Source organism: Amphiprion ocellaris, chromosome 23 (assembly GCF_022539595.1).
Source record: "Amphiprion ocellaris isolate individual 3 ecotype Okinawa chromosome 23, ASM2253959v1, whole genome shotgun sequence".
NCBI classification, from domain to species: domain Eukaryota; kingdom Metazoa; phylum Chordata; class Actinopteri; family Pomacentridae; genus Amphiprion; species Amphiprion ocellaris.
The window spans coordinates 20,670,922-20,813,274 of record NC_072788.1 but is presented as its reverse complement, the minus strand read 5'-3'; the positions used below and the strand labels follow the sequence as shown (position 1 = coordinate 20,813,274).

General features: G+C 40.3%; 9 protein-coding genes, 1 long non-coding RNA gene and 1 other non-coding gene across 14 annotated transcripts in view; 6 read left to right on the top strand and 5 right to left on the bottom strand.

The window, feature by feature from the left end:
- The window catches only part of LOC111577183 (Y-box-binding protein 2-A), a 7,661-nt gene extending 64 nt beyond the window's left edge, over positions 1–7,597 (top strand). The window contains exons 1-10 of the mRNA XM_023283321.3: positions 1–124; positions 1,024–1,087; positions 2,333–2,366; positions 2,445–2,534; positions 2,615–2,857; positions 4,757–4,845; positions 4,934–5,147; positions 6,281–6,412; positions 6,506–6,580; positions 6,963–7,597. The exon at positions 1–124 is cut by the window's left edge and continues 64 nt beyond it. Coding sequence (XP_023139089.2) covers positions 46–124; positions 1,024–1,087; positions 2,333–2,366; positions 2,445–2,534; positions 2,615–2,857; positions 4,757–4,845; positions 4,934–5,147; positions 6,281–6,412; positions 6,506–6,544 — 984 coding nt within the window. The 5' untranslated portion in view covers positions 1–45 and the 3' untranslated portion in view covers positions 6,545–6,580; positions 6,963–7,597. The remainder of the gene's footprint in view (positions 125–1,023; positions 1,088–2,332; positions 2,367–2,444; positions 2,535–2,614; positions 2,858–4,756; positions 4,846–4,933; positions 5,148–6,280; positions 6,413–6,505; positions 6,581–6,962) is intronic.
- Positions 7,598–7,832: 235 nt separating this feature from the next.
- On the bottom strand, positions 7,833–21,278 carry LOC111577182 (solute carrier family 2, facilitated glucose transporter member 4). Its single transcript, XM_023283320.3, has 11 exons — positions 20,928–21,278; positions 18,829–18,924; positions 17,393–17,553; positions 13,173–13,297; positions 12,957–13,072; positions 12,481–12,643; positions 11,760–11,947; positions 11,471–11,575; positions 10,405–10,506; positions 10,099–10,302; positions 7,833–9,347 (listed from the first exon to the last, which is right to left on the bottom strand). The coding sequence occupies exons 1-11, from the start codon at positions 20,958–20,960 to the stop codon at positions 9,123–9,125; spliced, it is 1,518 nt and encodes a 505-aa protein (XP_023139088.1). The 5' UTR covers positions 20,961–21,278; the 3' UTR covers positions 7,833–9,122.
- Positions 21,279–39,953: 18,675 nt separating this feature from the next.
- On the top strand, positions 39,954–46,519 carry tp53 (tumor protein p53). The gene is made up of 11 exons (XM_023283324.3): positions 39,954–40,100; positions 41,194–41,340; positions 41,420–41,492; positions 41,636–41,824; positions 43,016–43,190; positions 43,314–43,426; positions 43,694–43,803; positions 44,041–44,165; positions 44,248–44,339; positions 44,429–44,499; positions 45,343–46,519. The coding sequence occupies exons 2-11, from the start codon at positions 41,255–41,257 to the stop codon at positions 45,434–45,436; spliced, it is 1,128 nt and encodes a 375-aa protein (XP_023139092.1). The 5' UTR covers positions 39,954–40,100; positions 41,194–41,254; the 3' UTR covers positions 45,437–46,519.
- Positions 46,520–46,665: 146 nt separating this feature from the next.
- LOC111577211 (fibronectin-like) lies at positions 46,666–56,915 on the top strand. 2 transcript variants are annotated; one of them, XM_055007925.1, is made up of 11 exons: positions 46,666–46,939; positions 48,424–48,512; positions 49,411–49,939; positions 51,130–51,384; positions 51,769–52,017; positions 52,364–52,487; positions 53,009–53,154; positions 53,245–53,502; positions 54,713–54,982; positions 55,993–56,090; positions 56,278–56,915. In XM_055007925.1, the coding sequence occupies exons 1-11, from the start codon at positions 46,897–46,899 to the stop codon at positions 56,344–56,346; spliced, it is 2,130 nt and encodes a 709-aa protein (XP_054863900.1). In that variant the 5' UTR covers positions 46,666–46,896; the 3' UTR covers positions 56,347–56,915. The 2 variants fall into 2 exon arrangements, with proteins under 2 accessions (XP_054863900.1, XP_054863899.1); XM_055007924.1 differs by lacking the exon at positions 46,666–46,939 and having other exon boundaries at positions 46,969–48,512.
- Positions 56,916–57,678: 763 nt separating this feature from the next.
- On the top strand, positions 57,679–75,556 carry LOC111577178 (CD209 antigen-like protein E). The gene is made up of 4 exons (XM_023283313.2): positions 57,679–57,700; positions 57,880–58,040; positions 74,820–74,946; positions 75,343–75,556. Exons 1-4 carry the CDS (start codon positions 57,679–57,681, stop codon positions 75,456–75,458), a joined length of 426 nt encoding a protein of 141 aa, XP_023139081.2. The 3' UTR covers positions 75,459–75,556.
- On the bottom strand, positions 64,928–67,043 carry LOC129348148 (uncharacterized). Its single transcript, XR_008600620.1, has 3 exons — positions 66,932–67,043; positions 66,154–66,312; positions 64,928–65,216 (listed from the first exon to the last, which is right to left on the bottom strand). It is a non-coding gene; the product is annotated as an uncharacterized LOC129348148 (long non-coding RNA).
- Positions 75,557–75,630: 74 nt separating the features above from the next.
- Positions 75,631–82,025, bottom strand: si:dkey-219e21.2 (nuclear factor 7, ovary). The gene is made up of 10 exons (XM_023283355.3): positions 81,922–82,025; positions 81,108–81,161; positions 80,655–80,803; positions 80,474–80,572; positions 79,188–79,319; positions 78,894–79,019; positions 78,564–78,692; positions 77,474–77,552; positions 76,862–76,888; positions 75,631–76,773 (listed from the first exon to the last, which is right to left on the bottom strand). Exons 2-10 carry the CDS (start codon positions 81,157–81,159, stop codon positions 76,241–76,243), a joined length of 1,326 nt encoding a protein of 441 aa, XP_023139123.1. The 5' UTR covers positions 81,160–81,161; positions 81,922–82,025; the 3' UTR covers positions 75,631–76,240.
- A 3,774-nt stretch (positions 82,026–85,799) lies between these two features.
- Positions 85,800–104,906, bottom strand: capgb (capping protein (actin filament), gelsolin-like b). 3 transcript variants are annotated; one of them, XM_055007796.1, is made up of 10 exons: positions 104,889–104,906; positions 104,194–104,288; positions 93,831–94,024; positions 92,219–92,373; positions 90,830–90,988; positions 90,472–90,621; positions 90,250–90,336; positions 89,997–90,129; positions 86,494–86,585; positions 85,800–86,245 (listed from the first exon to the last, which is right to left on the bottom strand). In XM_055007796.1, exons 3-10 carry the CDS (start codon positions 94,021–94,023, stop codon positions 86,180–86,182), a joined length of 1,035 nt encoding a protein of 344 aa, XP_054863771.1. In that variant the 5' UTR covers position 94,024; positions 104,194–104,288; positions 104,889–104,906; the 3' UTR covers positions 85,800–86,179. The 3 variants fall into 3 exon arrangements, with proteins under 3 accessions (XP_054863771.1, XP_023139112.1, XP_035810129.1); XM_023283344.3 differs by lacking the exons at positions 104,194–104,288; positions 104,889–104,906 and adding an exon at positions 100,493–100,654; XM_035954236.2 differs by lacking the exons at positions 104,194–104,288; positions 104,889–104,906 and adding an exon at positions 97,193–97,311.
- Positions 104,907–106,163: 1,257 nt separating this feature from the next.
- On the bottom strand, positions 106,164–119,616 carry polr2a (RNA polymerase II subunit A). Its single transcript, XM_023283319.3, has 29 exons — positions 119,282–119,616; positions 118,283–118,415; positions 118,042–118,178; positions 117,739–117,912; positions 117,350–117,631; positions 117,076–117,237; positions 116,728–116,948; positions 116,489–116,621; positions 116,247–116,371; positions 115,725–115,935; positions 115,414–115,623; positions 115,157–115,325; positions 114,919–115,013; positions 114,597–114,800; positions 114,296–114,518; positions 113,948–114,131; positions 113,636–113,807; positions 113,423–113,528; positions 113,034–113,239; positions 112,663–112,926; positions 112,266–112,473; positions 112,069–112,169; positions 111,883–111,987; positions 111,560–111,742; positions 111,258–111,461; positions 110,918–111,104; positions 110,709–110,822; positions 110,474–110,623; positions 106,164–109,743 (listed from the first exon to the last, which is right to left on the bottom strand). The coding sequence occupies exons 1-29, from the start codon at positions 119,366–119,368 to the stop codon at positions 108,593–108,595; spliced, it is 5,901 nt and encodes a 1,966-aa protein (XP_023139087.2). The 5' UTR covers positions 119,369–119,616; the 3' UTR covers positions 106,164–108,592.
- A 502-nt stretch (positions 119,617–120,118) lies between these two features.
- LOC111577179 (zinc finger and BTB domain containing 4) lies at positions 120,119–128,143 on the top strand. Its single transcript, XR_008600577.1, has 3 exons — positions 120,119–122,332; positions 122,451–122,573; positions 127,978–128,143. It is a non-coding gene; the product is annotated as a zinc finger and BTB domain containing 4 (transcript).
- Positions 128,144–132,824: 4,681 nt separating this feature from the next.
- The window catches only part of zbtb4 (zinc finger and BTB domain containing 4), a 14,258-nt gene continuing 4,729 nt past the window's right edge, over positions 132,825–142,353 (top strand). The window contains exons 1-2 of the mRNA XM_055007682.1: positions 132,825–132,845; positions 138,503–142,353. The exon at positions 138,503–142,353 is cut by the window's right edge and continues 4,729 nt beyond it. Coding sequence (XP_054863657.1) covers positions 138,519–142,353 — 3,835 coding nt within the window. The 5' untranslated portion in view covers positions 132,825–132,845; positions 138,503–138,518. The remainder of the gene's footprint in view (positions 132,846–138,502) is intronic.

The window sequence follows — 142,353 nt, the reverse complement described above, 5'->3', positions numbered from 1 at the left end:
AGGGAGGGGACCCAGAAGTGAGACTGTAGTAATCCGATCCCGAGCATGAGCGACGCCGAGGCGCAGAGCGCTCCACCTGCGGCCCCGGTGGAAGACACACCGCAGCCCGAGAGGAAAGTCATAGGTGGGTGATCAGGGCCCAAACTTTTTATATTGAGCAGTTTCTGTCTGAACTGCGCCTTATAGATATGAGTGGAACAGGTGATATGTCGCCGCGTGAAGTCTGGAGGAATTTTTAGACTTTTTGTTTTGTATCAGGTGTGTTTGCGGCAAGGTGCCTCTTCAACTAAATGGACTAATAACACAATCAGTGGGAGTTTTGTTGTTGGGAGCAACACGTGTCAGGAGCTTTACGCATGTTTTTGTAGGAAGTAACTCTTCATTCTAATGAAGCCAAACCTTCACTGTGAGCAGCGGCATGAGGACTGATTATGTAGCGAGTAGAAGGGAAAAAAAATCAGTTTGACTACTTCTGTCCATAGCTGCTTTTAATTTTATTTCTTCTTTTCTCACATCAAAATGTACCAGTTTCCTCCAGTTTGGCAGATTTGTGCGTAATATTCCTAATGCTAACATGAACACATGAACTGAATTTCCTCTTTATCAGCTGTCGCGCGCGCTCGGCAAGCGGAACGTGCGCACGCGCCTTCACAGCTGCAAATCATATTAGCGAAAAGCTAATAAAAGCTAACAATTGGATGTGTTTGGGATGTTTTCAAAGGCTTCCTGAACATTAAACCGTTAGTTTTGTTTCTCAATTAGTTTTAATCTATTTATTTTACTTGTCTTGTAATATATTTTAAAAATGAACGTATTTTAGGTGTGAAACGTGTAGCCTCGTTGCTTAGCTGCTCTCCCTCGTGACCTGGTGCAGACCTGGTTTCAAAGTCTTGCTGTTAATGATTGATCCGAAGAACAACCTTTTGTGGTTGATGCAGTCAAGATAACGTCGTGTTGTGTTCTTTGAATGGCTATGCAGCATTGTTTCCCAGATACACATTTAATCATGTGCTCCTGTTGCAGCCACCGCAGTCCAAGGCACAGTGAAGTGGTTTAATGTGCGTAACGGATATGGCTTCATCAACAGGTAATCTTTCTTTGTAATTACTTTGGAGTATCTTCATCAGTCACAGCACTAGGGCCGCACAATCCAGAAGAAAATGACCCAGTGACTTCCATAGAACTATTTGGGAGTGGAGGAATGAATCATTCTACAATGACTGGGCTGGTTTCTGTGAGATAGTACATCTACATTGGAATAAAAAACTATTTTAAAAAAGTTTAATGAAGCTGTTCAGAATCATTTTTCATGTGGTTTAACTTTGGCAAAGGCATCCAAAGTAGTTTTTTGTAGCGATGGGATTTCTGGCTCTTTGAAGGGAGCTGAATCTTGAGGAGCCGTTCAAAAAACTGGCTCATTGTTATATTCATTTATTTTTGAAGTCAACCAGGGCTAACTGGTTGTTGTCAAGGAAACAAACACTGGTAGCAGTTATAAAATACGATATGGATCAGAATAATTCAAACTGACACATCCCATCAATATATACTCTATTGAGTTTTAGTTATATATTTTATATACATATAGACATTATATTCTTATTTATTATTTTCATAATTTGTTCTGTATTGTTAAAATGTTCTTGTGTGATTTACATTGCTTTTGTATGTTTGTATGTAAAATTGATCTGACACGCATACATCTGACATGCATGCATGCTCGTTCTGGCTTAGACCAGTTTATACCTGCTGACACATTAAGATTAAGCATTTTAAACTCTTAATTGTTTAACAGTGCCGGACTGGCACCCAAGACCTTCTAGCTGCAGGCAACAGTGCTAACCATGAACCACTGTGCAGCCCTATTTTGCCTAAAATGTTTGATTTAAATTCATTGGTTTGTGCTTAAAATAAGATAAAATTCTTTTGATTGACATATTCTCATATTACATGGGATGTGTTTTTGCCTGGAAGGGTATATTCTGGGCGAGGCTATTTCAGTCACCGGGTGTAAATTTGGCTAAGCTAAAGTGTACTTTGCCAGGGTTTTAATCTTTTATTAAAATTTGCACAGTAATTTTTGCACTGCTGCATCTTGCACTTTTACATTTATTTTACAAGCCACTTTACATTGCTATTGTGTACAGTGTATTATTATTATTATTATTATACATATGTTTATTGCTGCTGTAAAAATGTTGCTGCTGTAACAATGTAAATTTTCCTCTGGTGTGGGAGCATTCACAGATGGTCTCATCTTTATCTTAGTCTAAAGTATCTCACTCAAAGCACAGTCAACTGTCTGCTTATAATCAAGTTTTATTTCCCACAGGAATGACACCAAAGAAGATGTATTTGTTCATCAGGTGAGATGTGGCAATTTTTTTTGTATTCATGCTTTTATAGGTTGGTACCCTGTTTTAATGTCAAATGTGTCTTCTCAGACTGCTATCAAGAAGAACAATCCTAGGAAATTTCTTCGCAGTGTAGGAGATGGGGAGGTTGTAGAGTTTGATGTGCTTGAAGCAGCCAAGGTAAGAATTGGAATGTTTGCGTTCACATCGTCAGTCGTGAGAATATTTGGTATTCTTCCACAAACTGTGATGTCTCCCAGGGCTCAGAGGCAGCAAACGTGACTGGCCCAGGTGGTGTTCCAGTAAGAGGCAGTCGCTACGCACCCAACAAACGGCGTTTCCGTCGACGGTTCTTCCCCCGTAGTCCTCGGCCCGGCGACCGGAGCAAGCCAGGTGATGGCCAAGCACCTACATCTGAAGCAGACGGATCAGGGGAGAATGATGAAGGGAGGCCCCAACAGCGCCGCCGTCGGCCCCGCAGGCCTCGACAGGATGGACAAGATGTAAGCTGAAATCCATAGCATGTGTCTGCAGTCCTGAAGGCTGCACTTTCAAGACTGTGCTCATAGAACCGCAGGCCTAGAGTCCTTGGTTTCCCAGCAGCAGCAAATACTTCAACTAGTAAAGTTCTCAGAGAGCGCAGTACTCCGCCAAGGCTGTTCATTCCCCTATATAGCATTGTCACAAATGCAGCTTTTTTTTTTTTTTTTTTTTTAAAGAAATACAGCATTTGTTGATTTGTTATTGATGATCAGAAATTAGACAACATAGAATGTGACCATTTAATATAGATATACCTACAAACAAAATGACCTTACGCTGAGCACAGACATATGTCATGCATATGTTGTTTATGGATACCGAATCACGTGACCTAAATATGTAGCGGGAATTGTTAGGACTCGGAAACACCCCCACAATTTAATCAATTGTTCCTTGCATGATTCCCGAAAAGTCCACAGCGGTCAGTTTTGTAGTAGGATTGCATGTGATCGTCAGCAGGCAGATGATGCAGTGTTCACTTGTAGTCATAGTTACAGTGACACCATGCTGCTATCTCACGATGATGCAGAAATCTTTAACAAATCCGTGGATCCAAACTATAAGTTCCATCATTGTCAAAATCTAGTCACTTGGTCCTTGTGTCATTTCTGACTTTCCCTGAAAATTTCATGTAAATCCATTTGTCTGTTTTTGAGTAATGCTGCGAACAGACAGACAAACCAATGCCGATTGTTGCAAAACTCCACTGCATTCCTAGTAATAAATAAATGAATGTATTGAAGTATTCCACCAAAATACTACCTGTCATTTTAAAGGTTTATTCCACCCATACAGTATTTTCTTACAAGTTCTGGATTTAAAGGTTATTTAAGAAAAATTATTCATGTCCAAGTAGTTATAATTTAAAAGTTTATTCCATCCAAATGGTACTCTTGAACTAACAAGACTTCAAATCTTCACCTAAAATATACGTTTCTTTGTGTAAATTATCTTTACTAAGAGTTTTCTTTGGCCAAACTGTGTACTTGGCATACTGGGGTCATTATTAGGTAATGCAATCATATGTTATGGCCTTTGTAGTCACATGATTTCCAACAGGAAGATTTGAAAGGTTGGAGAGAGGCAAAGCAAAAAGTCAATTCTGAAAGTAAATCAATGGGGGAAAACACAGGGGCATAGAGATGGATAGATGGTGATATAGAGATGTTGATGTACTTTTTATAATCTGATGCATAATTAATATGATTGTTTTGATTAATTGTCATTAACAGTCAGGCTTGCCAAAATTGAGCGATGGCTTCATGAAATAAGTAAACAAGTTAAGAGTTTTGCTGTCACCAGCTAAAACCTGCCTGTTTGCATGCCTAATGACAAGTACAACCATAGTTTGTCTGTCACGCTTTGGCAGGTTGACAGTAACTGTTCTGCGCCACTGCAGACATTTGAACTTAAACTTGATACACGTTCAATACTCACAAATTGTTTGTCTTGGCCAGGAATGAGGTCTTTGTGACTCATCCAACTGAGTAGGTGATGTGAAAACCACAAATTCTAGAACTGCGGTGTTGAAAATGCACCCCCCAGGTCTAAAAGCAGGTAAAAACTATGAAGTAGAAAACAGAGGGGTGTTCCTGCAGAGAAATATGCTGTTTCTTATGCCGTTCTTTGAACCGAGACGGCATAAAACAGAACTTGATGGGTAACAATTTGGCTCGTCTAGTACAAAGAAAAATAAGTATTAATCGGGGTCAGTGAAGAGAGTTGAAGCCAAACATTATTTCTACACAGTTGGGGCTTTGAGATCATTAGTGTCTTGCACTTTGGTTATGTGTAAAGTGTTGCAAGATGTTCTTTTAATAAGAGCATGAAGTTCAAATCTTTTGATGTTTCTTTGTCAGGATGAAGTTGGAGAGCAGAAGGAGGGAGTTGCTGAGGGTGACCAGACACAGCGGCCGCCACGGCGCAGATTCTGGCGCCCATACCGCAGGTAACTTGACATCAGTACTTGAAGAATCCTGTTAACGTTAAAAAGCTTTTTCACTTTTTTATTTCAATGTGCTTTTGACTTAATACAGACCGTTCCGCCCTCGGCCACCTACTGATCAGCCTGCAGATGGCCAGCAGGCAGCTGCTCCAGAGGAGAGCCAGGAGCAGAGTGAGGTGAAGCAGGTGGAGGCCTCTGAGGGCCCCCATACCAATGGAGAAGTAGCCGAAGGAGAAGGCCAAAAACAACAACGCCGCCAGTCTAGACGACGCAGGCAAAGAAACTCAGAGTCATCTGCCTCAAAGGTAAGTATGTCTTTTACTTTTTTGTGACAGCGAATGTCTTTGGGTAGTGGGCAAAATTAGACATTTCAGGTTTGTTGTCCTGAGCTTAGAAAACACTGGACTTTTGACGGTTCATACCCCAAACAATCAATTAATCAAGAAAATAATTGACAAAATCAATTCACAATAAAAATGTTTGTTAGCTGCAGCATTATAGTTTATGGACAATAAATGTACCCAAAGCAGGCACTAATTTTATGCCTTCAAGTCTTTTGTCATGTTTACGGAATGGAGAATATCTGTTTAAAAACCCCCCGACAGGATTAGCTTTGGTAAACTTGTCATACACTACCTTCCAAAAATTTGGGATCACCCAGACAATTTCATGTTTTCCATATAAACTCACACTTTTATTCATGTGCTAACATAATTGCACAAGGGCTTTCTAATCATCAATGAGCCTTTCAACACCATTAACTAACACAATGTAGCATTAGAACACAGGAGTGATGGTTGCTGGAAATGTTCCTCTGTACCTCTATGGAGATATTCCATTAAAAATCAGCCATTTCCAGCTAGAATAGTCATTTACCACATTAATAATGTCTAGACTGTATTTCTGATTAATGTTATCTTCAATGGAAAAAAATGCTTTTATTTCAAAAATAGACATTTCTAGGTGAGTCCAAACTTTTAAACGGTAGTGTAAGTCCAACAAAATGGTCCTGCACACAGCCCCAATTCAGGATATGATGCAAGTATAAATGTATGTGGTAGTGTTGTAGAAAATAACATGTCAGCGCTTGAATCAACCACTGGCTTCAGAAGCATCCCTATAACTTTGTGGTCTGAAGTGCATACCACATGTTTGTATTTCATTGTGACTGTGGAACCTTTGCATGTCATCCTCCAGCTCTTTCTGTATGTCAACTCTCAGTGCAAGTAAAATAAAAGCCCCACTGCCTTCAGTGGTACAAGTTCAAATAAAAACCATTTTTGTTTCTTGCGCCATAACCCACAATTCATGTTTGGAGTTTTCTCATCGGTTAATGACCTGGAAACCCTTCTAACCATCTAAAGAATGTTAATATATGAAGAAATCCCCCTCAAGGTTGCTCTTAACACATTTTTTCCCCTGCTTGCACACACTGAAGAATGATACAGAGAAGTCTGTATCAGAGCCCGGAACACCGCCTCAGACCTCAAAACCAGCTGATATTAAAACCACATCGAAATCACCAAAAGCCTCCCAAAAAAGTTCTCCTAAACCATCAAAATCACCTGAGGTAAAGTGTTCAAACTGACCCTTAATATTCCCCAATTTTTATTTCACTGGTTGTCATGCTTGCATACATCTTTCCTGTTTCCTTCCCCCTCAGCATGCAGCAGACACAACAGTCCCAGCAACAACAGAGTGACACCTGTGAGGACAGTCACATGACCCTTGGCAAGAGGTGGGACCCTCACTATAGCAGTGCAGCTGTGGGTTGGCAGGGTGGGAGATGGGAGAGTGTGAGGTTACACAGCTACATGTGACACATTTGCCATCTTTCACAGAAGGCCAGATGACCAACATTAACTGGCCATTGAAGACAACTAATTGGAATTAAGGTGGAATGATGGCTTTATAAGGGATGTGAAAGGTTTTGGTGGAGTCTTTAAGGACTCTGCTTGTGTTTGAAACGCAAACAGAAGTTCAAACTCTGGAATCTGAATTTCAGACTAATGCAATCCTTGTTTCAGGATTAGATGTTCACTGTGTTTGTTCCTTTCTTAGTTTTTCCAATCCCTGCGTCTCCTTTGCGTTTTTATTCTTCTTTGTTTTGTTTCTCATAGGTCCTAGGGTTGGAGGACTGGACCTATTTCAGAACACATGCACTGCTCTCCCCTCCCTGCACTCCCCCATCCTCCAACCCACCTCACCTCTCTGTCATTCCTCAGGCCCCTTCCCCCCTCATTTTGTCTTGTGCTGTCCTGTCTGGACATTTGGAGAGGGACTGGGTGGGGAAGAAAGGAGGTATCGGTGGTGCGGTGGGTGCGTATTTCGAAATTGAAAGTACATCTTTTTAAAAAAAAAAAAAAAAGGGAAAGAAATGGACAATCTGCTTGGTAGCCCAGTTATTCCAACCACCCTTTAAAAACAAATTTTCTTTACTTGACCAGATGGGACTCATCAAGTCGTTTAGAGAGGAACCAGCCTTGTTTTTCATTTAGCTTTTTTAATTTGGTTGAAGAGGGGAACCCCAAGCAGGTGTGCAGTTGGTGGTGCATTCTGGGAGTCAGTTTAGTTCTGTTACCACCTCAGTCAATTCTTGAAACATACTACTCCCTTCATCTCCTCAGTTAAGATGGACTGATGAAAAGAAACTTCATTTCCTTTGTTTTACTTATTTGTGTGGGCTTTTCTTTGGAGGGGATTATGTGCAATGTCAGTACTTAAAATGCTAATTAATAAATGTTTGCAAATCTCAGGATCCACTCCTTATTTCTTTGTCTGACAGTGTCTGGAAGTGCAAATCAGGAGTTTGACACTATTCGCATTGGTCTTTTAAAAATCATGTTTCTTCATATTAGGCACAACTTAAAGGTCTAGTTAGAAATTCTTGATGGTGTTCAGGTGTTTTCAGCTATAGTACAGTACTTTCAGTCTCTGGTTCCATGACCACAGCATCAACATTCACTCTACAAAGAACAGGTCCTCTCTGAGCAATTTCTACAAATTTTCTTCAGAATGTAGTGATACACACCATTAAAGAACAGATAACCAAACAGCACACATGACAGATATCAAGAAAATACACAAACTGGATAAAGTGATACAAAATTAATCTACAAGATAATACTCTGTATAGGCAGCCCCTGTGACTGCACATCTCACTTGAGTATATCAGGCTACTGTTTACAAAACCAGACACCACTTGGAGTGCATAAAGAATTGAAACTTTTAGACCCTCATACTTTATCAGCAACCAAACGACACACTATATGTACATGTGAAGTACCAAAATAAATCTTTAAAGGAACATTTCTGCAGGTTGTGCAATGAGTTTTTCATAAGAAAAAACTTAAGGTGGGAACATGCATGACTCAAAGTCCAGTGTGATAATGAGGACTGAGGCTCTCTTCTTTCCAAAAGGTCAGTTGTGGTTCACCACTGACAGCTGACATTACTATGGAGCTTAGATCCAGTACCTAAGTATAACGTTTTTTTTTTTAAGGTGTCCAAAATGATAATGTTTGACAGGAACTATGGATAAACACATTAAATTTTGGCAAATTCATTTAAATCTCATTTTTAGGCAAAGATTGCGTATCAATCCAACCACAGCATTATATGCAACTTTTTATGACAATTTTCAATACTTGGGGTTACGCACACATTTCAGTTGGTAACAAAGATTAAAAACCCAAAGTGTTTAGAACCAAATTCCATAGATTAAGCTATAAAATGAGTGCCATATGTGAGCCACTTAAATCGGACATTTAGGTATGTTTACTAATCTTCTACTGTGTTCCCATCTACAATAAAAACAGGCAAACTATCAACCTCATGGCTGGTTTTCGTACTGTTCCTGTACCTCCAAACTTTGAAAACTTTGGATGTCTTTTGTTTATAAAGTGCAGGAAGTCTCTCCACCTCCATCTAACAACATTGCAACTGAGTGCACCGCCATGGAATAAAGCCATATCACATCAACAGTCTATGCCTTAACAGTCCAGACATATCATTCTCATGTTCACGATATTCCTTGAAACTACAACAGTCAACTCTAAATCCACAGGTTTGAAGTTCTTGTCAAGACACAATTCATAACCATGTATTGCTGTGGCACCAAGCCGTCACACACTTTTAACACTGCCTTGGCACCACAATATACACGAATGCAACAATAGGCTGCAATATACATGTCAGAAAATCAAAGTTTTGGGGCTAGGCCTGTATGTACAGTTCATCTCATGTTGTTCTCAGTTTCATTTTTCTTCCACATGGACTCCTCAGTTGATGCTTTCCTCTCCCAAGTAGTCCAGTTCAGTGCTGGGCTTGTCCATGTCCATGTCTATGTCCATATCCATCATCCCTCCTGCTGAGTGCTGGTGGAAGTTGGCTGCAATCTGGTCAAATGTCTTACCCCGTGTCTCTGGCACCCGGAAGAATGTGAAGATGAGGAAGAAAAGGAGAAGTGCTGCAAAGATCAGGAAGACGTATGGCCCACAAAGGTCCTGGGAAAAGAGGGGAGGCAGGTCAGATTAGAAGAAGCAGACCATTGACATTTGCAACTAGAAAAGCACTGAGAGTGCAGTACTCCACCAAGGCTGCTCATTCTCCATATGGCATTGTCAGAAATGCAGCATTTGTGTATTAGATACTGATGATCAGAAATCACAACAACATAGAATGTAACCATTTAATATAGATGTACCCACTAACAAAATGACCTTGTGCTGAGCACAGGCATGTGTACGTTATGTACGGATACCGAATCACGTCACCTAAACATGTAGCGGGCGGTGGGAATTGATGGGACTCAGAAACACCCCAACAATTTAATCAACTATTCCTTGTATCATTTGTAGTAGGATCGCAATCGTGATCATCAGCAGGCAGCTGACGTAGCGTTCACTTGTAGTCATGGTTACAGTGACATTGTGCCAATATCTCACAATGATACAGAAATCTTTAACAAATCTGTGGATCCAGACTTTAAGCCGCATCACTGCCAAAATCTAATCACTTGGTCCTTGTGTCATTTCTGACCTTCCCTAAAAATTTCATCCAAATCCATTAGTCCGTTTTTGAGTAATGTTGCTAACAGACAGACAGACAGACAGACAGACAGACAAACCAACCCCAATCGTCACATAACTCCACGACATTCCTTGGAAAAACACCAAAATAAGACAATACTAAGGAATAGAAAGCCACTGGTGGGCTTCTCATTATTGTTTTAGAACATCTACTGAAGGTACTCACAGCAACATATTGGAAGCACATGCCGATGATGAAGTTGGCAGTCCAGTTGGAACAGCCTGCCACAGCCATGGCAGCTGGCCTTGGCCCTTGAGAGAACAGCTCAGCTACAAAGAACCATGGGATAGGACCTGGGCCCACCTCAAAGAAGGCAACAAAGCCAAAGATAGCTAGCATGCTGATGTAGCTCATCCCAGGAACACTGTCCTGTCAAATGAAACACAAGAGGATACAGGAGTTTGTAGACGCTGGTAAATGTAGGAAAAAATACACAACAGGTCAGGACACTTGGATCTTTAAGGCACTCACCAGTAAAGCGAGAGCTATGGTCATGATGACGGCACACATGCACATTCCACCCAGTCCTAACATGTGGAGTGTCCGTCGACCCATCCTCTCTATGAGGAAAAGCTGTAAAAGCAAAGAAAACAGGGTAAGAAAAAGGCAGGTATCCTCAGTAGCCAACTGGCGCTAAAACATATCCTACTTTAATTAACTGAGATAGGTAATCACTTAGTTTGTGGGGAAATACGATTCTTTGTCACCAAACAGCAACTGCAGGTGAGGCTAATGACAATGTCATGAACTGTACAAGCATATAGTCATAAAACAAAATATTCCAAGTAATTTTTGATCTGAAGATGGCACTGGCACTTTTTTTTTTTTTTAAGAAAAACTTCAATACAAAAAAATGTATCTTTTGTTTCATTATGATATGTGTTAGTCAAAACTTTTACACTATTCACTTGTAAAATTTTGCCTTCAACTATTGATGCACTGTATCCACAATTGTGGACAATTGTGCCCCTACTGAAAAAAAAATCCAACTGGACAGGTTTTAGGTCTAGTTTGGAAATGCTCAAAAAAATTCATGGATGAAAGGGTTCACAGATACTGTCTGCCTCACTGCAACACTAAAGGAAATGTTGGTGTCATCACCTGGGAATGGCCTTTTTCATACCAGCAGTAATCTATCAAAAAATTTGCTGCATACTTTCGTCTGGACTAGCCAACAGACTGACACTGCCACCCCTAGAGCCTCGGCCCTCTCATAGCAAAAATCATGCTTTTTGACCCATTTAATGACATTGAAACATCATGACTTGTCAATCCAAACTTGGCCTGCTTGGATGCAGTAACATTTGATAAGCAGGTACAGGAAAAAGCATGATCAGCCTCCTCTTATCTTATTGACTCATTGATAACAGTGTTAAACAGTAATAGAGACACACTGTGGTACAGAGCATGACTGTTGTCTTTATCGCACTAAACTGAAAAAAGATTCCATTCTTTATTATGAGAGATCAATTCTCTCATAATAAAGGAGGGACGTATCAAAAAGCCAACATGAAGGCATGTCGGTGTAATTTCTCACCGAGACCACAGTGAAGGCACAGTTTACTGCTCCAGCTCCTATGGTGGCATAGACTGGACTCTGGACTCCTGCCTTCATGAAGATACTGGTGGAGTAGTAGAAGATCTGCCAGAACGGTAAATAGATTTAGGTTAGGTCAACATTATACTACGCTTCCCTTTTTTCCCCCCGGACTTTATGTAAGCTGTACTGATGTCACTGTGATGCAAAATGTAATGAATATTGTAATTTTCTGGTTGTGGCTGAGTCACCATGAATAAATCTGAGGGAAAAGGAACCCCTGACTCACTGCGTTGACCCCGGACAGCTGTTGGGAGAGCTGCAGCAAGATGGAGATGACGATGGGCTGGCGGTAAAGTGGGGAGCGAAAGAGCTCTGGGATGGACACCTTCCTCTCCATGTCCATCCTCCTCTTCTCCTCCTTCATCTCAGCCAGCATGTCGCCCACTTCCTGTCTGCCTGTTAGCCTCCTCAGGCCTGCATGAAGAGCAAATGTACACTACAGTTTGTACAGTTTGAGTTCATTTAGAAATGTCCTTATTTTTTTTAAAGAAAAACTTTTTTTTTTTTTACAATGAAGATAACATTAAATTAATCAGAGATACAGTCTAGACATTGTTAATGTGGTAAATGACTATTCTAGCTGGAAACAGCAGATTTTTTTAATGGAATATCTCCATAGGGGTACAGAGGAACATTTCCAGCAACCATCATTCTTGTGTTCTAATGCTACATTGTGTTAGCTAATCATGTTGAAAGGCTACTTGATTAGAAAACCCTTGTGCAATTACAATAAGAGTGTGAGTTTTCATGGAAAACATGAAATTGCCTGGATGACCCCAAACTTACCTAAAAACCTACTTTTTCAAATATAACAAATCCGTCTGTGTTCTGTTAAAAATGTCAGATCTCAAGATGGTAAGATAGACCTGGTGACACAATGATGACCAATTGGCCAAATTAAGATCTTAAAGGTGTCTCCAGAGCAAATTTGCTCCCGCCCAACTCACCACTCTTGGCATGGTGCTCCTGACACCGGACAATGTAGAGGAATCGGGGGCTCTCGGGACAGAAGGGCAGCAGACCCATCTGAAGTACAGTCGGCACGACAGTTAAACCCAACAGAACAGGCCACAAGTCCTCACTGCCGAGTAATGACTCCAGACCAAGGATCTGCACAGAAGTAAAATTTATGTTTGTTTTTTTTTTTTTTTTTTTTTTTACCAATTATAAAAGATGGGACTCAGTGAAAGATCTATTCTTGTTGTTACAACATGGAGGTTAGGGGAAAGACAACAGAACATGGAAAGTTGCTATAAGTCTTCCAGTTTGCAGCTTGTGAGAGGTTTAATAAATGTGGTCTCGAGAAGCCATAGAAATACAAGGGTTAAGGACATGAGATGAAATATTGGGAGTAGATGCTAGTGAAAGGCAGAACAGAGGCAGAGCAGATAATCAGAACATTTTGCTTTGGTGGCTGCCACACCTGTGCTATGAGAATGCCAGTGACTATAGCCAGTTGGTGAAGCGTGCCCAGTGCCCCTCGAAGACTTGTAGGTGCTATCTCACCCACATACATTGGCGTCAAGCCAGACGCCAATCCTGCACAGAGTAAAACAAATTCCAGTGGCTTTTCTTTACAGTTCTTTCAATGAATACATAAAGAGAAAGATACTAGGAAACAAAACAGTGGATGACTCACCGCAGTAGGCACCAATGATGAAACGTCCAAGGATCATCATTTCAAAGGAGCGACAGAGCTTGGACATCCCCATCATACTTCCACCAATAAAGGCAAACAAGTTGTTTATGAGCATGGCTTTCCTCCTGGAAGAAACACAGACAAGCAGCTTTGGAATGATGCTGGTCACATGTTAAATATCTTCAATTTGAATCTAAGTTAATCTAATGGGGTCTAAATCGTCATTATTTAAGAGTATATACACTATCGTTCAAAAGTTTTGGAGTCACCCAGGCAATTTCATGTTTTCCATGACAACTCATACTTTTATTCATGTGCTAACATAATTGCACAAGGGTTTTCTAATCATCAGTTAGCCTTTCAACACCATTAGCTAACACAATGTAGCATTAGAATACAGGAGTGATGGTTGCTGGAAATGTTCCTCTGTACCCCTATGGAGATATTCCATCAGAAATCAGCCATTTCCAGCTAGAATAGTCATTTACCACATTAACAGTGTCTAGCTTGTATTTCTGATTCATTTAATGCTATTGTCATTGATTAAAAAAAAAAAAAAAACAGCTTTTCTCTCAGAAATAAGGACATTTCTAAGTGATCCCAAACTTGTGAACGATAGTGTAAGTATATGAGAATGTCAAAGACAGATGATCAACATCTGGTCTACTTAGTGTGTGCGTTGTGAATTATTTGAGCCTCCAGAGGGCAGTGTCATACAGAAATAGTGAAGGTTTAGTTATCCACCTAAATCTTGCTGGAAAGAGAGCAAGGCTTTTGATATTTGCAGATAATTTAATAACAGTGATGTTTTTCATAGCAGACTGACTGACTTTTTATTCTTTTTGTGTACAGTGTACTATAAATGTTTTATGGCAGCAGTGCTTTAAAATGTAAAATTTTGAAAGAATACCCATTTCTATGCCATATACAGCCAGAATTCTCAAAAAAAAAATGACAAATGCATCTCTAAGATTTAATGAGAATTAAGTAGGCTTATCCTTTGTAGCTAATGTCAGTGTTCACACAGTAAGCAGGATTTCACAGCATGTTGCAAAAGGCCTGTTACATTTATTACTATTATATTTCATAATGAAAGAGCAATGCATGAATATTTTTAACACACCATAACAAAGACTGTTAATAAAATCCATCACAATCATAAATAGCTTAACAGACAAACAATAAACAGAGACAAACACTACACATATAGTCTATGTATAAATGTGTGTAATTGTAGTTACCCAAATTAAAATGTTACAAGATGAAAAGGTATTAATTCTTCCCTTTTTAATCTAGCGTAGATGTTTTGGAATGATTTCGGTGTTTTCAGCTGAGTTCACACTGCAAACGGTTTATCTTATGTGCTAGCTCACATCTGTGTGGCCTTTATATAGTGGAATGGAATTAAGTCTAATGATGTAACCTAAAGATGACAGATTCTTCTGAAAGGCTGTGGCACCTTAGTGATAAGCAGTGCCAAATGACAGAATGCATCCATCAACTGCCAACCTGTCAGTTCCTTGGCTTAGAACGATGATCTATCCCCTTCCTTTGTCCTGTGGAACTACACTACCATCCAAAAGTTTGTGGTCACCCAGACAGTTTCATGTTTTCCATGAAAACTCACACTTTTATTCATGTGCTAACACAATTGCACAGGAGTTTTCTGATCATCAATTAGCCTTTCAACACAGTTAGCTAACACAATGTACCATTAGAACACAGGAGTGATGATTGCTGGAAATGTTCCTCTGTACCTCTATGGAGATATTCCATTAAAAATCAGCCATTTCTAGTTAGAATAGTCATTTACCACATTAGCAATGTCTAGACTGGGTTTCTGATTCATTTAATGTTATCTTTATTTAAAAAAAAAAACAAAAAAAAAAAAACCTGCTTTTCTTTCAAAAATAACAGTCGGATCTATTGTGTTCGAGATGACATCTGTCTTCACTGGAGACTTGTGTTGCATCTAAATCACTTTGACCTCAAAGGTCTTCACCAGACTCACCGGTGACAGCTGCTTTTTTTAGGAAGACCTTGTCCTGAGTGTACCTACACTGATTGCTACCACCCCCCTACCCACACTCCCCTACACCCATCCTGACCCAGTGCCACCAGCTGTTAAGATCCCCTTTCAGTCAGTGGAAGCTGTGGGAACAGCGTAGGTTACAAAGGGAAACCGGGTCAACATGTAACAACTTGGCCAGAACTTCCTCTGAGTGACTGAGAGTGGACACTGAGATCCATTTTGGATTTAAATAGAGGTGACGAGGAGACACTGATGTAATCTGATGGTTCCAGCCAAAGATAGCAAAAGTTAGGGCATAATGTGTTAGTTTTTTTTGTGCGTACAGAGTTAAAATGAAAGGTTTATGCACTCATTAACTACCACATTACACCTTACAATGTTATTCTTGATTTTTGATTATTTTCTTTGTGCCAATCTGTGGAGCAATAGGGAAAAATGTGCCTTTCAGAGTGAAAAATTAAGGTTTTATGGTTGGTGGACTATCAGAGTAGACAGGAAAATGTAATATCTTTTGACCAAATTTGCACCATTCATTTAACTGGTTTGCATTATTCTACTGGGCCATTGAAGACTATATGTACATATTAATGAGCCTGCAAAATGTCAGGACTCTAGCTACATTATTTCACAAGTTATGGCAATTCACACATTGCTCCACGGATTATCACAAAAAAAACCTACAAAAATTTACATGACCCCACCCCTCTCTAAGAATTTTAAACTTTAAAATGAATGTTACCTATGACCCCAGATATTACACATGCTTGATTCTTAATACTATGCATATGCACAGAATTAAACAGACAAAAACAAGATGGTAAGGCCTGAACATTTTTTTTTTAAATTTGTTGAACTTAGGTGGAATGACCCATTTACTTTAGGTAAAGAACCAGTTCCTCTGGAAACAAAACAGCCTGAGAGCAAAATACAACCAAAATCATGCTTGATCCTAAGTATGGTGTTCTCGGGTTTAAGGGCTGAGTTATGATTACTGGACAACCACTACCAAGCCTGTTTGGAGCCCCTTTTCTCCTCTAAACATAATCTGGTCATTGTGGCCAAATAGCTACATTTTTGTTTCATTTGACCACAGAATTTTAATCAACAAGGCCTCTTTTTTTTTTTTTTTTTTTTTTTTTACGTGTGATCAGCAGCATATCTCAGTCAAGCCTTAAGGTCCCATGTGTCGCAATATGGCTTCCTTCTCTCTTCTTTTTTTGCATTCTCTCCACTCATAGTGATGTAAAACACACCTGACTGTGGACAGTGACACCAGTGTTCCAGCTCATCTAATCATCACAGACCTCATTTTTGGTCATTCTTGGTTGATTCTTGGGCATCCTATAACTAATTGTCTCTCAGCAGCAGGTGATAGTTTGAGTTTTCTTCCTGACTGTGGCAGTAACACAACTCTATCATGTATTTCCATTTACAAACAGCGGTTTGCAAAGAGGATCTTGGGATCTGTAGCTGTTTGAAAAAGCTCCGAGTGACTTTTCTGACTCAAGCCAATGATTTGCTTTTTTACATCTTTTCCGAGTTCCTCAGACTCTCCCACTATAGTGTTTGTGGCAGAGCTTAATGAGTGTATTAAATGGGCCCTATTTGAATTGGCTCAGAGCTCAGCAACTAGATACAGTCAATTGTAATCACTCACAAGACTTTAAGTCTTTAACACAGCTTTCTACATCACCACAACTGATAATGCACATTGCTGTATCTGCACTTTTTTTGCCACATTTCCAAAAGACCTTTAGTAAATCTATCTCGCGAACTAAAATGCATGCTTTTATTTTTGTGACAAAAACGCATGGGTTTCAATGAAATACAGGCTGTGTGAAGACGCTCCTCAGACAGTCCAACACACTGTCCCAGTTTGCAAGATGCATATACAGACAGCACACACCAAAACACACAACCAAGTGGCTTGAATCTCTGCTGACTATGGATTAGAAGTCCTGATGCCCTGGTGGGACACACGCCCAAAAGTGTCTGAGAACAACAGAGCCGAGATCCTGCAAGACCGACAAGCAGATACTGACTGTACACGGAAAAACTGAGAAGTACCAGGGAAACAGACGTGGTCTCGTATAATGTTCATGTACCAGGAAGGACACAGGACAACGTAAATCCTTGAGACTAATAGAGATAACAAAGTTTCAGCGTCTGACATTCTGTGTTTTCCTACCTGCCCAGCCACTCAGAGACAAAACCCACGCAGAAAGAGGAGAGCATGCCCCCAATGGAAAAGATGGCTACAGACAGTGACCAGAGGGAGGTAAGGGTCCCTGTGGGGATGGGCTCTCCATACCGGTGCACCCATGTGGCGTTGTAGTCCTCCTCAATGATCTGAAGGGTGTGCAAAGATAAACTGCTGTGAGTAATGGATGTATTAGACCTCTGCAGGAGTGAACAAGAACAGATCAATCTGCATTAAAAAGCAGGTGTGACATGTAAAGCTTGCTGTAAAGGTAATATCCAACTGTCAATATCCAAAAACAGAGGCACTACTCTATCAGTAATAAACAATAGATCAAAAGCTGGAACATATCAGATATAGCTAATACTCAGTAGGATCTATATAAAAACAACTCTATTGTCATGGCCGACAGAAAATACCACACAAATAAAGATACAGAAAGTCAGCCTCTATTTTGGTTTTAGTGTCTCTGTGAAGCTAGGTTCATCAGCAGATTCCTGAATACCAGCAGCCCAGTCAGAACCTGACTTGGCACATATCCATTCATCTTCCTTAGTGACTGTAAATCTGTTATAAAATACCGAGCACAGCGGACTGCTGCTAAATTTAGTGTGACCTATTGATATGTGTAATTAAGTGACAGCATTTTGCCTTTTTGTGGTGCATTTTTCAGTCTGAACAAAAGAGTCGAATGCATACGGTACTTTGGAACTCGTAAATCATTCTACATACATTCTTTACATGCAGTACCCAAGCGTGCCGCCATACTGGAACACCAGATGTGGTTGCAATATGAGCAGCAATATATTTTATGGTTGGAGCAAGTCAGGTTTTTAAAAGTCATGTGCCTCCATCTATATATATGCATATATCTATATATACACAGGGTTTGTATTTAAAGGCTCTATATAAATGGACAGTGCCAGGCTTGCATTCAGATGTCACAGAAAGCTAATCAAATATCCCCTCCTTCCTCATAAAGCAAACACAAATTCCCTCTGTTTTCCATTACACTGGAGGCAGACATATTTTGACAACCCCGTGTTTCCGTGAGGACGATGTCGTCATTGTGTTGACACAATTAAGACCTCAAGCTGATCGACTCCACCCTGCTTTTTTTTTGCCTCTCCGTTTGAATGCAAACTGTTAGTCTGATTTTATCACATTTATCTTCTTTGCTTTGGATGATTTTTCAGCATCACATTTCAAATTTATTTTCAAAGCATCACTCTGCAGCATGGCAGGATGTTGTGGTCAGGCAACAACGATTAATTGCCACTATGTCAGGATGTCATCTGAAACTTATACCAGCACTTCTGTTGACATGTTTTCTCTCCTTAGAGCGAACTGGCATTACTTTAGCACCTTCATGGCTAGATCTGACCGTCATCTTTGTGATCAGTGATTAGCTTTTATTCTTTTACCTTCTGAGGTGCATTAATAACACCGATGTTGTAGCCGAACTCTAGAGATCCTAGGACAGCAGTGAAGACTGACAGAGCAAGGGTTCCAGTCACTGTCTGGAATAGAAACACACACAAAGACAAGCGAATACCATATTAAAAAGTACACTCATTTCAGAGAAGTGTATAAAACAGAGACCTGTCATAGCTGTAATAATGGCAGATAACAACAGAGCATATAGGTTCGGCTTTAATACGCACTCACTCATATCCCTGCTCCAATAACATCAACTATATATAACTGTGATCCTGATGAGAGACAATCTCTTTAGTGCCGTCCATGACTTTACTGGCTACTTCACTGTTGACGCCTGAACTTTAGCTTCCCTCCAGTTTCCCATCAGCCCAGTGGCACCTGTTTCCACGGTGACAGACGAGATGACCTTGGGGATATGAAGTCTATGCCTCCAGTAAAGTATGCGTAAGTCTCAGAAGTGTGCCATCATACAACTGACATATATGTTACCTAACGTCACGTTTTGGAAGACAAGACTCATTTAGCATTTCATGCTTTTGGAGTGTTGTTGTCTAGGAGATTTGGAAAGTCTTTTAAGAGCTGCTGGATAAACAGAAGAATACAGAGGCATCGTTGTAATAACAAGGTTTACAGAAAAGCTGTCATTTTAGTGGCAAAATTATAATGGAAAGGATGTTACGATAAAATGTATACTTTTGTTATTTACACGTGGTTAAAGTGTATTTTCTCATTTTGTCCAGAATATAATGATAAAAATGACAAAATATGCATTCTGTTTATCATGTGTATGTTTTCATTATTTATATAAGGAAAATAGATACTATAATTCTACTTTTCTATGGCTCATTCAGCAAAGTTTGACTATTTGTAAGCCGTCCAAGTCCATAATACATGTTGACCTTGCTATGTTGAGTCTCCAGATAAGTGCTGTTTAGCATTCAAGAACCAAAACAAAAGGGTGTGTGTTTGTGACTGTGTGTGTCCTTGCAGAAAAGGTAAAGGACCAGAAGCAGCTAGTTGTGCTTTATTGCACTTCATGTTAACAGCATTTCACTGCAGGAACAGTTAAATGCTCAGTAATTCATTTATTTATCAGTTTGCATGAACAAGTCATACTTGTTGTTATTTACTGTTGAGACAGATAGATATAACAGAACAAACACTATAATTCTCCCTGTGATATCCTGATGAAAGCAAATCTTCCACTCATCCCTTTAAACTAAATAGAACAACCTATATGGCACATTTGATTCTTTCTTTGTTTCATTTTTCACTTTCTGAGCAGACAGCAGACCCACATCCCTGGGACATCAACAAACCAGAGTGCAGACACTGTCCACATCCGTCTCTGCTTATTGGCAACGGAGCAGCCGCAGGAATTGTTGCCTTAGTGGCATCACAGATGACAGTCTCCTCTTCCTTGAATGCTAAATTATCCACAATCAAAGGAACAGCACGATTGAAACAGACACTCACATACCTGACCAAGAGATTACTTCTCTAAAAGAGCTGGGAGAGCTCTGGGCTCTAAGGCGTTGTTTATAAAGGTGGTGAAAAGGAACCAGTCACAGCACTAAGCTCTGACCTGTAAAATCAGTTATTTAAACTGGTCAAGGTCACTACTCAGGACTATAGAAGGCTAACCATTTTTTATTTATTTATTTACCACAATTACTTAGTTACTTTATTGTCATTATTCACACTGGTGAAAGTGCAATAAAGGATATTGCCGTTTATATTTTTTGTTGATGTTTTTGTATATGCTGAGATATTTCTTCCTTTTTCTTATTTTCTTACGTTTCAAATACCATTTTTATGATCCGATGTTATGGACTGTTAAATCAATAAGTTTGTCCTTATTTATCAGATGACACAAAACTAATTATAACTCTGAATAGCCAAGCATGCGGTTTCCCTTACAGTCTTTGTGTGTGACGGAGATGCGTAAAATCTTTCCACAGGCGCACAACACTGAAATGCGCACTTGTCAAGGCAAAAATAACGGCTGATCCTGCAACGCACAACTCCTTGAGTCACTCGCGCGACTAAAACACTGTATTTTTGCAAAGTGTAAAGAGATTACCTCCCCTCCGAGTTGCTGAAACCCGGCCGGCATGACTGTGGCAGCTCCAGGCGCCCAGTAGCAGTCGGTGACAGATGCGTCTGGTGCCAAAAGGGTAACGAGCCCCGGCTTAAAGTTGAAGCGCTTCACCACCAAAAAAAGATAGGGCAGACTTATTAAATCCAAAAAAAGAAGACAATCAATCTGGTGCTGGCCGTTCTACAGGTCGTCCCTTTCTTCTTTCAACTTTGTGTTGTCCGTCCAGCTGGGATAGAGTGACACCCGCATACCCACGTGCACGCCTCTCCTATCCAGCGGAGAGGGGAGGAAGGGGGTGCGGCTGCCGCTCCAGAGTGCCCCGTGGGCTGATCTTGAGGTCCTACAACAGAGGTCGAGACGCAACCAGGAAGCTGCTTTGACCTTAACTATCACTGGTTGAAGGGAAAGAGCATGTGTGCAAGACCAGGCAGTCCAACCTCAAAGCTGAGGTGATACGGAAGGGGTGTTTGGATTTTAATCTAGTGTGCAAGAGATGAAGCCATGAATTACAAGAGGTGGGGTTATATTTAAAGATTCCTCTTTAAATCAACAATTGTTTGTCAATCTTTGGATCTCGAGCTGGAGGTGTTCAGAGGGCCAAAGTTTTATGAACTCCGTTACATAATGTCCTCTGGCCTTTTAGAGGAATGATAAACTTGATAAAGATGTTATTCACTTGTATTTTTCAAGCTCACAATAGTACAATTTAAGTTGAATAGTTAGATATGGGTCCTATCTAGTGGTTGCACAGGTGTTGGACTTCAGGCGACCCCAGGCCACCACTGTGACTCAACATTTCGCATGGGTGTTGAAGAGGGGCTCGTCTTTGTCACCCTGTTTGCCATTGTGTGTCTTCCCAACACTCATAAATCCCTTTCTATTTCAGATCACATGCCAAAGAGGTCACACACCCCATCCAAGCCCTCCCCAAACCCCTGTTCCACAAATCCTCCCCACTCTCTCTCTCTGTTACACAACAACAAAGCTTAATCCTCCTCCAGCAGGCAACAGGTGGACTCTAAATTTGCTCTGTGCCACCTGAGTTAGCAGTCTAGGTGTGGTCAGGGGAAGTTTGGGGACAGTGAATTAGGAGGTGTATTGTGGGAGGGTTAGCATGGGCAGAGTACCGGTCTGCCAAAGAGGCCACTGGAAAAATATCTACCCTAGATCTCTCAATAAAATGATCCAAGCCCACCCCTTGCAGACACACCCCCACCTCACGCCACTCTCTCCTTGGAGCCTTTTCCTTTTGCTGCCCTCATACTGAGAAACAGTGATAGAACATGACACCCCTCATCCAAAGCCAGGGCCCCAGGCACAGTCATGTGTGACTCTAACTAAATGTAGAGAAACTTTACACCATCAGAAGAGTGGTGTACAGCCAACATAACTTAAGGGTTCATATACGCAACCAGGGGGAGACAGACAAGATAATATTACATTTCCAAAAAGGATCACATAAATTAATACATAGAGAGCCCAGAACACTGATATAACCATAAATACAGAAAAAGGTTTAAATACACACTACCGTTCAAAAATGTGGAGTCACCCAGACAATTTCATGTTTTCCATGAAAACTCATATTTTTATTCATGTGCTAGCATAATTGAACAAGGGTTTTCTAATATTCAATTAGCCTTTCAACACCATTAGCTAACACAGCGTAGCATTAGAACACAGGAGTGATGGTTGCTGGAAATGTTCCTCTGTACCCCTATGGAGATATTCCATTAAAAATCAGCTGTTTCCAGCTAGAATAGTCATTTACCACATTAATAATGTCTAGACTGTATTTCTGATTCATTTAATGTTATCCAAATTGACAAAAAGCTTATTTTCTTTCAAAAATAAGGACATTTCTAAATGACCCCAAACTTCTGAATGGTAGTGTACATAAACAGACAACCTGACTCACTGCAGTCACCATTTTTAACTAAAAACATGTATTCAGCAACTATTTCACAGCACAAAATATCACCTGTGTTTCCCCAAACTGTTGCCAGCCGCTGAGTTTTATTGTTTGTTTGACCAAAGAAGTCACACCACCACAAACACGCACACATGCACACACCATGTGACTGCTCTGTTGCACACCCAAGTGATGTAGAGAAACAGCCTGTGTAAATACCGTTCCTCCTTGTCATGGCCTGCATGTGTGGTCGGTGGGGTCAGCTGGTCCAGAATCACGCTACAGTAAACCGAGTGGCACGGTAGATGGCAGGTGTTGAGCTGTATGGTCACGGACAACCACATCCACAAAAACCTGCATTGTGAGTGCAGGTGTCTGCTCGGAGGGAACATACAGAATTTCATAAACATTTAAAAACTATGTAACTTTGTGTAAAACGCCCCTAAACTTACAATACGTGCTAAAGAAAATGCAGCCTTTTAAAGTGTAAAATAAAATTGCACATTTTGGGATTTTAACAACTTATTTCGGGGCATTTTTATGGATTTATTGAATAGTAGCAGTGGCTGGAGTTGGTAGACATGGAGAAAATATTAGCGGAATGGCATACAGCAAATTCTCCCCAGGTTTTAACTGAACAAGGGACTTACTGCTCAGGGAAAGATTGACCGGATGGCTGCAAACATCGACCAGTTGCAGTGCTTTTTTTTAGGCTGCCTGTAGAGCAGATCTTTCTTTCTCGAGTCCCAAAGGAATCAAACCAGCCATCCATTCAGAAGTCCAGTAATGAAAATCAGGATATCATGCCATTGGAACAGATCAGCTTACACCGAAAAAAACAAAACAAACAATTTGTGGGGTGCACATATTCTGTATATCTTTTTGTGCAGTAAATATGAAACTGGAACAAGGAACCAGTTAGCTTAGCTTAGCTTAGCATGGTAGGGAAGAATGATAAACAGGGAACTTGGACCAATCAGTCCAAAAGGCCAAGAAATACAGGCCCACACTGGGTTTAAATTAAAAAGATTAAATAAACAAGATAATTTACAAGTGAAGGTGCTGATAGGTGGATTTTGTTGCCCTCATGTGGGCTAGCCTTTACAGTTTTGATGTGATGCTAGACGAAGCAAACCAGCTGTTGTTTATGGCTTCATATTTATTGAGTGGCACTGATTGGGGTATGTTTTGGCCCTCTTGTGGTACGTTGTGAAATTCAGGATGAAAGCACATAACCTGGCTCCATACAACGACACACTTTGTTACTGGATTACAATATATTGCTAGGCTTAAACAAAGGGGACTTTAAGTCTAAGGCTTTAAACATCTGCTTTGAAAAGACGTGGTCTAGCTTTAGAGTCTAATGATTTCTCCACAATATCACAGGCAAATATGAAAAGTTAAATGTAATCCATGTATGAAGACCTCTGTAATATCCCTACAGTCACTCTGGACTGAAGCCATGGTAACCAGTGGAAGAGATTCAAAACACACAGCCTCTTTTCCAACCTCATGGCATGCACACTATGGGAATATATAAAATTACACAGAGGATGAGATTAGTTTAGTGCGATGCTGCATCATTAAAAGAATAGAATGAATCGTGTAAATTCTCTTTCCCTCTTTGTCCTGGCCTTGCTCTGTTAGCCTTTACTTTTACAGTGCCCGTCTGGATCAAGTTCAGAGTGGACTCATTGGCCCCATCAGCACATTCATTCAAAGGTCAAAGAGCCACCTATCCCCGAAGTGGCACCAATAACTGCCATGCATTCTGAGAGATGAATGAGAACCAACATTCAGTGTGTACTCTTTGAATTTACCAGTTCAAGACAACAGCTGTATGGCACAAATGGCCCAACACAGCTGTTTCTCTGCAGACCCAGGCCCAAGGGGTACAGAGGTTTACCTTCTCAGTAAAGGGGCGTTTGAAGAGTGATGAGAATTGATATACTTCCAACTTAGTAGAATAGATTATAAAATCACATCAGGGTGTTGAAGTGTTAAATCAGTTACTTTCAATCCAAACTCAAGATTTAAGATTAGGTGCTAAGAATTAAGAGTTTTTATTTGTCACACGCTCATACAGTACGTGCAGTGAAATGCAAAGCCACTCTTCCTCAAATCTGCGCAATAACAATAAGACATTATAAAGAACACTCTTTAAAAACAGTAGTAAAATAGAAAAGTCCTGTCATGAATAAAAAATAAAAATGAGGTAATGATTGTGATGCTTAAATGCAGCGTACATTGTGCAAGAGTGCATGCACCTACTCTACCAGTCAAAGGTTTGGACGCACTTTCTCATTTAATGTTTTTTCTTTATTTTCATGACTATTTACATTGCAGATTCTCCCCAAAGGCATCAAAACTATCAATGAACGCATATAGAATTATGTAGTAAACAAAAAAATGTGAAAGAAGTCAAAACATGTTTTATATTTTAGATTCTTCAAAACAGTCACGCTTTGCTTTGATTACTGCTTTGTACACTCTTGGCTAGTGATGGTCCTCTGATACCCGAGGCTTCGACACATGCGCTGTAGCTCATGAAGCAAACCTATCGAGCCACTGTGCCGAGGCGTGGTTTGGTCACGTGACTCGTGACGTTTGAATCACTTCAGTGACGTCTGAAGCACTCAACTGCTTCGAATCACCTGATTGGTTCGGTTTGTTATGTGAATCACTCAGCGGGATCGAGTGTTCCGGGATAGGAGATCCCTATTTAGTGTTGTTCATTTGAATTGTTTTTCGCAGAATAGATTGTTTTTTTTGCTGTTGTTTTTGCTTTGAGAGTTAGTAGTATGTCAGATTTCGTATTTCGTAGAGAATATATATATATATATATATATATATATATATATATATATATTCCCAACTCACCACCCCCATGCCACAACACCTGGCACAGAACCTTGTCAGGTGCTTAGCTGACAGACTACAAACCAAAGAAAAGAACAGTTCACTGACAGTTCACTGACACTTGTGGCTCTGCAGTTCAAAACTTTTGGATTCACCAATCAGAGTGGCAGCCAGTGTGAAAGAACGTTTAATAACAGAATGCACAACAATTAACATAAAGAATACCAAGCAGCAGTCATCTACGTCACAAGCACCACCACAGCCTCGTCCTCCACCACCAGCAGCACCTTCCACAGGTATTCTTTTTCTCTTCTGAATAGGGAATGACTGACATTTCTGGTGATGATGATGATGAGCTTCAATATTTTTCAGTTCAACTGTGGAGCCTATTGGACGAAGACGCAAGTAGAGCCTGGCAAATGCAAAGCGCCACAGCGAATGCAATTGTAGAAAGAACGGCAGACCCACTGGTTTACTGGGCAACCCACAAAACTGTTTACCCAAACTTGTACAATGGAGCCAAACATTTCCTGTGTACCTCAGCCTCATCTGTGCCGTGTGAACAGGTTTTTTTTTTCTAAGGCTGGGGAGATAGTGAGTAAAAGAAGGAACTGCTTGAGTCCCAAACAATGTTCCCTGTAATTTTTCCTGAGTCTGAGCAAACACACAAACTCCCTGAGCGTCCCTTGGACCACTGTGAACAACATCAGACATGTGCACTGTGGTCACACCAGCATCACATCCATTCAAGTTACATGGTTCATTAAAAGAATCAAATTACAGCATTTATATTTCTGTTAAAACACTTTGACAACAGGAGCCAGTTGAAGGCTGCAGTGATTTTAGTGACACTACAATGTATAAGAGTGAAGTTATTGAATATTTGTCTCTCTTTACTGTTGCAGTGGTTTTGCAAATTGCAGACGGACCCTGTTCACTCCATAGACACCAATGTTATTCCTGTAGCTTGAAAGACAGCTACTTTAGATAAAACTGGGCTTGTAGCACATTGTCTGCCTTACAACAATGGGAAAGAGGCACCGTTTATGTTTTGACAACCTATATCTAATGAGTTATTGATGCTGGAAGCCCGAATCTGTGAATATCTTTCCAACTTTACTGAACTTGGGGCCACTACCACCTAAGGAGTGATATATTTAATTTTGAGAAAAGCATTTAGCCATACTTAAAGCTTTAAGTGCTTTATTAACACGGAACTAAAAATTTTGTATTGTTTTATTATCACAGGTTCTGTCTGAAAAGAGGTGGCATCATTTTAAACAGTGAAATCAAACTAATAAAATGTAATGACCAACCAGTGAGCAATACTGGATTCTGCAAAAACATAAACAACTTTTTTAAAAAAAAATCTAAATCTTATCTCAACACAGTTAATGTATTAACTTATTTATGTGTGTATGCATGTATTTATTGATTTATTTAGTACTGTTAACATATCAGAGTTCTGAGTGAGTTTTTCTTAAGATAGACAAAGACCATTTATTGATTACATATAGGCTGTTAAATGTTTATTAAAAACTGAAAAGCATTAAAAAAAACAACTTAGGCATTTATTGAGTCACTAAAATACTGTAGAGTACAGACCACATCAGCATGATTATAAGCATCCTCTGGTAAATGAACAACCAGATACTGATGTCTCTCACCATATGGACTTCAGGAGATGATTAGATGATGATAAACTGTGACCTACTGGTTGGGTTCTCTCTGTTCTCATGTTTCTTACATGTTTGTCCCCTGACAGCCGGGTCTTAATGTTTTTTGAGCAACACACCATACTATGACGTTTTTACAATGATGGTTCTACTATGGAACCAGTTTGACATGTTCAGGTGTTCTTTGTGTGAAAACTCAGAGATTTCAGGGATCAGAAGGTGGTTTTCAACTTTCTTTGTTAACTTTCTGCTTCAACTTTAAATTAAATTTCCTTCACTAACCCAACCCTCTGGACTTCCAGGAAGCTGTGTTCCTATTGGCTGTCCAGGTGGCTGCTTGGTGTTATCAGGAACACCTGAGCAGCCTGGTGTTATCAGGAACACCTGAGCAGCTCACTGTCTTCCTGCTTTATTTAGCTGCAGACAAACATTTCCTCTGCTTCTCTTCACCAGTGAACTGGGTTTGGCTCTGTTGCGTTAGTTTGTTCTTTAGGCTTTGGCTTGCAGCTTCCAGCAGTAAAATCATCTTTAATGTGTTTCTTGGTGTGTTTTAGGGCTTTGTACTGGATAGTTGTCTTGGTAAATGTGGTTCTTTAGCCACAGTTAGCACATGGTGCTAGTGTGTGCAGTGATTAGTGGATTTGGTGCAGCTGAGTTGTGTCTTTATCTTGGCTGTAGTGAGTCTTCAGAGGTTTTTGGTCAGACATTCTGTATTCTTGTTTGAGAACCAGCGTTGGTTGTCCAGAAGGTAAGAGTTCCTGTCCTGATTCTCTGTTCTCAGAGGTTCTCTGGTAGGCTGCAGGAGACTTTAGCATTTGGGTTGTGCTAGTTTGGTTTTTGTACGGTTTCATTTGGACGACTATCTTGAGGCCCCTCCATGTGGTTTAGTGAGGTTTTCTGGAACAGTTCTACAAAGCAACCTGCAGCAGAAGAGACTTTGAGAGTTTTTAGGAAGTTCTAGAGACCAGACTTTAGAGCAGCAGAAACATTTGTCAGCAGTTTGAGCAGGAGAAGGTGAGCTTCAGAGTAGAAATGAGATGGAAACCTTCTTGACCCGTGTGGTGAGGTCCTGTACCAAGAGTTTGAGCAGGTTGTGAAGAGTCTGTAGTTCTTTGGTCTGAAAGCACAAGAAGAGTCGACTCATTAAAGGAGAAAACAGGAGATATTGTTGGTTCTTCTGTCGCTCTGCAGTTTCCTTAGACTGAATATCAAGTTTATATTTTAAATGATTTCCCATGTGAGCCCAAGAAGACTTCAATAAACTCCCTCCATCCCCTGGACACAACATATTTTATTACCATGTTAAATGTTTTTTTTTCTTTTTGTTTTTTTTTTAATGTTTTTGAGTTTTAATCATAGTTTTTTCTCTTTGCTTGTTTAGTTTTGTCATCTGTGTAAAAGGTGCTAAACAAATAAAGTTGAATTGATAAACTGAATAATTGACTAACTCATGATTGTGACAATATAAGTATTTTCATTGTGATTTAAGGGTTTATTTCATTTTTAAGGTTGGGGTTAAAATCTTGACAGAAAAAGAAGATTAAAGAAATAAACTACATAACAAAAAGCAATTAAACCAAACAAAAAAATCAATACAATAAAACTTTTAAAAAGTTTTATTGTTAAAAAGATTTAAGAAATTTAAGATGTAATTTTCTAATTAATCATTTAATTTTTTAATTAAATGTTTTGTCTTTTTAAAGGTTTAATAATCAAATTAAATGTTTTGCATTTTTTTAAAATGTTTAATATTCTTGTTTAATTTTATTTTTTAAATGTTTAATTATGGAAAATATTTTATCTGTAATTTTTAATATTTGTATTTTAAAAATTTTGTTTAATTTCATAATGACATGTATGTTGTTGAATTATCTAATTCAATATTTTGTCTGTTTAATAGAGTTAAACATTAAATACAATTAAATTATATGTACATATACCACCTTTTAATGTTTAGTTTTCTTTTTAAATGCTTCATTGTATTTTCTGTTTAATTCCTATTTGAAGTTTTATTGTCTTTATGATGTAATTTTCTAATTAAACATTTAATTTTTTTAATTAAATGTTTTGTCTTTTTAAGGGTTTAATGATCTGATTAAATGTTTTGCATTTTTAACAATGTTTAACATTCTTCTTGTTTAATTGTATTTTTTAAATGTTTAATGATGGAAAATACTTCATCTGTAATTTCTAATATTTGTATTTTAAAAATTTTGTTTAATTTCATAACGACATGTATTGTATGGTGTTGAATGATCTCATTCCATATTTTGTCTGTTTAATAGAGTAAACATTAAATTACATTAAATTCTATTAAACAGACAAAATATGGAATGAGATCATTCAACACCATACAATACATGTCGTTATGAAATTAAACACAATTTTTAAAATACAAATATTAGAAATTACAGATGAAGTATTTTCCATCATTAAACATTTAAAAAATACAATTAAACAAGAAGAATGTTAAACATTGTTAAAAATGCAAAACATTTAATCAGATCATTAAACCCTTAAAAAGACAAAACATGAGTGACCATATAGCTCAACGGGTTAAGCGGGTGACTCATGTACAGGGGTTGGTCCCCGACGCAGCGTCCCGGGTTCGAGTCCCGCTAGTGGCCCTTTGCTGCAAGTCTTCCCCCGACTCTTTTCCCCCGTTTCCTGTCTGTCTCTCACTACACCTATCCAATAAAAGACCAAAAAAGACAAAGCATTTAATTAAAAAATTAAATGTTTAAATAGAAAATTATATCTTAAAGACAATAAAAGTTCAAGTAGGAATTACACTGAAAATACAATGAAGGATTTAAAAAGAAAATTAAACATTAAAAGGTGGTAAAACATTTAAAAAGAAAAACCTTAAAGATTTAATCGAAACATTAACAGACTGTCTGAAGGTTCAAACTAACAGAGAACTACTCAAGAACTTTTAAGATTTCAGTCCTCAGACTGTGTGAAGGTTCAAACTAACAGAGAACTACTCAGGAACTTAGAAGATATCAGTCCTTGGACTGTCTGGAAGTTCAAACTAACAGAGAACTACTGTGGGACTTAGAAAATTTCAGCCCTCAGACTGTGTGATTCATAAACATTTAAAAACTATGTAACTTTGTGTAAAACGCCCCTAAACTTACAATACGTGCTAAAGAAAATGCAGCCTTTTAAAGTGTAAAATAAAATTGCACATTTTGGGATTTTAACAACTTATTTCGGGGCATTTTTATGGATTTATTGAATAGTAGCAGTGGCTGGAGTTGGTAGACATGGAGAAAATATTAGCGGAATGGCATACAGCAAATTCTCCCCAGGTTTTAACTGAACAAGGGACTTACTGCTCAGGGAAAGATTGACCGGATGGCTGCAAACATCGACCAGTTGCAGTGCTTTTTTTTAGGCTGCCTGTAGAGCAGATCTTTCTTTCTCGAGTCCCAAAGGAATCAAACCAGCCATCCATTCAGAAGTCCAGTAATGAAAATCAGGATATCATGCCATTGGAACAGATCAGCTTACACCGAAAAAAACAAAAAAAACAAAAAACGATTTGTGGGGTGCACATATTTTGTATATCTTTTTGTGCAGTAAATATGAAACTGGAACAAGGAACCAGTTAGCTTAGCTTAGCTTAGCATGGTAGGGAAGAATGATAAACAGGGAACTTGGACCAATCAGTCCAAAAGGCCAAGAAATACAGGCCCACACTGGGTTTAAATTAAAAAGATTAAATAAACAAGATAATTTACAAGTGAAGGTGCTGATAGGTGGATTTTGTTGCCCTCATGTGGGCTAGCCTTTACAGTTTTGATGTGATGCTAGACGAAGCTAACCAGCTGTTGTTTATGGCTTCATATTTATTGAGTGGCACTGATTGGGGTATGTTTTGGCCCTCTTGTGGTACGTTGTGAAATTCAGGATGAAAGCACATAACCTGGCTCCATACAACGACACACTTTGTTACTGGATTACAATATATTGCTAGGCTTAAACAAAGGGGACTTTAAGTCTAAGGCTTTAAACATCTGCTTTGAAAAGACGTGGTCTAGCTTTAGAGTCTAATGATTTCTCCACAATATCACAGGCAAATATGAAAAGTTAAATGTAATCCATGTATGAAGACCTCTGTAATACCCCTACAGTCACTCTGGACTGAAGCCATGGTAACCAGTGGAAGAGATTCAAAACACACAGCCTCTTTTCCAACCTCATGGCATGCACACTATGGGAATATATAAAATTACACAGAGGATGAGATTAGTTTAGTGCGATGCTGCATCATTAAAAGAATAGAATGAATCGTGTAAATTCTCTTTCCCTCTTTGTCCTGGCCTTGCTCTGTTAGCCTTTACTTTTACAGTGCCCCGTCTGGATCAAGTTCAGAGTGGACTCATTGGCCCCATCAGCACATTCATTCAAAGGTCAAAGAGCCACCTATCCCCGAAGTGGCACCAATAACTGCCATGCATTCTGAGAGATGAATGAGAACCAACATTCAGTGTGTACTCTTTGAATTTACCAGTTCAAGACAACAGCTGTATGGCACAAATGGCCCAACACAGCTGTTTCTCTGCAGACCCAGGCCCAAGGGGTACAGAGGTTTACCTTCTCAGTAAAGGGGCGTTTGAAGAGTGATGAGAATTGATATACTTCCAACTTAGTAGAATAGATTATAAAATCACATCAGGGTGTTGAAGTGTTAAATCAGTTACTTTCAATCCAAACTCAAGATTTAAGATTAGGTGCTAAGAATTAAGAGTTTTTATTTGTCACACGCTCATACAGTATGTGCAGTGAAATGCAAAGCCACTCTTCCTCAAATCTGCGCAATAACAATAAGACATTATAAAGAACACTCTTTAAAAACAGTAGTAAAATAGAAAAGTCCTGTCATGAATAAAAAATAAAAATGAGGTAATGATTGTGATGCTTAAATGCAGCGTACATTGTGCAAGAGTGCATGCACCTACTCTACCAGTCAAAGGTTTGGACGCACTTTCTCATTTAATGTTTTTTCTTTATTTTCATGACTATTTACATTGCAGATTCTCCCCAAAGGCATCAAAACTATCAATGAACGCATATAGAATTATGTAGTAAACAAAAAAATGTGAAAGAAGTCAAAACATGTTTTATATTTTAGATTCTTCAAAACAGTCACGCTTTGCTTTGATTACTGCTTTGTACACTCTTGGCTAGTGATGGTCCTCTGATACCCGAGGCTTCGACACATGCGCTGTAGCTCATGAAGCAAACCTATCGAGCCACTGTGCCGAGGCGTGGTTTGGTCACGTGACTCGTGACGTTTGAATCACTTCAGTGACGTTTGAAGCACTCAACTGCTTCGAATCACCTGATTGGTTCGGTTTGTTATGTGAATCACTCAGCGGGATCGAGTGTTCCGGGATAGGAGATCCCTATTTAGTGTTGTTCATTTGAATTGTTTTTCGCAGAATAGATTGTTTTTTTTGCTGTTGTTTTTGCTTTGAGAGTTAGTAGTATGTCAGATTTCGTATTTCGTAGAGAATATATATATATATATATATATATATATATATATATATATATATATATATATATATATATATATATATATATATATATATATATATATATTCCCAACTCACCACCCCCATGCCACAACACCTGGCACAGAACCTTGTCAGGTGCTTAGCTGACAGACTACAAACCAAAGAAAAGAACAGTTCACTGACTGTTGCTACACTTGTGGCTCTGCAGTTCAAAACTTTTGGATTCACCAATCAGAGTGGCAGCCAGTGTGAAAGAACGTTTAATAACAGAATGCACAACAATTAACATAAAGAATACCAAGCAGCAGTCATCTACGTCACAAGCACCACCACAGCCTCGTCCTCCACCACCAGCAGCACCTTCCACAGGTATTCTTTTTCTCTTCTGAATAGGGAATGACTGACATTTCTGGTGATGATGATGATGAGCTTCAATATTTTTCAGTTCAACTGTGGAGCCTATTGGACGAAGACGCAAGTAGAGCCTGGCAAATGCAAAGCGCCACAGCGAATGCAACTGTAGAAAGAACGGCAGACCCACTGGTTTACTGGGCAACCCACAAAACTGTTTACCCAAACTTGTACAATGGAGCCAAACATTTCCTGTGTACCTCAGCCTCATCTGTGCCGTGTGAACAGGTTTTTTTTTCTAAGGCTGGGGAGATAGTGAGTAAAAGAAGGAACTGCTTGAGTCCCAAACAATGTTCCCTCTAAATTTTCCTGAGTCTGAGCAAACACACAAACTCCCTGAGCGTCCCTTGGACCACTGTGAGCAACATCAGACGTGTGCACTGTGGTCACACCAGCATCGCATCCATTCAAGTTACATGGTTCATTAAAAGAATCAAATTACAGCATTTATATTTCTGTTAAAATATTTTGTCAACAGGAGCCAGTTGAAGGCTGCAGTGATTTTAGTGACACTACAATGTATAAGAGTGAAGTTATTGAATATTTGTCTCTCTTTACTGTTGCAGTGGTTTTGCAAATTGCAGACGGACCCTGTTCACTCCATAGACACCAATGTTATTCCTGTAGCTTGAAAGACAGCTACTTTTGATAAAACTGGGCTTGGAGCACATTGTCTGCCTTGCAACAATGGGAAAGAGGCACCGTTTATGTTTTGACAACCTATATCTAATGAGTTATTGATGCTGGAAGTCTGAATCTGTGAATATCTTTCCAACTTTACTGAACTTGGGGCCACTACCACCTAAGGAGTGATATATTTAATTCTGAAAAAAGCATTTAGCCATACTTAAAGATTTAAGTGCTTTATTAACACGGAACTAAAAATTTTGTATTGTTTTATTATCACAGGTTCTGTCTGAAAAGAGGTGGCATCATTTTTAAACAGTGAAATCAAACTAATAAAATGTAATGACCAACCAGTAATAATACTGGATTCTGCTAAAACATAAACAACTTTTTAAAAAAAAATCTAAATCTTATCTTAACACAGTTAATGTATTAACTTATTTATGTGTGTATGCATGTATTTATTGATTTATTTAGTACTGTTAACATATCAGAGTTCTGAGTGAATTTTTCTTAAGATAGGCAAAGACCATTTATTGGTTACATATAGGCTGTTAAATGTTTATTAAAAACTGAAAAGCATTAAAAAAAACAACTTAGGCATTTATTGAGTCACTAAAATACTGTAGAGTACAGACCACATCAGCATGATTATAAGCATCCTCTGGTAAATTAACAACCAGATACTGTTGTCTCTCACCATATGGACTTCAGGAGATGACTGGGGGATGATAAACTGTGACCTACTGGTTGGGTTCTCTCTGTTCTCATGTTTCTTACATGTTTGTCCCCTGACAGCCGGGTCCTAATGTTTTTTGAGCAACACACCATACTATGACGTTTTTACAATGATGGTTCTACTATGAAATCAGTTTGACATGTTCAGGTGTTCTTTGTGTGAAAACTCAGAGATTTCAGGGATCAGAAGGTGGTTTTCAACTTTCTTTGTTAACTTTCTGCTTCAACTTTAAATTAAATTTCCTTCACTAACCCAACCCTCTGGACTTCCAGTAAGCTGTGTTCCTATTGGCTGTCCAGGTGGCTGCTTGGTGTTATCAGGAACACCTGAGCAGCTTGGTGTTATCAGGAACACCTGAGTAGCTCAGTGTCTTCCTGCTTTATGTGGCTGCAGACAAACATTTCCTCTGCTTCTCTTCACCAGTGAACTGGGTTTGGCTCCATTGCTTTAGTTTGTTCTTTAGGTGTTGGCTTGCAGCTTCCAGCAGTGAAATCATCTTTAATGTGTTTCTTGGTGTGTTTTAGGGCTTTGTACTGGATAGTTGTCTTGGTAAATGTGGTTCTTTACCCACAGTTAGCACATGGTGCTAATGTGTGCAGTGATTAGTGGATTTGGTGCAGGTGAGTTGTGTCTTTATCTTGGCTGTAGTGAGTCTTCAGAGGTTTTTGGTCAGACACATTCTGTATTCTTGTTTGAGAACCAGCGTTGGTTGTCCAGAAGGTAAGAGTTCCTGTCCTGATTCTCTGTTCTCAGAGGTTCTCTGGTGGGCTGCAGGAGACTTTAGTGTTTGGGTTGTGCTAGTTTGGTTTTTGTACGGTTTCATTTGGACGACTATCTTGAGGCCCCTCCATGTGGTTTAGTGAGGTTTTCTGGAACAGTTCTACAAAGCAACCTGCAGCAGAAGAGACTTTGAGAGTTTTTAGAAAATTCTGGAGACCAGACTTTAGAGCAGCAGAAACATTTGTCAGCAGTTTGAGCAGGAGAAGGTGAGCTTCAGAGTAGAAATGAGATGGAAACCTTCTTGACCCGTGTGGTGAGGTCCTGTACCAAGAGTTTGAGCAGGTTGTGAAGAGTCTGTAGTTCTTTGGTCTGAAAGCACAAGAAGAGTCGACTCATTAAAGGAGAAAACAGGAGATATTGTTGGTTCTTCTGTCGCTCTGCAGTTTCCTTAGACTGAATATCAAGTTTATATTTTAAATGATTTCCCATGTGAGCCCAAGAAGACTTCAATAAACTCCCTCCATCCCCTGGACACAACATATTTTATTACCATGTTAAATGTTTTTTTAAACTGTGTAAAAGGTGCTAAACAAATAAAGTTGAATTGATAAACTGAATAACTGACTAACTCATGATTGTGACAATATAAGTATTTTCATTGTGATTTAAGGGTTTATTTCATTTTTAAGGTTGGGGTTAAAATCTTGACAGAAAAAGAAGATTAAAGAAATAAACTACATAACAAAAAGCAATTAAATCAAACAAAAAAATCAATACAATAAAACTTTTAAAAAGTTTTATTGTTAAAAAGATTTAAGAAATTTAAGATGTAATTTTCTAATTAATCATTTAATTTTTTAATTAAATGTTTTGTCTTTTTAAAGGTTTAATAATCAAATTAAATGTTTTGCATTTTTTAAAAATGTTTAATATTCTTGTTTAATTTTATTTTTTAAATGTTTAATTATGGAAAATATTTTATCTGTAATTTTTAATATTTGTATTTTAAAAATTTTGTTTAATTTCATAATGACATGTATGTTGTTGAATTATCTAATTCAATATTTTGTCTGTTTAATAGAGTTAAACATTAAATACAATTAAATTATATGTACATATACCACCTTTTAATGTTTAGTTTTCTTTTTAAATGCTTCATTGTATTTTCTGTTTAATTCCTATTTGAAGTTTTATTGTCTTTATGATGTAATTTTCTAATTAAACATTTAATTTTTTTAATTAAATGTTTTGTCTTTTTAAGGGTTTAATGATCTGATTAAATGTTTTGCATTTTTAACAATGTTTAACATTCTTCTTGTTTAATTGTATTTTTTAAATGTTTAATGATGGAAAATACTTCATCTGTAATTTCTAATATTTGTATTTTAAAAATTGTGTTTAATTTCATAACGACATGTATTGTATGGTGTTGAATGATCTCATTCCATATTTTGTCTGTTTAATAGAATTTAATGTAATTTAATGTTTACTCTATTAAACAGACAAAATATGGAATGAGATCATTCAACACCATACAATACATGTCGTTATGAAATTAAACACAATTTTTAAAATACAAATATTAGAAATTACAGATGAAGTATTTTCCATCATTAAACATTTAAAAAATACAATTAAACAAGAAGAATGTTAAACATTGTTAAAAATGCAAAACATTTAATCAGATTATTAAACCCTTAAGAAGACAAAGCATGGGTGCCCATATAGCTCAACGGGTTAAGCGGGTGACTCATGTACATGGGCTCGTCCCTGATGCAGCGTCCCGGGTTCGAGTCCCGCTGGTGGTCCTTTGCTGCAAGTCTTCCCCCGACTCTTTTCCCCCGTTTCCTGTCTGTCTCTCACTACACCTATCCAATAAAATACCAAAAAAGACAAAGCATTTAATTAAAAAATTAAATGTTTAAATAGAAAATTATATCTTAAAGACAATAAAAGTTCAAGTAGGAATTACACTGAAAACACAATGAAGGATTTAAAAAGAAAATTAAACATTAAAAGGTGGTAAAACATTTAAAAAGAAAAACCTTAAAGATTTAATCGAAACATTAACAGACTGTCTGAAGGTTCAAACTAACAGAGAACGACTGTGGGACTTAGAAAATTTCAGCCCTCAGACTGTGTGAAAGCTCAGGTCCTGAGGACTCGGGAGGTCTGGAGGCTTCGAAAGTCTTGGAACTGAGGGTTCAACCCTCCAGCACAAAGGCTGAAGCCCAACCTCCTGAGAAAAACGATCGAGTCGAGACTCAAGTTAAAAAAAACTCGAAAATGGCAAAAAAATAGATGATAAATGCGCAAAAAAAAAAAAAAAAAAAAAAAAAAAATTATCGCGCGCAGCTTAGAGGGAACAGTGGTCCCAAAACTGTTGATAAATTATTTCTCAATAAAACCTCATAACCAGTTACATAAGCACACCCCCAAGACATACTTTGCCAAAATCCATAATAATCCATATAATCTTTATTTGCACCAGCCCCATGTGAAAATGACATCAGTCTGTATTTGTAGAGCATCTCATGAATGTAGCAGCACCGTTTAAATGTTTCATAACACAGAATATAAGCAAAGAGCATATAGGGATACAGACAAACATGGGAAATAAGAAACGTGCTCTTCAATAGTTATTGTCATTATTATTACTAGTAATATTATTTTTGTGTCCACTACAACCCATACAATCATCTAGTGTAGTCAAACAGGAATGTGTGCATGGCGAATCAAATCCAAAACAAGCCATGAACCAACGACCATGTCTTGATTGCACTTCATTTTATTGACCACTAGATGTCCCACTCGAGCACTGTGTGTCATTGAGGCCTCGAGTAATGAACCATATTTTGAATGAAGTGTCGAAGCTTCAACAAAGCCTCGATCTGCCATCACTACTCCTGGCATTCTCTCCATGAGCTTCATGAGGTAGTCACCTGAAATGGTTTTCAAACAGTCTTGAAGGAGCTCCCAGAGATGCTGAGCACTTGTTGACCTTTTTGCCTTCACTCTGTGGTCCATCTCATCCCAAACCACCTCCACTGGGTTTAGGTCAGGTGACTGTGGAGGCCAGGTCATCTGACGCAGCACCTCCATCACTCTCCTTCTTGGTCAGATAGCCCTTCCACAGTCTGGAGATGTGTTTGGGGTCATTGTCCTGTTGAAGAATAAATGATGGTTCAACAAAATGCAAACCAGATGGGATGGCATGTTGCTGCAGGATGCTGTGTGACCTTCAGTCCATTTCAGGTGACTACCTCATGAAGCTCATTGAGAGAAGGCCAAGAGTGTGCAAAGCAGAGTGTCCGTGAGGTGCAGGCTATGTTCACTGGAAGGACGTTCTTTCAAAGTTTACCTCTGTGTGGAGAGAGAAACAGGTTTTAAACTTGTCATATTGAGCAGCTACACTAAAACCTCAACTGCCAGTTTTTTTGAATTATATACATTTTTAGAATATTATCAGTGTTTGTAATGTTTCTGATTTCTGATACGTATTTTTTATTTTAAATAAATATATATCATAAAGACTTCTAAAGGGAAATACCAAGCATGGCGACATAGCGTTTAAAATGGACCATAATACAATTTTTAAGGATTAACTTTTTCCTTTATTTTTCTTTTATTTTTGGTCGCACATCTTAGGATATACTGAAATAACTGTGAGTAAACAACGAAATGCAATATTGTGTAGCTGGAATACATCATACTCTATTAACATTTTTGAGTTTTGCATTTCTGGCCCTCTTTAAACAAGACGAATAATGTCAATAAGACTAGAAAAATAGCTGTTCATAAAGTGGATATTGTTTGAACCAATTTTGTTATTACAAAGCCAGGTGTATTCACATTTAAAGGGTAACATTTATTTCCACTGACGTCTCGTTTTCTTTTCGTCATAATGTCGCAATGTTGCCTTCAGGTACTCATCAAAAGCAGTTAGACATTTTAGTTTTTATAGTTCGTGGTACTGTATGTTAGTGAGGATTTTGTTAAAGGCAAATGTATTTTCACAGATTTGTATCATGCATAGTGCCACAGCATGATTTACATTTACATTACCAGTCTCTGAATCTGCCCAGGCATAAAAACAACAGTATGCATAAGAAAATGGTAGAAAACCAAACAAGCAATATACTTAAGACAGTGTAAAAATAAATGAACAACATTAGTTTTGCAAAACTATCGCGTGATTTTCTCATATTATGTGAAATTCTGTCGTTTTTTTCTTCAAATAATAAAAAAAAATACTCCACAAGGAAACTTATTCTTGTTGGAATAATCTTAAAAATCAACAAAACTCCCAGAAATAATCCATGTGACCATTTCACCAACAATGTGATTTATTATTTTGTAGGTTTTTGAATTACAGATCAAATTTGAACGCTCTTGTTCTCACTGTCTTATGTTCTGTCGTTATAGAGTGCCATTATTTCCAATAGCAGTGAATGCAGCAGCATTTCGCCCGGTTGCGTATGGATGGCGCGTCGGGACACCAGCTCGTTCTGTGATTGGCTGCTGCTCAGCATTAAAAGCTGTTGCCCCTCCCCCCTGACTTTCTGTGGGAATCCCCAACAACGTGCTCTGCTTGGCCTCAAAATATTTTGACTTTTTAAGTCACTTTCAGCTCGGATCGGGTGCAGCTCATCTGTCTTAGACAGCGGCAGCGGGACATCCAAGGTAGCTGTGTGTTCATACATGTGTCGTACGTTTCTGCAACCCGCTGAAACCAATTTATTTTTTAAGCTAAAGAAAGTTTTGTCTCAGTTTGGCTAGCTATCGTTTGTCGGTCGAATTCCAAAACGTCGTGCTAACGTAATTAGCCTGTTTAACTAACCCGAAACCTGTTAGACCACACAATAAAAGTTGTGCGCAGTTATTTTGATCCGACCCTTCGTTACATAGTTGATAGTTTATTTGGTTGTGTGCACATTTTGATACCAAATCAAATTTTGTTTGTCGAATTTTTATGGAAAGTGTCGATTCGGTGGCTAAGAGGAGCGAGCTTCATTCAATTGCTGCGGGCCTCTTGCTCGACAGAAAATGGACGACAGCTAATGCTAGCAGGTTAAATGTTTTTCGTGCTGTTTTGGCTGCTGTGGTGAAGTCAGTTTATTGCTTTTGTACTTTATAATCGTGAAATGTATTTCTATGAACCTTTATCTAACTAGGTGGATACATTGGGTAACGTTAGTGAATAGTTTTTTAGGCCAGAGGCCTGCTTATTTTGAAGTCGCGTTTCTACTGAGAGCAACCAGTCAGCATTTAGCAGAAATTCATCTCCAAGACGCAATGATTACAGTTCCCCCCTTAAAACTGTTTTTATTTAAGAGATATTTGTCGTTGTTTTTTGTTGTTTTGGTGAAGGGCTTGTCTTTTCAGCTGGTTGTGTAGGTTTTAATCTCGTTGTTTTTCACTTTGAAGTAGCCCTAACAGACTTAAGTTGTTCTTGAGTCTCTGGTTGTTGAAAGTTAATTTCCACTTCCAGATTCTTATATCCAAAGGTTTGATGCTTTTGTGTGTTTGTCCATTACTGTGAATTAGATATTTTGGGATCTTAGGGCAGAGAAGCAAACATACACCATTTTGTAGACCTAGTTTTGTTCAGTTGTAAATTGTGATGTTTAGTTATTTTTAAAAGGTAGAGAAATTGATTATTTGTAAAAATGTCATATTACCTGCTTTCGTCTAGTGTAACTTGTCAAATCCTAATAGAGTTTTTGCATAGCTCATCAGAATAACACTAGTCCTTCCTTCCTGTCAATCCCCGCAGCGCTCTTGCATCTTGGCTCTTCCTCATTTTTCTCTCAGCTAAGCAAGGAGGGAAATCAGTGATGGAAGAGCAAAGTTTTGACAGCCTGCAGTTGAGCCAGAACCTGCCGCTGAGCCAGGACTCTTTTCAGGAGCTGTGGCAGAGTGTGTAAGTAAAGTTTTTGCAGTAGTTAACAGAATTAAAATGTGCCTTAAAAGTGAACCGGTTTGTGTGTTTGTTTTTGCAGCATAACTGCTGACATCCTCACCATTTCATCTCCAAATGTGGCTCAGCCGTGGAGAGGAGACGAACACATCGAGGTGATCATGCCTCCCTATTCATTGCTATGGAACAAAAACTGAGAAACTGCAGTAGAAGACTTTCTGTTGATAATACTTTGGTAACTTTAAGCTGAGTTAATGTATGTATGGAGGAGCACTGACTCATGTCTCTCCTTTTACAGCTCCTCAATGAACAAACATTGACTGAGGGGTTCGATGAAAATCTCTTTGAGCTACCTGCAGAGACGTTAACTACAGATGCTGTTACTCCCCCAGCCTCCACCGTCCCAGTTACAACCGACTATCCGGGGAAATACGGCTTCCAGCTTCGCTTTCAGAAGTCTGGCACAGCCAAATCTGTCACTTCCACTGTAGGTTATCCTTCACCTGACTACTCAGTTATTGAATTTTAGTCGTGTTGATATTGTTTTTTCATATTTTGGAATGGATCTACACATGCATTTTTACAGTTTTAAGTTTGTAATTGACAAACTGTGTGATATGTGTTCTGACCAAGGTGCTTACAACCTTACCAGCAGAAAAGATATTCAATGTGTATAGTGCATCATTCATTATCTAAATGCTATATCGCAAACGTTAAAAGTTTAGTGGGCCTCGCAATAGATTATCATGCAACCAAACATGACAAGGAGCAGAAGTCTGCAGCCTAACCCCCGCACTTGAGACAAAGGGGATTTCAGCAGTTGCTCATAGAGGCGACACTCACCAGTTAACTTAATTATCTCCATCTGTTGTATACTTTTAAATAGAGAAACTGCGTTACTATTGGTAATTGTTTAGTTCACTAAAATTAAATTCAGTTTACGTAGGCAGAATTTAAAAATTGTGATGTTTGAAAATTTAAAGGTTTTGCTTTTCTAGTCTCACTTACTGGTCTGTAGTTTTCATTACTCACTTATGTAGACTTATTTTAACTTTTTAGAAGCTTGCGAAATATTAAAAGCTTTTGAATAAATTTTAAAGTACGGTCTTACCTTGAAATCGCACTAAAAATCCATTCTTTCGCATCTCTCACGGTGACATAGATGTGGAAAGTTATTCATTGTGACTATTCGCTGAATCTTAAAGTCTAAAGTCATTCACTGCGCTTTAAGAGCCAATAGTGTTAATGTTCCCTCGGTTAACTATCCAGCAGTGCAATGTGGTTGGCCAGTTCAGTTCAGAGTTAGGGTGGTCTGCCCTGGATCTCCCGCCTCCTGGGATTTGTGCTCTGCTCTGAGAGAGCAGTGTAGTCTGGTTGTAAAGCACACTTCTGACATGACGGGACATGTTCCTGCAGGGTCTTCCTTCAGAACAGGAGGAGTTAAAAATGAATGTAAGCCAGGTTTAAATATCAGTTTAATTACAGAACTTAAGATGTATTTATTTTTGGGATTCTTCAGTGTGGAAAGAGTTCAGCAATTTGGATCGACGTTTAAGATCGTTTTTTGAGTTTTTGTCCCGTAAGGAATGACCTCAGACAACTCCTTGGCTCTTCAGGTATGATTGCACAGATTAGAGCATAGATGGTAACGTGCAACTTTCTACTCATTCTTACTCAGTTTTCAGAGCTACTCAACAAGCTGTATTGCCAGCTGGCGAAGACCAGTCCTATTGAAGTGTTGGTGGAGAAGGAGCCTCCTCAGGGCGCCATTCTGAGAGCCACAGCGGTTTACAAGAAGACCGAGCACGTTGCTGATGTTGTCCGCAGATGTCCCCATCATCAGAATGAAGACGGTAAAAACATTACTGTGAAAAATGGTCTTGACGGTGCTCTGGAATGATGTAATTTGCTGTATCTCACTGTGGGAATATTGGTTTTGAGGTGATTTAAATTTTTTTCTGATGTCTTCCTTTTAGTTGCTGAGCATCGAAGCCATCTGATCAGAGTGGAGGGCAACCAGAGAGCTCAGTATTTTGAAGATGTGCACACCAAGAGGCAGAGTGTGACTGTCCCCTACGAGCCCCCGCAGGTATGACTGTATAGCCTGATCCCTGAATATCTACCCATTTTTATTTCCTGAACTTTATGGCATTTTTTACATGAGTATATGAATAGATCTATTTTAAAGATAGGATGTATATAGAAGAACAAGGCTTAGAGTGTAGAAAAGTGATTTGTCATGATATTTGTACTAATATTTGCTTAAAAAAAAGAATGTACACAGGGCATGCTAGGTTTCACCACTTACTCTGTCTAGTTTAGGTAGCACTATATTAAAATATTTACTGTGTTTCAGTTGGGCTCAGAGATAACAACCATCCTGCTGAGCTTCATGTGCAACAGCTCCTGCATGGGTGGCATGAATCGCAGGCCCATCCTCACCATCCTGACCCTGGAAACTCCAGAGTAAGTCTTTTTTTTCTTTATTTAGATTTAGTGGGTGTGAAGGGACCATGTCTTTTAGGTGACGAGTCAGTGTGATTTGGTGTAATGTGACATTTTGAAATTATCTTTAGGTTTGTTTTGTTTTGTTTTTTTCAGTATGTATAGCAGACACCTTGTGTTGCAGATTGTGTTCAATATTTTTTATTGCAGCAATGTAGAGCCTTTTGATCCTGACTTATATTTGTTTGCCTCCCTTAGGGGGCAGGTTTTGGGCCGGAGGTGCTTTGAGGTGCGTGTCTGTGCATGCCCTGGCAGGGACCGCAAAACTGAGGAGGAAAATAGCACCAAGATGCAAAACGGCACCAAACAAACCAAGAAGCGAAGTATGTTTTTGTTGTTTTAAACCGCATTTCAGTTTCTGTTCCTGCATTCGCTTTCCTTGCTGACCTCACTTTTGTTTCGTAGAGAGTGCTCCTGCTGCTGCCACCGCTTCTGTAAAGAAGTCCAAACCTGCCTCGAGTGCAGAGGAAGAGGACAAGGATGTGTATGTTCTTCATGTAAGTAAATTCCTATACAGTTATACAGCTGGGGAAATTTCAAAGGTTTTCCAGCTGTTTGAATAACTTGTTAGATTTTTTTTCTCCAGGTTCGTGGCAGTGAGCGTTACGAGATGTTAAAGAAAATCAATGATGGTCTGGAGCTGCTTGACAAAGAGAGGTAAGAGATGCACCAAGAGACTGTACGTAAGCCAGATCATTTTAGCGGTCTTGACAAGCTGCTATTACAAAATATCAACATCAGAATACACTTTAAAGGCCAAGTATGTTGACATTTACAAGTCATTTAACTCCAGAGATGGCTGAGGACAGTGTTAATGGACAATACAGATATAGACGGAGGCATCATGCCAGTCTAAACTTGTTCCATACATTACGTTGTCATTTGAGGCAGTTGAATTTCAGCCCATGTTGTCCTCAACAACACCAGAGGTCTCCTCAACTGCTGTAGAAGTCATTGTATATGATGTTTGGTTTTTTTTTAAACGTACTGTGTACATAGGTTAAGTAAGGCAGCATCAGACTCATCCTGTGTAATGCAGAGGTGTAATTAGACATAGTGATAGCAGTCTGTGAAGCAGTTTTGGAAATTCTTGCTGTAGTAATTTCTAATGGACTATAATGTTGTGTGTATATTTCACATCTGGCATTTGATTTGGGTGCAGTCTAAACAGCAAACACTATCAACTCAAAGTAGTGTTGCATGTCCCAGAATTTAATGAGGTGTAGAAGCAAAAACAGAATCACAGTCCCAAATAGATGTTCCTCTGAAGGAGTATGACTACGTTCTGAAATTACTTTACCTTCCAGAAGCGTTGTGTCAAAACCTCCTAATTATTAATGATTCTTTATTTTTCTTGCACAGTACAACTTTATAGAATTGCGCTAATGAACTCCAGTGCTTTCTGATTTTCATTATTGTCATTAAAAGTAATATCAGAGGAATCAAATCCGTCACATCTTCCTGAATTTGTGTAAATGTAGTGTTTATTTCTCTCCACAGCAAAAAGTCAAAGGTTTCAGTGAAACCAGAGGTTCCTTTGCCCTCCAGTGGAAAGAGACTCCTGCAGAGAGGAGAGCGGAGTGACAGCGACTGAGAACAGTTTTGCCTTCATCATGATCACGAACATCTCTTTCTCCTTCCATGCCATCAGGTTTATTTCAGGTTTTTATTAACGATTGGAATTCCAAATCAAGTCCTGCCTCCAAAACGTTCCTGTAACTGTACTGCCTGGCCATTTACTCAAAGTACTGCACAGTGTCTTGCTTTTTTATTTGTTTTTTTTTTTTTTATTTGTCAGACAAAGTTTTGTAGGCTGTTTGAGTCACAGTTGTGACACATACTGGAACTTTGTTTAAATCATGTTCGTAAAACTTGAATGAATGTTTATCTCCATTAAATTTTCTGTAGTACTGCACCACAGCCTCATACACACATTCCACTGATACCCGGTCAGGCTGCACTTTTCCATGAGTCTGTTGGAAAATTCAGCCAACTTTGATTATATGGGCTATAATTAATCTACAGGATTTAAGATCTAAAATGAAACAAGCAAAACACAACGTACCACATGGTATTAACAAGTTATACGTTAACAGTTGGGCTTTTTATTACAGTTTCTTGCTTTGAAGGATCAGTATACTTTCACTTATTTTGATATGATATTGCTCATGGGGAATATGTTTTGCCACAGTCATCTTTTTTTTTTTCATTTCCACTAGATTTAGTAGATGAGGGACTGACTGGATCACCCCAAAAACTATTCAGCTTTTAGGCATTTTAGAGAGCTTATACACAGTTTGTCTCAGAGGATTGAAAGAATAGGAAGCCTCATGGTAAAATGGAGAAGCATTTATCAGACACACATGGATTGATCATCACCCACTGTGGATGACAGAGCAGTTTTTATAGAAGCAGCACTTCAGTTTGACGAGACCAATCACTGCCCATTATTAAAACCACTGTTGTTTTTTCACTGCCAGCAATGTAAACTTAAAGGCATTTCTTTATTTTGTTTCTGTATCTTTAGATTATTTAGGGATAATGGTTTTGTATAGAGGTTTATGTTTCTATATTTTTCTTCGTCTTTATTTTTTCATGGCTTGTTTTTGTTACACTAATTTGCATTTTTGTTATTCAAAGCTTAAACCCCAAATAAAATAGATCATGTATCAATGTGTTCTTGTATTCTGTACTTCTGTGTGTTGCATGACTTCCTTTTTTCTTGCTAGCATTTTGCATGTTTGGAATACGGATGCAAGCTCAGCTGTAAATTTAAAGGTGTTTGCATCAACTTGAATGGAGCTTTGTGATGCTAGTCAAATGTGCTGCTAACCTGCAGGTGTTCCACTCTGAAAGGTCATTTCATGCCATTTACAGTCTGATGTAGCATCTATATCCTGGGTGAGTGATGAACCATTTCATCTTTGGACTTTGCAGTATTGTTTTCAGTAATTCTGAAGTTGTTTCTATTCATAGATGTATAATTTAGAACCTAATGTTGGTTTTGGATACAGCATCGGTCTGTCCAGATACTAGAGGCTACAGGAGATTGATATGGAAAAGTTCCAGGATAAAGTCTGTGTTTTAATATGCTGGGGTGAGTCAGCTTATTTTATTTGCAGTATATTCTAAACCTATAGCAATTATTGCTGTAGATAATATCGATTAATCTGCTTGTTCATTTTTATTGACACTAAAGCAACTTTTTATGTGAGAAAATGATAAAGTTCAACGTAAAAATAACAATATAGCGCCTGTCAAGAACAACGTGCTTCACAAAAACGGATACTGCAAGATATTATATATATTTAAATATCTAAAACATAAGATATAACCACATTTAACAGCTAAGAATACGCTGTACGGTAAACGTGAGTCCGAAGAGATTCAGAAGAAGTTTGTCTGAGTTTGTCTGATGAGGAGATCCACAGCTGAGGGTCCTGGTCACCGTTAGCGACAAGTCAAGACTTTGAAATTGTTAGTAGGTTTAACCAAACTAATTCACCTCAAAGATTAAAATAGAAAGTATTTTGATCTGAATTGATTTTAATTGGGATGAAAGATGTGGTTTTTTTTTTCTGCAATCTGAATAGTAGTCAAAACAACTGTAGTTTACTCCTGTTACTGTTGTTCAAATACATAGTGACAAATGGCAATTACTTTGTGTTTGTGTAATAATAAAAGCACAAATTTGTGAACAGATTAGAGAAAACTGGAGAAAACAACGAACACCAGTTTTATTTTTTATTTAATTCATTGACAAAAGAAAAAAAATACTATTCAAAACAATGCAAAAACTTCTGAATGAAAGGGACAGAATTAATAATAAACTTCTGTAATCTGCTCATTTTTGACAATCAGTTTAAAATGAGAATTATATACAAGCAAAATGACTCTAAAGTCTGAGAGGTCAGCACAGTCACTCTCAGAGTTTTCTCTCATGACAAACACTATGATACTCTGACTTTGTTTATTTTAATAATATGCTGGTTTTAATTACGTTATTAAATCTTGTGTGTGATTTAGATTCTTCTGATTCCTTGTCTAGATTGTTCCATAAACTGACCCCTTTCACAGAAATGTAGCATTTCATTAGTTTGGTCCTAAATCTTGGTTTTATGAAGATCTCTGTTCTTTTCAAGTTCTACTTACTTTCTCTTTTTGCAAACCTGTTCTGGACATTGACTGGTAAAGTTTATTTATGAGCTCTATACATAATTTGCAGAATACTATAATCTATGTTGTGGAATTTCAACCATTTTAACTGAAAGAATAATGTTTTTTGTTGGATTTCTATATATTTTTTGACTGATTATTCTTTTGGCTCTTTGCTGTAAAATGAAAATTGACTGGATGTTTGTCTTACAGGCATTTCCCCCAAACTTCAACACAGTAGGTCAGATATGGAACAATTAGAGAATTATAGAACATGTAAAATGCTTTGTTATCCAACAAATCCTTCACTTTGTATAGTACAGGAATTGTTTTTGATGTTTTCACTTTTGTATAATTTCTATAGCATGAAGACTCTGAGGACAAACAGCCTGACTGTCTCTTTCTTGTCTGTTTGTCTCTCCTCAGCTCTGATGGTAATGTACAACACTGCAGAGCGGCAGTATTTCATCCAGAACAACAGTCTGACCTGGAATGAGGCCAGGAACTACTGCCAGGTACAACCTGAACTTCAGGTTTCCTGTATTTACAAACACACTGAAACACGAGGCCAGTCTGCTTGAAAATCCTAAAGACATATTTTATCACCCAGGTACACATGGAACAGCATTATTTCTATTTGTCAGAGTAACCCGCAGACACACTCTGTATGTGAACACTTCAGTGAATTAAATAAGGTTTTTTTCCCCGTTAGACATTAATCAAATATTTTTCCCAATTTCGAAATCTTAGAGTATCCCACCGCCATGGTTCTGATATTGCTCGATTCCAAAAATCTGCCCGACACAATTATGAAAAGTTATCTCCACTGCAATATTTTATAGTGAGATACATGTAAAACCAATGCCATAATACATTTTTGTCCTTTGTCTTTCCATGAAGTGTTATCATACCAAAGGACAAGCTCTAAATAGCTTAGATCAGAGGTGGCAAACATACCTATTTTTACACAAACATATTTTTATACTTTGTAAAGTGTAAAAATTACACATACACATGAAATTAGTTTGGTTGGGAGTGTTTTTCATTGCTGAAAATTTCATGTGGCCCTTTCCTGTCCTCCTTGAAGTTATGAGATCTCAAACTACAAAGCGACCTCCACCCACATCTATGTACTTTGAGGTCCTGTAACTCGGAAGATATTCTTAACATGAAGGTTTACATGACTTTATTAAATGTACAAAAGTTGTTGTATGTAAAAATCTGTTCATTTTGAGGGAGTCGGATAAGAGGCACTACTTGATTTTTCATTTTACAAAGCTTCAGTTATTTTTTCGCACTCTGTAGATTTATTAAAATTGCATTGCTAAGCTGAATGCAGACAAGCCATCTACAAAATTTTGACCGCTCAGATCAGCTATAAAAGAATGACTGCAGCCTTTCATGTCCGATCAGGTCTGCTTCACAGACCTGGTGACTCTGAGCCACGACAACATCGAGGTAATCGTCAAGAGGCTCAGCTCTCAGCACTGGATCGGCCTACGGAAGAGCTTCAACTCAACCAGCAACTATACCGGTAACATCAGTATGTCCTGGTCCCACTGGTCCAACGGGGAACCCCTCACCTTCCAGAACTGGTACCCTGGTTGGCCGCTGTTTAAACCCTCTGTCCCAGACGGTGACTGCTGTGGCTGCTCTTGCAACGAGGCAGCAGCAGCAACCGACAACACTGATCTAAATGTGACAGACTTTACCACATTCTGGGAAACCATCACTGACAACATGACTATAACTGAAGATTACATGAACGCCACAAGCTCAGTATTCACAGACGCCACGCTCATGATGACAACACCACTGCCAACACCAGCTGTGTCAGTGACCAGTGATGGTTACATTGAGGACTCCTGTGTGGCCATGTTCAGCTTTGGGCCTTGGGTTGAAAAAAACTGCTTGGAGCTTCTGCCGTTTATTTGTTATGAAGGTAGGACTCCCTTTTGTTTAAGGTTTCAGGCAGCCCACAAATGACAAGACGGTCTTATGTAATTTATACACTCATTCATATTTTCCCCTATTGAGTATTTGTTGAAATAAACAACACTTTATAATACCAACCACGTAATTACTCCGCCAAGGAACATGGCGAAGTTATGTGACGATTGGCGTCCGTTTGTCCATCTGTTAGTCTTTCTGTGCGCAACATTACTCAAAAATGGATTTGGATAAAATTTTCAGGCAAGGTCAGAAATGAACCAAATGATGAGATTTTGGCAGTGATGCAGCTTATAGTCTGGATCCACGGATTTGTTTCAGATTTCTGTATCATTGCGAGATAGCAGCACGACGTCACTGTAACCATGACAACAAGTGAACGCTACATCAGCTGCCTGCTGACGATCACATGATTGCGATTCCACTACAAATTGACCGCTGCGTACTTATCGGGACTTTGGAAATCATAAAACTACTGAGCAGCCTTGGCGGAGTACTGCATTCTCTGAGTGCTTTTCTTGTTAAATATTGTGGGACTTATTATTCCACAATTCATACTAAGGGTTCTGTAAAAAAACAAAAACCTACTGATCTTTTAAACTTGTGCATCTCTCTACAATCTAATCACCTAGTTTTGATGATGATTAGAAAAAAACAAATACAATCTAAATTAAGTGATCCACTTTTTAGGGGAATATTCTGAATCTTACTTGCATCAGATTATTCCAGGTGAAGACTGACAGTCTGTTGCAACATAGCTACGGTACATTAAACATGTGTGCTGACCGTTTTTGGAGCAGCTTCACTGCATCACTAAGCTTCCATTATAATCAATGAAACTGGCTGCAGCAAGTGCTGCAGATTTAAAAACTAGTGTTACTTTTCCAGCCCATTCTGTAAAACATATTGGTCTGACTGCAACACACTATTGTCCTGTTATAGGGCAAAATAACTCCTGTCCACAAATTAGCATAAGCGCATTTTTCTATGAACTGTTTTATGAGATCATATGAATTCTTATGAAAGTTGTCCACACAATAATTTAATAGTGGGAGAATAAGAGTACAACACAGCATATGCATAGATTTCTTACACTTCATTTTGACACTTTACTCCTCCTCTGTGTATTTTTATCTCTCTTCATGTCTCAGCCAATTATCAATCTTCCTCTTATTTTCACAGATCATTCCCCTGGATATTTTAAAGTCAACGTGACCAGTATAACTTCAGAAAGTGCCACTGTGACGTGGCAGCAGCTGCCCGGCGGAATCAGCCATTATCGTGTGGGAGTCAAAGGCGACAAAGAACTGACTGACAGTAAAACTGATCGGACCTACAACCTTGTCAACCTCACAGCAGGCACTTGCTATGTAGTCCATGTGTTCCCTGTGAAGTGTGAGAGAGAACTGAACCCCGGGAACGTCGCTTTCTACACCAGTGAGTTACGTCTGGCTGCATTGAAGTGACACTCTTCCTATATATTTTCCTTTATCATACACACTAGTGCTCAAAAGTTTGGGGTCACCCAGACAATTTCCTGTTTTCCATGAAAACTCACACTTTTATTCATGTGCTAACATAACTGCACAAGGGTTTTCTAATCATCAGTTATGCTTTCAACACCATTAGCTAACACAATGTAGCATTAGAACACAGGAGTGATGGTTGCTGGAAATGTTCATATTTCATCCTGCTACAAGTAGGCATTCATCACAACTGTTCTTCTCTTGTTAACTTTCAGAATAAATACAGGCAAATTAATGCACTAACTTTTAAAAAACAAACGTAGCTCTGACTATACTTTTTAAAAATTTTTTTTAGAACCAAACAAAGTGGAAAACTTCACAGTCACCAGAGTAACAGAAACATCCATCCAAGTGAACTGGAGCAAACCAGCCGGAAACATGGATTTCTATGTTCTTCGGGTTGGTAGTCGGCACTTAAATATTACCACAGAGGGTGGAGAAGTTGATGGTTTGACGCCTGGAAGCTGTTACACATTGACTGTCCTCTCAGGAGTCAACGACTACTCAATGTGGAGTGAAGAATCTAACATCACAGCGTACACCAGTGAGTTTATATCACACATATATACATTATTATGATGCAGAGTTATCATTATGCAGTACGTAGTGCACATTTTTCTATAGACTGTTTAAATGAGTTTTTTAGTCGAAGGGAACTTTAACAGGAAGTATGCTGTGTATTTGATACCATTGTACACCAAAAGCGTGTACATCTTCAAATGAGGAAGAGGTTCTTGCATCTCATTTATTGCTCACATAATATGAAATTCAAAACAGCAAAGGCAAATTAGCACCACACCTGACCTGAACAGTGACATCTACCAAGTTTTACTGGGGGTGGTAACCAGTACACACAGCGATGTTGTCTATCTCTTTGTCGTTTCTTTCAGAGCCTTGTACAGTGTCCAACCTGAGTGTTTCTGACAATACCAAACACTCAGTGTTTCTCCACTGGGATCCACCTGTGGGAGACTTCACAGGTTTCTTGGTGAAGGCTATAAACAGCACCGATGAGTACGTATGTGTCGATAGCTAGCACAGAAAGTGTTCGTGAATTTTTCGCCAGGCGTTTCTTATGATGAACCAGCCAAGACTACTTATCTAACATAGAGTGAGTTTGAAACAGTGACTGTAGAGGAGATCCGTTGAAGCATTTTTGCACTTTAGTGCTGCGTGATGTGTTTCATTGCCCTAAAGTGTGTTCTGCTGTGTCCAGAGACAGGTCTGCTAATGCCAGGCCACTGGTCTATCAGTCGACCACTTTCTAGTACAGACATGGTATCCAGAGGATTCATCACATGACCCTGGTGATACCCTGAGTTTTCTGCCAGCACCATCATGGGTCTAATTTAACTTTATGGATTTCTGCTTTCAGAGAATTTAACTCATGGAGTAGATTTTTACAGATTGAAGTTACGAACTATGCAGAGAGAAGAGAAGCGATTTTACAAGCTATTTTTATATGTGAATTTATGACAAATGCAGCAGCAGTTTTACTTTGATATTTCTGAAGTAACTGTTTCTCTTCCTACCAGCGTATTGTTTGAGGTCGAGGTGAACCGAACCGTGTGTCAAGTGCCAGTAACAAACCTGCCGATGGGCACCGAGATAACCCTTGTGGTGTTAGCTCTGGCTAATAATAGCCTGCAGGGAGACAACACAACCATCCTCACATACACTGGTAGCTCCTGTCTGACTGCTTCATTGATCCACAGAAACTTTCTCATGCTGTGTTGAGTGTCACTAATCTGACTTTGTGACTCCTACGTAGCCCCAGGACCAATTTCAAACCTGACTGTGATCACAAGCCATAGCTCCCTTAACGCCACCTGGACCATCAATGAGGGGAATGATTCATATTTTACTGTCAAGCTTCTGCTGGATGGGAAACTGGAAGAACCAGGAAGAAACGTAACAGAAGCTAGGGTGACATTTGATGACTTGAAGACTGCAGCCAACTACACTGTGGTTGTCTACGCTGTTAGTGGACATCTCAAAAGCCTGCCAATGGAAGTCTCCAATTTTACCTGTGAGTTGTTTTGTATTAAAAGTTATAATCAATGGAATTTTAGTCCTGGTTTATTTACCAGTACCTGTGGTAACAGATTCAAGATTTAAGATTCAAGAACTTTATTGTCATATACACAACAGAAACACGGTGGTTTCCCTGAGTAATGAAATTCTGATTTTGCGAGTTCCCTTCACACAACTGAAATAACAAATAGAATGTAATAAAAGTAAGATAAAATAAAATATAAGTAGTTTTACAAAATAAATTCTTTGTGCAAATGTTAGCGTCTTGTGCAATACTGTCATATGTGATCAGACACTGATTTGTCAGGAAGAAGAGTCTCTGTTGAGTCTTCTTGATGATCTGTTGGGTGATGTGAGTCCAGGAGAGGTCCTTGTTGATTTGATTGCTGAGGAGTTTGAAGGTCTTCACCCTCTCCATCTGAGTCTCACTGATGTGTAGTGGAGTGTGTTGGTCTCTCCTCTTCCTCAGGTTGATAATCATCTCCTTGGTCTTCTAGCTAACAGCTAGCTTGACTTCATACTACATTATTATCATATCATATTATTACTAATAAAGCACATCCGGCCCATAGAGGACATACATACAGGTGTACTAAAAAAGACAATAATGAACAGCTTGATTGGATGTCATGACATTAATGAATAGGTATGCACAAGTAGTAATACTTTCAGTTGTGTGAAGAGATTTAGGGAACTTTATTCCCAGTTTCAGCACCAGTACTGATTCCAAAACATCATACAGTGATCGACATACAGAGTCACAGTTAAATCATTGATTACACAGCAGCGTTCTCAGGTTGAGCCATAAGCTCAATCACATCAGTCTTGATAGTTCTTTTTTTACTGTTATTAAAGCAGTAGTTGAATTATCATCACACAGACAGAATTTTCAGTGTTTAGGAAATTACAAATAAACTGAAGTATTACTTATTTGGACAGTTTGATAGGCTTGCTGCTAGTTTGGGTTTAGTCTTTAGTTTATTAGTACATTGTTATGTATTATACATCACTTGATGTGTTGTTCAGTCTCACTTGAAAGACAAATATCGTGGCACACCGTGGCTCTTTTCATCACTGAGTCATCACTGATTGATCCAACCAGCAATGCTACGTGTCCTTTCTCTGAAAAGTCTAAAGAAAATCCTTTTACTACAAAATAATCTGACACATCACTATTTCATATTCTCTCTCTTTCCTCTTTGCAGTGCCATCTCCACCGACAAATGCCATTGCCACTTTTGTCAACAAAAGCACAATCACCTTTAAGTGGACCGCCCCTGAGAACATAGCAAAAGCCACGTACCTTGTCAAACTCAGCTCTGACTTCTATGGTCAGAGCTGGTCTGCTAATATCACTAACAAAACCAGCTATACTTTTTCTAACCTGACATCAGGAACCAAATACTGTTTTGAAGTGTATGTATTGGGAGGTGAACTGACAAGTCCCCCAGAAAGAAACTGTACTGTGAAAACAGGTGAGACTCTCAGACCTAAAAGCCAGACTGCTGGGTCTGAATGCTTTAGCCTATTAATAATTATGTGTCCACAGGTTTGGACACACTTTTTCATTCAGTGCTTTTTATTTATTTGTTTTATTTTATACATTGTAGATTAATACTGAAGATTAACACTTTTTTGTTTACAGCATAATTCTATATGTATTCTTTTATAGTTTTGATGTCTTCAGTAATAATGTACAATGTATAAAATAATTAAATAAGAAAAACATTAACTGAGAAGGCGTGTCCAAACTTTTGACTAGTAGTGTAAATATATACATGTATATATACTGATCCAAAGTTTGGGATCACTTAGAAATGTCCTTTTTTTTTTTTTTGAAAGAAAAGCAGTCTACACATTGTTAATGTGGTAAATGACTATTCTAGCTTGAAATGGCTGATTTTTAATGGAATATCTCCATAGGGGTACAGAGGAACATTTCCAGCAACCATCACTCCTGTGTTCTAATGCTACATTGTGTTAGCTAATGGTGTTGAAAGATTAATTGATGATTAGAAAACCCTTGTGCAATTATGTTAGCACATGAATAAAAGTGTGAGTTTTCATGGAAAAGATGAAATTGTCTGGGTGACCACAAACTTTTGAACAGTTTATTTATTTAAAATCAAATAATATATCACTTGATAATGTTTTTGAACAGAAACACATAACTGTATTTATCAACCTTAAAAAGCATTTGAGGGAATGTATTTAAAATAAAGCTGCAGGTGACAGTCAAGCTGGTTAAGAGAATGAGGAGTGGAAAAACTTATCAAAGCAACGGGGGGCTGCTTTGAAGAATCTAAAATTGAGTTTGCTGTGTGAACACTTTTGTCTTCATTGCATAAATCCATGTGTGCTCATTCATAGTTTAAAAAAACAACTTGCATTTTAATTGGTACTGTATATAGTTGCTAACCTTTGACCACAGTGCACAGAAATGATCCCCCACATGCAAATTTAACACATTCTGTTTGTTCCTCAGAACCCGAGGAAAGGCAAATCAGCCTGTCAATGCTGTGCTCTTCTGCAATATCTCTCCACTGTGATGAAAGCGCCACAAGGACACATGTTTTTGAACAGGTAGGCTAAAGCTAATGCATGGTTTAGAAGGTAACAAGGAAAAACTTACTTTTAATATGCAAAATACAACTGCTAAAATAGAATGGGCTCTTGAAGTAACTATTTGGAGTATGTGTGAAAAGCAATGGCTCAGTTTTGTGTTTTATAGATGGTTTAAAAGTAATCTTTGCTTTGTGTTTTGTTGCAGTTGCACGATCATTTCTCCAAGCTGTTGAAGGACGACATTGTTTGGGCCCTGGAGGCAACTGAAGAATAAGACACAATGTCTGTTTTACAAATGTGTCATGTTTTTTTTTCTGGCAAACTTTTTGCGCCGCATATAAAAAAGAATACATGCATTGATTCAATACTAATAATAAAATACTATTCGTATCTTAATCATTTGTTGCATTACTCTTAGTTTGTTTGCATTTTTCCTTGATGTGCACACATATTCCATCTATTCATATTATGTTTTCTTGATGTTGTTGCAAATTTTATTTCTACAACACCTTTCAAAATCAGTTGCAAGGTGCTTTACAAAAAAAAAAGCAAAACTAAAACATAAAACATTAAAGATTATTATTATTCAGGACAATAAATAAAACAAATGACACATTGTCAAAATAAATATCCTCACACAAACATTTGCATCAGTGCAATTTGAGAAACTAAGACAAAGCAATAACTTGATGCACTCAAAATTGGATGTACTAAGTTTAAAATTACAAGAAAATAAAGAGGTCAGATGTCAGTTTATTTTATTGGATAATGCTTTAATCTATTTTTCTTTTCATGATGTGGCATATTTGTATCTGATGTTTTAAATAAATGAATTCAAAACTCTATATGCCTTTAATTCTATTACTCTGATCATGTTTGTGTAAGGTTTACTCTAACTTTACTTCATCCTCCTAGCACTTGATGTACATGACAATATTTTGCATTTTGCAAAAATCACCTGTAGCTCAAACTATGAAAAGGAAACAAATGAGTTTTTAAACAACGTCTCTCAAGTCTCTACTTGGGTACTCTTGACAAAGTTACAAAGATCAGTGTCTCTGTCCATTAAGCTTGAAGTTCAAAAAGTAGCACATATCCCAAGTAGGTCTATTTCTTATCCAGGATCCTGTCAAACTTCTCGTCTGACAGTCGTAGTGGCTGCCGCTAAAGTAACCCTGGTCACAGGACTCTTCTTATCCCTCATTTTATTTGGTAAGTATGGATATAAATTTTTAACAATTGCACATTTGAAATATTGCTCAAACGATATACTGTGTGTATGTTTTGCAATTTGTTTCTGTTTGTGACTTCATGTCTGTAAACCTGAAGTTTCTACATGTTTCAGATTTATAAGAATATAAGAAGATCTGACTTAGCTTCTCTAAATGAAAGATAAAAAACATAATTCTAAAATACCTTTTGGCTTTTAAATCATAAATAGAATGTGAATAAACTCTACACATTGAAATGGACCTTTGGTATTACTTACTGTTTGTCAGTCACATGGACAGCTGCACCAGAAGTGGATCGGCCCTTAAAAACATCAGAAAACGAGCTGCTGGAGCAACTGCTGCAAAGCCAAAAGAAGCTCAATGATCTGAACCTGATGCTTCACACCGTCACTCAAGGTGATTTACATTTTGTTCTCTGGCACAAACATCTGCCATCCTATGATGTGACATCTGCAAACGTCTTATTTCAGTGTCATTATTCTGAAATCACTGTTGCATTTGATCAACCAGTGGCTCAGTTTTTATAAGATATATATCCGATGCTTGCATCAGCATTCCTTTCCTCTGTTGTGCAGATTCCAGGTGCTGTGTATGTCCTGATGGCTGGCTGTGGTGGATGGATCACTGCTATTTCTTCACGATTGGACTGCAGGAAAACCGTCGGTGGAACGAGAGTGCAGAGTTCTGCCAACAACACAACAGCAGCCTGGCTGTCATCAAAGACTCTACGGAGATGGTAACTGTGCACCGGAAGAATAGGTTGTTGTACAAAATGGTGGGAATCACTGAGGTTTAGCAAACACTACTTATGTTACGTCCAAGACAGGGTTGGGTGGACTTGTAGTCAATGTGAAAACATTTTAGAAGAAGGTGAGAAGAGTATAACTCCTAAGAGCTTCGGGAGAAGGCAACAGGATTTCTGTTTTTGGTTCTTGAGGACGTTTCACTTCTCAGCCAATAGGTTTCCTCAGTTCTAACTTCAGTGGTGGAAAGTTCAAGAAATATACTGTCACCCCCAATGTTCCCTGTAATTTTTCCTGAGTGTGAGCAAACACACAAACTCCCTGAGCGTCTCTTGGACCACTGTGAGCAACATCAGACGTGTGCACTGTGGTCACACCAGCATCACATCCATTCAAGTTACATGGTTCATTAAAAGAATCAAATTACAGCATTTACATTTCTGTTAAAACACTTTGTCAACAGGAGCCAGTTGAAGGCTGCAGTGATTTTAGTGACACTACAATGTATAAGAGTGAAGTTATTGAATATTTGTCTCTCTTTACTGTTGCAGTGGTTTTGCAAATTGCAGACGGACCCTGTTCACTCCATAGACACCAGTGTTATTCCTGTAGCTTGAAAGACAGCTACTTTTGATAAAACTGGGCTTGTAGCACATTGTCTGCCTTGCAACAATGGGAAAGAGGCACCGTTTATGTTTTGACAACCTATATCTAATGAGTTATTGATGCTGGAAGTCTGAATCTGTGAATATCTTTCCAACTTTACTGAACTTGGGGCCACTACCACCTAAGGAGTGATATATTTAATTCTGAAAAAAGCATTTAGCCATACTTAAAGCTTTAAGTGCTTTATTAACACGGAACTAAAAATTTTGTATTGTTTTATTATCACAGGTTCTGTCTGAAAAGAGGTGGCATCATTTTAAACAGTGAAATCAAACTAATAAAATGTAATGACCAACCAGTGAGCAATACTGGATTCTGCAAAAACATAAACAACTTTTTAAAAAATCTAAATCTTATCTTAACACAGTTAATGTATTAACTTATTTTTGTGTGTATGCATGTATTTATTGATTTATTTAGTACTGTTAACATATCAGAGTTCTGAGTGAATTTTTCTTAAGATAGGCAAAGGCCATTTATTGATTACATATAGGCTGTTAAATGTTTATTAAAAACTAAAAAGCAATTAAAAAAACAACTTAGGCATTTATTGAGTCACTAAAATACTGTAGAGTACAGACCACATCAGCATGATTATAAGCATCCTCTGGTAAATGAACAACCAGATACTGATGTCTCTCACCATATGGACTTCAGGAGATGACTGGGGGATGATAAACTGTGATCTACTGGTTGGATTCTCTCTGTTCTCATGTTTCTTACATGTTTGTCCCCTGACAGCCGGGTCCTAATGTTTTTTGAGCAACACACCATACTATGACGTTTTTACAATGATGGTTCTACTATGGAACCAGTTTGACATGTTCAGGTGTTCTTTGTGTGAAAACTCAGAGATTTCAGGTATCAGAAGGTGGTTTTCAACTTTCTTTGTTAACTTTCTGCTTCAACTTTAAACTAAATTTCCTTCACTAACCCAGCCCTCTGGACTTCCAGGAAGCTGTGTTCCTATTGGCTGTCCAGGTGGCTGCTTGGTGTTATCAGGAACACCTGAGCAGCTTGGTGTTATCAGGAACACCTGAGCAGCTCAGTGTCTTCCTGCTTTGTTTAGCTGCAGACAAACATTTCCTCTGCTTCTGTTCACCACAGAACCGGGTTTGGCTCCATTGCTGTAGTTTGTTCTTTAGGCGTTGGCTTGCAGCTTCCAGCAGTAAAGTCGTCTTTAATGTGTTTCTTGGTGTGTTTTAGGGCTTTGTACTGGATAGTTGTCTTGGTAAATGTGGTTCTTTAGCCACAGTTAGCACATGGTGGTAATGTGTGCAGTGATTAGTGGATTTGATGCAGCTGAGTTGTGTCTTTATCTTGGCTGTAGTGAGTCTTCAGAGGTTTTTGGTCAGACACATTCTGTATTCTTGTTTGAGAACCAGCGTTGGTTGTCCAGAAGGTAAGAGTTCCTGTCCTGATTCTCTGTTCTCAGAGGTTCTCTGGTAGGCTGCAGGAGACTTTAGTGTTTGGGTTGTGCTAGTTTGGTTTTTGTAAGGTTTCATTTGGACGACTATCTTGAGGCCCCTCCATGTGGTTTAGTGAGGTTTTCTGCAACAGTTCTACAAAGCAACCTGCAGCAGAAGAGACTTTGAGAGTTTTTAGGAAGTTCTGGAGACCAGACTTTAGAGCAGCAGAAACATTTGTCAGCAGTTTGAGCAGGAGAAGGTGAGCTTCAGAGTAGAAATGAGACAGAAACCTTCTTGACCCGTGTGGTGAGGTTCTGTACCAAGAGTTTGAGCAGGTTGTGAAGAGTCTGTAGTTCTTTGGTCTAAAAGCACAAGAATCGACTCATTAAAGGAGAAAACAGGAGATATTGTTGGTTCTTCTGTCGCTCTGCAGTTTTCAGTTTCCTTAGACTGAATATCAAGTTTATATTTTAAATGATTTCCCCTGTGAGCCCAAGAAGACTTCAATAAACTCCCTCCATCCCCTGGACACAACATATTTTATTACCATGTTAAATCTTTTTTTTTTTGAGTTTTAATCATAGTTTTAGCATAGTTTTTTCTCTTTGCTTGTTTAGTTTTGTAATCTGTGTGAAAGGTGCTAAACAAATAAAGTTGAATTGATAAACTGAATAATTGATGAACTCATGATTGTGACAACAGAAGTATTTTCATTGTGATTTAAGGGTTTGTTTCATTTTTAAGGTTGGGGTTAAAATCTTGACAGAAAAAAAAGATTAAAGAAATAAACTACAGTAAAAAAGCAATTAAATCAAAGGAAAAAATGTTTAATATAATAAAACTTTTAAAAAGAAAATTAAACATTAAATACAATTATATTAGACAAAATAATTAGGTAATTAAACAGAAGATACAAAGCATGTAATTATGAAATTAAACAAAAAAAAATTTAAACAAAAATATTAAACATTAAAGATGAAATATTTTAGATAATTAAACGTTTAAAAAATACAATTAAACAAGAATATTACACATTTAGAAAAATATAAAACATTTAATTAGATGATTAAACCTTTAAAAGTCAAAACATTTAATTAAAATATTAAATGTTTAATTAGAAAATTTAATCTTAAAGACAATAAAACTTTAAATAGGAATTAACAGAAAATACAATGAAGCATTAAAAAAGAAAAACATTAAAAGGTGGTAAAACATTTAAAAAGAAAAACCTTCACAAAGATTTAATGAAAAAATTAAACATTGGGAAAAAAAAGGAAATTTTTCAAACAAGCCGATAAAATATTTGAGAAATTAACAAACATTAAAAAGACAAAACATTTGGAAATCAGATCAGACATTAGTTTTGCTCTTTTATTACCTTTTATTCTTTTCTAAACATTAAAGACAAAACATTCGAAAAGTCACCAGTTAGACTTTAGATCAAATTAAACAGAAGAGACAATAAAACAATCAAAAAGAGCAAAAACAGATCAAGGTCTTGAAGCGTTTTCTAGTCAGAAATGAAAACATCAAGTTGTTTCTTCAAACATTTCCTCTTTCTATGTTCTTGGTTTGATTGTGGACAGATTTACTAAGAACTCATTTCAGAAAACTGCTTTCCAGATAAAGTCTACTAGTAGTTGAAGGCATTTATCAAACTAATGTTACCTTCTGATCTCCACAAACTTTACTGTTCAGTGAAGAGAATCAAAGTTTGTTGATGATTTCTAAAAAACTCACAGGTGAAGGTCTGAGAAGAACTCAGATGGATGATCTAAATGTGAAATCAAGACTCATGGTCACAAGTTTTAAGGCTTCTGTTAACCAGAAAGTTCAAACTAACAGAGAAGTACTGAGAAACTTTTAAAACTTCAGTCCTCAGACTGTCTAAAGGTTCAAACTAACAGAGAACTACTCAGGAACTTTTAGGATTTCAGCCCTCAGACTGTCTGAAGGTTCAAACTAACAGAGAACTACTCAAGAACTTTCAAGATTTCAGCCCTCAGACTGTTGAAAAGCTCAAACTAACAGAGAACTACTGAGGACCTTAGAAGATATCAGTCCTTGGACTGTCTGAAAGTTCAATCTAACAGAGAACTACTGTGGGACTTAGAAAATTTCAGCCCTCAGACTGTGTGAAAGCTCAGGTCCTGAGGACTCGGGAGGTCTGGAGGCTTTGGAAAGTCTTGGAACTCAGGGTTCCACCCTCCAGCACAAAGGCTGAAGCCCAACCTCCTGAGAAAAACGGTCGAGTCGAGACTCGAGTTAAAAAAAAAACTCAAAAATGACAAAAAATAGATGATAAATGCGCAAAAACGAGAAGAATTTGTATCTGAGCGAGTAGCTCAGGAGGATAAGAAGAGGACTACCAAGCGGAAGGTCGCAGGTTCAAGACCCACCACTGGCCTTTTTCTTTCTTTGTCTTTGTTAGGATTTTGAGAAAATTTAAGAAGTGTCTGGTCTTGAACCAGCGACCTACAGCTCCATAGGCAAATCCTTAACTCACTGAGCTACAGATCAGATACAAAGAAATAATTTCGTCGTCCCTTTGGCATCGTAGTTTCTGAAGTGACCCATGGGTGGAGCCAAGGCGGAGTCTGGGTGGAGTCAGGGCGGAGAGTAGGCGGGGAGGTGGGTGGCGGCCTCCCCCCTCTACTCCCCCACCTCCCTCCACCGCCCACCACACCTTCCCCCGCCCGACGAGTTCTTCGAGTCTCGACAGGTTTTCCCGAGTTTCTTGAGTTTCCACCAGGTCTGAGGCAGAACAAGTTGTCATGAAGAGGTGTTGAAGTCGGCCAGGATGGACTGACTTTTTACAGCGACTAGAAGGAAGACCACTAGAAGAGCAGGTCTTTAACCACCATCCATAAAATCCATGGAGTCGCTCCAGAGAAATGAAGGGAGGTCAACTTTTATCAACCTCCATCCAGATGTTCAACTTGGTATCTTTGACATTTTTAGCACCACAAATCTTTAGTATCACACTTTTTTATCATTTATTAGGACTTTAATGGAATCCACCAGCAGATTTAGTTTTTGTTGAGATACTTTATTCTTGTCGTCGTGGGACTGCAGTATTTAAAACTGTTCCTTCTATTTGACCTCATGTTTATTAGTTTTAGTGGAGAAAGTTATTTTAGTTAATAAAAAATAAAAATATATTGGATTAGTCAAGAGGTTTAAATTTTTTACTTTGTCATATTTTAAATATGACAAAAAATATTTTTAATAAAGTGTCTTGAGACAATTTGACCTGTAATTGGCGTTATATAAACAAAATAGAATTTAAATTGTATGTCTCTTGTAATGTTGGAGTAATTCAGCCATATATGTTAGAAAACACATTTTCTTTGTCCATTAATCTGTTGATTTTCTCCAGTAATTCATTTCTTGTTTTGGTTTATAAAATGTCAAACCCAAATATATTCAGTTTACTGTCAAAAAAACCAAAAAGATTTACATTCATGATGCAGGAATCAGGCAGTTTTTCACTTTTTATCTTAGTTTAGTCAGAAAGGTAGTTGATAATGTGTGAATTGTTGCAGCTTGTGAGCCGTAGGTTTTAATCTTTGGGGCCGAGTGTCAGAAAACACTTAGAAACCAACATCAACAAAACACTCAACAAAGATTTGAACACCATTTAAGGGAAATCCAACTTTTGCATGACAATGTCTAATTAAAGGACATTTATTTCCAATGTAAATGTGTGATATTAATCCTCTGGAGCTTTCTCTTCACATCGTCTTCCACCTGAACTGGTTTGGTCGGGAGCATGTGCAACAAACATTTGAAAAACTGCACTTTAACATCAATGAATGACACTGAAGTTTAATCTCTACATAAATGAGACTGAGTCTGGATGTGCTGCTCTGTCATTAACTCCTAAGTTTAGGGAAAGTTCAAACAAAAGAGTTCAGATAAGACTTGAGAATGAGCTTATTTTGAACAAACATCTCAGACTTTCTGAGCTTCAGCACCTCTAGCAAGATATTTTAACAACAAGCAACTCCAGAGATCCAGAAGTTGGAGAAAGTTAGCTTTAGCTGAGCCAAAGAACATGTGGGACGCTAACCTAGCAAACATTTCAGACTTTTCTCTGTGAATTCTGAGAAATAATTTCCTATTTAATGACAGAGCTACACATCTTAACTCAGTCTCATTAAAACAGACTCTAATTCAGTGTCATCCATCCATATTAAAGTGCAGTTACCCAAAATGTTTGTTGCATGAGCTCCAACAAAACCTGTCCAGGTAGAAGGCCACTTTGACAAACAGGAAGTGGAAGATTCCAAGCAGATTTATAGAAGGGGGAACCGGACTGTACTAAGTGTGGTTGAGTATAGAGGGGTGTTTTGTGGGTTTTTAAGGCTGATAATGATTATTAGTGAGACATTTGGAGTAGATATTCATTTGCAGTAAATGAAAGTATTTAAAATCTTGGAGTTAAACTTAGAAGAACACAAACTCTAACAGAAAACTTTGTTGATATGTTTTTGTTTTGTTTACAGATGTTAAGTTAAAGGTGTTTTATTCGTGATGTATAACCAATCAAATCACTCCAGAAGACAGAGCGACCACAGGTAGATAAAGGTTCAGAACCAAAGTAGCGCCATTTTTAAATGTATTTATTACCGTAAATCAGTAAAAAATAAAATACTGAGTCCACAATTACTACAATTCTACAACGTATGTCTCTTTCCTTTGACTTGTTATTTGTACAATATACGATGTATATGATGATGTTTTTTCATTCCAAAGGCTATACTATGATGTTTTCTAAGAGACATACGATGCTACTCTGTTTGTTCTGGCCGTGGGCCACTGCACTCCTCCTCTGTTGTTTTCTGGATTGTACTCAGCTTCATGCCTTCGTCCATCCGGCCTCCGTTGACTCGTCCCGCCTGCCGTCTCTGGAGTTGAAGCTGGATTGGAACAGACCAAAGTACAGTCCAATCACGATGTCAGCTGCCTCTCAAAAGGCTCCTTCATCTGGCAGGTGGCAGCACTTCTTCTGAGGGGAAGCTGAGCTGGCCCAGCAGAACTTTGGAGATGTGTTCCAGTGGTTGGTGGATGTGTGGGGAGATAGAGAGGGACCTTTGAATTGTTCAGAAAGGAAAACAGGGAACCCAGTGGTAGTTTTAGTTTAGGCTGCTACTGCAGTGTGTTTTTGGGTTTTAAGAGGTGAACAGGAAGAGTTTTTTTTTTTTTTGTATTGATTATCTTTTACTTTGTACCTGGTTGGAATGCCCATCAATGTCAACATGAAGTTGACTTTTAGTTCTGTTTATTTATTTTTATTTTATTAACACCCGTTTGTTTTTAAGCCCCTCACATGTTGTGTTGTTGTAAACTTACTCTTTCAAATAAATTCTCCTCTAACCCTCTGGAAACCAGCGTTTGGACTGTTTTTGTGTTGCTCCTCACCTACTGACAGCTGTGGACTAAAGGCTATACTGTGACGTTTTTAGAGCGACATGCTATACTATGATGTTTGTTGGGCGACACACTATACTATAGGCATTTTTAATTGACATATTGCTATGACTTTTTGTTTTAGTTTTTTTGGTTGTTTTTTAGCAACATATAAGAATTTGAACAGTTTTAAAACTTACTATACTTTTACTTGTGCAATGAACTGTTATTCTATAGCATTTTTTAGACGACATATTATACTCTGATGTTTTCTTGAATAACATACTATTTCGACAATATATTGCACTATGACATTTTTTGAACCACATATCATACATGACAATTTTAGGCAACATCCTATCATTTTGCACTTTTTGAACCACATAATAATCTATGGGGGGTTTTTCTTGCCAACATGCTGTACTATGAACTACAGGCCATACTATGTTATTCTTCAGTAAAGCATAATATACTTTGACATTTTCTGAACTACATCCTATACTATGGTGTTATACACAGAGTGCTTTGGTTACATGTTGATTTATAATCTAGATGTTTTTCTGTTTTGTTTTTTGACAGGATTACCACAGACCTGACTGTGAACACCGTTGACACCCACCTCAGGGAGACGCTGTCTAAGATCTCAAGGCTGCTTGGTCGTGGTCTTTCTGGCACGTACTCTTCCAAGATGAGCCGGGAAGTTTAACACTGATGGAATGACACCAGGTCTAAGCCGACAAACTTCCACTTCCTCCTCAACCCATAGTCTCTGGGAAACCTACATGGAGTAAGAAAAGTAGACAGAGAAGTAATTAAGTCTGTACACAAGATATTAAAAAGAAACTAAATTAAGTACAAATAACCGAATTCGCCAATATACTGGAGACCAGAGCTATTTAATTTAATAAGTATAACCTTGTTTAGTAACATTTCAATTATTTGAGAGCAGTCCTAAAGAACTGCCTGTAATCCCAATCATAAAATGGGTTTGGAGGAAGAACATAGATGGTAATCTGGATATACATGAATTAGGCTTTATAACTACTATTGGTAGTATTGGTGGTAGTAATAGCAATGTGGCTACTAATAGTAGTAGTGGTAGTACACTAACTACTGCTGCCGATACTGGCACTGCTGCTACAAATTGTAATATTATTACAAATGTTGATACTACTTCTATGACTCTAACAGCTATTTATACTACTACTGCTTGTACTTTTAGTATTACTACTACTGCTTGTACAACTATACTACAGCTACTGTTAATCATCTGGTATTTGGTTGTCAAGCTGCTAGCTCACCTTAGCATTTTGCTAGTGGCTAACTAGTTAGCTATCATAGACTGGAAGCTCTCAACAAGATTTCATAATGAAAAAAGAGCCAAAAACTATTCTTACCTATGAAAAGTCATTCCAAGTTTCCTTGTCTCAATCGTACGACGTAGTGTGTAATTGTATGCAGCACAGTGAGACGGCATACTTGTTTCCGTTTTCACGTCGTCTACATCAATGGAATGCACTGAAACTTTGCCCCCACTAGCTTAGCCTCGCTGTAGCACACAGCTCAAAGAGGCATGTCCTATCTACTCATTCATATCTAAGAACAGCGGTGGCTGCACATCAGGACGCCTGACGTTGATTAGCTGCGTAAATACCATAATATACAGTCTATGGTAAATACGTATGTGAATCGCATCATTGGCTGCAGCAGCCAGTCACTGGTCACTCACTCACATTGAAAAATAGCACAGAATGAATTGTTACGTGTTTATTTTATTTACAATTTAGGTTGGATTTTTTTCTGTGTGTGCAGCGCAGATTTTCTGTGCACGGAGAGCGTGCCAGCAGTGCGCAATTGCGCACGCGCACAGTTCAGAGGGAACACTGGTCACCCCTAACTCATATGGTGATGGCCCTTGTGAATGACTGTCCAGAGATGACTTTTCTAATTTAACACAGATGGCTTCCTTAACTCTTCCTTCTTCTGAAGCTCTTCGTATTACCACGACTTGGATGATTGCAAATCTACACAGACAAGACTAAACTCAACATCAAACTCAAAAACATAGATAGCACAAATTTGCTTTGAAGATTTCTCTGCAGATACATAACTACAATAAGAAAAAACTTCCTATAACAAAACTTGTGGAGAAAAAGATGAAGCCTCAGAGAAAGGCACAGAGGAGGGTGTAGGGTTCTGATGGTGATAAACCTCTATAAACTGGATGACTCGAACGGCATTAAAGGCAAAGCATGATGGCACCATAAAAAACAGCCGAACAGCAAGAGGTTTTGCTCCAGAGCTCCAGTTTTTTACTAGTTTCCATGTACAAAATACAGCTCACCAACCAAACAGACAGACAGACAAAGGAGTCACCCAGGTGCAGTCAATGATGGCAGTAGTTGCAGCAGAGCTTCAGTCTGACCCCCTCCTTCTCACACACTGCACTGATTGCCCACCTGGCTCTTACATTCTCCTCCCACCTCAGTGACCTGCCCACACTTCTATTAAAAAACACAATATTAAACATCCTTTATACTTAAAATACGTAAATGCAATTAACAGTCTGATACAAATTAAAGAAAACACACAAACCAAGAAATACTAAACAAAGATCAAACTTATTCAAAATTCCCCCTGTAACCCCTCCCCTCTCTCCTCTCTGATCTCTCAATTCCATCTAATCAGATGAGTGACAACTGCTGGTATCCTGTGGCTGCATCCTCATGTGTTCACTCCATGGAACACGCCTCCTGAAGTCAAGCTCGAGAGAGAGAGAGAGGTTAACAGGTTTCCCCCCCCCAAACACAAAACAATAAATAAACTTGTATCAGTCTGTCCAACTGTCAATATACATATATACCTTAGTGAGGGGGATGCTTTCCAGCACCCTCACACTTCTCCTTCCCTCCGGCAGGCTCGCCAACCACGTTGCGAGACAAAAAGTCAGCCACTGTGTTCTGCTTCCCTGGCCGATAGTGGATGGAGAACCGGTATGGCTGAAGGGACAGGAACCAGCGAGTGACCCGGCTGTTGGTATCTTTCATCTTCTCCAACTGTTGCAAGGCCTTATGGTCGGTTTCCAGCTTGAACTCTCTCCCAAGCAAGTAGTACTTGAAGGTGTCGATTGCCCACTTGATGGCCAGACACTCCAACTCCACTGCTGAGTATCTGGTCTCTCTGAGAAACAGCTTCCTGCTGATGTAAGCCACTGGTTTCCTCTCTTCTCCCTCTCCTTGTAAGAGGACTCCACCTATTCCTCTGTGGGACGCATCTGTCTGGACTGTGAATGGCAGATCAAAGTTTGGGCTCTGTAGCACCGGCTCCTGACATAGAGCCTCCTTCAGATCCTGGAAGGCTTTTTCCTGCTCTTCACCCCACACCACCTTGGTTTTTGCTGTGCTGGTGAGGTCTGTTAAGGCTGCTGCTCTCGCAGAGAAGCCTGGAATGAAACGCCGGTACCAGCCCACCAGACCAAGAAACGACTTCACCTGTTTCCGGGTCGTCGGTCTCTCCCTCAGTCGGATTGCCTCCACTTTATCCTGCACTGGCTTAATGACACCACCTCCGAGGATGTAGCCGAGATACTGTGTCTCCTGCTTAGCCACCACACACTTCCTCGGGTTGATGGTTAGGCCTGCTTCTTTGATTCTCTCTAGAACCTTTGACAGATGGCTCAGATGTTCCTGCCAAGAGGTACTGTAGATCACAATATCATCCAGGTAAGCTGCTGCAAAGGTGTCCATACCTGACAATACTTGATTCATCAGCCTCTGGAAGGTCGCAGGAGCTCCGTGGAGACCAAATGGCATCTTGGTAAACTGCCAGAGTCCTTGGGGCGTTCTAAAAGCAGTTAAAGGCTTGGCAGCATCAGACAATGGCACCTGCCAGTAACCTTTGCAAAGGTCAAGTGTAGTAATGAACCTTGCTTGGCCTACCTGTTCAATGAGAAGGATAAGCATCAATGTGTGACTGTGCATTTACCTTTCTAAAGTCGATGCAAAATCTGATGCTCCCATCCTTCTTAATTACCAAGACAATGGGATTGCTCCATTCACTGGTGGAAGGCTCAATAACACCCAGCTCTAACATGACAGCCACTTCTTCCTCCAACACTGGCATCAGCTTCTGTGGAATGCGATACATCCGCTGCCTGATGGGGGTGCTGTCCTTTAGCTGGATGTCATGTTCCACCAAGTTTGTTGCCCCTGGTTTCTCCTGGAACAAATGTGGTGGCACTATAGCTTGCAAATCTTTCTGCTGTGTTAGAGAGAGATGAGAGAGGTCAAGGGATTCAGAGTTATGACTAGCAGGAAGGAACTCACCCACAACATCCTCATCCTCCTCCACTGTCCGAACAAACATCTGTTGCTGTGGTGGAATTTCCCGGGTTTTCCACTCCTTCAACAGATTGATATGAAATGTCTGCTTTGGATTTCTCCTCTCTGGCATCTCAATCTCATAAGTTGTTGAACTCAGCTTCTTCAGCACAGTATATGGACCCTGCCATTTGGCCAGCAACTTATTCTCAACTGCAGGAAGAAGAAGGAGGAGCACCTGCTGACCTGGGCTGAAGGACCTCTCCCTGGCTGCCTTGTCATACCAGGTTTGCTGTCCACTCTGAGCCTTCTCCATATTCCTCCTCACCAGCTTTGTAGCCTGCTCCATCTTCTCTCTCATCTGTAGGACAAATGCCAGAATGCTGGTTCTCTTCCCCTGGATTCCCACCCAGGACTCCTGTAGCACATCGAGGGGACCTCTCACCTGCCTGCCATAAAGGAGCTCAAAAGGTGAGAAATCAGTTGACGCTCGGGGCACCTCCCTACAGGCAAACCTAAGATAAGGGAGCCACTTGTCCCAGTCTTTGGCATTAGTGGAGATGAACTTCTTCAGCATGCTTTTTAGAGTTCTGTTGTACCTCTCCACTAAACCATCCGTCTGGGGGTGGTAAGGAGTGGTCCAAATACCCCTAATGCCTAATAGCCTGTATACCTGCCTGAGTGTACCTGACAGAAAATTTGTGCCCTGATCTGTCAAAATTTCAGATGGAATACCAACTCTGGAGAAAAGCTGCAATAAGGCATATGCAATTTGGAGGGCACATATGATTTACTCCATAACAAAACAGTCAGATTTCTTTTTAATAAAGAAGTTGGAGTAGATCAGATCTTGTAACCTGGGAGGGTGCAAAAAGGTCTCCAAGGGCAGCATGAATAAACCAAGACAGAAAAATGCTCTGTCATACATTGTGATTCAGAATAACACCATTCAGAGAAATGTCAGACACTTTTCAGCACCATGAACAGTGACATACGCGTTTCTGTTCATCGCTGCAAACGTACATGTTCCTTTGGAATGAATCTTGGAAGAGGAAGCATCCAGGACATACAGAGGAACCGAAAAGATGCTTCTTTCTCACCTTAGTACATTTATAAAGGGATCAAAATACAGTATAAATAAAATAAAATACATAAAAATCTACCTATGAACTGGCGGTAGTGCAATATGGTAGCAGCTTGTTGGGCTGTAAAGTAGTACAAATTGCTCAGTAAGTGAAGATGTGACATCAATTACACTTTATCAGACTGTGTAAAGGTCTGGTGGCTCTGTAAGTGTCATTTATTTATGAAACGCCTTTAAAATTGACTTGCATTGTGAGTTGTTCTGAACAATGCTGAATTTAAAGCGACGCTTGATGTTGCATTTTTGTTTGTTTTGCAGCCACACAGCATTTAGAGTGTGTTTGTAGCATTTCTTAACTCTTTTCAGCAAATGCTGCACAGAACTCTCAATTTACCAACTGAATCTATCATTTTGGAGGGCGATTACTGCAGGGACCTGTGCCAGCCTAGACCCAGTGCAACCTTTCTAAAAAAAAAAAAAAAAAAAAAAAAAAAAAAACAACTATTCCCTCCGAAGACATTACCCAATTGGTATGAGCTCAGCAAGGGAATTTTTTGTCTTTTTGGGTTTTTTTTTTTTTTCAGCAGTCCTAATCCCAGAATATGACCAATAATGTTGCTGAGGGGGCGGGGAGGAGCAGTGCGGTCTGCAGACCCACAGAGTCTGGCGGGGAGCCGAGGAGGAGGAGAGGCAGCAGCAGCAGCAGCAGCAGCGGTGGAAGAGATGGACTCACACCTCTGAATCACAACTCAGCCTCCAGTCACGGAGACTTGGGACGACTAAGTGTTCTGGAGCGGGATTTTTTGCTCGTGTTGCTCACTGAGACTGAAAAAAAAAATTTCTTAGCAGTGATGTCTCTAAGGGGAAATGCCTTGGGATATCTTGGACTGTAATCACAAATTACAAGTATATAGCGATGTCCTGACTGCGTTCGCTCTAATGGGCCCACAATATCCATAGCTATCCGACTAAATGGAACATCAATGACTGGAAGTGGTTGCAGTGGAAATTTGGGAACCCTCTTATCCCCTGTTAACTGACAGACTGAGCAAGACTGACAATACTCCTGTACCTGTGTGCTCAACCCTGGCCAGTAAAATCTACTTGCTATCCTGTCCAAGGTCTTCTTAGCTCCTAGATGACCCGCCCAAGGAATACTATGGCCTAGCTTTAGCACCTCTTCCCGAAGCCCTTGTGGGACCACCAGCCTCTCACTGTCATCTGAATAAGCTTTGTAATACAATGCCTGGTCTCTCAGGAAAAAACCCTCTGCTGCCACCTGACCCTGCTGCACAGCATTTGCTTGTTGAAAGAAACCCTGCAGTGACTCATCCTGTCTTTGCAGTTGTAAAAAAATCACAACCATTAACAGCTTCACCACCCTCTGGCTCCACTAACCCTGAGCCCATTCTAGCTGTTCCTGTCATTTTCTCCAGCCTTTTCCGCCTCCTGCTTTTCCTTACTTTTACTGCCTTATCTGTGAACTCCTCACCAAAGAAAGGCAACTCAAGGAGAACATTCAAATCCTCAGCTAAATCCTGCATCTCTGGCTGACCCTGGGCTGTGGGCTGGGTAACCAACTCCCCTGGGCCATGAGCATTTTTATCTGGCCCTGCCTGGTTCTCACTCACTCCCCTTTCTCCCAATCCCTGTGTGTGTGTGTCTGTGACCTAGTGACAATGTTAACTGGTCTACATGACTGTACCAACTCCTGAAGGATGGGAATATCCTGCCCCAAGATAACCTGATGAGCCAAGCTGTCTATGACCCCCACCGACACAAGGTAAGTTTGTCCTGCTACCTCAAGATACACCACCATCATAGGATAAGCTCTATGGTAACCATGTACACAAGAAATATCAAGAACTGGCTTCCCTAGGGGACCCTCCTTTGGGACCAGCGATGGATGGATTAATGTCTGTGTACTACCAGTATCAAGTAAAGCTTGGGCTGGCTTACCATTTATTTTAACTGTAGTAACCTGCTGCTTCCCCACCCAGCAACTCTCACTCTGACTAGGGTGAGGAACAGTGCAAAAATAAGCAACTTTAGCTTTCCTGGCAGGACATTCTGGCTTAATATGACCCTCCTGACCACAATAGAAGCAAACAGGCTTAGCTGATATCTTTGGTTTAACAGGAACTACAGATCTTACATGTAGCCTATCTGGTTCTGGCTCCCTAGGACCACCTCCACCCCCTGACCCAGATGGCTTACCCCGAGCTGCGCTGGACTTCTGTGGATTCTCAGACTGGTAGCTCTTGGACCCTCTTCGGACTGCTAGGAACGTCTCCACCAGTTGAGCTGCTTCTCGAGCCGTCTCTGGCTTCCTTTCCTTCACCCATACTCTCACTTCTGGAGAGAGGGAGCGATAGAATTGCTCTAGAATGAGGACGGATATCAGGCTCTCTAAATCTCTGGCGGTAAATGTCTTCATCAATTTCATATTTTGTAAGAATGGCTTCTCTCACCTTCCTGTAATTTGCTGTATCAGCTGCTGCCATGGCCACATATGCTGCAGGTGCCTTCCCCGTTAGGTATGGAATCAGCCTGACGGCCCAGTCAACCTCTGGCCACTGATATGCCGTCGCCAAGCGCTCAAAGGTGGTCAGATACTGCTCAATATCATCCCCCTCCTCCAGTCGGGGAACTGTTGCTTGCCCCCAGCCCCTACCCATTAACTCACTGCTGGCACTGGACTGGGACACCTGCTCTTCCTCCTGCTGCAGTGTGCTCTGCTGCTGCTCCAGTTCATCTCTTAGGTTATTCACTTGAATCTGCATTTGGCGCCACCTTTTGTCTTGTTTAACTGCTTCTCGTTGGACGTGAAGACATTGCTGCAACATGCCAGTAACTGAATCCACGTCAGCAGGCCCTGGGGGCCCCTCCCCAGGGTGTACGACCAAGGGCACCCCTCCTGCAGCACCCTCTTCCCGGTTGTCTTCAACAACTTCTGTCCGTGGAACTTTAACTTGAACTTTAGGCCCCATGCTGTTGGCTCTCAATGCTTTACTTCTTCAATTTGGCTCATCCCACTTCTGGCACCAAATGTAGGGTTCTGATGGTGATAAACCTCTATAAACTGGATGACTCGAACGGCATTAAAGGCAAAGCATGATGGCACCATAAAAAACAGCCAAACAGCAAGAGGTTTTGCTCCAGAGCTCCAGTTTTTTACTAGTTTCCATGTACAAAATACAGCTCACCAACCAAACAGACAGACAAAGGGGTCACCCAGGTGCAGTCAATGATGGCAGCAGTTGCAGCAGCAGCAGAGCTTCAGTCTGACCCCCTCCTTCTCACACACTGCACTGATTGCCCACCTGGCTCTTACATTCTCCTCCCACCTCAGTGACCTGCCCACACTTCTATTAAAAAACACAATATTAAACATCCTTTATACTTAAAATACATAAATGCAATTAACAGTCTGATACAAATTAAAGAAAACACACAAACCAAGAAATACTAAACAAAGATCAAACTTATTCAAAAATCCCCCCTGTAGCCCCTCCCCTGTCTCCTCTCTGATCTCTCAATTCCATCTAATCAGATGAGTGACAGCTGCTGGTATCCTGTGGCTGCATCCTCATGTGTTCACTCCATGGAACACGCCCCCTGAAGTCAAGCTCAAGAGAGAGAGGTTAACAGGTTTCCCCCCCAAACACAAAACAATAAATAAACTTGTATCAGTCTGTCCAACTGTCAATATACATATATACCTTAGTGAGGGGGATGCTTTCCAGCACCCTCACAGAGGGACAAGACAGGAATAACAACAATAATAAAACAACTCTATGGAAGTGGAAAAACTCATGCATTCATTTTCATAGTAATCAAACAGATGAATCTGAAGATCTTTTGATGTTGCTTCCACCACAGGATTTTATTCAGGATGTGATGAGGAAGTTCTCCAACTTTCCTTTCCTGTGGGTGGGGCTGACAGACACCAAGGAGGAGGGTCAGTGGATGTGGAGGGACGGGACAGACGTCCAGCACTACATGCCATAAGTTCTGAGCATTAGTTTGGAAGGGGCTTTATTTGTCTCATAAGGAAAGTTGCAGTACAGCACCAAAGACATATAAACCAAAAACAATGCTAATATGTAAGCTATATAGCACTGAGTTGGCTCCAAACATTTGAATGGTAGTGTACACATATACACTAACATACACAAACATAACACTTTAATATAGGACTAACTGATAGCTTTCTATTGTGCAGTTTTGTTGAACTTTTTATACTATCTACTATATATACATGTCATTCACCATATTTCTGCAGATGTTTCACTTCTCAATCTAGAAGTTTATTCAGCTCTAACAGTTCAAGTTCTTCAGCAGCCTTTTGGATAAAATGTGAAAGAATGTGAATTCTCATCACTTCTACGTTTGCTCTGAAGGGTGATGGTGGAGTGGGATGCTGATGACAGGGACTGTGCAGATCTGAGGGGAGGCGGGACTCTATTTGCTGCTGACTGTGAAGCCTACAGACCCTGGGCTTGTAAGAGGGAGTCATAACAGGCAGCACACAGATCCTCACACATTTTAAGGCCTGACAAAAGACTAAGTAAGACAGAATTTCTAGTCAAGTTGCAGTTCGTGTATGTGTGCAGTGTTTTCTTTTCAGACTGTGAAATATATCAGAAAAATGTAACAAGATGAGGCAGAAAAAAGGATCAAAGACAACAAGTTATTCATGAAAAGTTTATTCTGTGCTGATATGAAAGTGCATTGTAAAGTGCATGCATTTATGAAGATGCAGAATGTGTTCCACGTCTAAACATACATGTGGATGAAATCTAAGGGGCATTTTTCAGCACATCCAAGGGGACTGAGTTCATTAAGTGTTTACATTTCTAATCTACTTCAATACATTTTTTTCAGTTTTCGGGCTTTACAGTTGGTGCTTTTTTTGTTTGAAATCTGAGTTTCTAACATATTTTCACAGATGTACATTTAGTATTTAGAGTGCTGATTGGCTTTATCCATTAACATTTTCTTTGTCATGTCCATATATTTATATTTATAGCCACTTTTAAACTGAATCTTGAGATATAATAAATTACATTTTTAGGGAGAAATTGGGAATAATATTTTCGTAACATTTAGGGAAATGAAATTCTAAATCTGCCTTTTCAAAAGTCAGAGCACAAATTTCAGATTAAACTTGTGACTCAGCTTTTTAGAAATTTTTCCCCTTCAGCTTCCTGCAGATTTTGTTTCAGAACTAGAAAATTTCAACTGTATTTTCTTGAAGTAAAACTGAATTCTTCTAAACATCTAACAAGAGCTTTAAATGCTCAGTGCACTGAGATTTGGTGTGGCTCCATGATTGTCATGAGTGTGCGACCGTCCAATGGGGCAAACAGAGGGTAGAGCTTCCCTTTAAAGGTTCCCGTGAAGGTATAGATGTGAGACTTGGTTTCTGCGTTGTAGAAGGAGATCTGACCTTCTTCATAGTCTAAGTAGATCCCCATCCGCCGGGGCACGAGGCTGACAGGGAGCTGTGTCTCTGGCTTGCCGCAGGCGTAGAAATGGTGCGTGCTGCGCCACAGAGCCCAGTAGCCCTGCTTTGGCGTCATCTGGAAGTGCCCTTGCCGCTGTGAGGTGGCGTTGGCCAAGCCCACACGCCAGTAGCCGTTGTTGGCTATGTCTACCTCCCAGTAGTGGCGTCCGCAGTCGTAGCCCTCCCAGCCGAGCACGCACTGCCAGCTGTCGAAGCGCTGGGAGCTGAAAGGCGGGTCGGTCTCTGCGTGGGCCTCCTGGACCTTGCGCTGGTCGTCTGAAAGCTGCAGCCATGGGTGGTTGGTCATGGGGTCAAGAACCACATCGGCTGTCAGGAAAGAAGAGATAGATTAGCTCATCATACTACAGCTGTAATGTTTTGCCGTTATGTGAGATGAGGTGTTGGTTGATTTTACCTGCTGCAGTGCAAATCCAGCTCCAAACTGAAAGTAGAGATGCAGAGAGTTACTTAGAGTTGCAGAAGTGTGAAGAAATGTTTGAATAATCCAGATTCTGTAACAGTCCAAAAATTCTGCGCTCCTCATCACAATTAGTGACTCAGCTGTAACCAGTATTCATGTGAGAAAAACTTAATGGGCTTTTTGACTGAGCAGAGAGGAAACAAATATGGAAACAAATAGTATTTGCAGCATGTAGGGCAGCCATTTTTTTTATCTAGTATTGGTAACATCTGTGGGTGCTTGGAAGAATTTTGAATTTTGAATTTTTATGAAATGAAAAATAAAAGAAACTAAACTTTTATTTTTGTTTTAAATGATTTTTCTTTTTTGCTTTATGGCATTTTAATTTTGCTATTGTACAAACAAGACATTTTCAGTTCTCTCTATTTCTTGCCATGACTTCATATTACAGTTGGCAAAAATGTGACAGCAGGAAAAAACACCCAGCAACTGCTTTGGATTCAGAAGGATAAGGTATCGCAAACAAAAAGTGGGCCTAAATAATGATCACTGACTTTTCTTTTCTTGTTCTAACAATTGTTGCGGAAACATTTTCAAAATGCGCACCTGAGTTGGGGATGTATCTTGGAATTCCAGCTTTCCAGGTCCTTTGCTTTGCCAGTAGCCATAACTGTGAAATCATTCTCTGAGAAGGAAAAAGGTAAATGAAAATTTTATTTTCTGGCATCACATTACACTGTTGTTACACTGCTTCCTTGTGACGCAGGGTTTAAAAATAACTATGGAGGAGGTCAACATAGTAAAAATCTTAAACCCTAGTAAGCCTTTCAGGAAACTCTGTCTTGTAATGTTAGGAGGAGTTTATTGCTTTTATACAAGTTGCAGAAAGTCACGAGCATCGACTCAGTCCCCACCATAAAACGTTCTCTGAAATTTCAAACAAGTCTATTGCTATGTACACTACTGTTCAAAAGTTTGGAATCACTTACAAATGTCCTTGTTTTTGAAAGAAAAGCAGTTTTTTACAATGAATCAGAAATCCAATCTAAACATTGTTAATGTGGTAAATGACTATTCTAGCTGGAAACAGCTGATTTTTAATGGAATATCTCCATAGAGGTACAGAGGAACATTTCCAGCAACCATCACTCCTGTGTTCTAATGCTACATTGTGTTAGCTAATGATGTTGAAAGGCTCATTGAGGATTAGAAAACCCTTGTGTAATTATGTTAGCACATGAATAAAAGTGTTAGTTTTCATGGAAAACTGGGAGACTCCTAACTTTTGAACAGTGGTGTACAACTCACCATAATCAGCAAAGGGGATGAGAGTTCATCTGCATAATCTACACTATTGAGGTTGATAAAGCAGAAGCAGTTCAAGGTCATATAAACTGAATCTCAAAGTTGATTTATTGCTGCTCTGCATGACTCAGAGAACAGAGTTCACTCAAAGTACACGTTTAATATCGTTTCATGACCCTTGGCAATGCATGTCAAAAACATCTTTGTTTCAGCTTTTGAGCTGAAGCCAAAAGTCTGTTTATCTACGTGCAGTCTGTTTTACAGCCTGAACCTTAGTTTATTTGTGTGTTACGGGAATAGTTAAGATGTTTATCTTTAATGTCCATGGTTTATATGTCATGTAGGCGGCCTTTTTCATTTAAAAAAAAGAAAAAATGTTGCTGTTTCTCACCGTGTTGTCTTCCTTGAGCAGCGACCAGGTGATGAACTCCAACAGCGGCAGCAGCTTTCCCAGACGTTTCTTCTTTAAGCCCAGTAAACGCAACACTTTGCCGAGCTCGTCACTTTGTACACCACAACTCTGCAAACACAAAAACTCATTTTACTTGCGAGATTTAGCAATATTTTCTTAGAGAATTCTCTCAATGTAGAGCTTTGTGCCAGAGAACAGGCCCACACTGACTAATTCTTTATAACTGAACTGCACTTGCTTCGATTTTTGGTGCAGTCACATCTTTCCAGTAGTTTCTGGACCTTTAGTTTTAGGTCCATGTCTCCTCACCTCAGTCGCCTTCTGCACCTCCTTTGCCCACTCCATGATCCTCAGCTGTGTTTTCTCATGAGCGTCCTTCTCGTCTTCATTTTCCTCTACTCGACTCTGCGATGCCCAGGGGTTCTCCTTCAGGAGCTAAGGACACAAAACCAGGAAGTAAAGATTTAGACTTTGCAGTTTGAAAAACTGTATGTCAGCATAAGATTTTCCTCCAAAGCTGAAGCTGTTGGGAAATTTTAACCTTGATCAGTAATTGATAGGTAAATTCCCGTTTAACCACCCTGACCTGTCATGATTACTGACCTTGTCCACATGGTGGAGTTCATCGGCCCACTCCAGGATCAGTTTTCTGCTCTCCTCAAGACTGCGTTCAGTTTTCCGGTCGGAGATTCTGGTATCTTTCTTACTGGTACCTTCCTCTGGATCCTCTCTTCCCTGTTAAAACACATTGCACTCTGTTAGTGTCTGTAATGTTAAATTACACAGAAATAATTGCTCACATTGCCATTAAAGTAAGACATGTTAGTTTAGACCTACCCTGTGTCTGAACTTACAGGTAAAAGGTTAAAGATGGATGGTACTTGTTATGTAATGAGGCCAAAAGTGCCAGTTATAAGTGTTACGCATTAAGGACTCAGTCATTGGGCTGTAAAACACTAATTTACACATGTCCTATCAGTAGCCAGTGCACTGATAAGCCTAGTCATCAGTTTCGAACAAGAGACTGTTTTCCATAGTAACGCCTATCCAATCTGTGCGCACACAAATTCTTGTTCACCTGGACTCTGTACTAAACAAGATGCATCTGGAGGCAAAAAAGCAGAAATACAAGTGTAATAATCGATACTTAAGTGAAACTTCACACATTTGAAGGGACTATTTCTAGGTATGAATTTGTAACGGGGCTAGATGATTAACATACAAGCCTGTGTGAGTATTCTCTTTACTTTTCTTTTCAATCAATAGAATGCTTAGTTTTATTTTTAAGTTGACTTTTAACATGATTAGGCAAAAGACCTATAATAAGCTTAGTGTAAAATAAAAAGACTGAAAGTGGGACAGGCCACCCATTGGTATCAGAGCTTCCACCTCATGTTTACTTGTCTTTGAGGCCCTTTTTGTACAATCTGTTCGTGTCTCTTTAAATTTACTCTGTAAGAGTTGTGTGTTTTTAATAAATATTAACATTTCTGGGCTGCACAGTGGCTCGCCTCACAGCTAGAAGATCCCCGGTTGGTGTCCTGAGCTTCTGGATCATTCTGCATGTAGTTTACATGTTCTCCCTTTGTATGCGTGGGCTTTCTCCGGGTTCTCCGGGTCCTCCGGGTTCCTCCCACAGTCCAAAAATATGCTAAGGTTAACTGATAATTCTAAACTGTCCGCAGGTGTGAATGTGAGTGTGATTGCTTGTCTCTATATGTATCCCTGTGATAGACTGGTGACCTGTCCAGGTGTCCCCTACCTTTCCCCTAAACTCAGCTGGGATAGACTCCAGCACCCCGTGACCCTAATGAGGATTAAGCGGCGTATAGATAACGAATGGATTGACAGTTCTGTGTCTCTGTTTTCAATCTTTCCTGAGGTTCTACCTTGCAGACTTGGTCCACCTGCGCCTTCCAGTCATGGATGAACTGCACACACTCCTGCAGGCTGCGGAGATCCTTCAGACCATTCTGACGAGGGCGTTCCTGCAGGAGGCACGACAGGTCACTTACAAGTCCATGTATTGACAAACAGAAGAGGAATGTCAGTTTCAAGCTCTTGGTTTACCTGTAAGCGTTGTCCGGTGAGGCTGTTACTTGTGGGTCTGCTGGGGGCCGAGCTGTGAACCTGGATGGCCTCTTCAGGTATCTTCCAGCGAACAGCCCCAACTGAGCTGCTCAGGCTGACACTGCTGTCCTTCCGCAGCTTGCCAACCCCTGCAGAGGTAGAAATGCAGAATGTCTTTTGAGTCTCAGTTAGCATTATGTTCATGTGACAGCAGAAAGCAGGAGGGGAAGGGAAGGTTTACATTTTATACAAATGAGGTCAATCCGAGTTAGAGTAATCAGTGGCTTTAAAAAGTCAACAAATTTGATTATTAGCTTTTGAATGTTTCATTGGTTTGGATTTAATCCATGAATGGAATTTTTGGGTTACAGGGCAAAGGCTGTCAGTGATTAAACACACACATAGAGAAGTGGTATGGACAGCGGCTGTATAAAAATATTAAAAACAACATACGTTTGTCAGTCTTTAGGATGCTTTTCATCTCTATGGCAACGTCCTCACTCATCACTGCAAAGATGAAATTCCATGACAAATATTAAATGTTTGGTGACCAGTGATGGAAGAAATAAAAGTAACAGAACAATATACTTTAAAAAAAGTATTTAATTAAAAGTAGATTATATAAAAATATTCTGTTATTGAAATTTGAAAAGTCCAATTAGATGAAAAATTTGACAAATATGTAACAGCTAATACTGACATGAAATCCAAGCAAACATTTACATGTGACTCAGAAATCTGTACGTACACTACTGTGCAAAAGTTTGGGGTCACCAAGACAATTTCATGTTTTCCATGAAAATTCACACTTTTATTCATGTGCTAACATAATTGCACAAAGTTTTTCTAATCATCAATTAGTCTTTCAACACCATTAGCTAACACAATGTAGCATTAGAACACAGGAGTGATGGTTGCTGGAAATGTTCCTCTGTACCTCTATGGAGATATTCCATTAAAAATCAGCCATTTCCAGCTACAATAGTCATTTACCACATTAACAATGTCTACACTGTAATAACGACAAGTGACCCCAATCTTTTGAATGGTAATGTATGCTCTATAGTTCATTTATTTAATTGTACATCAATCAACAACTGCTAAGACAAACTTCACATATCACATATGAGCCTACAGTGCAAAAACAATAAACAATAAAATGCAGAAAACATAGCAAATTCATTTACATGTATATACAACAATAGACTTTTCTAAACTGAATGGCATCACACACAGCTGTCCTATAAACGTACACAGTGTGTCGTACCTTCTGGCTGATGGAGCAGTGCTGCAGTCGTGCTGGTGGAGTAGACTGGACGGCTGCTGCTGCCCGCACAATCTTTTTGTCCCTGTCTACTCCTCCCCGATCTTTGGACTTTTTATCGCTTTTTATTGCTTTTTATATGCAGAGGGCTCTGACACGAACCTTGCCGTCTTCCTGGAAGCTGCCTGCATTGTCATGATCAGGGTGCAGACGCAGGAGTTTTTATGACAGCAGTAAGTCTGTGGATATCACTGAGTGTGACGCACGTATGATTTTCAGAGTGGTGTTACTGTAAGCTGTTAGGAGGATTATTAATGTTAGTATATACTTAAATTATCTTATAAAAATCCATAATATACTTACAAAAGAGAGAGATAATTGCTGCTTCCCATTAGTCGTTGTGGCTGACATATCTTGTCTCCAACATAAAAACTAAATTGCAGTTTGTCCATTTTTTGCATCAGAGGGAGGGATTTTGAGACTCATATCTCACTGGTGTAAAAAAACAAAGCCACTATATACAGTACCGTTCAAAAGTTTGGGGTCACTTAGAAATGTCCTTAATTTTGAAGGAAAAGCAGTTTCAATGAAGATGACATTAAATGAGTCAGAAATACAGTCTAGACATTGTTAATGTGGTAAATGACTATTGTAGCTGGAAATAGCTGATTTTTAATGGAATATCTCCATAGAGGTACAGAGGAACATTTCCAGCAACCATCACTCCTGTGTTCTAATGCTACATTGTGTTAGCTAATGGTGTTGAAAGGCTCATTGATGATTAGAAAACCCTTGTGTAATTCTGAAATTGTCTGGGTGACCCCAAACTTTTGAATGGTAGCGTAAGTTTGAACATATCTTACATCATGTGGAAGTTGATGTTCATGTAAATATTCAAACTGCAAGTTTATAATGATTTGGTGCATACTAGGTCTTTGCTTGGCATGTTTTTGCTTCTTTTTCTCTTTTTACTCTGCCAACGAATTGCAGTTATGTGACAATCGGTGTTTGGTTTGTGTTTGTCTGTCTGTGCGCAACATTACTCAAAACGGACTAACAGATTTGAATGAAATTTTCACGGAAGGTCAGAAATGACACAAGGACCAAGTGATTACATTTTGGCAGTGATGCGGCTTATAGATCCACAAATTTTTCAAAGATTTCAGGAAATGATACGACTGAGCAACCTTGGCAGAGTACTGCGCTCTCTGAGTGCTTTTCTAGTTTTAGTCTGTTCTAATTGCATAACTAACATTAACTACTATTAACAACAGAACAGAAACCTTTGTGGTTGCACAAGCACAGAGTTGTAATTTGAAAATATACTGCAAACTACATGTTTACAAAAAAGGCAGAAAAATGCAAGAAAATCAAGTAAAAATGGCACCATGGCAACCCTATTCTTTTTATAAAATCTGATCTTCCTCCTTAGATTTCCTGGTTCATTTAATAAACACACTACCTAATTGCCCTTCTCGGAGCCATCCTGCTGCCTGTAATCACCAGTGTAACAGGACCATAAAAACATGATAGATCTGTTAAGTCTAAAGAAGCAGTGGTGTTAATGTTTTGTCCTGGGTGCACGTGTTGCAGCAGTTTCTGTAAACTGTCCAGTTCTTTATGTGGTACAGTAAAAGAATATAAAAGAAAAGCAAGACAAATTAAAGTTGACACAGAGGATTGGGTTATACTTTAATTGAATTAAGAGAATAACAAATATGACTATTTAGCTGAAGCTTGTAGCAAGATATTAATGAAGAGTTTGTTTTCATTTGTGGGGAAAAGTACTGGGCTTCTTTTTTTAAAAAAACAAATAGAGACAATATATTTATATTATATAGAGAGAAAAATATATTTTACTATATATAGAGAAAAAATATTCTTTATTTGTCTTAGTATCAGTATTTGAAGATGCAAAAAGTATTTCTTTGAGTCAGATCATTTAACCTGGCCTGAATGTTCACCAGAGTCATCACATTGCTCTTATCATACTGCATTGCTTATTTATTTGGAAGTGTTGTGCTTCACGTATTCATGTATAAGGAGAATTGCTAAAAGCCGTTAGCATGTGCTAACATAATTGCACAAGGGTTTTCTAATCATCAATGAGCCTTTCAACACCATTAGCTAACACAATGTAGCATTAGAACACAGGAGTGATGGTTGCTGGAAATGTTCCTCTGTATCCCTATGGAGATATTCCATTAAAAATCAGCTGTTTCCAGCTACAATAGTCATTTACCACATTAACAATGTCTGGACTTTATTTTTGATTCATTTAATGTTATCTTCTTTGAAAAATATTGATTTTCTTTCAAAAATAAGGACATTTCTAAGTGACTCCAAACTTTTGAACAGTAGTGTACGTTCCAACCCTCACTATGGTCATGAGCTCTGGGGAATGACCGAATGAGTGAGATTACGTATGTAATTGGCCATAATGGGTTTCCTTCCTAGAGTTGCTAGGCTCAGCCTTAGTGATTAAGTGAAGAGCTCAGAAGGAGCTCGTAGAAAAGTTGCTTCTCCTTTACATTGAAAGGAGCCTGCAGAGGCAGTTTGGGCATCTGATGGGTTAGATGCAGAACCCACGGGAGGTATTATGTATCTCATCTGGCCTGGGAATGCCTTGGGATCCCCTAGGAGGAACAGGAAAGCTGGGGAGGGGAACACCAGCTACCACTAGGACTCAACCCCAGAGGAGCAGAGAAAAAATGGAAATATGGACATTTGTGTGAATCTTTTCATAATTAGCTTATGGATTTAAGAGCTAGGGTCAAAAATGTGCTTTGTGAGGCCACACTGACCTTTGACTTTACAGCAGGGGTGTCAAACATGCGGCCCGCGGGCCAAAACCGACCCACCAGAGGGTCCAGTCTGGCCCACGGGAGGATTTAGTAAAGACTGAAAATTACAGAGAAGACATTAACTGCAAATTGCAAATTTGTAAAACTATAAAATTAAAATCATTTCTAGACCACTACAAGTTGTTTTGATCATAACGTAAAATAGGAGATTGCTCATTGTTCTGTTGTCATTTTGCATCTCATTTTTGTAATATTTTGTTGTCTGACTTTTGTCATTTTGTTTCTTGTTTTGTGTTTCCTTTTTGTCTCGCTTGTGGGTTCTTTTGGCTATTTTTTGTCGTTTTGTTCCTTTTTTGTCATTTTGTGTCTCGTCTGTGTCTATTTTTTTGTCGCTTTCTAACTTTTTTGTCTAATTTTTTGTTTCTTGTTTTGATTCGTGTCATTCGTCTCATCTTTTGTTGTTTTGTGTCTCATTTTTGATATTTTGTCTCATATTTGTAATATTTTGTCTTGTTTTTTGTATGACTTTTGTCATTTTGATCATAAAGTAAAATACTCTATCATTCAGTTCCAGACTACATGTTGTGTCTTTTATAGACACTCTGTGGTCTGTAAGTTGTAATGTGTAAATGATAAACTGAGGCATAATGTTGTTGAAATTAATTTATTTTTCTTAGGAAACTTCAGGTTGTTCATAATGTTTTTGTAAAAAGATAATTCCTTAATTAATTTGCCTTTATTTGTCACAAATACATTACAGCACTGTGAAATGTTGCTTTTCGCATATCCCCCAATTGGGGATACACCATTAGGAGCGGATTCCCGGATCATTTGCTGCCTGTCAGCCTCCTATTCCCTGCAGTTTTTCTTTCTCTACAGTGGCCTGTCATATGGCTATTAGATGTGTACATGGTGACAGTAATTACAGTGAAATATTCGTGTAACTGTGGCAGTAGATAGGGGATCGTTTAACAGCTGTTACATAATGAGACGTTGCCTCAAGGGTCAAAGTTTCAAAGTGAAGCATCACCTACGTGACACATGTTGACAGGGAAAAAAGCCACAATCCACCTCCTCCACAAGCAGCGAGCAGTTTTAGATTTATTTTTCAAATGCAGGAAAGTGTGACACTATTGAACAAATGTAAAAAAAAAAAAAAAATCCAAACTCATTTACTTAACTAAGGTGTTTTTTTTTTTGTGTGTGTGTGTTTTTAATATTTCTCTCGATATCTTTAAACTCTCACCACAGGAAACTTGTTTGCTTTTATAAAAGTGGCATCACATCTCTGATTCTTCCAAACCTGCAGCGTGCTGTCAGCATGGTGCCTTACAAATATGTACATACAAGTGGATGCATATAAAAAAACAAAATGTATTTTGCATCAGATGCAGTCTGTTTTCAGATTTACAGCTTCATCGCGAGTGCAGGATTTGTCAGTGGTTCCCAGGAAATGTTTAGTTCCAGTTCTTGAAGAACTGTTTGAAGATGATGGTCTCCTTCCCCTGTGGCAGAATTTCCACCTGCAGCACAGTACACAGAAATGTATTGCTGATTACATAAAGAGAGGAGTTACAATGACATGGACGTGATAATCAAGACCTATAAACCTAAATCATTCCAAACAACAAGCTGCTGTAATTGGCAGCAAGAAATAACACTTATCATGGTGTTTACGCAGTAAGAGAACGCATCAGCCATTGCCTTCTATATTCTGGAAATAGACTCTTGGTGTATAATGTTTATTCTCCACAAATGTTATAAGCCGTACCTGTGTTTTCATCCTGGGGTACTTCATTTGTTCGATGAAGTTGTCTGCCATCTGAAGGGCCACTCTCTTCTCCTCAGCGTTTGCACCGTTACCTGACAGTTGATTATATAATGCCATTAGTGCTGGTATTTAATAGCTGATGCATAAATCAGATTCACTGTTAATGTTGAAAAAAAAAAAACAAGATCACATACTACGAGTTCCCTGCTATATGCTAGTTGGATAACGGATTGCATGCAGTTGGGATTTCATAATCAGATTACAAAACGTAAGTAAGAATAATCACCCCAGATTACATTTTTAAAATGTGCAATTCAATTATAATTACATTGCTAGTGAATACTTGATTATATGCAGCACTTTGGCACACTGATTCAAAATATTGATCTTCCATTTTCAACGTAAAGAAAAATGATTAACCATTTACCATTAATGTAGTAATAGCGCACTGGAGTCACAACTGAGATGTGGCCCTAAAAGCTGTTCCAAAAAAAACAGTAGCTACAAAAAGTTGCATGAAGACAAAGCTTCCCCCATATTGTATAAAGCACAAAGTACATCTGTAGTTTATGTCACCACGGTTTTTGTAAGGATGGTCTGATTTGACCAACTGTAAATACAGAATATGCAAAATGCATTTCATTTGAGCTGAAAATGAAGGGAAAAAAGACTATCTGTGGAATTCAAAATTTTGTAGCTGCACCAACTGTTTTAGTATAAGTGAAATATTTTCTGTTTGATTTAGAAATAATCCAAAAGTATTGTATTGTAATTTCTATTCAGTAACTGACAACAATTCAAGGTAATTTGACCAAACCCTGTTGATTACTAAAGTCCCCTTGACGCATTCACAAACTAGAAAAGCGCTCAGAGAACGCAGTACTCCACCAGGGTTGTTCATTCCCTCATATGGCATTGTCAGAAATGCAGCCTATTTTGTTTAGAAATGCAGCATTTGTTTATTAGTTATTGCTGGTCAGAAATCACGGCAACACAGAATGTGGCCATTTGATATAGATGTACCCACAAACAAAATGACCTTGCGCTGAGAACAGGCGCCACCCGCTAAATATGTAGCTGGCGGCGGGAACTGATGGGACTCTGAAACACCCCCACAATTTAATCAATTGTTCCTCGTATCATTTCTGACAGATAAGTCCCGGTAGGTCTGCAGGGGTAAGTTTGTAGTAGAATTGCAATCATGTGATTTACAGCAGGCAGCTGACGTAGTGTTCACTTGTAGTCATAGTTACAGTGACGCCGTGCTGCTATCTCGCAATGATACAGGAATCTTTAACAAAGCCATGGATCCAGACAATAAGCCAAATCACTGCCAAAATCTCATCACTTGGTCCTTGTATCATTTCTGACCCTCCCTGAAAATTTCATCCAAATCTGTTAGTCAGTTATTGAATAACGTTGTGAACAAACAAAAAGACAGACAGACAAACCAACGCCGACTGTCACATAACTCCGCCTCGTTCCTGGGCGGAGTGGAAAAGATCACCCCACATACAGCACGTATTAGCAAACAGAGATGATAGTTAGGGATGCACAATGATATCAGTTTGGCATCAGCATTAAAATGAACATTGACAGACAGATAACATGATGCTGACTCAATACATTGTCCTCATTTTGCCACTTCTGAAGAAGGTCAGACCAATCCCATATGTGGTTGTTGTCAGGACTGTCTGAGGGAGCATAGATGAAGTTTGCAGCTCTGTTTGAAAATGTTACATAAATAAATATTATAGCAAGCTTTATATATTCAATCATCTTTCATTTTGTTCAATAAATGTGTCAATTCAAAAACCAATCCAACAAAACTAATTCCATTAGTGACACCTGATGTTCTCTGGAATTAGGTGGAAATATACGTTAGTTCCGAGACTGTTTTTGGTGTTTGTACGTTGAGTGTATCCCAGTCATGTGCACCCAACATGTGTAAGCAGTAACTGTCATGATTCAGGCTGTCGAGTGACATCATGCTATTAGCAAAATGCGTTGCAAATGTTTATGGGACCACTGGTAGGTGCACATTTGTAAGTTCTTCATGAACTTTGATGAGTAGAGAGGAAATATTACAGTTTTTCTCAGTCGCTTTGGTACATTTCTCGAATCATCCTCGACATTTGCAAAACAGTGCATTTCTCAAAACAATTTGTACAAATAGCAAAACACCATGGATTACCTGCAAAAGCCAGTCTCTTGCTCAAAATCCTTAGTTCATCTCTCAAAAGTAAATATCTGTGTCAATGAACATGTTAGTGCCATCAGAATGACAAGTCCTTGTGTCATTGTGTGGATACACTCCACTCTCGGCTGCTGACTAACTTCTATAGAACCACGATAGAGAGCATTCTCTGTCTCGGCATGGAGGGGATTGTGGGACGCCGTCTGCCAAATGTGGACTCTGTTTATGCTGCTCGCCTCCAGAGAAAGGCTGGCAGCCTTGTACAGGTCTATAAGAACTCCAACCACCAGACTGAGAGACAGCTTTTTCCCCAGAGCTGTAAACTGTGTACAACCTCCCACACACTCACTTTAAAAAAGCTTCAGATGAGATGGACCTGAAACTGCACCTGGCACTGCTGCACTTTAATCAGTCTGTTGCATATATATTTTTTTCTTTGAATGTATTTTCACTAGTTTTAATGCACTGTACGTTTTACTGTCCACGTCTTTTAATGTTGACTTTTAAGCCAGTGCTACCAACAAAATTTCGTTATGTGACTGGTGAAAACTAATTGCATAATGACAACAAAGATTCTTGATTCTTTTTTCTTTTCCCTGTATAGGACTTTGAATAATATGAGTGCATGATAAAGGGCAATATAAATAAAACTTACTTTTGTTTACTTGTGTTACCTGTCATTGCATGTGTCAAAAATAAGTATTGTATAGTTTCGTTTCTGGCAGGCTGCTTGCAACTGAATTAAATGTGAGCTTACAGTATCCCAAGTATGCACTGTACAGCAAATAGCATGTTGGAAAGACTATGGAAATGTAGGAGACCTTTAAATATGTCTAAATTCCTTGAACTTTTACCTACAAATGATAATACCAGTTATGTCAAAGGCTATGGCATAGATGCCTCTTATCTGTGGGCTCCTGCAGAGATAATAATACACAGTAAACATGAAAGTTCAACTTTTTCCTTTTTACGTGTCTTTCATTGTGTAAGACACAGTGCTGCGATTATTCTGATATTTTAAAAACAGACAATCCACCGAAACTAACTTTGTGGACAATACGGAGTTGTATAGTAAGTCTAAGACCTGTTGTAGCTCTTTTGGAAATTCTTGTACTCATCATATCTAAGTGCATCCTGTAACTCACCTCCTTGACAAACTCTCAATCATTATTTTTCACCATGTTCATTAAAATTTCATTTCATTAAGATATCGTATATCTGTGGCATCTAACAACTATCACTTTCCTCAGTGTGCATTTCAGTATGGACAAGTATGCTGGTCTGGGGTCAAGTAGTACTTCCTCACCTTTCCAGACGAAGATCTTTCCGTTGGCGCCATTATCAAGAATAAAGCAGTCGTCACGGACAAGCAGCTCCTTGGCAAATGGGCTCTTCTCTGACACTTTGGTCATCGTCATGGAACCTGTCGCATCGGACACCTGAGGAGTGAATGCAGACAAGTTTTATCTTCTATTTTAAGTTTATCTGAAACACAAGCTTTTGGAGATGGTGGCTTAAAACATCAATGATGGTTTTCGGTGTTCTGCAGATGGAGTTACCTTGTAGAGGGAGGCAGAGTTGGAAGCGTCTGCTTTACTGTCCTCCTCTGGCGTGCTCTCTGCCAGCGCTGGCATCTGGCCCAACACCTGCTCACCACAGGAAACCTTTCAGACTTGCAAAAAGCTTACTTGACTTGATGTTAAATTGTTTTTGATATCAAATGTTGACCTGGAAAGCGTAGAAATCCTATGCATTTTTTTTTTTACATCTACACTATTCACCTTAAGCATCTCCTCTGGCTCCTCCCCCTCGCTGGTGGGCACTATACGAGCTTTACCATGTCGGTCTGTGTCTCGGATCAACGAGGCAATCTCCCGCACTTTCTGCTTCTCGAAGATGTTGGCCTGTGATCCGATCCATGACACAATAGTCTGCAGAGCAAGTAAGTCGGCATGAGATCAGCACAATGTGGACACATCTTTGTTTTGCTTTGCAAATGTGCTCAAGTTTCACAAATTGTTTCTTTTGCAGTGCACGCTTCAGCTCCATCACATTACAGAAAAGCTCTAAGATCTTTGACACAGTTTGTCTGCGGCTGTCCTACAGTATGCATGTCCTGCTATTGGTGGATTATGTCACCTCTCCAAGGTCAAGGATGAAGCAGTCTCCCTTGTTGAAGCTGCTCCAAGACAGCTCCACCTCCTTGGCACGGATATTGCGTTTTCCTTTGATCTGGTACAATCTGTGCACCGTCCCGCTGCCCTGAGGCCTCCTGAAGCCTGACTCCACTCCACCCTCCTGTGAGGGAAGAGAAAATTCCTATCAAACACGCTACCCATTTTTAAAATGTTTCATGAAGGGTGACTTGCTGGGAAATGTCACAGGGACCTAAGCTTTAACGTCCTTTTTCGTTTTAACATCCCGATTCAGTGACTGCAAAGGATGGCATGAAGTGCACTTTGTCACAGAGGCCATAATATGCTGGGTGCTGTTTAGTGATAAGAGAGATTTTTCTAGCAAGATAAAACATGAGACGTGTGAAGGCAATTTTTTCATTCAGTTTCAACTTGCACAATTTTGTAAAACTGACCTTGCAATGTTATTCATAAAGTCCACAAAATTATTGTTGGATGCAAATGTAATGTCTAAAGAAATGCTTGTTTTTGACTTGAAAGTCCAAAATTCCAGAATAATTTTAAATTCCTACGATGTTTAATAAAAATAATAATATGAACTATTACCACTACAACAATGCGTGTTTAATTAATTGGTTTAGTACAAATTGCATAATTTCTAGTGAGATATTTCTTTTTCTAATATTGTTGTTTCCACTTTTTGTAGTGCAAAATTTTTTGGGTGCAATATTCTAAAAGCAAAAAGGGATATAATTATGACAAACACACACAGCTGGAAGATCATAAAGTAAAATGTATTTCTGGTGTAAAGACAAATCATATGCTTTGTAGAAAAATGAAATATGGAGTAATCAAAACATAATGATGTAAGGCAATATAACTTTTAAAAGAGGTGTATAAGAAACTTAACAATACATAAAGGTATAATATGCATGAAATCTGTCTCAAAATCATAGGGGTAATATGTGCAGGGGGGCTGAGACAAAGTCTGAACATGCCTGGGCATGTCCTCTGTAGGTTGTGATCTAGGGATGAAATATGATAACCTCATGTCAAGATCTGGCCACCAGATTTAGAAAACGGTGCCAAAACTGTCTATCAGAAAATATGCCCTGAACAGCATATAAGACGATGCACAGCTCAGTATCTCTGTTTTTTCTTGGGGGCGCTAATCACTTCTAAGAACTGCTCCTGGATTTTCTGTCGACAAAAAATCCTGCGGCCCTCAACTCCTTACTTCTCCTGGTGATTTTTTGAAGATCTTTAAAGAAGCTTTTAAGACATTTGAACACAGTCAAGTGTTTGACTCTGGCCCATGACTTGGACTTAGCTTCCACTTCATTTTCAAGGATCCAAACATGTGCACTGCTTCCTGTCTGTCCTGGTTCCTCACCTTGTAGCTGACCCCTCTGGGGAAAAGCTCCATGAATTCTGGGGTCTCAAAGCCCTGAACCTGCCTGTGCTGAACGGGGTCACCACCCAGGAAGTTGTCCAGCTGGGTGGCCAGCATGGCACATGCCACCTGCTCATCCCGAGACGACTTCTCACCTGTAACAGAGAGAATCATTTGTCATAGCAAAAAACAAAGGATGAATGAAACCTGCTGAATGTCTAAAAATGATGCTTACATAAACTCTCCTGGCCTTCATTTTGCCTTTAATTGCTATTTATGTTTCTTGAGATAAGAAGCGAACAGACAAAGATAACACAGGGTTCATCAACTGTAAACAAGTGGAGGAGGTTGGAAGGTTCAGAGAGATGCATGCTTGAGCAAAGAGAGCGCTCTCCAAGCTGTGACAATCAGCTTAGTGTTACCTAAGCACCGGATACATGCTGGAAACAACGGCCACATTTGAGTACTGTAACAGTCCTCGTGCATTTTTAATGAACCCTGCTCAAAAACCATCCCTGCTTCCCTCAGGACCTCTTTTCCTCTCTCCTGATCTCTCCATCCCTCTCCATCCAGCCTCTCTCCCCCACACAATGATGTAGCAGGTCAGCACTGTGTCTCATGTGTCATCACCATTAGTGGGAGGGTTATTAGCCTTTCAGCCACAGCACTGAGCCAGGTCTAAGCACCACACAATGGTTAGCTCTTTGGCCCAGTGGAATTACATAGAAATAAGAGAGACATCACTTCTTCCTATGTAAACTCTGTTTGATCTGCAGAGTGTCTCTCGGCCTTTAAGAAAAGACTAAAAACCCAACTGCAAAAAATTAAAAATCCTATTACCTCCCACATTGCATGTAGGCATCAAAAGGTCCTATTATTTCACTTGAACTTGTTTTATGGCACTTATCCAGGTGGTTTTCTCCTGACTAGTTGCTTGCTGGTGTTGTATCTACTCTCAGATGGACACTACCATTCAAAATTTTGAGGTCACTTAGAAATGTGAATTTTTGAAAGAAAAGCTTTTTTTTTTCAATGAAGATAGCGTCAAATTAATCAGAAATACAGTCTAGACATTGTTATTGTGGTAAATGACTATTATAGCTGGAAACAGCTGATTTTTAATGGAATATCTCCATAGGGGTACAGAGGAACATTTCCAGCAACCATCACTCCTCTGTTCTAATGCTACATTGTGTTAGCTAATGGTGTTGAAAGGCTAATTGATGATTAGAAAACCCTTGTACAGTTATGTTAGCACATGAATAAAAGTGTGAGTTTTCATGGAAAACATGAAATCGTCTGGGTGACCCCAAACTTTTGAACGGTAGTGTAGCTTGCTTTGGATAAAAACTAAATGAAACTGTAGAATTGTAGCAATGGAAGTCAAGAGGTTTTGACACATGCCACTTCAGCTTTTAGCTGATTATTTCGTCTTCTTTAATTCTGATTGTCTTCTTATTCAGACTACATTTGGCTTAAAAGGAACCATACGACTTTAATAAAAATCACATGCTCCTAAATATTATCACTGATCTCTTTATTTCACATGAGGTATTATTTTTTCTATGTGACAGATCCACAATATAATCCAGATGCGTCTCCAGTCTCTCACCTATCCACATATGGAGGTCGGCTCCCTGTTCACCACGGTTCTCCAACACCAGATAGGAGTCTCCGTTATAGAAAGCTCCCACCTCGGAGGGATCCAGCAACACGGCCTTCATTTTTTCCACCCTCCACACCTGGAGACCTGGCAACCGGACCTCTGGGCCGAACTGACCTGGTGCTGCTTGGAAGAGGAGCATACTGTGTGGAGGACAGAAAAGAAACAGGGAAGTAAGACAAAAGTAAAGCACAAGCTTTTGGAAAACAATCAAATGAGTTGCACATGAATCCTCTCCTGCAGGAAGGGAAGAGGTTAGCTGAAACAGGAAGTGTAAATACGTGGTGTTGCGTCAATGTCTGCATTTAGAAATAGATGTATAGTTTGTGGTTGGAATAAGGAGAAACGCAAGAAGACGTTAAACCCACAGTGTGTTAAGCAGGAAATGTGTTGAACTTCTAACTAGAAGTTGACTGACTGGGTGAAGGAAAGATACCAGTACAAGTTTTTAGTAATCAAGAGACAGTGTGGTACATATTTACATTAAAATTAAAATCTTGTTGAAATACAATCTCCAAAACAAAACTAGGTTGAAATGCCTTTGTTTATTTCTGTTTCTTTAGTTAAAAGACACTTTTCAACATCTGTCCTTCACTGTTACACTATTACTTGTGACATGTAAGATAGACAGTGGGTGGGACTTTGCTCAAGACAGACAGAAGAGATTATTCTAAAAACATATTTAACAGGAAGCGGTTAAAAAAACATAATAATTGATTTGATAATCAACCAGGCTGGTAGTCAATGACCGAATTTTTCATAAAGTTCCCTTAATGACTGCTCCTCATACTCACCAGAAGATGAATTGTTGAGATGTACACTACCGTTTAAAAGTTTGGGGTCACCCAGACAATGTCATGTTTTCCATGAAAACTCACACTTTTATTCATATGCTAACATAACTGCACAAGGGTTATCTAATCATCAATTAGCCTTTCAACACCATTAGCTAACACAATGTAGCATTAGAACACAGGAGTGATGGTTGCTGGAAATGTTCCTCTGTACCTCTATGGAGATATTCCATTAAAAATCAGCTGTTTCCAGCTAGAATAGTCATTTACCACATTAACAATGTCTACACTGGATTTCTGATTCATTTAATGTTATCTTCATTGAAAAGAACTGCTTTTTTTTGAAAAACAAGAACATTTCTAAGTGACCCCAAACTTATGAACGGTAGTGTAACTGAAGGTGATTTAACTGAATTCGACACACACACACACGCACACGCACACGCACACGCACACGCACACACACACCCCACACGCACACAAACCACAATCTCTTTAAGAGTGACAGAGTGGAGGATGTAGTCAGTGTGACGAGAGCAATTACACTTAGACTCGACACAGAATGAGGGCTTGTGTTGCTTCCTAAAGACCACGAGCTACATTACTTCACTCACTTCATCACTTTTATGCAACTCAACACCAAGTGGGCCACACTAACGCACTAGCATCATTGCGCAAAAACAGGTGTGACTCGATGCAAGCTGAATTACATGTGAGAACAAGCCAGGTATGAACTCTGTCAAGTCACTCTTTCTCTTTTTACCACCTTTCCCACCCAGCTGAAACACTTGTTAATTTTACAGCTTTGTCAGCCATCCACATGTCCATATTTTAATGTTGCCTTTCTGTTTATTGTCTCGCACCATGACCCACTGTAAGTTATGTGGCAAGATGAGCCAGAACTGACATACATTTATGTTTTATTGTTTTCATGGCATGTCCCTGTCACAATTCACAAATCCTGTCAATTAATTACACTCAAATCTTGCTAGAGAATGGGAACATGTCAGCTACTGAAAAAAAAAGCCCAGCTATTGTCCATACATTGGAATCACAGCCTCTCTGAAACCATCGTCTGTATTTCCTGTACTTACATTCAACATGCTTTATAGGGGCTTAGCTTTTTTCTATCCACATGCATGACTGTAACCTTTTTGTTGTGCACTTGCACCTCTATTTAAGTGTGGGCTCAGTGCTGTAGATATTTATGCTCTTGTATGTTTTGCAGGTTGGAGGTATTTTTGATTTGATGAATTAATGTCACATATAAACAGTAAAAATAGTCCTTACACACACTCAGTGATCTAGCTAGATTAATTTGTGCTCTTCTGTGGGCTAACTTGGGTAAATAACTAAGAAAACCCTATCAACTGAGATAGGCCATGAGATATGACTTAAAGATCAAGGACACAGGGTAAATGGACTTTGAGGTAAGTTTTTTCTGCAGACACTCTTTCTAAGGTCAACACTAAACTTCCACACTCAGAATTACTGTTGGTGAAGAAGAAAATAAAAAAACAAATTTACATTTAATTCAAGTCCAGTTATTTAGTCAAACTTTTGGCCAGAGAGCTTAAACTGTTTCCACAGTCAAGAATGAACTTCCTCATGCAAATTATTGTTTGACTACATTTTACTAAATAATAATTACTTTATGCAAGTTTTTTCAGAAGTTATCTAACACATTTATTGGCCTTCTTCAGCAGATGAAGATAGATCTATTAATCATGGGATTTATGTTCATGTAATGTAACTAAATGAACAGTTGTTTTCCTGAAGTGAGCTACTGTATCTCAGTCTGCTGAGGAACAGCACAAGTAGCCGCTGAAAGCCATTCAAAAACTAAGTAAGCAGGCCTTGAGCTAAAAAAAATGTTGTTTTCAAGGCTTTTTCACATTTTCAATCAGACAATGAACGTTAAGCTGCTTGTCTTCTGCCATCCAAAAGACACTAAATAGTTCCAGAACAACTAGTATCTAATTATAACTTCTAGATCAAAATCTGAAGGCTTTTCCTAGATTACAGCAGACAGACATTTGAAGCCTTATCACGACTATGGTACAGCTACACCAATCTGCAGAGGTTTCCTTGACAAGAAAAGCCCTGAAGATTTATGAGGGTGGTGATACTTTCACAGTTAACTGTAAGATCCATATAAATGTAACTATGGTGAAATATTTTACGCCTTCTTGGAATCCTATCGTATAGTTTCTGTTTCAGTTGTGTGCTGCAGTGGATCAGTCATAACTGAATTAGCTGAAGACACTTTAACAAATTCGTAGACTGTGAGCCATGAACGGGCCAGGCACAAGCCGGACTGAGAGTGTCACAGTGTGACAGAAAATCTGAACACATAAAATGGTAAAATAGAGGTGGAGAGGAGCTAAGGGGGCAAAGAAACAGAGAAAAGGCCCGAGGCAGCACATGCAGAGGCCCTCAGGTTAAGGTTACAATGCTTGGACAGCCACTTTAAGAGTAAGTAAGGACGCACAGAAGAAAAGCCCTGGTCCACTTAACTGTATGATCTCCTCTGGTACCTCCGGCATGCTGTCTGAGTCCGGCTCCATTCTGCGTGCCCACTGGAGTGTGTGTGTGTTGTGTGTGCGAGGTTGTAAGGTATCGAGAGGTCTGGCGTGGAGGAGTGTTTGAGCTCACCTGGCCTGGTTAGCTTATATGTGGGAGGTAACTAGAGCCGAAGTGATGAAAGCCTACCTGTGGCCTGTGGACAGGATGCCGCATGGGGGGGAGGGGTAGAGTCGGGTTCCTGCTTCATGGCTAAAGCTAAACACCAAGCCAATAATTACTGAGAGAGCAAGCTCCTCCATCTTTTCACTTATTCCTTACCTAATCTCTTGCTATCGGTCATATACCCACAAATGGCAACAACAGATAAGTGTGAGAGGAACCATTTTCAAAGCAGTGCTGCAGTTAGAAATTACAGGCCTCAGATATGCTCTAGTAGTGACTCCCAGCCTCTCCCTCTTTTCCAAACAACCCTGCCCCACCATTGCTAGTTCATCTAAACTCCCAAATATAAATTACTATGGCTTGACCGAGAGTAACGATACTGATGTCACCCAGAATAACTTGATCTGTGGGGAACCAGGATATGCTGCTGAACTGGAACCAGACAGGCATGGATGAGAGATGAAGATGGATATGGAATTGATGGAATGGTACTACAGCAGCAGGCGCAATGAAAGGGAGCGTTGGATGGGTGGGAGACTCACAGCTCTGGCAGCCAGGCTGAAGAGGTACACAAGGGAAGCAGCAGCCAAGAAAATAAATGGTTTATGAAAGATCCATCAAGAGTGTACTCCCAACAACACAAGGGCAAACCCACCCAAAGCTGAGACTGAGCGATACTGAAAAGACATCTAGGAGAAAGAGGCATCGCAAAGTACCAATGCTAAGAGACTGGTGGACCTGTCAAGCCTCCCAGAACAAGAATCATTCATCATCACCCAGACAGTCATCCAACAACGAGTCCTGTGCTTCATGTTTGAAGAGCTGGACAAGACCTGACATGATCCACTCCTACTGTTTGAAGAAGCAAACTCCTCACAATGCATGGATGTTTCCACCTCGATTTTCTTACACAACAGAATCTTGTTCTCACCACAATATTTTTTTCTGTGACATGTACTTTGGGCTGGTTTTACCAATTTTACTGTTGACCTTGTGGTAATATGTTATTGAAGAGCAAAAAAGAAAGAGCTTGTGTATGTCCTCATTAAGATTCTTGATATGTGTCCCAGTGAATGACTTACAGGTGTGAACAAAAGTGCAAGTACACTTGTAAAGACCATGTATATCATGTTAGTCTTGCATTTCCAATGACTCCTATGAATCTGAATTTTCTGTGATGGAATCATTGCAACACATGCAACTTTGTCACAAAAACAATGATGCATTTTGATGTTTTCATAGATTTATTATTGGGAATTCGACAAAATCTGCTGGGTCATAAATATGAACACAGCAATGCTAATATTTGGTTAGATATGTCCCCTGAACATTTTCACCTCAACTAGTCACTTTATGTAGCCGTCATACATAACTTTTTTTTTTTTTAAGTAGCAACTTCAATACTGACAAGGATGACTCTATTACATCTTCAACCCAAAACAAAATCTAAAGTGAAACTCATTCTGGGCAAAATCAAATACTAGATTTCAAGTCTGGGACCAACTTTTATACAACTCTTGGTTAATTTATGACATGACACTTCATCTAATATGAATGTGTCAGCATTGGTGTGTCTGGTTTATGATATTATATTTACTTGTGATTACTGGTTTGCCATTCTGGAGTATACTGAGGGGTTACTTTTTTATTGTTTTTTTTATTTCAGGTGCATGCACTGCTATGAGTCAATATTAATGTTAATGTACCAAGGTTTTGTTTTGTTTTTTTCAGTGAAACAAACATATAGGTTCAAAAAATACCTAAGGTCTGCATAGTCATGTGTATTAGAATTTTTGTTGGGACTTTTGGACATAAATGTAAATTTTCCATGTATCAATCGAAGCAGATCTTCACAAAATAATAAATGTACTAATGGTAGGCGTAATAAACTAAGGCCCCACCCTATACATCTTGATCAGATACATAAACCTACTTACTTTTATTATGATTATTTGTCCCTGTTTCTGATTATTTATCATTTATTCACATGCCTATTGATTTGTACATGTTTCCAGTTGTCAAAATGAACTAATGTAAAATGTATGCACTTAATAACATCAGTGCACTTCATGGGTGTTTTCTGTGTTTTGGTCGGCTCTTCTTTGTCAGCGTTGTCTGACAGTAGTTTGTCCTAAAATGGTACTTCAGAAATATTAAAATGATTATTTAAAATGTTTATTTTTTAGGATTAGTTCATCATTGAAGTAATTTAATATTTAAAGTACAGCTTCTTATCTGTGCGATCTACTGTCTCCCGTCTGCTTTTTTGGTATAAATGGAATAACTTTGGGTGAATTTCTTCTGTTGACCCTGATTTTCAATATATTATAAACTAGAGGCAGGAGTAGTTTAAATGTTCATCTAAATCATTTCTATAATCCGATCTAGTCATTTACACCAGGGATACAATGAAAGGAAATATATTCAAAGGTGAGATTGGATAATGTCACCAAAGAGAAAACAAGCAAGCCTTAGATGATAAAAGATAAAACTGAAGCCCTCTTGGCCTCGTCTACTGGAGCGTCATGTGCAGCAGACAGAGAGAGAAACAGGAGTTTAGATGGAGACACAGGGTCACAGATAGGCTGCAGGGGTCACTGAACCAATCCACCATTCATGCACCGTTAGGCAGATAGAAATATGAGAGCAGACAATATACAGGCGCACAGAGCAGCAGACCTGGGAGCAATCTGCCAATTGATGATCAGCGGATACCATGTGTATACAATGTACGCTTATGAGAATAAGACACTGAAATCAAGCCAGAGTGATGCAGACGGGGAGAAATGGAGAGGACCAAGAAACAAAGAGCAGTGAGAGAAGAAATACAGTATCATATTAATGTTGAAATATACTTGAACATGTTAGAAATGGGTTCGAACCTATGTGAATGCCAGGCTTCCTGTATAACAGGACAGAGAAGGAGTTTGAATGTAACGGTGGATGCCAGACAGAGTGGAGTCCCGTGAAGCAAAACTAAAGCTTCATTGTCCTCCATGTGAGATTCCACAAGCGATTTTAGGAGGAGGAATGTGATAAGCAAACGGGGGAAAAGTGTGAGTAAAAGTAAGCAAAGAAAGAACAAACCAGACAAAATGTGCAAAAACTAAATTTCTTTTTAAGACTTACCTTGATAAGTGGGTTGGTGGTGGGACAAAAGACAAGTCTGAGCAGTAGGTGGAAAGCAAAGTGATGCAAGGAGAAACTTGTCCCTAAAAACACACAAATTCTTTCCCTCTTTGGCTATGACACTCATACACACAAGAGATTTCCTGCTTCAGGGCTGTGGCAGCTGAAGCCCGGCCCTCTGACTCAACCACAAAAGAGGAAAGAAGAACGGAAACTTGATTAAATCAGAATTTAAAGTGAATGCAGCAGCTAACTGATGTTGTTTGTCTTTTTCTCATTTTTTTTTGGTTGTTTCATGAAATCTGTTAGTGTTTTGACTTCCATATTTGTACCAGAAGTTCCTTTTTCTATTGTCTCCTCATACTATCAGAACTCACATACTTTGTTTTGTAATGTTGTGTGTTATATTGCCCGTTGGTAAAATGTAACGGAAGAGCAGCTGCTGCAGTGCTGTAGCTAGTAGTGATCCTAATCAATTAAACAAAAAAGGGTTGTTTTCTGTGTAAAAATATGAATTCTCTTCAACATCAGCCATCCTCTCAGTCTCAGTATCAGTGACTCACAAAGTTGCTCACTGTTTCCGCAGTTGGTAAATATCACCAAAGCAACTGACCCCAACACAGTTCTTAGTCATTCATGGATATCCCCAGTCCAACACGCCCATTAGGGCAGCATAGTGCAGCCTTAGGTAATTCAGCAGTTTTACCTGTAGAATAAGCAACAAGTATGATTCAACATTTACACAGGTTTAGATTACTGAGCTGAAGGATCTTCTTGCGAAATAGGATTACCACTTATCTGCAAGAGGTGGGACCAAACGGGAGATGTATTTTTACATAATTTATACAAGATAATTTCATTATCTAAGGTGAAATTTTTACTGCTTTTAACTTGCGGATAAGACTGAGAACATTAAAATAGATCATAGAAACAGATTAGGGTTAAGGTTAACGTTAGTTGCTTTGCACTATGCATGGAGATACACTAGCAGTCAAAAGTTTGGACACAGCTTCTCATTTAATGGTTTTTATTCATTTTCATGATTTCTTACATTGTAGATTCTCACTGAAGGCATCATAACTATGAAAGAGCATATATGGAATTATGTAGTGAACAAAAAAGTGTGACATAAGTCAAAACATGTTTTATATCTGAGAAGGACTCAAAATAGCCACTCTTTGCTTTGATTACTGCTTTGTACACTCTTGTCCTTCTCTCAATGAGCTTCATGAGGTAGAACCTGAAATGGTTTTCACTTCACAGCTGTGCCTTGTTAAGGTTAATTTGTGGAATTTCTTGCCTCCTTAATGGGGTTGGGACCATCAGTTGTGTTGTGCAGAAGCCAGTTTGGTACACAGTTGACAGCCCTGTTTGACAACTGTTAGAATCCATACTAGGGCAAGAACCAATCAGCTAAGTAAAGAGAATCCACAGTCCATCATTACTTTAAGAACTGAAGGTCAGTCAGTCCGGAAAATTGCAAAAACTTTGAATGTATCCCCAAGTGCAGTCACAAAAACCATCAAGTGCTATGACGAAACTGGCTCACATGAGGACCACCCCAGGAAAGGAAGACCAAGAGTCTCCTCTGCTGCTGAGGAGAAGTTCATCTGAGTCTCCAGCCTCAGAAATGAAAAATTAACAGCAGCTCAGATTATAGCCCAGATAAATGCCACACAGAGTTCTAGTAGCAGACACATCTCTTCATCAGCTGTTCAGAGGAGACTGAACCAATCAGGCCTTTATGGTCAAATAGCTGCTAAGAAACCACTACTAAGGAAAAGCAAGAAGAAGAAGAGATATCTTTGGGCCAAGAAACACAAGAAATGGACATTAGACCAGTGGAAATCTGTGCTTTGGTCTGATGAGTCCAGATTTGAGATCTTTGCTTCCACCTGTCGTGTCTTTGTGTGACACAGAAAAGGTGAATGGATGGTCTGTACATGCATGGTTCCCACCATGAAGCATGGAGGAGGAGGTATGATGGTGTGGGGGTGCTTTGCTGGTGACACTGTTGGGGATTTATTTAAAACTGAAGGCAAACTGAACCAGCATGGCTACCATAGCATCCTGCAGTGACATGACATCCCATCCTTTTTGCGTTTAGTTGGACCATCATTTATTTTTCAACAGGACAATGACCCCAAACACACCTCCAGACTGTGGAAGGGCTATTTGACCAAGAAGGAGAGTGATGGAGGTGCTGCATCACATGACCTGGCCTCCACAGTCACCTGACCTAAACCCAATCCAGATGGTCCAGGATGAGTTGGACCACAGAGTGAAGGCTAAAGGGCCAACAAGTGCTCAGCATCTCTGGGAAGTCCTTCAAGACTGTTGGAAAACCATTTCAGATGACTACCTCATGAAGCTCATCCAGAGAATGCCAAGAGGGTACAAAGCAGTAATCAAAGCAAAGGGTGGCTATTTTGAAGGATCTAAAATCTAAAACATGTTTTGACTTATTTCACACTTTTTTGTTTACTACATAATTCCATATGTGTTCATTCATAGTTTTGATGCCTTCAGTGAGAATTTAAAATGTAAATAGTCATGAAAATACAGAAAAACTATTAAATTAGAAGGTGTGTCCAAATTTTTGACTGGTAATGCATTTATGTTTAAGCTTTTTGCAATATAGGCATGCTAATCTTGGCTGGATCGATTCAATTCTCCAGAAGTCCCTGGATAACATAAGGTTTTGAAAACTTCATATTTATGCCAGTAAGTTATTTGGATACATTGAATACTTGAAGTTTATTCAGTTTTACAGTGCAGTGGGAGCAGGCAGGCCATGTTGTTGAGATTTAAATCATATTAAAGCAGTGCTCACTCACTGTTTCTCTCCCAGAAGCTTTATTTAATGTCTTACACTTTGGCAGGTCAGTCATTACAAATTAATTTTGCCAGAGTGCATTTCAAGTAAATTTTTGTGTTAATCTGTACAAAAAAAAAGCAGAAAAAATGTAAAATATTCGATGGAGCAGCAGCGGACAGTGGACTTAAGTATTTAAGTTTAAGCTTCGACGAAGAGCTAAAACAAGTGTGATCTACACAAGGGTGACAAATTAAAGGAAAAACCTTAACCTATGCTGCCTATACTGAACCCACCTCTTCCCCCGTCCCTCTCCCTCCCTCACCCCCTCTACCTCCTCTGTCCCTCTCAACCCAGCCAGCCAGCAGTAGATGGGTCCCCCCATATGAACTGGGTTCTGCTTAAGGTTCCTTCCTGGTAAAAGGGAGTTTTTTCTTGCCACTGTCGCCTTAGGGCTTGCTCTGTGGGGTTCAAGCTTATGGGTTCTGTAAAGCGTCTTGAGACAGTTTGAATTGTAATTGGTGCTAAATAAATAAAACTGAATTGAACTGAGGCCGGGACACGAACTGGGGATCTTCTAGTTGTGCAACAGTGCTACACTCCGAGCCACTATGCAGCCCCAAATGAGGGAATATCTTTTGGAGAAATTGTGTTCATTTTTTCCAGTAGAGTTTCAGAGATTGGCTGAATCAGTGCCAAGGTACTGTGAAGCTGCTCTTGTGGCCCAAAACCTTACGAAGACTTTTTATGTTGGCTTTTCCTGTATTTGTCTCCCATCTACACATGGCCCACCACAAACCACGCAGCATTTAAGCTATTTAAGGTGAAAAGGAGAAAAGCAGATGTGGGGAAATTCAAGCGTCATTTATGGATTATCTTACCTTACCTAGCTCTGTGTGGCAAAGTTCACACTTTTCTGTGTGTGTCAGGGGATGACTCTTCCTGGTAGAGGCCAGTCTGAAGACGGTTCACTGCCTGTGACTGAAAGACAATGAAACATCTCTCTATGGGACACTTGTGGTATTTTGCTTTATAAAGAAAGTGACAAGCTACACACAAATATCCCTGAAGCCTGTGTCAGTGGTGCAATGCAACAAAGTACTCAAGTACTGTACTTATGTATTGAGCATCTCCACTGTTACGCTACTTTCTACTTCTACTGCATTTTATTTTAGAGACAAATGCTGTACATTGGACTCCATTACATGTGTTTAAATGCTCTAGTTAGTCATTACTTTGCACATTCAGATTAAAATACACAATACAAATTCACCAAACTTTGTAAATTTGGCACCAAAGCAGTACATAAAGTTGTATAAAGTCATACCCTAGGGTTTATTGTTATTTCTAGGACTGGCACAATTGAAGCTATGCAGTGCTTAATCAGTCATTTATTACCAGAGCGTCACTGGAGTTACAAAATCAGTTGTTTCACTGACAAACATTGTCATGCTGAGATTGGACTGATAATAACTGAACAACTTGTTGACTTGTATTATTTAAGCTGCTGTTTAACTGAGTCTGTGAATAAGGTGAACAATCCACAAACCCACAAATCCACCCTCTATGCTCATGCTTTACCTGTAAGTTTTCCAGATAGATAGAAAGGTTTGAAAACATGTGACTCCCATGGTCAAAATGCTTCCAGGAGGTGATTGATGACTTAACTTCCTGTCAGAGAGCAGGTGAGTATACAATGAGCTGAGAGCGCCCCCAAGAGGAGAGTGATTCCACATCAGAGGTTTGGTTGTGTTCACATCTTAAATTTGTCCACAAAGTTGTGTGCATCTTAGTAGAGGAATACTGACATCCTTCAGTAAAAGTAACAGTACTACAGGGTAGAGATACTCTGTTAAATGTCATACATAAAAATCTATGCATAAGTAAAGTACAAAAATATTAGCATCTAAATACATAGAGTAAAAGTACTCATTACTGAAAATGTTATAATTCATGAGACTGGATTCTAATTATTGATGCAATAGTATGTTTATTGCTTTACTCTTGAAGTTGGTAAAGCTGACTTACTACTTTATATCTGCTGGGTAGCTTGTGAATTTTAAATAAAGTTTAATAATGCTTTATCTTAATCTAAAATTTTAGATAGTTAAAAAATTATATACATATTTTTGTTATTAAACTAAATCTGCAAAGCGGCTAAAGTCATGAAATTAATGTAGCCAACTAAAAAATTTCAACTCGTAACAATAACTGATTAAAGTAGTAAAGTAAGACCAATCTTATTCCTCCTGATATGCAGTACAGTAGGGATACGAAGCAGTAACCCAAGGGCAAATAACCCAAAACTAAATGCATGTAGATCCTACCTTTGTTGCAAAATACTCTATCATTCAAAAGTTTGGAGTCACCCAGACAATTTTATGTTTTCCATGAAAACTCACACTTTTATTCATGTGCTAACATAATTGCATAATGGTTTTCTAACCATCAGTTAGCCTTTCAACACCATTAGCTAACACAATGTAGCATTAGAACACAGGAGTGATGGTTGCTGGAAATGTTCCTCTGTACCTCTATGGAGATATTCCATTAAAAATCAGCTGTTTCCAGATAGAATAGTCATTTACCACATTAACAATGTCTACACTGTATTTCTGACTCATTTGATGTTATCTTCATTGAAAAAAATGGTTTTCTTTCAAAAATAAGGACATTTCTAAGTGACCTCAAACTTTTGAATGGCAGTGTATTATAGTAAATATCCCCATAATTACTAAATATAGCTACAATTCCTTCCTCTACATATTGAAAAGCGTAGCATTTCTTTCTGCATTTGCACATTTATTTTTATTTTATGACTGTGGTTTAAAAAAAACAACACTTTAAACAGACACATATAGTAAAACTTTTATTCAGTTTTTTTCCAAGTCAAAAAACAAACAGAACAAAGATACAGAGAATGAGATAATGACTTGATGTCTATACAGTGGCAAATTTAAGTTAAACCTCCTTTGCCCAGACGTGTAAAGTCTTTCCTCAGCTTGAAACCCTGCATCGCCCTCGGAACGTACACTAACTGCACACGCATACAGACAGACATTCATTCGCCTGGGAGTCCTGATGTCCTGAACAGACTGGACAGCATACATTTAATACAACAGGATCGAATGAAGCATAGTGGACCAAAATATCACAATGTCTGGGGTTGAAGTCCACCACAATATTTACTAAGTGCAATTACCAAACCTGCTTCATGTCAAAGGCCAGAGGATGCAGTCCGTAAATTCAAGACTAACTGGGAAGCAGTGTTTGACAAACTTAGACAAATCATTTAACGATTTTCAGAACAGAACTCTAAGACAGTCTTTTCACTTCAGGACTCCCAGTCAATATCTTCCCCCCCTCCCCACGATTCCCCTCGTCACAGGTACATACACTGGTAGAAAAAAAAATTAAACACTGATTTCAGAAAGGAGAATTACTTGTGAATGAAGAGGGAAGAGGGAGGACACCCAGCTAGTCCAATGAACTCAAACCGTGTTAAAAGATCATATGGAACAAGGAAAGAAAATTTTTTTTCAATTCTCACCTGGCGTACAGACGTTTATCTAACACAATCAAACTTGAAAAGAAAGTTCACACTAATGTAGTGGGTAAGGTTTCTTAAGAGAGCCCAAAAGTAATGTTTCTTTGGACGATCTCTGCTAAAAAAGAAAAAAAAAAAAGTTTCACTGTAGTGAAGAGAAAGGCCATTCTAAGATGTGAAAACACCAAATTTAACACTGAACCTTTTACTCTTCTACCTTTTGACTTAAGCAACATCACAACCTGGTGGCAGAGTGCAAAATGTTGTACAACCAGAAGTAAAAAGCGCAGCTGCAGCAAAAAACTTAAGGCCGATGGGGAGAACGGCAGCGAAAAGAAAAAGTACTCCCCTTCCTCCCCTGCCCTGCCCCTTCATCCACAGTATAATGTATATTAGCCTCCTGCAAACAGGTTTACAAAGTCACCAAAAGCAAACAAGAGAAAAGCCCCAAAAATTTAAATTCTTAATTTTTCTCTAGTCATATTCACACAGATTAGTTAACTTTCTTTCTTAAATAAACTGAATAGTCCAAATAAACTTGTGTACACTTTAGCTATCAGAAATGGGACAAAGATTAGCCAAAAAATTGGAGGGATTTAAAAAAAAAAAAAAAAGTCAACCTAAAGTTTGATTAAAATGTATTAACATGTGCTACTCATGCAAACAATGACAAAAGCAGCAAGGCCAAACTAGCATCCATGTGTGACCCATTTCCTCCTACACTCAAAATAAAGACAGAATAATTCAGACTATTTTTAATAGAAATCTTTAAATCCAGAGTGTCAATATTATTATCTGGAAAAGTGTTTTTTTTTTGTTTCATTTTCCTTTTGATGCACAAGTCTCAAGGGGCAAGAGAATGCTGGTAAGTGTTTTTGTGACATCTTTCATGTCTCTGGGGTGTGAAGGAGGAAGAGGGGAGGGCAACAGGTACATAAACTTATGTAGTTGGTGATGTTTAGAGTGAATTATCTTCTCCCTGCAAACCAGTTTCTCTCTCCTATAATGAATGTATTTCTGCTTATGATCCCAAGTTTTTTCTTTAGACAATCTGACCCGTTGTTTTTAATATATCACACTCATGCTCCATCTTCTTTCATCCACAAAATGCCCCCAAAACTGGCAGCAACTTTTACAAAAGCAGCAAAAGGTCTAACAACTTGGTGAAATATGCAGTAAACAAAGTCTAAACATTACCTCCTTGATTTTCTTTACAGCTTATGCTTTAGTAATGAATACAATCCACTCTTCAGAAAGGCTTTTGGCAATATATATGCTTTCCAGCAACAACTACACACCCAACATTTAGAGAATGAGAGAGAGACTGGATGCAGTACGCTATAAAGTTAAAAAGGGACTTTTCCTCCCCCTTAAATGTTCACCACATCTTCCTCTCCTTTTCATTCCCTTTAGGGATTCTCAGTTTTGCTTCAACACCCCAAGTGAAAATTAAAAAAACTATTTCAAAAGGCAGCCTTTTTTTTTTCCTTCAGGCAAAGCTGTTCAAGTTTCACATAACAGTTTAGAACATTTGCGGAGTAAAAGGTGGGGGCAGCTCCCTCAGGATGGTGAAGACACAGGTCCCAAGGCTGGGATTTCCTCGTAGAAAAGATCACGGTTGGGACACCTGTGGCTCGAGACACCACCGCCTCCAGCTGGTTAAAGGTGCTGTCCTTCAGTTGTCAACCACGAGGTGAAAGGGTTGCTTCAGCTGCCCCTCCTTCTCCTCCGTGGTTCATTAGTTGTTCTCCTCATCGCTGTCATCGGGGCTGATGGCCGGGCTGTAGGTGGGTGAGGTGGGGCTGTATCCGGGGGAGGTGGGGCTGTATGTGGAGCCCTTAGGACTAGTTGGCGAGTATGTAGGAGATGTGGGTGAATACTTGGGGGAAGTTGGGGAGTAAGTAGGGGAGGTAGGAGAGTATTTGGGGCTGGTTGGGGTGTAGGTTGGGGAGGTGGGGGAGTAGGTGGGAGAGGTGGGGCTGTATTTTGGAGTCGTAGGAGAGTAGGTGGGAGAAGTGGGCGAGTACTTCGGTGATGTTGGGGAATACTTTGGCGAGGTGGGGGAGTATTTGGGCGAGGTGGGGGTGTATTCTGGGGAGCTGGGGCTGTATGAGGGTGAAGTTGGGGTATATTTGGGTGAAGTGGGGGAATAGGATGGGGAGCTGGGGCTGTATGAGGGCGAGCTGGGAGTATAGGTGGGTGACTGCGGGGTATAACGTGGACTGGAGGGGGAGTAGGATGGAGATGTGGGGGAGTATGAGGGAGAGGTGGGGGAGTAGTTGGGGCTGGTTGGGGTGTAGTTGGGGGAAGTTGGGGAGTAAGAGGGTGACGTCGGGGAGTATGAGGGGGAGGTAGGGGAGTAACTGGGTGAGGTGGGGGTATAGTTCGGCGACGTGGGGCTGTAGCTTGGGCTGGTCGGCGAGTAGGAAGGAGAGGTGGGGGAGTACGATGGGGAGGTGGGAGAGTAGGATGGAGATGTGGGAGAATAAGAAGGTGAGGTGGGCGAGTAGGAAGGCGAGGTGGGTGAATAGCTGGGCGATGTCGGGCTGTAGCTTGGCGACGTCGGACTGTAGCTCGGCGAGGTGGGAGAGTATGAGGGGGAGGTGGGAGAATAAGACGGGGAGGTCGGGGAGTAGGAGGGAGATGTTGGGGAGTAAGAAGGAGATGTGGGCGAATAGGAGGGAGACGTCGGGGAGTAACTGGGCGAAGTGGGGGAGTAGGAAGGAGATGTCGGGCTGTAGTTGGGGCTGGTGGGCGAGTAAGAGGGAGAAGTCGGGGAGTAGGAGGGTGATGTCGGGGAGTAGCCCGGGCTCTGTGGGGTGTAGCCCCCTGGAGAACGAGGCTCGTAGGCGGGGGAGGTGGGTGAGTAGTTTGGTGACATGGCTCCACCTAAAAGAGCAAAACAGCCATTAAATTCAGTGGGAAAGACACAAGCATCATTTTATGGCCACAATCATTTCTCATATTATATGCAATAGCAGAAAAAAAGCTTACCAGATGTGAGAATACAATAGATAAATATTAGGAAATATAAATAACCAATCAACCAGAAAAACTCCATTTTACTTTCATTAATATTATATTTTTTATTGCATACTACATACATTTTTTCTGTATATAATTCTGTAAATAAAAAATGTATGCAATCTTATGTTACATACCTGTACATTTTCTTATGCTAAGACAGAAAACTCCACTTCAAAAACACTCACTTTCCTATCTACTTTTATTCTGAAAAGCTTTACTGAAGGGTTTGCACGCATCATTCATAGCCTGATTTAGAGAACATTTTATTCCTAAAAACTTTTTGACTAACCTGTCAATAAAAGGAAACATGAAATTTAAAACCTGGCTTCATCCATTGTTCAGATTTCTGTTCTTGAAATGAATTAGTCCATATTTAGGAAGATAATACCTAATTTTCATACTTGAAACATCAATTTTGAAAACTTGTGATAGAAAAAATAACTATCTTTTTATTATCTTATTACTGGGGAAGATTTTTATCCACCTACTGGATAAAAAAATCTATCCCATTCATCTCTAGTATCATCCCTTAAACAAATGAATGTTTAAAAAAAAAAAAAAAAAAAAAAAAAAGTTTTCTGCAGTGTCTAACCTGGAGATGGGATGTATGGGCTGGCAGGTCCTGGAGATCCTGGAGACCCAGGAGTGGGAGACCAGGCTGGTGAGTAACCTGGAGAGAAGCCACTTGCATCTGATGCTGCACTGGGAGAGAAACCTGCTGCCCCAGGGGTCATTCCGCTTCCTGGAGGACGGCAAAAGACAACAAACCTCAGTGAATGAAGTCCAATCAAAAAGAAAGAGCCAAAGCAATGTAGGGGTATACTCACCAACACTGGGGGACCAGGCGCCATAGGCCGGGGTAGCTCCTGTGTTCCAAGGGGTCATGGCGGGTGACATACCACTCATGGGACTCGGCACAGTGCCAAAGAACATTCCAGTGGCTGAATATAGGATGGACACAGGGACATAAATATCATACTTACATCTACTGTAAAGACAGTTCTTTATTGTATCCAACAAATGTTTCCCCACTTACGTCCAGCCACGCTGATGCCAGGTATGTTTGTAGGGATCTCCATGCCGTATTTACACTTCTCAGCATCCAGCAGCAGGTCAAAGCAGCCTGTCCCTGCTGGGGCGAGCTGGCCTAGCATGATGTTCTCTGACACACCCTTCATGGGATCACTCTCGCCATGGGACGATGCCTCCATCAACACATCCACCTGGAGGAGAGAATGCAAAAAAAGAAAAAAAAAGAGGAATTGAGAAATTGAAACCAGGTCATTTAAAAAAAAAAAATCTGTAACTAAAACCATTTGAACAATGAGATTATTCTAATGAAAAATTATTCAGGTAACTGGTAATCATTGTCGTACCGTCTCCTCAAAGGAACACTTCATAAGTGGCCCTGTGTCTTGACGGTTGATGCCATGACGTGTGATGGCCATCAAGTGGCCACGGCAGGTCATTGTGTCACAGAGCAGAGCCAAATGTCGGTAGTTGACATAGGAACCGTCAAAGGAGATGACGTGGTATAACTCCCTCTCCAGTGCCTTTCGCACAGCCTCAATTCCCAAAACCTATGGAACAAACAGAAGAAAGGGTAGATAAAACAAGTATTTAAAAAAAAAAACTTTAATTCCATTGTTGAGACCAAGTTATTTTGATGCATGTATACCGTGAAGATCTCCACAATGTCATTGGAGGTGGTTCTGACGGGATCGACATCCTTCTCGCTGAGGACTCTCATGAGGCTTACTCCATCTGTCTCAAGGATCCACTCCTGCAGCGCTTTGAACTCGCCATCCTCTGTGATGATGATCTTCTTTTTATTGTCAGTCTGGGGCAAGTGCATGTACACCTGAGATAGAAGAGCTCGACATTTAACTTAGAGCAACAAGCAGCCTTTTTTTTTTAAAATCTTATGAGTTTATAAGAGTTCAGTAGTCATCTTGAAGTAGGAATATTATGATTAGTGTGTTACTGTTTCCACTCAGTTACCTTACTGATCTGCTCAATGCCCTGTAGGGTCATGTCTGTCAGCATATTGGACTCGATGCACCTCAAAAACACATCGTCGTCCATTTTGTCCACCACCTCCTCATCCTACACAACAAAACAATTATTTATTATTAAAATAAAAAAATGGCAGCAGTTCATTTATTTCAACTGTATATAATACAGTACCTCCTGGAACTTGTTCTCATCGCTGTTCATGATTCTGATTCGCAACACAAGCTTCTCGGCATTGTCGTCATTGAAGATACAGTTCAGGTCATCTCCAAAACCTTGCACAGAAACACACAGAAACCAGTGCCGTTAAGGAAACCAACCTTGTTTCATTTAAAACACTGAAAAAAAAAAAAAATGTTTGCACAACCCACCTGCATTGATCTTCTCCGCAATCTGCTCCATAGTCAATTTGCGATCGGTCATGTGCTTGCGGTCTAGCTCAATGCGCAGAAGCCATGGTGAAATGCGTGTTACATCAAAGTCAGGCATCTCATAGTAGACATTCACCCACTCCTGGTCCTCGGCCACCACAGTGTTCTGCGGGTTGGGGTCGTAGTAGATGGCGGTGTTGGCTGTCACCTGTGAGAAAAGGCTCATTTTGAATCCCAGGTTGTAAATTAGAAATGATTATGCTAATGTGACATTATCTAATATGGAATAGTAAAGTGAGACAGGTTCTGGAATCCCACTGAAAAAACAGCTATAGCTTCTTTACCATGCCGTAAAAATGGAACTACAATAGAAGAAACTTTTGAATAACTTTCTCACTTTTCGCAGAGTGGTGTGCTCCAGTCGACAGAGGATGTCCTTAGCCCTCTCGGCGTCACGTGCTGCCTGACCCAGCAGGAACACAGTCAACGAGGGTGTCTTGGGCCTCTTTGAGATGTTGATCAACTCCTTCAAACGGGGCACACCAAGTGTGACGTTCTTGGCTGACACACCGGCGTAATGGAAAGTGTTCAGGGTCATCTGGGTGGCTGGCTCTCCCAGCGACTGAGCAGCTAGAGCACCAACCATTTCACCTGGGTGGGCCTGGAATGACAAAAACGTGGTATTTTTCAGAGAATCCAGGAATCTCAGAGGTTCACTGTTAAGCTCAGACAGATCTTAAAACACACACATCAATATGCAAAACTTACAATGGACTGGTTGAACTTGGTCTCAATCTCTCCCAGAAGCCAGTCAAAAGCCTCTGTGGAAAGGCGGAACTCCTCGGTCATGCGTTTGGAGCAGAGCGTAGAGCGCAGGTGGATGTTAAAGAGCAGAGTGGCATTCTGCTGGGCCTGTCTGCTTAGAGGGTCGTCACCATTCACAATGACAAGTTTCTTACTCAGCTCATGAACACCTATGGATGCAAACACACACATACAACATTGCATGCTATTAAAAAATAATGAAGCTCAAATTCTACATCCAACGACATCTCCATATGATTCGCAAGTTTAAAATACATGGTGAAGAAACTGAGCAAGTGACAAGTTTTCTTGTATCCTCAACAATTAATGGGATTTGTCATCTTTGACCTTACCTTCGACCACCCTTAGAGGGTTCAAGTCTGTTGGGGTGCGAGTGTTGATACGGAAGATCTTCTGAGCGTTCCAGATCATTCTTGCCAGGTTGCATGGCAGCACCACCTGCAGGTAAGAAGGAATATGAAAGACGAGCAGTTTTGATTTTACTTTGCAGTATCAAAGGTATTGTTAAAAAACAGAGGCCTGTCTAAAGCTCTGCTCACACACACCTTACTGTCTCCAGTGGGGAAAATAGCTCGCAGGATCTCCCTGTCCTCCTTCATCTTGTCAAACTCCCTCTCCAAACTACTTTGTACATGGGCATTGGTCAGCACGTCTTTCACAACGTCTTCCTGTAGCATCCGCCTCAGTGCTCGCTCATTGGTGCAATCAAACTTAAACCTAGACAGAGTAGATGAGGTCATTAAATCCCTTTTTAAAAGAGGATCCACACATCAATATTAAATGTCATTAAAAACACCATTACAAAATATATCCGAATTCTGCGATTGAGCAAATACGTAAGCGGGCATGGGACTTACTTCTTTTCAAAGGCCTTGTGTGAGGGTTTCAATGTTGCCAGATTTTGGAATTCTACATTCTCTCCTGCCAGGCCATCCTCACCATAGCGCAGCTGTACCACCTGGTTGATGGAGTTTCGCACTGTGCCATCGTACTTCACCATCACAGACTCCATAGATTTGATCAGACGACGCTGGATGTAACCTGGAGCACAGAATTGGAATCTCTTTTCTTAACTGTGGACAACTTTTTCTATCTTTAAGTCTAATAAGTGTTAAATTTTCAACTTACTTTAATTTCTACACACAACTCTGCATTTACACTTTATTTCTCTACTCTCCATGTTTCAAAAGACTGCTTGGACTTACCAGTCTCAGCTGTCTTGACAGCTGTATCAATCAGACCCTCTCTGCCTCCCATGGCGTGGAAGAAGAACTCTGTTGGTGTCAGGCCAGCCAGGTAGGAGTTCTCCACAAAGCCTCTGCTCTCAGGACCATAGTCATCTTTAATGAAGTGAGGCAGGGTGCGGTGTTTGAAGCCAAAGGGGATTCGCTTACCCTCGACGTTCTGCTGTCCCACCACAGCAATAACCTGAAAGGCAAATCAAGTGATGTCAATTCTGCTCAAACCCAGGTCATCTAATGCAATGATGGACTGGTGGACTCTTACTTGTGAGATGTTAATCTTTGAACCCTTAGATCCAGCCACCACCATGGACTTGAAGTTGTTGTACTCGGACAGAGATTTCTGGGCAGAGGATCCCGTTTTGTCACGAGCATCATTGAGGATACGATTCACCTGATTCTCAAAGGTCTGCCTCAGTGTGTTACCAGGAGTGGGCTCCAGCTCGTTGTTGTGAGCCTTCTCGATGACCTAGCAGATGAAAAGCATTATTGGACATATAATCCTGCACAAATGTGTTGGAATGGCCTTGTATGAATCCTTCTGTGAGCTTTACAGATGCTGGTGACTATACAAATATTGTTCTTACTTCTATCACATCCTGTTTGGCTTTCTTGATTGTATTCTGGATGTCAAGGTATGTCTTGGCATCAGCAATGGAGTCACCAATACCAATGGAATGACCTGTTAATATAACAATATAACATAAGTTTTGTCATGAGACATAAATCGCAAACAAAATAGAGGATTTATTGCAAAGACACTTGTTATCAATTCTGGAAAAAAACAGTAGCAGAAATAATTTGTGTCCACTTCAGATTTCTTACCCTCAATGAGCAGCCAGTTGTTGACCACAGTCTGAATGTTGGAGTAGAAGAGTCTGGTGATGTCGTGGCCCATCTCCAGGTAGGAGATGTGGACAAGAGAGCCAGCTGAGGTTCCCAGGGACTTCTTACACAGGATGCCCATGATCAGTTCACCATTCTCCACTATAACCTATGCAAATAAAAGTTCACGGTCAGGTAACTTGGATTATAATAAATATTCATTCTTTAATCGATACAAATTATTCAGGGCTTTGTACCTTGGTGTCACCAGGTGAAATGTGTTTGTAAGGGCCACTGTCCTCATCGTCAGGGTGGGTGCTGTGTGTGCGGATCACATTAATGTGTCCTGGAATGATGAGGCTGAAGATCTGCTTGCCTGTCCACAAAGGGCGGGGTTTGAGGATAGCTGGTTGAGGCATTTTCCCGTCCCAGGTGGAGAGGAACATGAGCAGGTTCATCACTTCACCCTGTCGTAGGGAAAATGCACAAAGAATGGAAAGTCAATGAGCATTTACGACCCCTTCATATCACAAAGAGGAGCAGCTGTTAGTGAGGCGATTCTGCGTACCCTCTCTAAGAAGACGTCTCTTTTGGTGAACTTGCGAACAGCTGTGAGGGTGTCCTGCACGATACCCATGACAGGCCTATTGGATTGGGGTGTCACAATCATACGTGGCACCATGGCCAGCTCCTGGATCTCTGCCCTCGTCTCAAGGGACTGAGGCAAGTGGAGATTCATCTCATCCCCATCAAAGTCAGCATTGTATGGTGTGGTGACACTGAATGGAGACAAGAGAATGTTAGTGATGCTACACCACATTTGTAACTCTTATTAGAGCCCTGGGCAAATGACAGTGATAGGAGTGTGCATTAGGACCAACTTTATACAGTCCAACAATTGCTACGTTATAAATGAGGAGTTTCAGATATTATAGCAAGACTGAAGATTTGAACATGAATTCAGGGTCAAGAAATCTTGACTTCAGTTGTGGTTACACTGCTTCTATAGCAAGTATTAAATTATCTCTGCAAGAATTAACAGCCTGTTTTAAAAGAAACACATTAATAAAGTCCGATTTACGTTTGTTACCTGAGGTTGAGACGAAATGTGGACCACGGCAGGATCCGAACCCTGTGCCCCATCATAGACATTTTGTGTAGTGTAGGTTGCCGGTTGAAGATGACAATGTCACCATCGCACATATGTCTTTCCACCTACACAGAAAAATCTATTTTAGTCAGGAGTGAAATAAAATAAAGAAATTGTGCTAAGAATTGGAAAATATTCCGCACAGGTTGCACTGTAACATTTTTTATTATTTTTCAACATGCCTTGTAGCCAATTTGCAGATGAAGGTCACTTGGTTTAGGATGAAATCGCAAGTCAATTCTGTCTCCATTGTCACGGATGATGTATTTAGCTCCAGGGTACTGGCTGTTGCCTCTTCGCACCAACTCTTGCAATCTGATAAATGTCACCAGAATGACTTAGTTGACTTGGAATCTGAATTGTAAAATGATTTTTGAATACACATTACATGAAGTTTAATTTCCTAACTACTCTGATGTACCTGTCAATATTAAAGGGTGTGACAATTTCTGGGAAGGTCATGTTGGCTGCGATGGATCGTGGTACGCCCACTTGGTCAATTTGCAAGTTGGGGTCTGGCGTAATGACAGTTCGGGCCGAGAAGTCCACACGCTTGCCCATCAGGTTACCTCGCACTCGTCCCTCCTTCCCCTTTAGACGCTGTTTTATGGATTTGAGAGGGCGGCCAGACTTTTGCATTGCCTGTGAAAGAAAATAGTTGAAATTGAGCCCTAAAATATACTGTGAAAGAAATACAATGCTAAAAGATCTGAAAGCACGCCGACACTGGGCTGGCATTACTTGTAGAGATCATTCAGTAGACACATACCCTTGGCAGGCCTGGCAGTTCATTGTCCACCATAGTGGCAACATGAAACTGAAGCAGCTTCACATCCTCAGCTATGACGTGAGCAGCTGCACCACTCTGCTCATTTCTTCTCAGCTGGTTGTTGATCTTAACAATGTCAGCCAGCTTGTGAGTCAAGTCATCCTTTAAAATACAAGTTATTTCAGACTTTGTCAAGCACAGATCTCAATTTCATGTATGTAGTAGCAAATTATGAGGTACAACAACAGTTCCATCTGGGTTCATATTAATTTACCTGGTTGCGAGCAGACCCCTGCATGACTACAGCAGGCCTCACAGCAAGTGGAGGCACAGGCAGCACAGTCACTATCATCCACTCTGGTCTGGCAAACTTGGGGTCCATACCCAAGATGATGTCTTCTTCATCTGAGATGCGCTTGAAAATCTCATGCACACGCTCAGGACTCAGCAAGATTTTCTTCTCCTGCGAATCCTCATTAACGTGCTTCCACTCAGCATACAGCTCCAAGCCAGAGCGTCTGATGCGTGGCTGGTAGCGCCCACAGCCACCATGGCCCTGTGTAAGGAATACAGTAGGGAGTCGAGGGACAAGTGTAAGAAAACAAAGATGAGTTCAGAGCTGAAATGCTGGTTAACTATGTCAAAAAGACTCTACCCAAATACCTTCTCCTTGGTAATATCCTCCTCTGTCTCCTGCTGTTCCATTCCAAATTTGTTGTCCATCTCTTCTCCTCCTTCACAGATATTTTTTCCTTTGCACAGCTCATACACATGGGTCAAACGCTTCCTGGGCTGCCCTTTGGATTTTGTCAGGATGTCTTTGATCTTAGGATTGTTCTAGAAGTAGCAGTAATGAAAACATAAGCATCAAAGCTGCAAAAGTCATTGGAAAAAAATGAAATATATGTCTATGATAAAACATCAGTTTTTTATCAATATGTACTGCAAAGTGGTCAAAGTACTTACTGAATCCACTAATAGCTTGGAGCAAAAGAAGCAGACACATCGAAGAACCTTCATGATCTTTGTTACGAAGCCGACATGGAAAACTGGCTTCGCCAGTTCTATGTGTCCAAAGTGGCCTGGGCATTCTGTCATGTTGCCTGAGGGAACAAAAGTCAGGTAAAAAAAAAAAAAAATACGATATGGACAGCAGTGACCTGACTAATGATATATTTCACCATGGCATGCTACCATAACACTGTACCTGCACAGGTCTGACATCTCCCACTTCGCTCAATAACCCCTTGTCTTGGGTCCATAAGGCCACCAAGTTTAGGACGTCCTCCTTCTGTTGTTTCGGGGTATTTGATTCCCCCTTCTGTAACGGACATCCGTTTCTGAGAAGAAAGACAATGTAAATATAATCTGATGCTAGAAAAAAGAGTAGTTGATCATCAGCTATCAGAGTTAGAATATAAATAACTCTTATTAATGACAAAATGTGTCATAGATAATAATGAACTATCCTTAACCTTCACCTGCATCACTGATCTGATCATCATATCTTACTGTCAGTAAACCATCACCTATCAATTAAAACAAAAGGTAAAAAAAAGAATCGGAATATAAACAAATTAAAGTTTGTCAAACAATTGCTGAACACGGTTAAAATAAAACTCTGCACATAACTCCTACTTTGACATGAAACTAGATGCGTAAAAAAACATCCAGATAAAACACAAACTAAACAGATGAAGCTGATATAAATAACACCTGCAAAACACCCAGCTTCTCTTAAAACACAAACAAAAAAATGCCTTTCTGATTTTATTGGAGTTACCTCTTGTTTATTTATTGTGAGACAACAGACCAATGTGTACATTGCGGTCAGTGGTAGAATCAAACACGCTGTGTCCATAACAAATATCTATAAAGCAACCAAAATTTGCGCTTACTGGTGGCCCTAAAGGTAACATTGCATAAGTAAAGAGGGGGTTTAATTCATGTTGTAGCATAAATCGATTTATAATGTTGTGCTTTAAGTTTTTTCTTACTTCCTGCAATATGCTAGTTAGCTCAAGCTCCAGCCTTACACAGCTAGCTAGGCTAGGCTAACAGCAAGATTTTCCCGTTGTAAACAGAATCACGTCTTTGCCTTATATGTTAAACTACACGATTAGTCAAGAAACTACAGAAGTGTATAGTGTGATCTGTGAGAGAACAAATAAATTAAAACTTCCCACTCCCCGAAAAGAAAACCTACAAGCTCATCTGGGCTGATGATGCCGAATTGAACTCTCTTGATCGTGCGCAATGGGCATGCGCTGTCGCCGGAGGGCGGTCCGTGCATCCTGTCTATTCAAAGAGACGCGTCCTTCCTCGGCACGCCGCTTTGTGAGCAGGAACAGCCTTTAAATTGTCGCCACGACACTGGTCAGGCCGCCAACGGTGACCGGAAAGTCTCCGAAGGCGATATTCCAGGGACTTCTGTTGTCGTTTGCCTTTGGAGCTGAATTATTTGTATTTTGGTCCTAAATAAGCTCACCACCACCAGTCCCCCTCCCTTTTCCCGATCTACACTCTGGAGCGCTCTGAGCGCTACTGAGCGTGGAGTCGCACAACGCTTGATTATATAGACTGACTGCTTACTACAGGGTCGCACACTCAAAAACACAGGGACTGGCTCTTCAGAAGGTGGGACATGGAACTCTGTAGTAATGCGCTCATTGGCTATTGAAGACAGTCACATGAATAATTGATTTAATTGCACGTATAGCCAATTACAGCGCACGTTATTTTCCCTCAACAAATCGAAACTAAAGGCGGGCATTGATTAAATCTGAACTCATTCCTATTGGCTGCATTAATAAAGAATAGGCGGTGCGTAGGGTATTTTGCATGCAAGGTATTAATATTCATTTCAAATCCCCTGGATTCGTGCGTTTTCTTATTAATATTTAGCAGTGGAGAAGACACGACCAATGGCTATTAAGAAATGAGCCTTCTTCGAATAATTTCAACAAAACCCGCCCTTTTTCCGATGTTTGCCGAACGTGGCCGATGTGAATTTCTCCCCTCAGAGCAAAAATAAAAAAAATCTCTGTTCTGTGGTTCGTCTCGCTGTGGATCAGCCTGGGCTCTAAGAAAAGAGGCTCAGAGCTGAGGCCTGTGAAGGGCTTTGATGAACTAGGATATAATAGTCGAAACACAATATGTTTTCTTCTCAAAACATTGTATAATGGATTATTTTTTGAGCTTTTTTAGAAATACGTCGACTTTTTGGATTTTCGTCGGTTGAATTTTTGGATCTCCGGGACAGCATTGCAAGCCTCGGACTCGACTACGGTGGATGGCCGGCCGGTGGACAGGATTTTCCGCGCGCCCTATAGGAAAGTTGGGGGAAGCCTTGTCTGTTCATTTAATGTTTGTTTTTCAACGGGTTTGGGCTATTTTTACTCAGATATCTTCTATGTGTGATTTATGTGAGATCAAATCGTTGAATCGTTGTCAAGGTTTTGGGATTTTTGTTAAAATGTGAAATATTGCAGTAGGCCACGTTTCGAAAGCAATGTGAAATTAAACGGTTTTGGCGGTTAAGTAACATTAGTTGGCGAATCGTTTTACTGAAAATTTTGTTAAGTAATCAACGTATTATGGTTACGACTCATTTACAACCAACTTGATGTATTTTTACATGTTTATCTTAAAATTTGACGTTTCAGATGTCCAACTGGTGATCTTAGCTTAATGTTGGACTACCTTGACAGCAACCACGCTATTTTCCGCGTCTGCTACTTTAGACTTCTTCAACATTAACTGTATTTATGTGTCGTTGCTTTCATGGCATTATAAAGCATCTAAGTAGCGTCAATTCTTCTTTATATGTGGGATTTGCAGTATATAAAGTAGCTTGATGCTTAGCCTGCTACTGAGCGTCATGAAACAAAACGTTCAGTTAGCTGCTTACCAGATAATTACTGGCCAATTAAATCTCTATTTAAGAAAGCCGATTCTTATTTTACTGTTCGGGCTATTTCAGACGTATTATTTACAGTGGCAATTTGTTCTAAGTTGTATTTTAACGTCGCCGTGAGGACCGTAATCAAGGCTGTAATAGCTAGCATACTGGGTCTGCATTAGCGCTCAACATGGCGGCGTTTAGCGTTATGCTTCTTGTTGTGAACGAGAAAAGATGGAGTCTGGAATATTCTTGTTGGCTAACTTGAGGAGCCTAATTGCCACGCATCTTCTGAATGCGTCTTGTTCCGTGACAAATAAAGGCACAGCTATGTCAGTATTTTATATTGCCTGTATTAACGTCATAGAATGTTTAGTGTCGAAAGCGCTTGGAAGTTAGCTTGCTTGGATTTCAGTAGTCTCGACTGTTCGTCGGTGTCGAAAGTTGAAGCCATTTTGCCAGATAACTACGTTCATTTTGGTCTATTGTTGGACAGATAAGCTTGCTGTTTAGTCAGTATTCGATTATAAACACCTGTATTTAGTGTGGTGATCATTATGATGGCATACTCCCTTTTTTATTAAGTCCTTTGGCTATTTAAAGTTTGGGTGTTACGGTTTAAGTCTTAATCTTGGCTTGGCTAGGAAATACCTTTAGCTTGTTATACAATAGATTGTGGCCAAAGGGAAGGTAACGTTTGGCCGGTGCTGTTGACGATCTAATATCCACAAGGAAAACGCTACACTGGTAATGTAAGTTCTTTTAGAAGCCATAAATGACAGTCGTCCCATTAAAGCAGTAGTGGGCTGTTTAGCATAACGTACTGCAATACGTTTTTGTTGACCCTTTGTGTGTTTTAGCTTAATTCTGTAAAAAGGAAGTGGAAGTAAAGTAAACACTACACAGTAGTTGAACCACCACAGTGGTAGGATTGCATAATGTCAATCTGGTGTAGTGTTCATTACATGTAATGACTCTGTAACAGTGCCCAGAAGAACATTTTGTCACATTGTATGACACTTTCCACTGCCTTTTGTTTAAATAAAGAAACTAAAGCAACATGATGGTGTATGGGTTGTTTCATCTTTTGCAAATTTTTCCAAGTTAATTTTTCTGTGTCAGTGTTAACCTGCCAGACATGCTTTAGCTGGTGCATGGGGCATGTTTCTCAGCTGTCACCAGCATGAACATGCTTGTTTGCCATCATCTGTTTTTCTTTGACAGGTTCATCAGAGTGGAAACCTCACTGAGGCTCAGATGCAGGGATAGATGCCACATCTTCAGTGTCCATGTGAAGTCCAGCCATGTTCTCTTTTGAGTTATTTTATTAAACTGAGAAAACTACACGCCTGCCAGGTTTGAAATGCAGACAAGAATATGACAGTACAACACTTTGTTCACCATGTGCCATGCTATGCCATGACTATACAAAGGATTCTTTATTGACCAGTTGGCTCCCTCCTCTGGTTCATAGTGAGAATGATCACCATTGCACATTTTCAATGCGGAAACGGGTCCCGGAAGGCTGTCAAACATGCTCCCTCTACTGCTCCAAGGAGGTTAATGCATAGAGGACCACTGGTGTCAGAGCTGTCAGGTATGTAGTTAGAGAGCAGTTAATCCATTTGTCCTTGGCAGATGTAAAATGTGATTGCCACAGTGCTGTCTGCAAAGCATTTCCACAAAGTGACAACATAAGATTAGCAGCAGTCATCTGAGTTTTCTGGTCATTTAAGAATGAACAAATGAAATTCAAATACATCAGATTTATATATAGTGCTTGTAAACCTAATGTATACTGTGTGTGTACACTAGTGTTGTCTAATTGTGTAAATGCCTTGTAAAATATTATTCGTAACTGCCTTAAGATGTGCTGTGTGTATAGCAGTGCAGTCACAATAGTTCACACCAACACTAAACTGAGGTTGGTTGTTTCTCTTTCGTGGCTCTACATACAAGGTTAGATACTGGCATTGTTCCCCAGTTATTTTTAAGTGCTTTGTAGATTTAGGTTTTATGCACACAAACCGTATTAATAGTATGACAATAGATGATGTCAAATTACCCAAATTTTCTTTAACAATGACTGTGTATATATATATATGTACTTATATATATATATATATACACACACATATATACATATATATGTATATTCACACAAACACGAAGATACATATATGGTAGTACTCTTTGTATTACGTTGACTTTCATACTTTTGTATTTATTAACTAAATTAAGCATCTTATTTCTTCCTCCAGCACTGTATATTTATTGTGCAGTTCCAAATGCAGAAGAAGTATTGTAAGGCCTTGAATTATTTCAGTAACTGTGGATTAAATTCAGCCTTGGATGTCTGATAAATACCACATTATTGTCTGCTGTCCTGACTTCTGACATGTTAACATTTGTTTAAATTGCTATTGTTTTAGTCATGTAATTGGCCTTATTTTCTGTTCAAACCCACTCTACCTGGTACATAAAATTCCTGACGTACTCATCCAGTGAATGATTATGAGACACACACAGATGCCGATCATGGTGGGAGGCGCATCTTATTTTTTTTTTTCAATTTACAATTAAAATGATTAAATTATATCTGTAAGCTATTTAATGTAGAAAATAGCAACCTAATAAAATGCTTGCAGCTGTTGAGCCGTTGCACCTGAAGCACTATCCATTGAAATTACTTCATGGATAACTTTCTCTACAAACTTAAATGCAAAGCAACAATGCCCTGAAGGCAGCACTGCTTTAACATCCCTGCTGAGCTTAAAACAAACTTTTTGCATGACTTGAAGTTGTTGAATCAAATGCTGGGCGGTAATTATTGCAAGTAGTTATCATTTTAATGTGCATTATAACCTAATACACATAAACTGGAAAATTGTCAAGTCATGGTAGAAAAATGAGAATAAACCTGTCAATATATACACAAGAAAAAAATGTTTTAGGCTGCTTTCCCCCTTAAGTTATGCACCAGGATGTTGTTTTGTAATAAAAATGGGTGACGCAGGGTCGTAGGCATGCTCTGAGAGCCCATTGGAACAGGCCGGCCCATTTCTGTCCACAAGAGAATGTCCTGTTCTTTGGGTGTTTGTTTTGGCTCATATCAGTCCCTGCCAAGCGTCTTCATCTTTCTTTTATCCTTCCTTTTATCATCCACACTCTCTTTCAAGCCTTCCAGAGTCTCATCTGCCGTCTTTTACATGGGATTCTTTTCAAGCGGCTCATTTGCAGAGAGAAGTAGACTGTAGTAGGAATGTTAAGTCAGCTAGTATTTGACTCACAGGACACACCAGAGTTTTGAGGGAGATCTATGTTTTGTTAAGGTTCTTTCAGCTTCTTCCTGGAACTATCTGGGTGCTAAATTAATTGCTCCTGATCCCACCTCGCGTTGCAATCGGCTTAGCGCTAATCTTAGGTTCTCACAGCGCAGCCAAGTCTCGTCTGAGCAACACTGCTGCACTGAGCTGTCCATTGCTCTCTTCTTCCAAAGTTTTGACCCTTGGCACTATCTTTCCTGCTCCCTTTTGTCGTACACACATTTTTTAAAATTTTTTTACTATAAATCTCCTCCTGCTTATTGTTAATCAGGAAGCTTCTTTTTCTGCTTTTCATTGTGAATGAACTTGGCCTGTCAATCATTTCGTGCAGTCAGCCCTTTTAGTCATATGATTGTGCTTCCTCCCTCAAAGAATTGACTCTAATTGTCTGGACAATTCAAATCATCCTCAGCTCCCTCTTCTACATTCACATCTTCCCTTTTTTGCTCAGGTCTCCTCTCACTTAAACATTAAGACTTGGAGATGGCCACATGTTGCCTCCAGCGGCTCTCTTCTGGATGTACCTCTATGCACATTTTTTGTGTATAGTGTGTGCTCTGCTGCTGTAGTGTTTCCCCGGGCATGACGCCATTGCCTTCGACCATCTGCCTCATTTTCTTTTTTTTTTTTTTTTGCTCCCTTCCTTTTCCCTTTTGTTTCTGATGGCAGTGCAACAGTCATTCATTATTTTATTTTTGATTACGGGATACGCTTTCGGCGTGTTGTCATAACTCAAAAATCCTTTGCATTTTCATTTCTCTTCGCAAAACTTTCTTGGTTCCCTGCTTTCCGGGAGGTTGTCATTGAAGTGCCTGTGTGCTATTTAAAGCAGCGTGCAGAAACGCAGGGTTGTTTACAGTGCCCTCAAAATACAGGCTGTCTAGAAACAGGAAGTACCATAGCCCCGAAGCGCAGCAGCACACAGCGTTAACCAACAAGCAGCCACTTCCTCCTCCTCCTCCTCCTCCTCCTCCTCCTAGCGACTGAGCAGCAGCTCCAGCAAAACAACCCTCATACTTATCAGAGAATTATGCACCCCTCCCCTCTGCTGCCCGTCCTCCTGAATGGCGCACATACACAGCGGGCTTTTCACCCTTCCGCCATGTCCTATCTCACTTTCTCCTATTCTCTTATGCCTACAGCCCCCCCTCTCCCTCCAACTGTCTCTCTTTGCCAGTACAGCATGCCTGAGTAGCTGCCTGGAGATGAAGGAGCTAATTAATTTGATTTAGCCATTCTCTCTCTCGCTCTGGCAGTGGAAAAACCAGCCACCCCCCCCCCCCCCCCCCCCCCCCCCCCTCCACACCGTATCAGGCACCCCTCCCAGATGATTTTCCACCTACCCTTTCTAGTCTCCTTTGGCAACAACCACACTCCGAACCCTCTCTTCCTTTTCTCTGCTTTTTGTCTTGCCTGATACGCAACTATATTTTGCCAGCAGTTTATTGCATATCAAACTGATTGTAAACTGAATGCCAAGTGTAACTCCCTTATGTGGCCTACGCCCATCTAAATCCCTTTTTTTTTCAGCATTTTATCTCTTGTGTGCCCAGGGACAGTTTGTGTGACTCAGCAGTGTATCACTGCTCACACAAACATGCTTGTTACAGCTCAGTGCGTCTACTTCACGGATCTGAAGCAAGCCTGCCAGACTCCAGCTGATGAAAGCCCATTTTTGTCATTTGATACTCCAATGGATCTGACTATTTAGTTTTATCAGGGAAGTCTGGCACAGCTACATAAAGTTAAACATAGCTTGTCAACATTAGTTAAATCCTTCTTGCGGTATGGGAAATACTGTGAACTTTGCAGCATGCAGGCTGTGGACATGTGGTGAGGATAGCCTCTTGTGGTGCTTCGGGCTTTCAGTGTTGTCTTGCAGGAAAGAGGCGGTGCAGTGTTGAACACACACTTAAGTTTCAGGCATGTCTGTGATTCTTTGTCCTGGTTGAGTAAGTCGAATGGTTGTAAAGATTCAGGAAAACAGGCATTTTTGTTTGTGTTCAGATTCCGTCAATGATCTCACTATCCACTTGACTTGTCTCGTGACCACTTTTTGGTGTCCCAATCACCACAGGCCAGAAGTCTGTTCTACGATGCAAAATTTGAGGTTAGGTAACATTAAGGTTAGGCCTGGAATTTCAGGACTGCAAAGGTGGTTTACTTCTTATCAAAGTGTGTGTCATATAAACTTACTTTGAACGCCTAACCTGCTCCAGAGCAGGTTATGTTCGAGATAACATCTCAGTGCATATTAATTTGTCTCCTACTCACCAATCAGTTCTCTTGGAAAAGAGGTCACCGTTCTTGGAAGATCACTCAGAGCTTGATGCACTGATAGTGAGAGAGAAGGTACAAATTTTTTTGAGCTGCAAGCAAATTTAAAGCTATTTCATTGCTCTTTAGTTCTTTGTAGAATGATGTAATCCGACAACAGAAACTGATTAAAACACTAAAGCCTTATGGCCTATTAGCGGGCCTTAAAAGATTTGCAGTAAGTCTACTTTTAAGTTTAGATGATGTTTTATATTTGTAGGACTAAAACTTTCTTACACACCATAGTAAGACTGAATCCGCAATTACTGCATTTAACCAACATCACCGCTGAAAATAGTTTTATTTTATAATACATTTTTTGTCTGTTAAACGTCTTTTTTTTGAGCAGCATAAAGGGTGAACATCTGTAATTTCACTATGCAATCTTGTGATGCATTATGATAATTGAACTGAATCTTTAATTTGAATTAGAAAGCCACATCTAAGCACATACACACAATGGTCTTATTTATGCCTATTTGATGTACACATTCACACAATGCAGTTTTTTGGTAATATTCTTTCTTCAGTATGGTTGCAGCTGCTTTGTTGCTTTAAGCCTGTATTATATTTTAAAACTCCTCATATTGGTTCAGGGTTATTTATTTTGTTGTGTCCCATTTGCAGTTGGTGATTTGGTTCCAAAACCGCCCAGGCAATGCTCAGTGATGGGTTCAGAAACTGTGGGTTGACTTACTGAGTTTAAAACCAGCTTCGTGTGACTGCCTAGCGTGGCTATGATTGTTAGGTTTAGTGAAGCCAGATAATGAATAGATGCCCATAGGACAATGAACTTGCTTCATTCTACAGGTCTCAAGTTTTGTTTGTGTTGTGATAATGAGAAAGCAAAACGCGATGTTTACATTTGCCTTTACAAGAAATATGCATAAAAGATACATGAAAATGAATGGAATGATATGCATGCTATTATATACTATATTAATATTTAAGGGGGTGTTTCTCTGTAGCTGTGTGTAATCTTGGGAAGAGCAATCTGCTTAAAATGTCCCTTCTGCAGTGAAAGTTTATCATGTGAGAGCCATTTATTGCATGGATGTAATGTTTGACAACTAGGCTTCAGCCCTGATACTCATTTTTGTCAACAGCTGAGAAATGTTAGCTCAGAACATGCTCCAGCACGCTCATCTCTCCCTCTGTCTACCAAGGTTTGATCCAGTTACACATAGTCCCGCCCCTGTGCCTGTGAGACAATGTGGAGAGATTAAACACCCTTTAATATGTGTTCCTGTGGGTCTACAAATGTAAACATCTGTGATGCTCATCAGTTGTAGAAAATGTGCAGTATGTGCTGTGGTGTGGTTTAATTCTGCTTCTAAGTTCTCCTGTTTCTCTGTGCAGGCCACAAAAGCAGGACTTGTTGCATCGTCCTTGTAAAGCCACCGCTTCCTCTTTAAGAAACCACTGACATTTGAACTCCTTGAACATTGTTTGACTTCCCACTTTGATCTCAGTCCAAGTCAGCTGGAGAGCAGATTAGTCATGCTTTCGTTGACATCACTGAGGATGTTTACCAACACTTTAACATGCGACAGGACATATTCATATACATGCATTTATATTTATAAGAAGACAACCTGAGAGTACAAAGAAATAGACACTATGTAGATCAATGCACTGTTTCTGATCGTGTTTTTTAAATTAACTGACAACCTGCCAAATAGGCACCAAAGTAAGGGATTGATTTTTATCATGGATGTCGAACAGAATTAATGGAATTTAACATATTTTAGTGCTCAGGCACAAATCTAAGCCAGACAATCAATATTCTTATCATAGCAATGACTAAAATGACTACATGTAAAGTGAAAAGAAATAATTCTAATCTTATAAACACAGTCCTCCAGAGAAAAGTGTTTGACTATGAAGCTCTTAGCTGTTACTGCTCTGACAGTGCCATTTTTAGCTGCAGCAGATTTTAGCTACACTAAGCAGTGGGCAGACAAAGTTAGTGACTAGTTGCTGAATAGAATGAAAAATTTAGCAACTAAACATGCACATATGTCCCTTGGGAGTTAGTGAAGACCAAAAACAGAGCTAAAATGAGAGCAAACAGTTACACTGAGATGAGGAAAGAGGACTGAAAACGCAGGACACCTGACACTGAGCTAGGATGCACAAAAATACATAACGTTAATAACATTTAATGGAAGTGAAACAATGGTTGACTGGAAAGCAATCTCTAGCTGAAAGCAACTGCAGATTCCAGCTAAAATCTCACAAAAATTTGCCAAAAACAACATTAAATTTAACCAAAGGCGCAGTGGACAATGAGAAGACGTGGAGGGAAGGATGGCGGTACACAGACAAACTGACAAACCAATCGCCAAACAAGACACAGACGCCATTAAAGAGAGAGGACCATACAAACAAAAGAGCAGGAAAAACACCAGAGACACAGAACCAGTCTCCACACTTACTGACTCACAAACTTTGAGGCACGTTCTCGCTAGTGCGTGAGAGCTTACGGCGATCCTGCTGTCAAATCACCCTGATGCTGACTTTTCAATACTAATGTGTGCCCCTTCTTGAGTTCACATATCCGTGGACTTCTCTGAGGGACTGGTGGCTGTTTTCTCTTTCATTGTCACACAGCATGAAAAATAGGTTTTTATCTTGCCTCCATATGTGTCCCTATGCTGGTAAACAAACAAGAACCCACTTGTCATACATTTTCCCCATAGCACATTCAATGAACAGACACTGTAGATTTCCTTTAATTAACTGCACCAGTGGTTTAACAGTATATATGTGTTTAAATTGTACTGTGCTGGTTGTCTTTCAATGAAAAGTTTTCTTTTCCATCTGTTAATTGTGCTGTTGAGCACAAAAAATACTTTATTGGGACGATACGTAAAATATATCCAATTAATCCTGACGATTGATGAATGTTAAACAGTGTTTTCTTTCTTTTGAAAGCAGTTAAATATTGAAAGCCTTGGTGAGCTAATGTTTTCAATTTTCCACCAAGATGGCTTCCTTAGTTTCTCCATCGCTGTGTATTCAGATATGTGTGTCGCTTGGTAGCACAGCATGAAAAGCTATGATCACGTTTGGCCAAACCACTATGAATAGGGATGGATGGACAACGGGGTGCCTCTGAATGCAGAGTTGGTGACTGGCTGCAGCCACGGGACAATGCCAGTACACATGTGTGGACCAAGCTGCCGCACTTCTGGAACACACACACCAACTATTGTCTTTGCCAACAGGCAGTCTGTTTTCACACACACACACACACACACACACACACACACACACACACACACACACACACACACACACACACACACTCTTTTTCTTCATCTTTTCGCACAGACATAATTGTATTTCCAGTTTTCAATTTCTCATTCACACACACCCAGCATACTTTGAAAGCGTGCGGGATGGCATGAGAGGGTGGGGAGGGCGAGGGGGGCTCATCCGACTCCAAGAGCCAGAGAGGTCACAGGAACAACACCCAATCCCAGAGCGGTTCCCATGGAGACAAGTGTGGCAGCGTACAATGAGGGTGAGAGCGAGTGATGAAAGAGAGGGAGAGAGGGAAAGGGCAGGGGAAGAGTAGGAGGAGGGTGAGTTGCTGGCGTCAAGGTTCAGTTGGTGGGTACTGGGGGGTATTGGGAGGTGGGGTTGGAGGGTGTCGGGGGGGGGGCTCTGCTCAAAAGGACAGTGGGAAGTATGATGGTTCTGTAGCAAAACAGTACGAGAACATTCTTCCACCCCAACTGGCATTTTTCTGCCCTCTTGTTCCAGCTGAGAGCACACCTCCTGATCTAAGGCCACAGAGTGGCTCATGGCTTACGGAGGGGGAACAGAGATCTATGGAATTTCCACTGACCGTGACGTGCACGGTCAAGAGCAACCCGAATGTAGAGAGTTGTTGTTTTGAGGCGTTTCGCACAGATCCAGATAAACCAGAAAGGCCTTGATGGTGGTACTGTGGTTGTTTTTCTGAGGAGAGGAAGGCATTATGGTTGTTGTTGCAAACAAAATGGAATCTTGTCCCTTGTGGTTTTAGTGTAGCCCCAGACACCCGCTGACCTACTAGCAGTGAATCGACATGACCGGCATCATCGCTGATAGCACTTGAACACTTTTAGCTGAGGGCATAGACGGTCAAAGAGTGTCGCTGCCCCAGTTTCTGTGCTTGCCTATCTACCTTTATCCCCTCTCCCTTTTATAGAGGCACTCCACTGATTTTACACTTTAAGATTACTTGACATGGGGGGGTCCTACGCAGCCCATGAGAGTTTTGTATAATGTTGTATGTTCTGGCTGGTATTTTAAGCCACTGTGTTTGTAGCAAAAGCAGTAGCAGAGGACTCCAGCAAAAGTCTTGATCCTCTGACCAGTGTATTGAAATGTGCCGGCTTTGATTTACAGCCTGTGGTCATTTCGTAACCCGTATTTCAAATGTGATCCAGTGTACCTATGCTGTAGTGTATGAGAGCCCCAAACGGACTTCCAAAGCAACAGTCATGGACGGACAGTGCAATTTGATGCCACTGCCATTTGAGATATCAACCCCTAGCACAACTTTTTCTGTAACCAAAAACAATCTCATGTAGCAACATGCTGTGTCGGACAACCAAACACATTTACTTTGCAAATGTCAAGAGACAGAATAAAATTATTCATGCTGTCCCAACTTTCTAGAGGTGTAAAATTGTCTCCCATGGATTTATCACTCAGACTTACCTTCCTTGATAGTTTTGAATTCATTCACTGATACTTGCGGCCTGTTGGGATATTTCCACACAGTGATATTTTAAATATACATACCCTTTCTGGTTAGAAATGGCCGTCTTGACGAATGAAAGATGCTGCCATTTGCCAGATAGCTGTAATCTAGTCTTGCATATCTAGTAGGTGATTGTTCTTGTTTCCATAGCGAAGGGAAGTTTATGGACGTAAACATGTAGACAGCAAAAGGAGAGGAAAAGGCAGCATGAAATGTGCAGAGAAAGTGGCAGACTTACACCTGAAGTTTACATCAGGTAATACAGAATAGGGATAATGTAATGTAAGGCGTTATCAAGTTGCATCATGGGACGTGTAGAACCCAGGTTTCTCTGGAGCTCCACCAACAGCAGGGACTTGAGGTCGGGATATCTCAGCTTCTGTTGCATCGATTTTGACCGTTCTTTTTTTAATGTGTCACTCGTAACTCCCTAAACTTTATCGAAGTGCGGTGCTAAATCGCTGGAGTGCCCCTTTAATGCCTCCATTTTTCCCTCAACTCCACTTGTTTCACAGAGTGCTCCCGTCCGCCATTTGACTACCGACAGTTTGTCCTCTCTCTGTCTCACTTTTTCGCCGTCTCTCGTGCTCGCTCTCCTCTCACTCTCTCACTGTCTGTCTGTCTGTCCTTGTGCCCAGGTTTTTTGAGTTGGCGTGGTTCCTGTTTGTTTTCAGCCATTTTGGGGACTTGCAGTGCTCGTAACAAACTGCTTAAATGGCGTCCTCTTGCTTGCTTGCTCTCCCACTCTGTCTCCCTCTGCCTCTCCCTCCCTCTCCCTATCGCTGGGCTTTGTGTATATAAAGTAGTGTGTGTGTATGTGCATGTGTGTGTGTGTGTGTGTGTGTGTGGTGGAGAGAGGGAGAGAGGGAGCAACACTTCCAAATAAAAAGAAGATTGGATTCAGTGGGGGGGGTCGGATTCACTTGCTGGAAAAAAAAAGAGCAAAAACACTAAGAATCGTGTGTCAGAGGCAGAAACTGGAGAGAGAGAGAGAGGAGAAAGAGAGCAAGAAGGGGGGAGTGAGTGAGGGCGAGCAAGCAAGTTCGAGTGTGAGAATCGCTCCTGCCCTCTGTCTTCACACACTGCTGCCTGTGTGTGTGTGCATGTGTGTGTGCATGTGTGTGCGTGTGCACCGCCTCTCCCTGCGCTCACTCTCTCTCTCTCTCTCTCTCTCTCTCTCTCTCCCCCTCTCTCACACACACTCAGACGTGCGCATACACAGACCAAGGGGGAGAGAGAGAGGGAGAGAGGGAGTGTGAGGGGAGAGAACACATCGCAGCAGAGATGCAGCAGGAGGTTTTCCGAGGTACGTTCTCTTGTATGCTTGCCTTCCTGAGAGACAGACAGAGAGAATAAGAGGAAGAGAGGCTGAATTCTGTTGTTTTCCTGCTTGTTTTTCTGCTTCACTCTGCTGCTGTGGCGGTGATTGCTCTGCGCGTGAAGAGGAGGAAAAGGTTTCTATTTTACTGTGCGTGTTTTGGGGCGTGAGTGTTGGTGAGTGTGTGTGTGTTTATGCAGTGTGTGTTTGTTGAAGTGTATTATTGTGTGTGTGTGTGTGTGTGTGCCTGTGCTCGGTTTGTCTGTGTATGTGTGTATGTGCCAGTAACAGGCCTCGTCTCCCTCATCCTCCCCTCTGTCGCTGGCGCACCACGCAGTTCTTATTCAAGAGCGATGACTCGTTTTCAGATTGTGATGAAACTTTTAATTTATCGAAGCCTCTTGCGTCTCTGTGATTCACTGCAGATGGGGGGCAGCCTGCACACATCAGAGCAGGTGTTAAACATGACGTGAGATTTGTTTTGGAGGGTCTTAACATGGTGGGCCAGTCTTCCACCCCTAGCTGAGAAACTTATCTAACAACATTAGAGGCAGTGTTTTGGGTGGAAAAACTTGGATGTAGGTGATGGTAAATATCTCCAATTCAGTCAACTCATTCTGTCTCTTCTGTTTGATTTTGGGCTGCCCAGTTTGTCCTCCATTTTACCAGCCTGTTGTTTTGCTGGAGGTTGTCGAAAATAGAGCGGCAGAGGGCATATTGATGTCCCCTAACCCTGTTGTTGCTGCCCTAAGCTCTTACTTTTTTTTCCCCAAAACAACAGAGCATCTGCTGCCAACTACTCTGCATTCCTGGTTTCCATGGATGCCAAGCCAAGCCCCTGTGCTCAATGTATGGAAAATATGATCCACACTGCCACAGGGATAGGGGTCATAGGTCAGACAATAGGAAGTGTCGTCAAAATAGATGATGTTGTCATATACACGGTGACCTTTTACATTATATGGCTTTTGGCTAAGATGTACTTACTGCTGTTTTTGAGTTGGATGGCTCTGTTTACTTTTTTTTTTTTTTTCAAATGCCACAAACGTAAAGGATATGGACGCGTTCAGGAAACTGCCGCAGCACATTGCTTCTTTTGTACCTGCAGTTAATCGTAACTATTGTAACTTACCGCTTTGGCACAGCCTTGCTAATGCATTAAAATGTTTCTTGGTTGTTTGAGACTCCAGTAGGGCTTTCACACCCCCTTCAGCAGGGAGTGCCCATGAAATTGAAAATGATTTTGGGGAAATTACCTCAAAAAGGTCACCGGTGTAGTGTGGCTGCTCTCCAGGGGTGCTTTTTTGGTCTTACTGTTTCCTAATGCCTCCAATGATTTTGTTGCAGTGAGCAGAATTATGGGAATTACGTGCTGGGCTGAGAGCTAACAGAGCATGGCGAGTACAGCATTTTAGACATGAGCAGGTTTGCTAGTGCATGGAGTGGCATTCGAAAACACCACGACTGAACAGTTTACACATGGGGTGGGAGCACGCAGTCAGTCACGCTGAGGGGGATCTGAAAGACAAGCAAACCATAAAATGTGAACATGGGATGGATGTGTTTGAAGTCATCCCTGCCTCCCCTGCTCACGCCACCACAACTACCACAACCACTCCCCGACCCATACCAACTTCCCCTTACCTCCTCCCTCCTTCCCTCCCTCTGTCCCATCTGGCTGGCTCCGTGCTCTCTTGGCCGGGGGGTTGTGAAGAGTTCAGTAGCTGTTCTTGCTAACGATGTCCCCCCACCCACCTACACACAACCTCATGCACACGCACACGCTTGTCTTTACAGGCCAACTGCTGCTTCGATAGTCGGGCCCCTCTGGCTGCCCCTCACTGGGGAGAAAGCCCGACCCACACCTTCCTCTTCCCACATGCTCCTCGCCGCTGGCTCACCGGCTGGAACACCGAGGCCCCCCACATTCCACCTTGCAGGCACTCCTCTTAGCCCCTGACGCACACAAATACACAAACACACGCACAATGACAACATCATTCCTTTAAGTAATATTAACGTTGCACTCAGCAATTAGATTGCTGAGTAAAATGTTGCTATTACCCACTGAATGCAGTGATACCACTGAAAAAAGAAGGGAAAGCAGAGCTCGTAGAATTAGAGACCAGCTTCCACTGTCCTGCTGTAGTTAAGGTGGTTGTATACTCCATCAGGTTACTGTAGCTTTGTGAACACACACGTTTTCTGTGCAATGAGTGATTATCCAACAGAACATTTTTTTAATGTATTCATGGTCAATCAATTAATTTAGATCGTCTCTTAGCTGCTGACCATTTAGAAACTGTTTGATTATCCAGCTGCCTGTATTCCCTGCACTGTAAAATTCATAGATCGCAGCAGCTACTTTGTGTAATACATAGATTGTATATAAAAGATAGATGTAGCCTCCAGGTGTGAAAAGGAAAGCCAGTGTGGAAGTGCCTTAAACTTTTATCATTTCTAATGGCCAGCAGGGAGCAACTCCTCAGGTTGCAAAGAAGTCAGATAGGTTGCATAGAAGTCTATGAGAAAATTACCCTGCTTTTCACTTGATTTATTACTTTGGTGAACATTTTCCTATTTACTTCATTGTCCCAATTTATAACCTCATGTCTCCTTCAATACCGCATTGTGTTCTTTTTTTCTAATTTTTTGTCTTATTTTGTGTAAAATAGGCAATAAAGCAGTGCATGTTGCAGGAAATGGCTACCTTGTCGATATTGTCTGCTCATCATGTGTTCACAAGTTCAAATACCAAACTTGAGGTTTCAAAACACTATTAAAAAAAACTATGTGGGATGTTCCTGTTCCTGCATCCACCATTCCTTTAATATACAATTCATGGTTGAGTACAATAATGACCAGAACTATTTTTTAAAAAATCAAGTTGTAATCAGATAGAATTAAAATGAGAAATGGCAAGAGTACTGGGAACCAGAGAGATGACCTTTTTTTTTAGCACTACTGTGCTGTAGTAAATTTAATAACGTGCTTACAATATTTTGTATGGCACATTACATGGCTCTAAAACTCTAATTTGTTATAACCAGACTTGATGTAATAGCTTTTGGGCAAAATAGCTTGAAACAGTTTGTCTTAGTTTGCGTTTAAACTGCTTCAAACTTGTGATTGGATTATTGTGAAATTTTTCTTGAGAGGTGAGAAAAAAATAAGTGTGGTTACTGAATTCTAACAGTTATTTGTCTGTCTGCACAAGTACCAGTTTCAGTGAGAAATAAACAGATTGCTCAATGTCTGGTTCAAGGCCTTGAGCTTATGTACCAGCCAAACTCTTCTGCTGTCCTGCCTTATGTTATGCAAGGCCAATTGAAAAGTGATGTTACTAGTGACTGATTATCTGTTTTAATCCAGTAGATTATGGTCATAAAGTCATCCACGTTTTTTAGATTGGAATTGGACAGTATCTTAAAGCAAATAGTAGAACTTCCTTTTAGAATGAACATTAAGATTATTCATTATCATTTAATTGGTTTGGACTAGTCTGTTATTTTGTCCTATTTACTACTCTCAGAATCAAAAACAGACCATGCTTGCCTTTCACTCACATTTGTCATTTAACATAGAATACAAACTGAATCAGTGCGTGCTGAAAGTATGCCTTTGTTCTCACTGTCTGTCAGTGAGCAGTCCCTACGATATGTCATATAAAAGCCTGTGCATTTGGTACAATGTGCTTTATGTTTACGTGAGTTTAGTTTGTAATTTGTGCTGCACCAGCTCAGCACCTGTTCATGCTACGCGGGTTTGTAGTGCCACAAGTGTAAATAGACGAGCACTTCATAGGCCAACCAACATGTTTATTTGTGCTGAACATCCTGTTGCAGAAAGGTGTGGGAACGGGGTTGCTGTTTATTTTGATTTTGCTTTAGGGTCCTCATAGTCACATTTATCAGTGTGTCTGTGAGTTGTCGAAAAGGATGTATATGTGCTGATGAGTGTGTCCGCTCTCTGCACAAATAAGGACTTTTTTCGGCATGTCCTATATTTGTGCACGCATTTCTTGTGTGTACGAGGAAATTCAGCACAATTAAAGCTTGTTAAAATCCGCCCGTCACAGTCAGATGGTGTGTCATGCAGGCTTTGCTTGTACAGTGACTGTGTGCGTCACAAGGAGATAAAGAAAAAAAGAGAGAGGGGGCGTTATACGCATTTTCCTGTCCATGGCACAAGCGTCAGATGAGATGGTGAAATTTTTAGCCTTAGCGCCGTCGCTCAATGTGTCCGCCCACTTGTAGCAGGCTGCCGCTTGCAGTAAGGGATTTCCTGTGCAACATCTATCGCTCAGCAAATTTGAGTGACAATAAAGGCCTGTTTCAATACAGAGCAGGTGAGACAAGATTGTGCGTCTTTTTTCTTCTGTTTCAGACGTACATCTTGAATAGGCACAAACTGGTTTTTTTGTGCCTGCACAACCAGTATGTGCCACCGCTTGCTCTGAGTATATTATTAAAAGACAATACTGTTTTTCTTTTGCTGACTACATCATTCCAGCTGCAGCCCAGTGTCAGGCTGTGTTGCACTCAGACTCACCTTTTGGTTTTGAATATCATTTACAAGTGGGCCCTTCCATGTTGCCTGCAGTCTTGTAAGAGTGTATGTACACTGCATGTATGTGAGTGTGTGTCAGTGTTTGCCTGGGTTCCTGTCTGACTGACAGTGCAGTATGTCTGACTGTTCCTTTTTCAGTGCACCCCCTCTCCTCACCCCCATCTCTTGTTGTCTTCCTAACCCTCACTCTCTCCCTTTCTCTGTCACCCCTTCACTCTCCCTCATCCTCACCCTCTTTCTCCTTCTCTCTCTCTCCCTCCTCTTCCCTCTGCAATAACAGTGCTGACCTAGTTTCTGCCTGTTCAGGGCTGCCTGTGGAATTTTACAGCGGCCTGCCTTCCTGGCTGCTTTGCTGCTTGAAATCGAAGGCAGAAAAGCATGACTGAGGATTTTTCTTCTCGTCGCGTCATTATGGCCTTATACTGTCTCCGTTCTTCTCCCCAATCTGCAGACTTCAACAAAGAGACCCATTTTAAATATGTGATAACAGCAAACTAACTATAGTATGTAAATCTTTCTTATGTAGGGCAAATTGCAGCAGCTCTGCATCCACCACGTTGAATTAGAATGGAAATGAGAATAGCCTGTCGCTCATCTTCTACAGCTTAGCTGGGATTGTACCGGATGCAGAGGGCAGAAAAACACCATTTCTCTGTGCACATGCATGCAATCTCCCTCCCTACTCCCTTCATTCCTTCCCCCCGCCTTCACAAATAAATGGTTAGAGTCTTGCCTGGCAAATACTAGCCACTGCCAGGAATGGCTAACAAGGCTCTTGCTCAAATAGCAAGAGAGTGGGACTATTTTTATGTGCGTTAGGGCAACGGATCTAAGTCAGCACTCTATTCTGAGAGAATCTTGATTAAATCTGAACGCCTTCCAATTAGGCATAGGGAATGTTGTGTCACAGCCGAGAGAGATGGATCTCCGGAATGCGTTTCTGAAAGCTTGGCTGTGGCACGCTGAAATCTAAACCAGCACTGCCGCAGATTCATTCCTTCCCCCTGCCTTCTCCCTCCTTTCACTCACCATTCCTAGCTGAGCAGTTGGAGTTCAGCATTGCTGGGGCAATTTCTTTTTCTTTGCCTTTTTATTAGCGTTCCTTCAGCATCATGATTGCTTCTTCAAAAATTTTGGGTGTAATGATATTTATTTACTTTATATCCATACAAATGCACATGCACATGTATCTTAGTATATTCGTATTGTTAATAACCTCTCTTTGATTTTTCTTTTAGATTTCGGGGGCTGGTCATGGTGTCCAGTGAGAAGGTGTGGGACCCCTTCCATGCGGGCCTTATTAAGCCTCGTCTAAGTGAACAACACCTGGCTCCTGGGCTACCTCCTCTCTTCAACCCCACACACAGTGCAGCTAAGGACAACACATTCTACAGAAGTCAGCGGTTGTCATCCTTGTCTTCCCTGCCACCGTCGTTAGTGGCCCTTCATCCACTTCGAGCCTCTTCACCATTACATCCACGTGTCAATTTGTACAACTCAAGCAAGATTGAAGGACAACACAGACCTGTCCACCGTCTTGGTGTGGTCTCTCACGCCAAAGAAAAGGAGGAGGAAGGAGAAGTTGAGCAGTTGGAGATGAAGGGTAAAAGACTAGGAGGCCGTGCAGAGGCCACAATGGAGGACAGGCTGGAGGATATGGGTGATGGACCTAAAAATGCAAAAATCACCCTTAGCTTTCCATTAAGTGCAGCCCCCCTCCCAACCTCTCTGACATCACCTAACCACTGTCATAGCTCCGCTTCATCCTCCCCTTCCCCCCACCGACGGCGACAATCCTCCAAGAATTCAGACAAGGGTTCGCTTTGGAAACTGGATGCCACTATGGATGTAAAGCATAGACCTTTTAAGCCCCCCAGACATGACAGCTCTCCGTCCTCTTCACCTTCCTCCTCCTCATCTCCTATGACTGCTCATGCACTTATTAGGAAGGATATAAAATCCCCACCTCCACTGAAGTGCTCCAAACTCAATTCAGAGACTCAGTTTCACAGGTCTCCCCCGAGATCCTCTAGTGGGTCTTTGGGGGGCTGTTATGGTGGAGATGGATGGGATGAGAGGCATAGGGTGGCCAATGGTACAGCCTCACCCTCTCAGACTGCCCAGATCCTCTTCAGTCTGGGTGCATCAGCCTATCAGAGAGGTGGGGATGCAGAGAGGAGGGAGAAAATAACAGGAAGACCAGCTGGGAAAGCGGGAAGCCCTCATGGACCAAGTCTTCACCCACCCACCCTTCATCTTCCTCCCCCCTTACCACCACCACCTCCTCCCCCTTCTGAGGGCCTTACTGCACCCCCTCACTCATCATCCTATTCCCCTACTGACAACCTGAAGCCCGAGCTGATTTGCGGGGTGTGCCATCGGCTTTTTAGCTCAGCTTCCTCTCTGACAGTCCACATGCGGCTGCATCGTGGCAGCCGTGCCCTCAGTTGCCGATATTGTGGCAAAGTTTTCATCCACAGCAAGAGACTGCAATCCCACGAGGCCTCCTGCAGGGTGCCAGGGCTGCCCTCTAACAGCCTGCGCCCTCCTTCTCTCACTGTGCAGCCAAAGGAGGAGCCACTGGAGGAGGGTGAAGTGAGGGTGGAGGGGGGAGTGATTGTGGGAGAAACAGACATCGGTAAGGCGCGGCCGGGGAAGAAAGCGCGGAGCCTCCTGGCGCGTATCCAAGGTGATGATGCAGCAGGCGCAGAGCTACTGGCGGGTGATGAGAACCATTTTGTGAAGGTGGTAGATGGCAATGTCATTTACTTCTGCTCTGTGTGTGAGCGCTCCTACATGACTCTATCCAGCCTGAAGCGTCACTCTAATGTGCACTCATGGCGCCGCAAATATCCATGTCATTATTGCGACAAGGTCTTTGCCCTGGCTGAGTACCGTACAAAGCATGAGGTGTGGCACACAGGAGAGCGACGATACCAGTGCATCTTTTGTTGGGATGCCTTTGCCACCTACTACAATCTCAAAACACACCAGAAGACCATTCATGGGATTAACCCCAGTCTCATCTCCAGTGAAAAGACAGCTAATGGAGGATATAAGCAGAAAGCTAATGCCCTCAAGCTCTACCGCCTTCTCCCCATGCGCTCCCAGAAGAGACCCTACAAGACCTACAGTGACAGTTTGAATAATGGCCTGTTGTTGCCACCAACTGAAACATCTCCCCTCTCCCTGCCTGGCCTGGGCTGTGGTCTGGGCCCTGAGGACCTGCAAAGCCTCATTGGTGGGGCCCACCCTCAGAGTGTAAAGCCTGACCCAGATGCCTTCCCTGATGGCTTTCCTGTTTCTGTGACTGCTGAGCACACGGAGCTCTCTGCACTAACACCCCTCCCCCAGACTGATGCGCCCCAAGTTAGAAAACATGAGAGTGAGGCCCTAGAGTCAGAGCAGGGCAGAGGCAGTGGGAGCTTCAAAATGTCTAATGGCAGCAAAACCAAAACTCTCAAGACAAGTAGAAACACAGAAACAAGCATGCCTTCTGTGATAACATATGGCCATACAAAACCCTCCGTCATAGTTCATGGAACAGCAATGTCATCCTCTGTCATTGTGCATAGCAACCAGGTTACCCCCGGTGATAAAAGCCCAGTAAACAGCCCACTCCCTGAAACCAGTAACAGTCAGACTTCTCTGAAAGGCAGCCCTAGATCTATCAAAAAGCAGAGGGATAGTATAGATAATCACAGAAAAAGGTCACGAGACAGTTCAGATGCCACTGAGGAGGGCTCAAGAAGCAGACAGGATGCAGAGACAGGCAGATTATTTCACAAATCACGCAAGTCACACAGCAAGAATGACATCTCAAACTCAAAGCAGCTCTCAGGATCTGTAGGGGCACAGGTCAAAGAGGCAGGGCCACTGTGCCAGATTACTGTACGTATTGGTGAGGAGGCCATAGTGAAGCGCAGCATCTCTGAGACAGACCTTAGAAGAGACAAAAGCCTCTCTCCTCCAAAAACCAAGCGTAGTGAAACATCATCTGTGCGGGACATGAAGGAACCACGCCACTCCCACCACCATCACCATAAACACCGCCTCCAAAGTAGAGTCAGCCTGGAAGCAGAGGAGGATAAGGAAGGAGGAACCTGTCAGGAGGTCAGAAGAAAGAGCTCTAAATCCCCCGATGAAGTCAGAGAATACTACTTCCGTCGGGAGGTGCGTGAGCAGGAGAGTGACCACGACATGGAGGATAATCTATGGCGACCTTACTACTCCTACAAGCCTAAGAGAAAAACACAAGCACATCTACAGAGGGTAAAGAGCTGGCAGAGGAAACTGAAATACAAGCGTTCCATCCGGCTGAAGAGGAGGGCAGAGAGACTGAAGAATCTGGTGAATAAAGAGACAGAGAAGTCACAAGATGAAGATGAGGATAGGACAACTGAGGAGACTGAACAAATGTCAAAAGCTATCAGAGACGAGGGAGAAATGAAAAAGAAAGATTATCACTCTGCCCCTTTAAAGGAGAAAAATAAAGATGCAGAACAACAGGTTAAGGAGGCCCACCCTGAGGTTTCCTCCCCTCCTCTTAACTCTCCAAAGTCTCCTCTGTCTACCTCAGTGGCTCCTACAGGAATAAAGAGGCGGCCTTGGACTAATGGGAATGCGGCAGAGTGTGGTACTTGTGGCCGCTGGTTCTCAAGCCCCAGGAAGCGAGACAAACACGAGCTGAGCCATCTGCTGGAGTTTGTATGCCTCCTCTGTCGAGCCACTTTTCCCTCAAGGGATAAGTTGGAAGACCACCAGAGAGCCCAGCATCCCAAGCCTACAGAGCCACCTGCTGTGCCCTCTAAAGTTGCTGAGCAAGTTGAAGGGATTAAATCTGTGTCAGAGATTGCAAAGTATGATGAAGACAAGCAGGCAGGTTTAGGAGGGAGTAATTGTAGTCCAACTCGCTTAAGCAGAAGAGCATTATCACGACACACCTGCCCACAGTGTCATAAGGTGTGCAAGACATCATCAGCACTAACTCGCCACATTCGACGCCATGAGTTAAGCAGTTCTCCAGAGAGAGAAAAGGAAGATAAAGACTCAGAGCCAAAAACTTTAGAGACAGTTGTTAACACTCTTA

Coding starts and splice junctions, on each gene's coding strand:
- capgb (XM_035954236.2), bottom strand. CDS start 97,242: ATGGAGCCGGACTCAGACAGCATGCCGGAGGTACCAGAGGAGATCATA. Junction 90,622..90,829: donor TCATCCTTGACCTTGGAGAG/GTGACATAATCC, acceptor CTTGCTCTGCAG/ACTATTGTGTCATGGATCGG. Junction 86,246..86,493: donor ACCCCAGGATGAAAACACAG/GTACGGCTTATA, acceptor ACTGTGCTGCAG/GTGGAAATTCTGCCACAGGG.
- LOC111577178 (XM_023283313.2), top strand. CDS start 57,679: ATGCTTCACACCGTCACTCAAG. Junction 57,701..57,879: donor GCTTCACACCGTCACTCAAG/GTGATTTACATT, acceptor TCTGTTGTGCAG/ATTCCAGGTGCTGTGTATGT. Junction 58,041..74,819: donor TCAAAGACTCTACGGAGATG/GTAACTGTGCAC, acceptor CTTCCACCACAG/GATTTTATTCAGGATGTGAT.
- LOC111577211 (XM_055007924.1), top strand. CDS start 48,246: ATGGAACAATTAGAGAATTATAGAACATGTAAAATGCTTTGTTATCCA. Junction 49,940..51,129: donor GCCGTTTATTTGTTATGAAG/GTAGGACTCCCT, acceptor TTATTTTCACAG/ATCATTCCCCTGGATATTTT. Junction 52,018..52,363: donor TAACATCACAGCGTACACCA/GTGAGTTTATAT, acceptor CGTTTCTTTCAG/AGCCTTGTACAGTGTCCAAC.
- tp53 (XM_023283324.3), top strand. CDS start 41,255: ATGGAAGAGCAAAGTTTTGACAGCCTGCAGTTGAGCCAGAACCTGCCG. Junction 44,166..44,247: donor CAAACAAACCAAGAAGCGAA/GTATGTTTTTGT, acceptor TTTGTTTCGTAG/AGAGTGCTCCTGCTGCTGCC. Junction 44,500..45,342: donor GAGCTGCTTGACAAAGAGAG/GTAAGAGATGCA, acceptor TTCTCTCCACAG/CAAAAAGTCAAAGGTTTCAG.
- si:dkey-219e21.2 (XM_023283355.3), bottom strand. CDS start 81,159: ATGAGTGAGGACGTTGCCATAGAGATGAAAAGCATCCTAAAGACTGAC. Junction 79,020..79,187: donor AACTCCACCATGTGGACAAG/GTCAGTAATCAT, acceptor TTGTGTCCTTAG/CTCCTGAAGGAGAACCCCTG. Junction 76,889..77,473: donor AAGATACATCCCCAACTCAG/GTGCGCATTTTG, acceptor CTCTACTTTCAG/TTTGGAGCTGGATTTGCACT.
- polr2a (XM_023283319.3), bottom strand. CDS start 119,368: ATGCACGGACCGCCCTCCGGCGACAGCGCATGCCCATTGCGCACGATC. Junction 118,179..118,282: donor GAGATGTCAGACCTGTGCAG/GTACAGTGTTAT, acceptor TTGTTCCCTCAG/GCAACATGACAGAATGCCCA. Junction 115,326..115,413: donor TTTCACCTGGTGACACCAAG/GTACAAAGCCCT, acceptor TTATTTGCATAG/GTTATAGTGGAGAATGGTGA.
- LOC111577182 (XM_023283320.3), bottom strand. CDS start 20,960: ATGCCGGCCGGGTTTCAGCAACTCGGAGGGGAG. Junction 13,073..13,172: donor CATCATTGGTGCCTACTGCG/GTGAGTCATCCA, acceptor TACTCTGTGCAG/GATTGGCGTCTGGCTTGACG. Junction 10,507..11,470: donor GTGCCTTCACTGTGGTCTCG/GTGAGAAATTAC, acceptor TTGCTTTTACAG/CTTTTCCTCATAGAGAGGAT.